The sequence below is a fragment of the Clinocottus analis genome, unplaced genomic scaffold (assembly GCF_023055335.1).
Source record: "Clinocottus analis isolate CAN_PGR_092001 unplaced genomic scaffold, fCliAna1.0.p SCAF_12, whole genome shotgun sequence".
NCBI classification, from domain to species: Eukaryota; Metazoa; Chordata; class Actinopteri; order Perciformes; family Cottidae; genus Clinocottus; species Clinocottus analis.
In genome coordinates, this window is record NW_027175843.1 from 17258371 (window position 1) to 17365550 (window position 107180).

General features: G+C 42.4%; 4 protein-coding genes across 5 annotated transcripts; 1 reads left to right on the forward strand and 3 right to left on the reverse strand.

The window, feature by feature from the left end:
* Positions 1–2285: 2285 nt before the first annotated feature.
* ptpn4a (protein tyrosine phosphatase non-receptor type 4a) lies at positions 2286–60691 on the reverse strand. Of its 2 annotated transcripts, none has more exons than XM_068572186.1 (27): positions 60176–60691; positions 36916–37070; positions 29826–29930; positions 29487–29529; positions 28866–28944; positions 27522–27566; positions 27126–27178; positions 24249–24369; positions 23633–23720; positions 22032–22120; positions 17892–17955; positions 16720–16892; positions 15665–15733; positions 15421–15555; positions 14449–14613; positions 10729–10888; positions 10134–10217; positions 9873–9929; positions 9392–9548; positions 8205–8371; positions 7729–7819; positions 7228–7289; positions 6146–6292; positions 5501–5629; positions 3547–3695; positions 3291–3426; positions 2286–3167 (listed from the first exon to the last, which is right to left on the reverse strand). In XM_068572186.1, exons 2-27 carry the CDS (start codon positions 37051–37053, stop codon positions 2730–2732), a joined length of 3144 nt encoding a protein of 1047 aa, XP_068428287.1. In that variant the 5' UTR covers positions 37054–37070; positions 60176–60691; the 3' UTR covers positions 2286–2729. The 2 variants fall into 2 exon arrangements, with proteins under 2 accessions (XP_068428287.1, XP_068428286.1); XM_068572185.1 differs by having other exon boundaries at positions 29826–29933.
* A 1957-nt stretch (positions 60692–62648) lies between these two features.
* Positions 62649–66604, reverse strand: tmem177 (transmembrane protein 177). Its single transcript, XM_068572804.1, has 3 exons — positions 66557–66604; positions 64493–64758; positions 62649–64133 (listed from the first exon to the last, which is right to left on the reverse strand). The coding sequence occupies exons 2-3, from the start codon at positions 64691–64693 to the stop codon at positions 63399–63401; spliced, it is 936 nt and encodes a 311-aa protein (XP_068428905.1). The 5' UTR covers positions 64694–64758; positions 66557–66604; the 3' UTR covers positions 62649–63398.
* Positions 66605–67827: 1223 nt separating this feature from the next.
* On the reverse strand, positions 67828–69800 carry LOC137782866 (E3 ubiquitin-protein ligase TRIM35-like). Its single transcript, XM_068572546.1, has 2 exons — positions 68948–69800; positions 67828–68554 (listed from the first exon to the last, which is right to left on the reverse strand). The coding sequence occupies exons 1-2, from the start codon at positions 69723–69725 to the stop codon at positions 67926–67928; spliced, it is 1407 nt and encodes a 468-aa protein (XP_068428647.1). The 5' UTR covers positions 69726–69800; the 3' UTR covers positions 67828–67925.
* A 7005-nt stretch (positions 69801–76805) lies between these two features.
* On the forward strand, positions 76806–93326 carry mrasa (muscle RAS oncogene homolog a). The gene is made up of 6 exons (XM_068572150.1): positions 76806–76954; positions 84181–84428; positions 85267–85420; positions 86926–87025; positions 88299–88378; positions 89673–93326. The coding sequence occupies exons 2-6, from the start codon at positions 84236–84238 to the stop codon at positions 89770–89772; spliced, it is 627 nt and encodes a 208-aa protein (XP_068428251.1). The 5' UTR covers positions 76806–76954; positions 84181–84235; the 3' UTR covers positions 89773–93326.
* The last annotated feature ends 13854 nt before the right edge of the window (positions 93327–107180 follow it).

Consider the following 107180-nt stretch of genomic DNA (forward strand, 5'->3'; position numbering starts at 1 on the left):
GCCTTCAGAGTTAATTCAATTTGACTAAGGTTGGCGCAGCTGCTAAATGCTGAAAAAAAACAAAAAAAACAGTAATGAGAAAAAGCCACCGAGTGCTAAACGGCTGCTCTTTTGATTAAAAGCTCATACATGCGGGTGGGAGGGGGGGAGTTTAAACCAGTTATTTGGTCATTCCCTGGTGTGTCCTGTGGGCAACGAGCTCGATACCGCACTACTGTACCCGCGTCGTTCTACCGAGCAGAGAGCGTGGAGTAGGTTCCATGTGAAATGATCCAAAAGAGAGGCATCTGGGGAAGAACAATGGGAAGAATGGACCGTGGATGTCGCGTGGGCTCTGCAGAAGTGAGTGATGTTGCCTGAGAGAAGGAGCTGGGCAGATTTTGGGAGAGATCCGCAATATAGGAGATAACATTTATGTATTTTGTAAATGTAAAGAGGAAAGCGAGGCTCTTCTTGATCCCACCTCTCTGTGTCAAAAGTGTGAATTGGCTGTTTTACAGGGAGGGAACGAGCCTGGGGTTGAAATGCTTCACGAACAAAGATTCAGCGTGGTTCAAAGGACAGACTTTTAGAAGAAGAAAAAAAGTCTGTGTGTGAGTTTCTTCAGGAAAAAGAACAACAACTTGAGATCAGGTTAGATTAGGTTTCGCGGCTTTATGGCACAACCCTTCGTTCCAGTTGACGGACAAGCAGGCTCAGACCAGACAGCTAACAAACGATATGTTAGAAAAGGAGGAGGGAGAGTACAGAGAAAGATAAAGTACACACACACACACACTCTCTCACAGCAGTAGGTTTTTGTTGTTTTTCCTTTAACAGCAGGTACTGAAGCAGCCGATAAGAAAAATATCTAAAATGAAGAAGACTCAACAGGCAACTTGATGCTGGGTTTTGTGAATTAAAATACAGGTCATCACTTAGTCTCATTAACACTCTCTCTCTTATTAACACATCATCATCTTGGCTTGAAAAAAAAACAACAACAAGCAAACATGTGCCTTAAAATGAAGTACCATTGGGAAAGATCAATCAAACCAAAGTATCGATCGAGTGTTCCGTTTGCGCCGCTCCTTTGAGCGGTCGCCTGTTCTCTGGCAGACAATCGGACAGATCGAGGGGAACCCAAAAAAAAACGAAACAGCAAAGGTCGGATTAAAGGCCCGCTCCAGTGACCTCTGGTCCTCGCTGACAGTCAGCCAATGAGGACTTTTCCTTGTGGAAAAAAAAACAAATAACTCGTCTTACCGAGTTTACTACAGAGTCCTACGACAGCTCACACCAGTCTCAACGGCAAAATGTGTCGGGATAAGATCTAGGTCTTCTCCCGTTTATGATATTTAAATATAAGTATATTAAAAAAAAAAAAGAGGTCAATGGAGGAAGCTTTTAAAGTCACACTAAGGTTGAGATCAGTTCACTGTCGAAGCAATTCTAAAGAAAAAAAAAGAAGAAAAAAAAGCCAAATACTGATTGCGAGAGCAGCTTTCAAGAACTAATTCAGGATACCGGTGCCGTTAATTGATCGATACCAGTCGTGGTGAAGGAGCAGGGCTTCACACACAGTGAGGATTTGTTGTCGGTGTCTGGCTCAAGGACACTTCAGCAGGGACCCGGCAGGGTTTGATTCAAAACATCAACTTGACTGCGTTTGATTTTGAATAAAAGAAATGAACTGACCTCAGCCTCGTTTCTCAGCTCGATTGTAACTCAGTCTACCGGAGGCCTCTCTTTGTGACAGCGAATTTGTTCTGAATAGTCGATCCGATGCTGAAAGTTGGACTCTTTCAGAGGGAGGTCTGACTCGCTGTGACGGATGTATGTGATAGAGAGGTGCCCGGCAAACGCAGAGGATTGTAAACCCGGTTATGTTCTTCTTCACCACGCCCAAAACGATGGCCGCTTCAGAGCGTCCGTAGAGCTCAAAAACACAGCACAAAGCAGGAGCAAGAGTACAACTGGAGGTGGGACACAAAGTGCTTCCGGCTGTCCTTCTGTCAGTCTGCGCTGTCAGAAACGTAGACCAGAAAGCTGAGCAATATTTAAAAAAAATAATAAAAACCAAGTACAATAAATTAAATCAGTTCTTTTCTTTTTTTCTCCACGAAAAAGCAAAAGAAACAAAGTAGTTAGAAGAGGAATCGCACTACTTTATACTACCTAAGATTTAATCAGGAAAGCATGAAGCTCTAGATTCATACAAACAAACATACAAGTTTTTTTTTTTGTTCAGTGGACAGGGTTTGACACAAACTAAAAACACAATAAATACTCTGAGGAACAAAAGATAAGGTATATCTCTTTATCAGCTAAAAGGACACTAAAAAAAAGGCAGGTCCGTCTGGCAGACTCGCTCAGAAGGGGACAGGGCGACCCGCGGAAATAAAACAACTTTCCATCCATGTGGGGAAGCCCCTCCCCTCCGTACTTATGGCACTACAGCAATTCCCCGTCCACATTTTATTCTCTCGTACGTTTAACTTTTCATTCTTTCCATGACTTTTTTTCTTTGCCCTGAACATACAATATCCACTAATGGTACCTATTCAACACAGCTGGGTTTCATTTTTTAAATTTTTCTTCTAGCTTGTCCACGACGACTGTCACGTCTGTTCGTTTGTGTGTCTTTTTTTTCCATTTTCGTCAGCATAAAGTGCAACAGTGCTTTTGTTCTCTCCTCCGGCCCACCTGGCCTCCTCCTGACAACCCACACGACCAGCAGAGGTCAAAAGTCACGGGTTAGCAGGGTCGGGGTCAGGGTCAGGGTTCACGCTGGACTCGCTGATGGCGCTCGCGGCACTCGCGGCACTCGCGACGCTTGCAACACTTGTGACGCTTGCGACGCTTGGCTCCTCTGCTTCCTCCTCGTATTCCTCCTCCTCCTCCCCCTCTTCTGTCACTTGCCCCACATCCAGCACCTCCACCTCTTCGTCGTCATCATCCTCCTCTTCATCCAGACCTCCCTCCAGCAGCTCCACTGCAGCCGCCTCCATCTCGTCCGGCGCCGCCGCCGCTGCCGTCTCGGCCGCTTCTCCTGCCTTCTGCTGCTGCTGCTCCTCCCTCTCCTCCTCCACGTTCTCCCTCAGCTGGTAGACGACGGTCATGAAGGGTTTGACCAGGCCCTCCTCGAAGACCTTCAGGATGGCCTCGCACACAAATCGGTACTGGCTCTGATGGAGAGAGAGAGAAAGAGAGAGAGAGAGAGAGAGAGAGAGAGAGAGAGAGACACATTGTGGCTGATGGCTCGCAGGGGACGAGAGCAGCTGGACAGACAAGGGGATGCGTCTACATACAGGTGTTTGTATCATCATGGCCCTCTGGTCTCTCATGGTCCTGACGATATCGAGCGGATACACCGGCTGACCGCACTCCATAAGACACAACGCCGTCTCCATGGTGATCAGAACCCCCGTCCGACCAATCCCGGCACTGCAAGTGACACAGACCAGAGAGCGTCGCAGTGGACACGAGTTGACTTTGACAGTCACTCACCACACACACACACACACACACACACACAATGAAGCGGCGGGTTAAGTGACTCTGTACCTGCAGTGCACCACCATCGGCTGGTCTTGTCCGGCGCGTTTGGTCCGAACCAGAGACACAAAATCCAGGAAGTCAGTGGAGTCGTCCGGCACGCCGTGGTCCGGCCAAGCCAGGTACTGAATCTGGGTGAGCTCTCTCTGCTGCTCACTCTGAACACACACACACACACACACACACACACACACACACGGACCGACAGAGAGAGAGAGAGAGAGAGAGAGAGAGAGAGATGGAGGGAAAAGAAGAAGACAAATGACTTCACGCCATCTTTTCATGTGCTGCCTTTCAGAAAGCTTTGCTATTGGAAACATGAGCCAAGCTTTCCAAGCAATACATGATTCTCAGATATCACTCATCAGAACCCAAAACAGGTTATTTTAATGCATTTCATGTGGGCGAGCTCCTAGCAGGTTTCATTGAGCTCAGAGTCCTCAGGGAAAACGCCCCGCGTGAGTAGTTATGGACTTTAAACGCGTTGTGAGTAAGAAACGGTGGTTTTGTTTCCTCCACTCCGCGGGACCACTCGGTGATTCATGTTGTTCTTTTCCCCATTTCATCAATTGCCAGATATTGAAGACAATGTTTACTATATCTTCACTACAAAATGTAAATCTTTATGTGGCTCCAAAAAACAACAACAACAACGACGCTGAATAAATATATAGGTCAGACTTTTGTGACATTTACACACACACGGAGGCGACGAACAAACTGCTGCAAAACTACCGACCGCCGTTTCGTGTGCGACTCAGAGCCCCCGTGTTCCTCTTTTATACTGCCTCGCTTCATTGCCATGGTAACACATCCATCTCCATAGCAACAATCACAGGCAGAGGAGAATGCTAATTGCCTCCTCCTACAGCGCTTTGTAGCTCGAAAGGTCACGCGATGCACGGCGGGCTTCACACGGATAACTAATCAGGAGCACGCAGACGGCGGGAAACGCACGATCCTCCACTGGAAGGTAACGTTCAATTTGATTTGGAGTCTCAATAACTGGCCAAGTTACGTCACATGAAATGTGAGTCGTCGTAGGAACCCCAAATTGTTTCCAATACTTGTGTTAATTGTATGTATTTGTTCAGCAAAGTCTTGAGAAAAAAATTTATATCTGGAAAAAAAAACACTTTTTTCATCCTAACTATGAACATCCAGCATGATATGAGCCCAAAAAATGCCTCCTCGAGCGGTCAATAACACCCCTCTTTAGAAAGATTAAGACCTGAAAATCAACAAAAATCGCAATAAAACAAAGCCTTGGTCTGTAACGAAGGAGTTTCAGTCAAAAAAAACTGTGTCGTTCTGTTCACAAATAGAATAATGACGTATTTTATGCCAAAAGATTGTCTGAATGGGGCATGCTGGGACTTAGAATTGGCGCTGTAGGATTTTCACACGGTTTCCAAAAGGTTAAAGGAAGACTTTGGGCACCAACAAGTCTTCAACGTGACTTAAATTCTCCATCTGTGTTCTGTTTTTTCAAAACACCACCGTGCCACTCTCTCTGATCCTCTCCCTCTCTTTATCTCTCTCTCTCTCTCTCTTTCGACTGACTGGGGCGGTTGGGGTTGGCATGGTAACCAGATGCATGCAGCAGCGGGAGCCAGAAAAAGAACAGCCCACACTGGTCACCATGGCAACACACCTCCTCGGGGTCCTCAGCAGGCTCATCCTCGACCGAGACTCCCTTGTTCCTCCGATTTGGTCCTCATTGTTCTTTGCTGCCTGGCACTTTTTATTTCTCTTTTGTGCGTGTGTGTGTGTGTGTGTGTGTGTTCCTGACTTAAGCTGCCTTCAATGACACATTTCAGACCAGTAGGTTTGGACTAAAGCTGATTTCTGGGTCAGTGGTTCGGGTCAGGGCTACAGTTACTCTCAGGAAATAATTTGAAGTCCATGTGATGATCCTGTAACTGACCTAAAAGTAAACGTGTGTGTGTGTGTCTGTCTCTACCTGAGTGTGCGTGAGAGTCATCTCCCGGACCAGGAAGGCCGTGTTGCCTTCTTCATTGTGGCACGTTACTGCAAAGTCTCCGTAGGTGGCGCTGCTGTCTGGATTGGGCCAGTACTGGTGACACTTCACCTGTGAACGCAGACAGAAGTATTCCTTTACAACTGAACAGCTAGTATACTGAGCATGTCACTACTGGTATGCTCAGCTCTGGGGTCAGAGGTCATGCTCTGCTACAGAAGAGACTTCCACTAAGGCAAGCCAACTGGTCTTCACTATTATAGTATGTATATAGCGTAAATGTCCAATACATCTGGAATCATTGAAAACCTCGGGTGGTATGAATGGATCGTGATCTCAAAATGTCCGTCACAGCTTTTCCTTTTGCAACTAAACCTTTCTTTTTCCCTAAAGCAATGTGTTGTAAAAGATGAAATGTTTTGACAGAAGATTTAAGACAATAAAGATTCCATCTTCACGTGCAGTCCATTACCCAACAGCTACAAATGGGGGAAACTTGGGTTTTTAAAATCAGGCTCGCAAAATTCAAAGCAATGCCACGTGGAGGGTGAAGGTTTTTCACTGACAACATGCAAGCAGACCATATGTGCTTTCCGGTCCTCGTCTTTGAAGAACGCCTCTACGTACCCGTCCTCTCTCGACCTGCGTGGTCAACATGACCACCATAGAGGAGCCCTGCTCCCAAGTCATTTGCCAGAAGTCGGGGCAGGTGTTGGGCAGGGGTCCCTGGCATGCGATGTAGCGGTTTATAAGACTCGAGGCTGGAATCTCCATCTACAGAGAGACAGAGAGAGAGAGAGAGAGAGACAGAGACAGAGAGAGAGAGAGAGAGAGAGAGAGAGAGACCCACAGACATGGAGATTCAGAGATATTCAGTTGCAAGGATTTCAATTTACAGTCTTTTAGCAGAGAGGAGAGCTAAATGTTCTCAGATTGCTCTCAAAAAAAAAGGTACAACCACATAATTAATTCAGACCGTGTGACATTATAGTGACACCAAAACTGTAATTGAACGGCATCCCATAATGCCAGAAATCAAGCGGCACATGTTTCAATAAACGGATAGATATAAAATAAGTGCGTCTTGTTCTGACTAAAGAGCACCGTCGTACGTTTCTCATACTATTTTTAATTTCCACAAATTTTTGAGGGGATTTTTCTTATAGGATGAATGTCCAAACAGAAATATAATGAGAACAACAACAGAACGTCTTGCACTGTCAGATAGACAATAGACGGCGGCATCCATAGATGCAGTCCATCCAATGAATGATGACATTGATGAGAAAATGTATTGGTGGATGTAAAGAGTTGATTAGACGAGTGAGAGGTGGAGGCTCACAATGATCAATAATTAAGATGTTGAGACAAACAATCGTTCAATTGAAAAACCCGTTAAAATAATCTTTCTTTGATGGTACTGTTTGCGGTGCTTTTGGATCTGTAAAGGTGGTCCCGTGTTCAAAAAATGCCTTCCCTAAAGATGAATCTGAAAGGAGCTTAAATCAATAACATCCATGAGCTGCTGATGGCTGACATTTTTTTTTAAGCTTGCAAAACATGAACCCACAATGTTATTGGCTCGTAAAGCTCATGTGGTTAATTCATTCACCAGTACCACCAACATGTGTTTTGATGGTTAGCCAGGCAGACCACCCACCTCGTCTCACAGAGATATTGATGGAGAGATAAAAGAGAAACAAACTCACATTGATGTAATTTGCATTGATGTAGTCATCTGTGCTTTTCAGAATGACCCGCGTGGCATCATCTGCAGACGGAGAGAAGGACAATAAGAGGAAGAAAGATTACAAACTATTGACAAACGATGAAGGAAAAGACTTCAGGAGGGAAACACATGGGGAGAGAGAGAGAGAGAGAGAGAGAGCAAAAGAGAGTATAAGAGAGAGGGGGAGAGATAGAGAGCTAGAAAGGGAGCAAGAGAAAGAGAGAGAGAGAGAGAGAGAGAGAGAGAGAGATCGAGAGGGAGAGATAGAGAGCTCAAAAGACAGCAAGAGAGAGAGAGCAAGAGAGAGAGTAAGAGAGAGAGCAAGAGAGAGAGCAATAGAGAGCTAGAGAGAGAGGGGGCGAGAGAGAGAGAGAGCTAGAGAGAGAGCAAGAGCGAGAGAGCAAGAGCATCAGAAAGGAACAATGTCAGTTCATATTTAAACACGAGCAACAGAAATAGACGGCCGTGTGCAGTCACGTACAAGGAGAGATGTCTCTGTAGCGATTTTTGGAAACGTTCTGAGGTAATTTGGCACACAGCATGGTCATCCCGGGCCTCTTCCTGTACAGTTGCTGTAATAAAAAGAAACACAAATTTATATTAAAGTTCTAACCCCACCCGAATGTTTGCTCACGCCGTTCGAACACAAACGTCTACGACAATTAAAATGCATGAAAATACTTTACAAACACTGTGTGTCTGTGTGCATGAACGACTTGTGTACTATATCTCTGGCTTTAATTTATAGTGTGTTTGCGTCAAACGTTCCTCTCCAGTAAAAGCACGACGGCGAGCTTAAACAGGAAGCTGTTTAGTGGTCATGATGAAAGACAGGACGTTACGGGAATGTGAAGGAAAGACATGTGTGACAAATGCTCGTAACCACTTTACAAGTTTGTCTCTGTAGGCATGCGTGTGCACATTCATGTGACTTTATTATGAATACTTTCTCCGTACGTCAAACTGAGCGAGTATGGCTCCGCTGCTCAGGCCTTCCTTCAGGATGACCATGGAGTCCCTCAAAGCATGCTGGTCTAGCTGGGTGGGGTCCTGAGGGGACTTCTCAGGGATGTACTGAAAATCTGGCTCCGAGTCCACCTTCTCCTCCACCACGTCGTAGATGGCTGGACGGGACCGAGAAGACACATGTCACCGTTTACAAACACACACACACAGCTGTTTATCGAGGTTGAGGCCCGGAGGAGTCCATTCATAAATACACAATGAAGAAAGAAAAGACTTCAAGCCACAACCAAAACAGTGACAAATAGGAATATATATAGTTCATCCAGCTGCAAATATATATGCCAACGTTTAAGAAAAACAGCAAAAAATAATAATGTGAATTGACAGGCATTCAATACATTTATGCAATCTCATATCTACTCTCAATAGAATCCATAAAACCCTCCATGACCCAGTTAAAATACCAAGAATTGCAATCATCTTAAAAAGCTCCCCTGCTGCTTCACTGATGCAGATTAAAAAGGGAAATGATTCGCCATGTTTCAACACGATGAATAATTATATATATGGCGGTGCTGTAACTTCACACATCTCTAAAAAGAGTGAGATTGAGCAGTCCAGAAAAAGACCAGAAGAAGAATGGAGGCTGGTGACCAGATGTGTAGACGTTAATCCTTAAGAGTGGGGGCTGCAGCTGTCCGGGTGTTACACTTCTCCTGGTTTACAAAGTGGAGATTCATGCATCACTACATTAAAATGGGTTGCGCCACATGTTCAGAGTAGCGTTGACTAGATGTTCACACCCAGTAACTCTCAGATGTACACTGCTGTTGGAAAGTTTGAAATCTCCCCACATAAGATTGACAGGGTCCAGTCAGAAGGCTGGATAACACATCCAACAGTATTCTTTAGTCATAAACACTGTGAGGATTTCAACTAAATGGAAGTTTTAATCCTTTAATTATTATTCTTTCGGGGGCAAAACCACTTTTACAAGTAAATAATACATTCGGTGTCTGAAGTAAAGAAGAAAAAACATCAATTTAACTTCTGATACCAAACTCGTGATGTAGCTGGCGCCATAAATAACAGTTATATATGCCAGTTATGTTACAGCTTGCGATGCTCCAATGACTAGAAAAGTGAGGCGGTAGCTCCAACCAATGGGGACGACTCACCGTTTGGTCTGACCAACAGGATGAGCTCTCCGGAATGGCTCTCACAGCTGGCTTTGATGAACATGACCACCTGGTCATGGGTGTGGTCAGAGATGTCCCGCCCATTAATTAAGACCACCTGGTCGCCCTCGTTAAGGCGAGGCACACACAGGTCAGCCTGAAGGGGGGGGGAGGAGGCAAAGAGGGCAAAGGAGGAGAAGCGATGAGTCAAATTTGAAAAATAAAGGAGAAACTGTCTTAAAATATAGACTTTGGGACACATATTTTTCGATTTGCCATCAATTTTCTAAATCCACACAGTAGATTTCTCGCCTCACGAATTTTCTGAAGTTAATTAAGTGATGCAATGGCACAAAAAAATTATTAAAATAATATTGCATTGCGGGAAACAACAAAACTGGTCTGAGGATTTTTTTCCCAAATCAGTTTTACATGTTTGTTCCAATACCCCGCTGTTCCTATAGTTCGCATGTTAACTTACTGATGTTCCAGGAGCCACTCGAGACACAATGATGGGCATCTTCTGGTCAGCTCCACCCTGGACACACACACACGCACACACACACGCACACACACACAGAGACAGACACACAAGTTAGCTGCGAGAAACCTTTGAGAGTTAACAGTTTAAGCCGGGTGTATGGAATCGGTCATGATGAATACGTACAAGTGGTGAACCAAGGACCAACACAAGAGAGAGGGACAAAGAATAGAACATTATCCAACTTCTATCAGCGCTCACCTTGACGTTGAAGCCAAAACGTCCATGTTCGTCCGGTTGCATCTTAATCAGGACCAGATTATCATGAGGAACAACTCCATTTAGCTGCAAAATTGGACACAGATGAATAAAATTCACATAGTACTTTCTTCCAGACCATTCCATGCGGTTCTACTATTGCATTAGGCGTAAATCTGCACTCAACTGGAAGACCAGCTGCACTTCTTTAAGATAAGATCAAGATTTAGTGGCACAAAAGAAATGATTTTGGCCACTAGGGGGTAGAAAAAAAACCACCAAAACATTGCAAGATTATTTTTGCAGAATACAGAACCTCTTTAATTGAAGGCAGCTATGGTTGTGATTTATTTTCATTTCTAACGGTGTTCCTAAATGATATCCTAAATATGCTTAGAACATCAAAATGCAAATCAATATTTAAAAAAAAAATCTATTTCATAAAACCGCCTGAGGGCATGCGTTAAAACTTGTGCAACACATTTCGACAAAGACACAAAAGAGGGACGACTGGGTTGAGTATTTCTATAAAATGCTTTATGTAACTGGGCTTATTAAACATGTAAAGCGTGTTACAGTCTTGTTTTGACGTACTGACCGTGGTCTTATCGGCGTTGACGGGGACGTCGTACATCTCATTAAGGTGGTTGTCCAGGAGGCTCTGCTGGGAGTGGGCCTGGATGATCTGGCTCAAGGTCTTCCTGCTCAGCTGCTTGGGGGGCAGAGCTGGAGGCAGGCCATCGAGCCCCTCTGGAGACCTGAGGGAGGTAAAGCCAGAGGGAGGGGAGAAGGAGAGAGAATTGTGTGAATGTTGAAAGATTTGAATGAAACAAAAAAGGGGAAACATGTTCCAGCTGTGGTGATGGTTCTCTTTTGCATCACTATTGTAACATGCTCGCACTTGTATCCAGCAGGAGAGCAAAAACATGACTTAATCATAACCGTCAAATTCAAAATGAATCACACTCTTCAGCAGAATAACTGCTGATGAAACCACAGCGTTGCATTTTGAAAATGGTGGAAAACCAAAAGACAAAAACACGCTGGAACAGAAAAAGACAAGACTAATGGGTCGAGCCAAAGATTGTGCCGTTTGTTAACGAGGTGGGCGCTTTAGTGGAAAAAGAAAAAGGAGACAATGGTAGAAAAACAGATAAAGGGGAGAGAGAGAAACAGATTACAAGAGACACAGAGGCTTAATAGCACTGTGTTAGTCACAATGCATTAACCTCAATAAAAGGGCTGCGAGAGGAAGGAAAACACCCCCCTCCATCATCAAGACAGTAAAAGGCAGTCAGTGTGTACGAAGAAACAACACACAAGCAGCATCGTGGCTCACTCTCTGGGGGGTAAAAGCATGTCATTTGATTCCGAGTCTGTGAATGTAAGTGTGTGTGTGTGTCGGCACTCTTTGGGGCGAGAACGCCAGTCAAAGAGCATTGCCTTTGTTTTGGCTGCTGCTACTGGTGCCACTTTGTGTCTTAAACACACACACACACACACACACACACGGATGTATTATGGGTCAAACCCAGGTCAGGCTCCCAGGAGGGGGGCAGCTCACAGCGGGCCTGAGCCAAGACCGAGCGTCCAACTGCCTCACTTTCCTCAACACGACACAGACGAGTGAAATGGATATGAAAGCATCTTCATTCCCACAATGACGCCGAGGCCCTGCGATGAAGATATTTAACCCTTTTTCACCAAAGCCCTGCTTTTTAGGTTTCCTTCTGTCAAATGCTTTGAAGGTGACGGCATCTTAAATGTCTTCAAGGAGGAAAGTGTTGCATTTCACAAAGAAAAACAATGATGAAATATCTTCATCAACAACCTTTTCTTCCGTGTTTTAAGACGAGACGACGACGAGACGACAGCGTCATTGAACACAATATCTTTGACGAAACAAAACCAGACTAATATCTAGTTTAAAAAGCAAAAACCTAACTTAAAAGCTATCTCCTTCTCCAATGTATGACATTTTCCATTTTCAATTAGGTTGAACTAAAATGGAGACTAGATTACCTAAAATTGTAATAATGATATTAATATGATCTGATGACTAAAACAGAACATTTGACACAACACTAAGATGAGATAAAAAAGATGATAGAACATTTTGTCACAAGTAATGACTAAAAGTGAATTAAAATATTATTAGAAAAGTATTCAAGTTGCCGTCGGCTTAAAATAGACTAAAATAAAACTACTAAAAAGGAGTAAAATGTGATTTTCGTCTCAAGATTAGGACGAAGACTAAATCTAGCTGCCAGAATGAACACTGGACTGAGGGTAGCACCAACATGCTGTCAAGCAGTGGCATTCAAAACTACATTTCCAAATTACTTTTACAGCCGTTTTTCAACTAAAACGAATTTCAGAAGCCAAACTTTGCTTTACAACTGTGAAGAAACACATCTGATCAGAGAACACTAAGCAAATTATCGTGACACACTATGCAGTTGCATGCAATGTTTTGGTACAATATACAATATAATTGTCCCTTTTTGTTAACTGACACAGTCCAGAAAATATAAACACTGCATTTTAAAAAGCATCACAGTAATGTGCCGTGGTTTAGCCAAGCGGATACTTTTAACTCTACACAACTAAAAACAGAACATTATAGAGCGTGTCACAAGCTTTGTTGCATTGCTGATGTGTTGAACTGACACAGCGTATAACTGTGGCCTGTGGGAGAGAAACCAGGTTCCAATTTAGTTTTTATTGGAGGAAAATCTTGGGAGGAGCATTGGGGAATTTTGGATGATGGGCCCGAGCGAAGAGACAGACGTGAAAACGGGATTGAAAATACACGGTAAATGCTTCTTGAAGTTTAGCGATGCATGATTCTCCCCAAAGAAGGCCGACTAACGTAAATGGGGCAAAACTGCGTTTATTATTTTGTAGATTTAGAAGTAATAGCTCCCCAAAAAACTAGTTGAATCTGGGTAGGAAGCAAATCTTCTCAGTGGGTTTCTGTTGCGTGGAAATTGAATACACTAAACTGATATGTCAAGCACATCGGTCAACAAACTGAAAGACAAAAGATGTTTAAAAGTCTGACGCGCCAAATATGAATCCAAGAAGTTTTGCTTGAAAGTGAAAGTTATTATTATTTAACAGAACTTTTAGGAATTATGTTCCAAATAAAACATTAAGCTGATGTGCGTATTGAAAACCTTACTGGCTATCACAATGGACAAATCAAAGCCACTTCAGTTATATGAATGGATAACGTGTGCTGTCTGAGGAAGAGCGAGCAGGTGATTATGTCATCGTTTGGCTTCGTAACAGAGGGATGAGCCAACAACGCGACGTGTGTTTAGCTTTGTAGGCAGCGGAACTACCACTGTAATGTTACTTAACCACTCTGATTTCCAGCCGAGAAATGTTCCAATCCGTACAAACACACATACACACAAGAACATACATACACACACTCACACCTACTGTGGCAACGGAAACAGCGTGTCGTATCTACAGCCTCGTTCGACAGCACATATGTGCATCTTACATTGGTGGCTCATTTCCAGCTCCGTATTGCAAAATGATCCATCTGGGCCATCAAACATAATGAGATGATATTTTAAGATTATGCAAATTTTTAGGTTCATACTTGTATTTTGTAGTAGAGCATGTGTAAGTTAATAAAACATCTAACTCTTCTCCTACTGCCTGAATCTACGTGTTGTCTTTCTTAATCCTTCCATTGTCTTCCCTTTTTTTGGGGGAACTGAATGAGATGTATTCAGTTTTAAGATATATAAAAGTCACTCATAACTCACTTTGCTTTTAGGCAAACAAAAATGTGGAACGTTATATGTTCTGCAGATATTTTATAACGTGTGAGCACAATAAAGGCATGCCGAAAACAAACACACATTAACTCGCTAGTTCAGCCCTGTCTAACCTCTCCGCCCTGCTCCTTGCTATAAACACATTTTACAGGCTGCTTTTCAAAGGGTTCATCTTTCAATGGGCCAGATAAGTGACACTGGGAGAGGGTGTGAACTGTTTGGAGAAGCCACAGGCACAGACAGACATTTAAAAACCAGTCGACTCAGCAGTACAGTCAGACAAAGTGGCACTAACACTGATGAATAAAATGAAACTTCTAAATTAAGGGGTGGGTGGAGGGGCTTTATTTCTTTATTTATGAGGCAGTTTATTTAAATGTATTTCCCTGCCACAAAGTCAAAGGTGAGTGTTTTTTTGTTGTTGTTTTTTTTTTAATCCCAAAGACAAACAGCTTGAAAGAAAGTGGGCAAAAGAAAAAGAAGGCAAGGAAAACGATGGTGACAAATGAATTGAGACTTACGGCGTGGAGTCCAAGCTGATGCTGTTAGCCTGCGTGGACGACGCTGACCTGTGATTGGAGGACGAAAAGACAGGCAGGCTGGGTGAAGCGTGGATCACGTGATCGACCAGGTGGCCAACCGACGAAGGGCGTAGTCGTGTGCCCTCTTGTACAAACAGCGAGTTCCTGACGAGCACAAAACACACACAAAGACACACAGCGTTAGAAGGGCTGAGAAAACAGATTCCAATGTGTTTGGGCACAGACCAAAATGTGTCCATCTTTTCGGCTATTAAACACGGAAGGAAGAGAAAGCTTCTAATGCTCGCTCAGAGCTGTACTCTGACTTGTTCTTTAAGTTTCTGATTCAAATCACAATGTTGTTTTTTGATTAGACAAGAGATTTGTGAGGCTAAATTCTGTCTTTGTTTGGATATTGAAACATTGAAGAATCAAAACATTTCCAACAATACTTGATACATGCAAACTGCAAGAGTAGAATTTATGCAATGTTTTCTATGTTTTGGGAGACATGTTTTATAAATAATAATAATCAAGTCCGAGGTCATGCTTGGCTTCAGAGACTTGCTCAAGGCACAATAAAGTTAAGAAATGACTCCCTACTCTCTTCTGCAGCTGGCAGCCCACTAAACAAGGAGGTCAACTTTTCAGAGCTTGTTTCATAATAAACATGAACTACAGACTATGTTAACCACACATTTTACAATGTAATGTTTACAGAAACATGATTTTTTTTTGTTAAAACTTAAAATAAAATGATTGAAGGAAAGAAACATGACTCTAAAACATCTTGAGAAGTTTTCAAAACTATACTTGGTTTCCTTTGTAACTCAGCGAATTTAATTTGTGTAATTAAATTCTTGTAAAACAGTAATTGTACATATCCCCGCACCCAATTTAAATAGCATTTACATTTCCACTGCCACAGCTGTCTAACGGGAGGCTGAAGTGAAGCGTGAAACTCAGACTCACTGATTGGGCGTCCCGGGTGGCGAGCGAGTGGGCAGGCTCTGGGTCTCCAGTCTCTCATCTGATAGGCTGTTCCTGCTGACTGACTCCCAGTCCGTTCCGCCCACCAGCTTCCTGGCCAGCGGCTTGCTGGGCGATCTGTGTAAGAACGGAGACATTCATTGGGATGTGTCAAAAATAAAAACAATAATAACAATAAAACAAGTTCCTGTAGTTCATGGAATGAACCAAGAAGGCTGTCTATTACCTGGCAAATACTCGGTCCTTGACTCCTTTGTCCTTTCCATACTGCACAGACTGCACCTCCGTCCGCCCACTGGAGACAGAAACAACAACAACCGTCAGTGGCCTTGTCTTGGAAAACATGACTTTAACTGAAGTAAAAAAAAAAAAGACTGACAAGCGTTAACTCTTAAGTTTAGCAAGGTAAAAACATAAACAAAAAAAGATTTACAAAGCTAAGTTGACTTTTATTTTCCGTATTTTCCCCAGAAATAAATTCTGCCTTAAAATAAAATCTTACAGACTAGTTAATACAACAGTTGAAGTGCAAAAGACTCAAGTGCAACAGATTCAACATGGACATTTTATCGTATGATATACTGTTAATAAACAGAAATTCTGAATTCAAAAGCTGTATCATGCTGGTAAGTCAGTCAACATCCAAAGAGCAAAAACACACACAGACACACCATCAAGCCAAAACATCAGAGCAAAGCTCACTGGGGTTGCATCACTGCCACTCAATAATGCATCACAAGACCTCAAACGCCCCGTTCACCTCTCACACTCGTCTCATAGAAAAGGGAAATAGCCAATGAAGTGAAACTAAGTTGTCACAAGGCACAGAGTAAAATATTTGTATAAGTGAGTTTATCTTTAACACTATTATTTCCTCTTTTCAGCTTAAAATTCCCCAAAACGTATAGAACATCCTCACTGTAAAAGTAGGTTTGATAGAGCGGTGCACATGGACGCCATTAATAATTGAGTTGTGGTTTTCTGGGGGAAGACAACATGAGAGGCACTGGCCTTCCACTGTTTCAGCCTCTTCACCCAAAGGGAAACAACTGCATCCACCTCCAAACAAATATACACTTCTGTTGACGTTTACTGAGAGTCAAATGGAGACAAAGAATCCTCAAGTCTGGTCCATGTATTTGTGTGTGTGCGTCTGACAGATTGACATGGACACACTTATTGAAAGTCTGGCTGTCGTGGTGAGACTTTTCAGAAACGTACCGTCTTGCTCTGTGGATATATACAGTTTATATGTGTGTGCGTGTGTCATCTTGTTCTCACCAGTATCTGAACTTCGAGCCCAGAGTGAAGTAGTGAGCGAAGAAGTTCTTCTGTGGTGGGATGGGCCGATCCAGCCTGAAGAAGGTGTGGTGCTCCACACAGGCCTTCCACAAGTTTTTACAGGCCCGATAGTTCACCATGTTGAAGCCCAGCAGCGTTTCCCGGGTCTCAGTCTGTGTGCGGGGAGGGAAAGGGAACGGTGAGTGGGCCTTGGAGTAAGAGTTTGGCATTCGGCATGTGATGTGACCAGAATTCAGTTTATCCGAGTCCAACCGTCAGAATAATGCAAGTGAAGATACATACAGGCAGCGTGTGGCTAACCACCTCACTGTTTATCCAGTAGCTTCAGCTCACTACTTCAACCGTTTATCAATTTCTTTTTGCGAAGAATTTCAACTGTTTATCCATTACTTTTAGCTAACAGTTTCAACTGTTTTTACATTGCTTTTAGCTAACAGTTTCAACTGTTTTTACATTGCTTTTAGCTAACAGTTTCAACTGTTTTTACATTGCTTTTAGCAAACAGTTTCAACTGTTTTTACATTGCTTTTAGCTAACAGTTTCAACTGTTTTTACATTGCTTTTAGCTAACAGTTTCAACTGTTTTTACATTGCTTTTAGCTAACAGTTTTAACATTACTTTTAGCTAACATTTTCAACTGATAACACTTTGTAGTTTAACTTTCTTTAAGAAATTGTACTTTCTCTTGTTGTTCTGAGTTTGTACTCACGGTTGAATGCACTTATTATAAGTCGCTTTGGATAAAAGTACCAGCTAAATGAAATGTAATGTCAGAACTTCCAGCTATATAACGCTAATCTGTCGATAGGTCAATTGTCTGTACAAATGAATGAATAAGAAAAGATCCACGTGTCAAACAAGGGATGCAGGACACAGTGGGGAGTGAGAGTCAACGAGGTCACGGACAGCAGGGGGTTAATCTGATACTGATTACAGACACATGCACACAGCTCAGATAACAACATCTACAACACACACACACACACACACACACACACAGACCTCCATCTTTTTCAAACGTCACAATTGTGGGAGGGACATGGTGGTGTAGGTGTAAGTGTGTGTGTGTGTGTGTGTGTGTGTGTGTGTGTGTGTGTGTGTGTGTGTGTGTGTGTGTGTGTGTGTGTGTGTGTGTGCGCACAGCACCTACCGCCTCTCTTCTTAGCTGGATGAAAAATTGCTTGCACTTGAAGGATATTTTCACTATTTTCAACCTGAAAACAGGAAAAAACAAAGTTAGTGTCCACAGGCAATGAGACAACCAGCTGTTTGGGAACATTGACGTCAGTCATTGTGCTTAAGACAGTCCTTGGTGGGCTAATCCCCAATAGAACACAGAGTAACAATCCTGAACAAAATGGTCGCAATATAAAATGTTAACTGATCATTTTGTAAATTAAAAAATTCTAGAAAATGACTATGAAATGATTTATAATTGTGTATTAGGGTTATGCTTTACTTTTATTTACTATATGTGTATGTAGATGAAAAATGTCTTTTGGTAATTAAAAATACAGACTAATATTGTGCAGAAGAAAAGGTTTCATGTTTTACATTATGATCATTTTAATTTCATCCCCCTGATGGCCATGACCAGCTATTGTGATAATATTCAATGTTTTTCTGCATAAATATAATCAAACATGAATACTGTTTTTTTTAAATATATATATATATATATATATATATATATATATATATATATATATATATATATATATATATATATATATACATATATATATATATATATATATATATATATATATATATATATATATACAAAAAAGCCTCATTGAACTGTCTCTGCCCATGTTGGTTGAATACCATACATTCACACCATGTTAAAATGGCACAGAAGAAAGGAGCACTGCTTCTTGTTCGACTACTCGTCATATTGTCTGGGTAAGAAAAGAAACCAAATGCACTGAAAGCAAAACAAAGAACAGCTTTATTTTCCTCGCAGCTTTCAGATTGATATAAACAGTCGTTTGTCACAGCACTGGGATTCTTCCTCCTCAACATCTAATTATCACTCTCGTCCCCCTTTCTGTCATCTTAAAGTTGGGGGTGTCATCTGCCTGGCATTACATCATCCTTTGAAGTCTTTATGATGCAAGTGAAATATTAAAATCCCATGCTTTTTTTATGTCAGTAAAGAACAGTTGCTATTTCTGGAGGTTAACGTGCAATATCCCATACAGTTATATCATTCTTGTCCACCTTGGTCGCCATTATTAAAGATGTTTTTATCTCATTATTTTTCAAGGTAGCTAACTTGGTGTGCAGGAAGATGACATTGACGTTCCTCATCCCGCCTACAAAGCTCTAATTGGTCGACTGCATCTCAAACATGCAGACACAGACGTCACAAAGCCAAACACCAGAACCGTTTAAATTAAAGATCTGGGACCACATCCGGCATATTTAGTGTCTTTTGAAACCTCGGGTTAGAAACTGGAATTTAAAATAAAGTTTCTGAGAGTCTGAATAACGATTAGACGCACAGCAGAACTCATCCGTGGTATTTGAGAGGTTTGAGAAAAAAACAACGTAACATTTTACAATGCATGAGTTGAATCTTAATAAGCGATATGCAGGGGAGTTTAAATATTCATAACTAAAGTACTGCATTTCAAACTTCCAGGAATCAACAAATAAAATTGAAACGCGCACATCTCCATGAATTGCCCGTTCGTCAAGTAAGCCGACCCATGAGTCACATCCCAACTGTTCGCTTAACCTCCGACCCCGCTCCCCCTCCCATGACTTGAGGGGGAGCGAGTGACCACGCTGGAGAGTCTCTCAATGGTTCAACGACGCCAATCTTTTCCCACCAATCTGCGTAATATCTAGTCATGCGTCTAAAGCGGTCGACGCGGTGTGAAATAATGCTGGAATCAGAAGACCACACACGCGCGCGGCCACAGTCCGAGGTCTGCTGACGAGCAGCAGCGGAGTAACATAATCCCTTCCGAGAGCTCTGTTGCTGCTGTGACTCATCGCTCGCTGCTAAATATATTTTACATACTTACTCACACACTCTCGCATGGACAAACAAGCAAACACACACATACACACACATACACACACACACGCTTAGGCAAAGTGTGAGTCATCCCCCATCTAAGTGTGGCTCATCTGTCAGGCTGCTTTGAACAGATATAGGAAAGAGGCAAAAAAAAAAAAAAAACGTCTCTCTCACTTGACCCGTCCTTACTGTATCTTACGATTTCCATTTATTACATGCACGGGGGGGAACGATGACACGTCGAGAGGAGCGACCTCAGGAGGTGTGACAGGATGTGAGACGGTGTAGGAAGAGTGAGCCTTTGTTTTCAGAGAGGATGGCGGAAGAAAAAACATGGAGAGAGAAGAAGAAGAAGAAGAAGAAGAAGAAGAAGAAGAAGAAGAAGAAGAAGAAGAGAGAGAAGAAAAATATGTGAGTGTAGGTTTGAGAAACACTGTGGCCTATTGTGTCGCTCTCTCTCTCTCACACATGGCAGGGGACAGCTGTTGTGGACACCACTGTTGGTCTCTAAATTTAGCTCAGCTGACTGGATCCGAAGACACACATGCATTTCTTTTTTTCTCCACCTAGGAGGACTCTGCTTCGGTTTACATTCATTCCGTGGAGACGAATCCAAAAAAGCCCAAACCAAAGTCCTTTTGGGCCCAGACGGGCCGCGAGGCCCCAGCTTTACGACTTCAGTTCCCCGCAATGTCAGAAACACAAAACCCTTCATTCCGCAAAACCCTTGGTGAGCGCACACTCAAACACCTCTCATCAAAAACATCTTACTGTATGAGACGTTCACTGACGCTCACACGCGCATACATACCAGCTGCTATGTGCATTTGGTCAGGGTGTGGGCGTGTGTGTGTGTGTGTGTGTGTGTGTGTGTTAAGCCTACACACGAGTGAATTATCTTCCGGAGTTACAGGGATTTGAGTTGTTACTATCCCACCCCTCGGCACCCATTAACATTTAGCCTCCCACAATGCAGCAGCAGAGGATGGGAGATTTCCAAGAATCGATGCTTTGGAGAGAACGAGAGCTAGAGACATAGGGTGATGTGAGTAAGTGAATTAGAGAGGAAAATAAAAAAAAGAGGACAACGAGAGAAGGAGAGAGCAGATTTGATGCCTATAATATTTCCAGGAAACCCAGTTCAACACAGAGGCCCCCCCCCTTCCCTCTTTAGAAATATCTGGTGGAATCATCAGCATAATTCCAGCAAAGATCAACTCAGGCTCAACCGTTTACATGCGATGACAATAATCACTGTGTGTGAGGTTACCAAAATATTACGCAGCACATTTTCCCAGTAAAAAGGCTTCCTGGAGGCAGTTCAAGTGCAGTTGGCAGATGTTTGAGGGACAGAGAGGTTCGTGACAAGAACATCCATAGTTTTGATTCCCACAGCTCAGGGGAAACCTGGCCGGGGAACCGACAGAGACGTGCTCTCTGCGTCCACAGAGCGCGAGTCAGCACACTGTTACAGACGAGCTGCCAGTAGTGACGAACATATCAATGGAGAAAGCTTTTTGTTGTCTTCTGTTCTTTTTTTCATCCACAGCTCTACTCATTCACATCCGAGAGCTGCCAGGAGGGTTTTTTTTTTACAGCTCCTCTGCTTGTCGGCTTCCAGCAGGTGTAACTGAAGCTGTTGAACTTCTGACCACAAGCTTCTCTCATGTCTCGCACTTACTTTCTTGAACGTTTTATGTTTCATCTCTTTTGGTTGAATATGTTTCCCCTCCAACAGACACAGGGAACAGAAACTGCTGGTGGAAATGTTGTGTTAAAAAAAATAAAAAATCGGATCGTGCATCAACAGCTCTCCCACTGACCCGGAGTCCCCGAGGCGTCCCACAGGGTTCAGTACTCGGTTTCCCCCCCTCGGAGATTCACTCGGTTTCCATGGTCTCATCTTCCTCAGCTGCTGCCGATGATGATTACATATCCACTGAATCCATCACCGCAGCCGCTCACTCCGAAACTGCCTCGCTGAAAGTAAATCATGGATGACAAGCCAACTTTCTAAAACTGGACCGAGTCAAATCTGGTGCTCAAGTTGTCACCGAAACCACCCCGCAACATCGTCACCAGGACTACATTTCTGCTGTTGTGACATCATATTCACGACCGATAACTTCACTCCGCTCCCCACACATTGGCAGCCTTCGAGTAAAAAGTGACGTCTCGTTGGAGCACCATGCCGTTCCCACCTGGACACTTCAATGGCGCATGTTCGTTTATGTTTTTGTGCGCGCGTTTGTCACTCACCATGGGAAATAGTTGATCCGTACCCTGTTCTTGTAAATCACAACGCCGGCGGACATCACCCCAAGAAGAATCTCTGTGTTGCTCTGGTCCTGAAGAGGGGAGAGGAAGGTGTGTGAAGAGTGAGTGTGTGTTTGTAGTGAAAAGCAGAGCCGAGCAGAAACACAGAAACAGGAGTACGACATATAAAAGAGAGGCTTTCTCTCTGCTACACAACGGACCGGCCTCTGGGTCCATCTGCCTCAAATTACGAGGAGAGGTTAATGAGACACTGAGAAAAACCTACAGAGACGGAAATCTGATTCCGTGTGGGACAAGAACAGAGTTCAAGTCCAATAGACTTTAGTCCCAATTGATTATCTAATTAAGAAATGTTATTTTATACATCCTGCATGTGCAACGTGATACTGAGGGCTACAGAGTGCTGAAGCAGTCTGTCTTGTGCTGCATTATGAAAACAACAAAAGTGATTATGTTAAAGCTGTGATCAATAGTCATAAGTAGGATATCCTGGAAGACCAGCTGGTGACTCCAGGAATCGTTTACATTGTTCTTTCTTAATGAATCCACTGCTCAGTCTATGGACTATGGCGGTGTATACAATGTACTCCTATGGAAAGAAATATGATATAGAAAGCAAGCAAACGATGCAACGCCATGCTTATCTAATTGCACTCTGAAAAGAATCAGCGTCACGTTTCTTTAATGGCGTTCAGAACTAAAAAATAAATTCCCTCATGAAAACCAGTCAGTTAGTTGAACAACAACCTTTCTTAAAGTGAGTTGCAATTGTATAACACAAGTTAAAGTCCCAATCCATAACAGTTAAAGCCATAAAATTGGAGTGAGAGTAGAATGGACATCCCCGAACAAATGAAAATAGCAGGATGCATTGCCTTTGAATGAACTGTGACCGCTGTAGCGCGTTAACTCATTCTGTTTCTTTGGGAAACGAGCAGCGGCGAGCGCCATTTTCTTCTGAACTGGTCGAATGACCACGGCAAACAGTTCACTGTCCGTTCTATTTCTGAAGTTGAAACCCAATCTCCGCTTCACCGTGACATCTTAGCCGATGCGACACAGCTCCGATCCCTTCAGCAGCCCAGGTGAAAGCTTCGTGTGATGTTTCCCCACACGACTTTCCAGTAGAAACACTTCATATGACAGGAATCAATCTAAATGGTGACTTGGCTGCTCTGCTATCTGCTGCTACTTTAGTGAGAGCTGAATGCCAATGTGTGGCCTTTCTGCAAGGTGTGGGCATCAACATCGACTGTGCACACATATACACACACACACACTCCTCTTCTGATGCCGCTGACGGAACAAAAGCAGGTTTGAATCAGCCGTGTCGTGACGGTGAGGTGCAGATTTGGATCCTATTGATATCAACTCTGATACCACTGGTTGTACGAGGTTATGGATAACAATGATCTTGCTCTGCTTCGGGGAAAAAGAAGGAAGGAAAAGTTCACACGCAGACTTGTCTCAGGCTAAAAAACTAGGAGGCACGGGACCAACAGCAACACAGAGACTCAAAGCGTGAGGCACAGCAACACACCGAAACAGACTCGAGTGTAAACACAGAATAACACCTTACTTACCCTTGCATAGTGCAGCTCTATCCCGTAGAGCTCCAGCGAGCGTGCTGTGTTCAGATAATTAAACTCTGACTGGGCAGGAGATAGACCACTGAGAGCGAGAGAGAAAGGGACGGGTACAAAGACAGATGGGGACGGGAGGTTGTGATGACAGGGCAGGAAGAAACAGAAAGAGTGTGTGTGTGTGTGTGTGTGTGTGTGTGTGTGTGTGTGTGTGTGTGTGTGTGTGGTGAAGAGGCATATGGAGAAAGAGAGAGAGAAAGAGAAGGGCACAGAAATGAACAAAAGAAACGGGCGATCAGAGTCACAGCAGGGAAAAGGTCAGATTAACTGTGGCATGTCTAGTTTACTGCGACACAATATACACTAGAATACAACAAATTGCATGTTAAATTAAATGAAATAATTTCCAACACTCGTTTATTGAACAAAATACAGATTCCCACCACTACTCTTTTAACCAACTCAAAAAAATAAGTGTTGAAATTGTGGTAAACACAACTGAAAGACATTTTGTTAAGTAATCTCTTCGAGGGCTACAATCCAATCCATTTTTTAGTCAGACGTGTCAACCCCCTGGGAGTTTTTACATGCATTTCAATGTGTGTGCTGAGCCTACCTGTGCTGCTGGTGGTGTTTGGCAACCTCTTTGTGGAAGTCCTGCGGCGGGTTGGGCATGAAGCAGAATTCAGACAGGTAGCCCGCCGTATGCTCCGTCTCACTGTAGTCCCCCAGCTCCGCTGCAGAAGAAGAGATTGATTAAATGTCAACGCCGTCATCGCTCGCAGAGGAGGAACAACGCGACTGATGAGACGACGACCGGGACGGTGGAGAGGTTTACACTGGGCGTGCACAGGTACGCTCTCCTTCAGAAAGATCACTGTGAGACAGAGTTGGAAGGATTTTTTTGTATTATGATAATCTTGTATGCTGTGCTGGGGGAGAATTAGCCTTTATACCATTTTCTGTCCTTGATTGGAAAGCTTACTTGTGGCAAAAACATATTTTCATTGCAAATATGGCCGATTAAAGCCACTCCGTCAACGTTGGCCATCACCATCGCCATTAGCAAACGTCTTAACACTGACATGCATTGGCTGATAATTAAAATAACTAAAAACAAACCTTTAATTTAAATGTACACTGATTGGTTGACCTTGATCTCACACGTTTCAATCGTTCTGCCATCTTATTTACAGCCGTTTACACAGGAAGGCAATGGAGTGAAAAAAAAAATGATTGAAGAATATTTACACCTCATCCACAAAATTCATACAACCCCTGACAAACCTCTTCTGTTCCGAGAGTATGTATTACTATGAAATGTGCTGTTGTAGACACATGTTTGTGTTTCTTTGTCCTTGCAGATTTTCCACAGAGCCAACAAGGCAGTGCGACCTTTTAATAGAATCATCCTAACGGAGCAGAGCTCAATGTGTGAACATATACCGATGATCCAACACATGGTATGATCAACACAGGCCAAAGAGATGGTAGGACTGTGTGAATACATACTATTATCTTAAACATGTCAAAAACTAAAATGGCACTGAATGAACGCCTCGCATGAAGCAGACGCCCAGAGGCATTTACATGTGACTCAAAATAACAAAAAGACAGCGGGATCAAAAACCCAGCTGTTTTCTTTCCCTCAAAAGACGGAAAATGAAGTGATTGTTTATAACAGCCAGAAAGATAAAGCGTGAAATGATTCTCAGATCTCGGAAAGCTTTCAGAGCCCTCAGAGAGAAGGAGCTCAAAGTGAATCTCCAAAGCCGGTCGCTCACTTGTGGTTAAAGCTCCAAAAGCATCAATTTAATCAAGTAGTCCCTGGACTAACCTACTAGCCGGTAGCTTAAACATATTGGCCAACGAATCGATTCGAAGCTCACCCGCTTATTGATGTGCACGCGGCTCTGGGGAGAAATTGATGTACAGTCAATAGCTCACGTTTTAGAAGAGTTGGCCAACGTTGGTTATACTTCACGCTGCCGTTATTACTTTAACGAGGTTCAGCGTTCACACAAACGATGCTCAAAGACGAGCCGACAACCTGATCTCTCTTTATATATTCATCCACTGATGTGAAATCCATACCAAGCTCGAGCTCAGGCTCCCTATAATGACGCTATTGACCAACGAAGGCACAAACGAGACATTCAACTCTCCGTTTGTGATGATGGATTAACATGCATTGTGGGTAATTTAGTCCAAGCGTGTATGAGCGCATGTGTATGTGTGTGTGTGTGTCACAGAAAACTGATTGTATCCAACATCCACCACTGTCAATATGAATACATTAACAAAAGCAACATTATGAAACTCAGCATTTAATATGAATGTTTGGTAACAACATTTTTTTTTTATGAAAGGCTACATTACACAACTTTGCATCAACGACATTAAATCAAACGAACAAAAAAAGGCATTTTTAACCAAAATGCCTTTTTTTCCGGAGGAAAGAGTTGCTATGGTTTTCAGACAGTATTTGGTCAATATTAAACAAGACTCTATGTCTGCTGGGTGGGATTTGTGGTGTTTTGAGAATGCAAGCTTTAATGTGGGATTTAGAATGATCTGCGCCGGCACTTGGGCCAAGCTAACTGAATTAGCAGCATAGCAGCTGCTTCAAGCCGTTTTTCCCCAAAGCAAACATTTATCTTCATAATCCGGGCTGGCACCGAGCAGAGTGACAACATGGACCCGGCAAAAGAGCGTGTGCGTGTGTGTGTGTGTGTGTGTGTGTGTGTGTGTGTGTGTGTGTGTGTGTGTGTGTGTGTGTGTGTGTGTGTGTGTCTGCGTGGGGAAAAGCAGTAGTGTCATGATGGTGGCGGCGGTCTAGGCCAAATCTCTTCTCTGACCTATATACTGCAGCAGCGCAAGTTCCCCACAAAATATGCCAGAGGGGTGGAGAGACAGAAAGCAGAGGGGAGGGGTGAGCGAGAGAGAGAGAGAGAGAGGTGGCGGGGTTGTGAGTGTGAAGAAAAAAAGAGGGGGGATAAGCAGAAAGGGATGAGACAGACTAAACAGAGATAAAAGAAAGAAACAGACAGAGGGCAAAACAGGCTGCACGAAAACAATGAGCAGCAGTAAAAGAGAAAGAGCGAGTGACACAGACGGACCAGTGTGTCATTATTCTGATGACAGAGGGGCCCAGTCAGCCTTTAACACAAACGCTCAATCACAACAGCACATTTCCATGTGCCACTGTACCATATTTGACCAGTAAGAAGGATTTTGTTTTTACTAAACCCCGGCTGTAAAAGAATAAGAAAGACGCAATCACATTGCATGTTTACATCACTGCAAATACTATCAAATAACACCACACTTGAGTCTTGATTGAATCATAATGGCTTCAGAGCACCAGCAATAAATGCACTGGAGCAACCACAGCCATTACATTTAACAGAGAGTGGAGCTAAAGAGAGGCCTAATGAATTGCCTTTCCCACCGTTACAGAAGAGTGGATGCATCCAGGGAGCGCTATACTTACATTGAACGGAATAGGACGCCAGCAGTGCGGCGGTGTTGTGTGGACAGGGCAATCTGGAAAACCACAGCAACACAAGTAGTGGATCAACACACAAGGAGCAATGACTTATCTTTGATAATCGTGGTAATATATATATACATTAAAAAAAATTTAAAAACAGAAACCGAGCGATAGAAAGCAGATTTTCACAACAATGAGTGTGTTAGATGTGCAAGAGCTTGTGTATGTGTGTGTGTATGTGTGTGAGTGTATGAACTCATATCTCCTCCAGTCATGCAACTCTTGGCAGAATCTAAACCCACTGACGCACTCCGTCAAAACCAATGCTAATGGAAGGATAATACATCTACAACGGCGACTCTTTACAGACATTTAAAAAGGCAACTGGAGACTCACCTTCCAGTTACTATATCCTGCTTGATCTGAAGATAATATTGGTACCTGAGGGGGGAGACAACACAGCGCATTAAGAAAAGAGACTAGTGCACCGTTACCTCTGTTTGACTTGTATACAACTGTACAGGAAGACAAGTATTTGTAAACACTTCTGATGGAAGTTCCTGTTGTGTAAAATGAATGGAAACCTCTAAGCTGACTTTTATCGGTCGCGTTCAGAGCAGTGTCTCAGGGTGTTCGATGTCATAAACACAGCAAGACAAAGCTGTCAGGATTGTGTTTTGTGTCGCGACTTGAGCGCACAAGGCACCGGTTCAGCGTGTGAGATCCAAGCCCATCCCCCATACTCACAGTTACAAGCTGTATAAAAAGTGTTGATAAGGCAGAGAGGCTGAAATAAACACCGGGCGGGAAAAGGCGATATGGCGCTGTGACGCCTCCTCTGCGTGTTGGTTCTGCACAGCGCAGTGTTGCAGGCCTTATGTTTGCAGAAGTGTGGGTTGTCCACACATCACGGCCTGGATGCGGAACACACCGGCTTCTCAGTTTCTTTTATGAGCCTGGATCAGCGGGAGAATGAAACTCTGGTCCTGGGAATCCATTTGCAATTATTTAGATCCCAAAAGCTCTTTTTTATGCTATCTTCTTTTTTAAGATTCCTGGAATAGAAATACCTTTAGATTGTATATCTATACAGTATGTTCCTCCTGGCATGATGAGCTTTGGGACATTATGGACCCAATTTGCATCCTTATGTAGCGCTGAACCTCAGTAAATTTGTTCAATTCTACTCAACAACTTGTATTTGTTCTCTACTCTCGCTGGTTGAGAGTCGATACGGCGAGACACAAGTAGTCAAAGTCACTGTTCTCTATTTCTGAATAAAAGGAATAAACGACTGCACGGCATGCATCATCATATTTTGACGAGGTCCGTCACGATAAAGATGTTATCGTACACTTAATGGACTTGATCTCCTCCATTCTTTAATGACCTTGATATTTTTATTGTGTTTGTTTTACATTAAAATGTAACCAATATTTTAGCTGACATTATGCCAGAATAGAGTCAGCATGGAAGTATTGTATTTATTGTTTTGGTTGTATTGTGATATTTATTTAGGAAGTTCCCTGCTCCTTTTAAAAAGGGTCAACTTGCACTATTATGTTGTCATTATATAAGTGCCATTAAAGAGTCTTAAAAAAGACAATAACATTGTTTATCGCATTTACTTCTGGGACAATTCATCGTCCAACAGAAAGTAGTTCATCACAAACTGGATGTGATGTAAAGTGATACGACGGTCGCTAGAATATAACGGTCTTTAAAAATGAACTGCCTTACCGTGTGTATTCTTCCTGAAGTTTACTAGGGTCTGTCACAAAGAATTTGACTCTGAAGCTCAAGCTATAGGGAGAGCCTCCTGCAAGAAATGATGACGAGCAGTTAGAGGAGAAAACACAATGAGGCAGTGAATTGTGCATCAAGACTGGATTCATATTTATTTTTTCTACTTTTACAGGAGATAAAGAAAAGTGGACTTAACGACTCAAAGCGTAAAATCTTAACACTTACATATTTCTACAAACATAACGTACTAGCTCCATGTGTGTAACATATTATATCCTGTGGTTATTCCTCAATGAATGTATCGCTCGGCACAAAAGCTGAGTTGAAGCTCGGTTCAAGCGTTGCTGGAGGAGCACCGCGTTTCACACGAGGGCTACTTCTTGATTCCTCTCCATGTTACAAATTCTACTACTCATTATCAAAAAACAGAGCCGAGTTGAAATGAAGTTTAATAATTGCTTACGGCGGATTCAGAATTTTAAATCACCGTGTAGACGGGAGACTTTTGCTGGTGGTGGTGCAGAATTTATTTATTTTTTTTAACCTGCACTGGGGTTTTTGAAAAATGACCTGGACGTGTTAGTTAAAGTGGCGTGTTGTGTGGGTTTCACCTACTTTTCAACTGTTTCCTGACGGGCTTGCTCGGATCGAGCCAGCGCTGTAAAATATTGATAAGAGAGACACTTAGAGACACCTTCCACTGTATGGCTACACAGCCTAAATTATTCACCACATGGCGCACACGCACACACACACGCACACCTGACGGAAGTACTCAAAACACTGTTCACGTGAATACAAACACTTCAATATACTGACACAGTGACATGCAGGAAATGTACATTCTAGATAGAAATTCATGTGTGAAGACTGATCCAAATACACAACTCGAGTCCTCTCGTAGACACAAACACAGACACAGACACACGCAGAGATTAAAAACTTCCTACTGACCGGCGAATCTAAGGAGTCATCAGCCAAGTGCAGGCCAAAGTAGTCTCTCTCAGTCAGCTCCAGGTGCTTAAAGACAGCGTCCAGCAACACCTGGCCATGATCCGACTTCTTCAGAGAGGGATAGAAAACACAGTGAGTGGGGAATTCATGACACAACGTCCAGATCAGTCAAATCCTCGCCTCGTCGCTGCTCCCTGACTTCTCGGCGACGAAAAGGTCACCGTGGAAACAGGCATCTAAATAATTTAAAAGGCCACAGAAATATTTCACAGAGTTAAGATCCCGCTTGTCTTTGTTCTCTACCGACGGCAAAAGCCATCAGCAGCTGTGACCAGGTGGGTACGTCATTTCCTAGAAGCTAGAACCTTTTGGACCCTCGTTTTGTACTAGTTTATATAATGAGCATACGAAAATATTTTAAAAACTGGATGACAGCTTATTTGACTGATTTAACTGACCTTAGACTGATTGAAAAAGATGTTTATGATGCAATATGCTTTAAATCTGTCATCTCTTTTGTAGGATTTGAATGGTTTTATTGTGTTATTATGCAGCTTTTTTTTGGGCCTGAACCTCTTTAAAAAAAGAGATTTTCCAATATCTCAATGGGATTATTCTGGTTAATGAAATGAATCCATGTTAAACCTGATTTAACATCCTTCTATCCACGTGGGGAGGAACGTGTATAAGAAATTAAGTTGATGAGTAGCTTTAGGCTTTTGTCGCATATTTATCTAGTTCGCTACATGGTTTGCTCAGTGACCGTGTAATGCCATCTGACATCAAGTTACACAGCCCGAAAAAAAAAAAAAACAGCGAGCATGACATTTTTACATAAAAAATGTATATACAGAGACGCGTGGACTTCTAAAGCCACCGACATATGGATACAAATCCATATGTCGGTGGCCACATACACCAGCTGTCTTAAAGTAACAGTAACATTTGTTGACTTGGCATCTCATCGTCACATATCATCTTACAGTCGCACAAAAACACCAGAGATCCATTAGAAGTCAACATCATCACACAGTAACACGGGAGCTGAATGAAAAACCGCAGCACAGAAGCGAAGATTCAATGTTAAACTCTCACAATTCAACTTTTTCGCTGCCTTTAACTAACTAGAATCTGATCAATAGACAGACGCGATTGCGTGGGCGAAGCGTTTGATGAAAAACTGCCACGAGATTAGAAAGCAGCGGATACAGAACAGTCGGACTGTTGAGGAAGTAGGAACACTTGGCGCTGGGAAAAAAAACCAAAGCACCGCGGCGAGAGAGTTAAGACACAGAACAGTGAAACCACTGTCTGTCTGTGGTCAAGCTGGCATGATAGAGAGACACGGAGAAGAGGAACAGAGAGGGCGAGAGACTGAGAGCTCAGGGAGGTGATTAACGCAGTAAAGCAATGACAGTGTGCTTAACGCGGTTAAGTCATCTTTAAGTTCTGCTTTCAAAAGTTGCAGACAGGAAGTGCTCAGTGCCGCTTCATGCCTTAGGTTCTTCACTGAACTGATAATAACACTAAAATTAACTCATCTACATTATTTTTTATCTTAAATACAGTTGGATTATTATTAAATTAGTGGGTAAAATGTCTTTGTAACAGTTTGGAGCAGTGGCTTTACAACAACCGAGGCTGGAAATTTTCTTTTTTTTTTTTAAGTCCCTGACCCGCTGAGAAAAGCAGGAAAGAGGGAAAAGGGAGATGAAAGGCTAAAAGAGGGTGAGGAATCATTTATGAAACACATTATTAATATCACATCGTTTCACGGGAGAGTAGGATGGGCGAGAGGATAAACTGTAGGACCACAAGTGGAGCAGAAATTCACACCCGATCCTCCCCGCGACTTTGAGGGGGGAAGAGAAAGTGTTGGTGTGCAACTCCATCAGAGCTCCCATGGGAGCACACACACACACACACACACACACACACACACACACACACACACACCCACCTCCCCTTTACCCTGGTGACACACTTTTACAGCCCAGCATGCATGAGTAAAGTGTGTGTATAGAACGACAGAATGATAGCTGACAGTTGACATGGGAGCCCTCTAGGATCACCGGCAGTCTTCTAGTGCTCTGCTTGTGTGTGTGTGTGTGTGTGTACACACACACACAATCTACTGCTATCAAAGCCTTAGTTTGACAGAAAAACTAAGTGACTCAACCCCCCCTTTACCCTTTAGCTTTACTATTGTTATAATGTTTGAATGATTACAATTGAGTCAAATTAGGAAAATTGTTCAAAAACATCTCATACTTCTGTGTTTTGAAAGTGTTAGGCGAAGGAATTTGACTCAATCCGACTGAATGCACAGACTCACTGCGTGCAGTCTCTCGGGACACACCAAGTTGGTGAAGTCTGTGTTCAAACGTTATCACAAAATACTTGTGTGGACTGAAGATATCTGTCTATCGTGTCATATATTCACTTAACTAGTCAGTTTATTTGCTGCTTGAGGAACAAAAGCAACTAAAAAATGTAACGATTCAACCAGCTGAGCAGTTTGCAGACTGAGGTAAAACCAAATGAGGAAGGGAAAAAACATGTGAGCCTCTTTCATGACGTTTTCCCATGTAAGGCTATTCATAGAGCGTGTGTGAGATACTGTGTGTGTGTGTGTGTGCGTGTGTGTGTGTGTGTGTGTGTGTGTGTGTGTGTGTGTGTGTGTGTGTGTGTGTGTGTGTGTTGCTTCTCCTTTGTATCGAGCAGCTTTTCAAGTCTAATGTGGGAGCCCTCTGTGCACTTTTTATACTGTGCTCGCAGGAAACCCATCGTCACTCTGTGTGTCTGTTTATATATACGTGTGTGTGCGTGTGTGTGTGTGTGTGTGTGCGTGTGTGTGTGTGTGTGTGTGTGTGTGTGAGCCTCTTCTGGTATTCTTAAAGCATGCCAGCCAAATGTGCAATCGGCGCCAGTGCAGGAGCAAACAGAAATCCATTGTTAAAACTCAACATGCACACAGGGAGGCACACACACACACACAGAGAAAACAAACACACACACACACTTTAATTCTTTCTCTGAACTTTTGCACAACAAATTAGAGCAGCAAGCTCAACACTGGAGGGTTCACGGGCTATCACACTCAAAGATGGAAAGAATAACTGAACACAAAACCAAGGAGAAACCAACAAAGAGAAAGGGGGGAGATAGACAGAGAGCGAGTGAGAGAGAGGAGTGATTGACGATGCGGTTGTGCCACACAAACGCTCTTTGTGTTGATCTTCATCAGTCCAGCAGCACCACTGACTGAGAGAGTGTCCGTGGGCCCGAGAGCGCAGAGCGAAGAGGAAGACGTGGTGATTGAGTGCAATCAGAGAGCGGAGATGCGCCGATACGTTTTTCACCCCGAGGGTTTCTTTAAAGTGTTAGAGGCGGAAAGAGTCCCAAACATCAATCACAACAGAGGGACCTGAAATCCAAAGTAATGCTTGAGGGGGAAAATCACAGTGTTTGTTTTGTTTGGTTGGGTGTTTTTTTTACTGCACGATAACAAAAGCGTAGGCAAAATGTGTCACTTTTATTTCCCCTCCTTGTTCATTTCCTTCCACTGGAAACAGCTGAATGTGTGTTGCTTGTACGTGTTTGTGTTGAACAATGATGGAAGATCAGGAATGCGTGAGGCTGCTTGTTCAGACAGGAAGAGAACTCCGGGAAGGAGGCGCCGTTTACATCTACCTCTCGCTCTGTGCCCAAAAACACACACACACACACGCAATTTTGAAAGACGCTCCATCACTAACCATCGACTACATGTCGACCCACGGACACATAGACAAACATTTACAGCGGTTATACTTTAGTCCTCGATACTGAGTCACGGAAACAACACACCCGGTGCAGGTTACGTGCGACACCTGTGATGGAGCTGAATCCGTGATCCGTACGGTTCCTTCACAGTTTGGCACACAAGTGACCCGCCGATAAGTTAAGTTTGACCATTATAGTGTGAAATAAAGTTATCGGACGATATTCAGTAAAGATGTGATTGCAGAGGATCGGCATTAACGCTCTTTAGTCACCGATCACTGACAATGTTACGTTGTGAACAACACACTTGTGTTGAAATCAGCAGGAGGAGACCTAAGAGCTAAAGTACAGAGCTTCCATTCAGTTACATTATGATGCGTTCAGGCTCTGTTCATTATTATCAAGATATCATGCCACATGTTATTTATGGCAAGGCAGTTTAATAAAGGCAGTTGTTTGAGGTTTTTTTGCAACAATATAAAGTAGATATAATGGGACGGAGGTGATTTTAAAAAGAGACCTTAACCTCTGACCTCCTAATAAGTTCATCCTTAAGTCCAAGTGGACGCTTGTCCCAAATGTGGAGAAATATTAATGCGTCTAACTAATGTGTTCCTGAGAACGGACATACGTATTGACAGACATTTGTCTCATGGATTAAATCTTCTCTTTAAACTTCCTCGACAAAAACATCTTCTTAAATGTATTTTTGGGATGCTAAATAATTTACAGATGAAATAACTTGAGTAGAGCACATTGAGCCTATTCTACCCGAACTAATCCCCATCTCTGGAGGTAGAAAGAGCTATCCCACAGCCACACCTGTGCAACAAGCACAAACACACAGTTTTTATACAAAGTCGAACACATAATTCAAATAATTTTACAAAAACACAACCGCAGCCGAAGTCTATATATTTTTGCTCCCCCGGTGCGAACTATTGGAGCATTTAATATATTAGGACTGCACCCAAAGAATAATGAGCTAATGAGAGGACGGGTCATTGGTCAGCTGAAGGGAAAGAAACATATCGAGTGGAAGACATACGCAGCTAGCTTCTGCAGCGCTGCGCTGGAGAACGCTTCACATGACTGTAAAGATGGAACGCTGATTGAAGGATTGTATTCTTTTAGGTAATGCGTCTTGAACAAAGTGTGGCCTTCAAAGTCACCGGTTAAAGTTCGGTAAAGTGGGACTAGCGAAATGACAGTTAAATAAGAAAGAATGGTTCAGCTCCACCACGTAATTTGCAGCCTAACTTTGCCTCTTGCTGCTCTTACCCGCTCATTATTAAGAGCCACTTCATTACCACCAAGTAGCTCTTGCAGACAGCTTGAATGTTTATGTGGCGTTTAGTGGTTACTAAGGTTACAGCTGCACGGCATCTTATTCGGAATAAATCCTGCTTCTGACCCCGCTTTTGTAATAGTAGAGGCGTGGGTCAGTACGTGGGCCGGGCTTCTATTTTTTTGATTATTATTTCTCGTCATCTATCGAGCCTTAACGCCACACTAGATGCTGCTTTCAGCCAGAGACTTCCCATCTATAAAGATCATCAGTGCAAGCCCTCATGTGTCCCCCCCCCACACACACACCCCTTCCTGCACCATGAGCGCTACGGTTCCCATGACAATAAGTAGCCGCTTCTGGATTTTCACTCTCCGCTCGACTCAAGGCCAGTCGGGCCGGAGAGAGGATCAATAGAAGTATTGTTGCGCTCAGGATGGCTCGTCTTTCCAGGAAGTTAGTGCTGCTGCAGGGTTCTGATCAATGACACTGACAGAGACCGACTCATTCATTCATTCATTCAAGAGGCAGGGAGAGGAAAGGGAGGGGGGTGAGGGGCTCTGGAGCAGGAAGCAGAGAGGGAGAGAAAAGCACAAGGATAAATGTAAAGAAAGAAAATGGAGAGGAGCGGTTTTATCAAATAAACTGTGTAGGATGGCGATCCACAATAATGTCTGAAGTATCCATCGATGAGGAGAACATGATGTATGAAGCAAGTTAAAGTTCGTCAAGCGTCCCTCCAAAAATGTTATGTGATGTTATATATACGGTTCACACACTAATTTGTATACCGTGCCTGTTGGTGGGAACCGCAGAAAAAGCAGAAGAATGTCAGGAAGTGGGGGGGAAAACCCAGCTTACAAGCTTGTAAGAAAAACATACAAAGTTAAAAGTGTTCTCTCTTTCGTCAACCACTTTTCTCGAAAAAAAAAAAAAGAGAGAAAAAAAAGAAACAAAAACAACTTTGTTTTGTAACCAACCTGAATGACAGTCATAAGAGTGCATATTTATGTATATGTATACACACATACACACACAGACGTTCACATGCACTCACATGTTCACATGCACTCGCACACGGACCTCAACAGCAACAGGATGTGATCTGTCAGAGGGGATGTTATTAGAGGAATTAGATTTTCTGACTCACAAAGGGAACTTCCCTCCTCGTGCTGTCAGAAGTCTGATCAAACACAAGATGGCAGAGAGAGACATCAAGACAGAGAGGAGCAGAATGAAGTGTTATCACACGAGGTGACAGACAGGCGACAGACAGGCGACTGTAACGACGCTCACGAGCACAACTTGTTATCTGGCTTTGGGGCGGAAAACACACAACACACATTCTGTCCGTCTCACCCCTCAAGGTGCGACTGCGTGCGACTGAATGATTGTAAAACAAGATGAAGACCGACCGCCTGATCTGCCAAAGAGACCGGCGGAAGGAAGGACATTTAAATCTTTAAGTCTCATCACGATATTACGGAAATTCTTATTTGCTTATTAAACGTCTGCAAAACAGTGAGACACACGAAGGTTTTGAGAGGGAGGAAAGCGTCTCAACATTGGTCTTTTAAGGGGAGGGTTTTGTTCGAGTTATTCTGATTATTTGAGGACTCATTTCTTCCTCACTTCACAGTTTACTGAACGTCTAGATATTCACAAAAATCGGCCAGCCGTTTTTATTGTATGAGTTGTTATGAATGAAGATGAACATGAAGCCAAATTTTAGAATGACAGTTTCTGTTGGCAATGTACCATTGGATGTACAGATACCCATCACTGGATTACTTTAAAAATGAAGTATAAAAGATTCTTAAGCAAGTTCTGTGCCCCCCATGGGGAGCTGCGCTTCACAGTGTGAAAAGCATCTGTTCTTTTAGAACAGCAGTATGCATCATGTGACTTACGCCAAACCTACAGTTAACATGGGTAACAAAGGAGTTTTCACATTTGCAGCATCTTAAATGAACAATTTCAGCCTGTTGAAATCTAAAAGCAAGATATGGACAGACCAGGGGAGAGCGGTATACTCACGCAGACTTTGAACGCCTGGACAGTGTTGTCCAGCAGCAGTATGTTGCACACAACCTGTGTGTGCTGCCTGTCTCGCTCCAGCTCCGTCGCCCGGACATTGTAGGATCTGCCAGCAGGCAAGTGGAAGCGCGCGCTCATCACGCTCCTACCAGGGTCTGCAGCAACCAAAAAACACACAGCGGAGAGGAGCAAACCATGAGTGAGAGAAACAAAGGGATATAAATTGAGCGGCGTTATATCAATGCTTGTAATGTGCACATACTTGGTGACAACTTAGGCGAGCGAGAGTGCTGAAAACGCCATTTGGAAATGACTTAATCTGTCTATAAAAGAACACAAAAAGCCAATGTACAGTACAGCATAATGTATTTGTCTCCACTCTGCCTCAGAGGAGGCAGCCACGCAGCGAGGCAAGCCTGTACAAGCACGGCGAAGGCAGCAGAGACTGACTGCTTCATGAGAAAAGAATGTCAATGAGTAGGCAAGCAGGGGATGTGGAAACTATACAGCCGCGCAGCACTAAATCACTCACAAGCTACTATAAAATTCAATGAGAAGAAAAAGAGGAGGAAAAAAAGCAAACAAGGTAAAAAAAAAAAATTTAAAAAACGTGTGCGATCCTCCTCCGCGTTTCATGATGTAAAAATATGACTGTGTGGGATATTCAATAGGAGGGAATATTGCACGTGGAAAGTCAGCAAAACCCACAATCTGAGTATTTAAACCTTCACGTGACATGTAGAAGTACGAAAAAAACTGTTTAAATTGAACTGCATTATTAAAACAACTTCACACTTGTGACTATCTATTCAGAAGGAGTTCGATCACCACGTCGCATGTTGTCATATTTGTGGGCCTCATGCTACATCTTACATATTTTCTTACACTACTAGCATTTCTAGCAATACTTTTTTTTGTATTCTTGATTCTAATTCTTTCTTTTTTTCAACCTTAATGATTTATTGTAATTCTGCGTGTGGCAAAACAAGCTTTTCATTGTACGGACTAACTGTTATCTGTGCATATGACAATACAAATATCTTGAATCTTGGCGTGGTCAAGGCGATTAGTTGGTGGCCCGAGGGTGCCCCATCTGCTTATCAATGGGAATAAATAACAATAATTCAATCTGAAGCTGCTCCATTTACAACAAACCAAAGGCCCTTATTACTGAGGCCACGTCTGACTGCTTTCCTTGTCTCCGTGGATTGCAAACTGGTCGCATGTGGCTCACATCCAAGTTTACACAGATAATATAATATTCTTATACTTTGCAGTAAATCTTTACTCTGCAGCACAAGAATGCACAATAATCTAACTCTTCACCCCAAAATGTAGGAATTTGAATTACAGCTTATTTACTTTTTTGTATGCATTATTGGTGGTGGAATATACTGCGTACAAACATTCAATGGGGTGCTTTTTTAATATTTTTTTTACATGTTTTACATATGTGATCTATTACTTAAAGGTATGCTTCAACATTTTGCTGAAAAAGCAACAGGAAGTCACTGCGCCCGGCCAGGAAACACATAACCCACCCGAACACCCCGCTGTTGTGTTGTTTTTACACTTCGTTTATTGGTTAAAAAAATGATGAAATAAATAGTTAATTAGTGAGCTTTAGAGGCTGGCAGTCTGAGGTTGTTTCCTCTGAACAAAGTCAGGTTAGCCGAGATTCCTGTTTTAATTGTTTTGGGTGAAGCTAAGCTAACCGTAGCTTTACATTTAGCGTACAGAGAAATACATACATATGTTCTTTATCTGTCTTCTCATTCAGCTCTCAGCAAGAAAGCGAATACACTTATTTCCCTAAACTTAATACTTTTATTATAATTCTTATTGGCTACAGTTCTATTCAGATTTAGAATATTTTATTCAGAATAATAAAACATACTCAACTGTAAAGTATACAGCTAAAAATGCTTTGATATTATCTTACAATGTTGGCTATATGCTGTGATGTGAGTGTTTCACATGCTAGCTCTTTCTGTTATCCTCTTGTCGCAGCAGTGTTTTCCCTTTCCTTTCATTTTGTCGGGTAACATATGTCGCTGCAGTTGGATTGGTGTCCTCTCTGTCCACCTCCTGCTTTATTGTTTTATTTATATTATTCTTTGGTGATCTGTCCTGACAGGAGACACAATAACCCCACAAGGGTCACGGCCCTGTCATCAAGAGCGGCTGTATTTGTAACGATGGCTCTGTGTGCGCGTACTTGTGTGTATATAGTATATGTGGACGGCTCTCTGCATGTCTGAGCTGCCTGTCACCACACATCAGCACAAACCCCTGTGACCACTGGCAGATGGTGTGCACACTGCACACGCACATACAAATGTATAGTTGAGGAGGCCACCACAGTGTGTGTTGTGTGATTGTGTCGTAAACATGTTGTGCTCACTCATTAAAATATGGAGCGGGAATCTCAAGCAGTAAGAGGAACAACACTGATGTAGCCTCTCATGAGTCGAGGGAAACAAGAGTACATCCATGATAGATATTTGTGTATCTTTGAAAACATCTCTGTAAGATTAACACTTCTAGTATTTTCACTGGCAAGCTTTCTCTCAGCCCTTCTGCTGACATCAAGATCTCCCACTTCACTCATGTCAGAGGAAATTGTGACAGCGATATGGAATACAGCATTAACCCACACAGGAAAAGAGCTGAGGCGTTACATCACTGCGCATAGATAATGAGAGAGACGCTGTCGTTCAATGTTGTCATTTTGGAACTGGATTTTGGATCGCACCACGAGATGCATCCGTCTGTCTGATTCAGATCAGCAGGTGTCGATGCTTATCACCTCTATTGACACCTCCTCCTGGGAGAAACCCTGGGAGGAGGGAGAGAGGGGGGGAGGGGAGATGAAAAAGACACACATTTAGAGGCTCTGACAAAGAGACGCTGTTGAGCCGCATGACAGGAAGTGTGGGATTCGGTGGCTGACAGCTAGCAGGTGAAATCCAACCGGGCGTGATGGTGGTCGCGCTGTAGGTCACGCTGAGATAAATGTTTTTCGACGGTCAACCGAACAACACACACACACACACACACACACACACACACACACGTGCGCAAGCGCACAAGTACCTAAGTTCAGACGCAGGCTAAGGCTCATACTGACGGGAGGGAAACGGAGCGAGCAGTCCAGCGAGATGAGCAGCGAAGAACGCCGAGATCAAGCCATGCAGAAGGAAACAGGGAAGGAAGGAAGAAAGGAAGAAAGAAACGAAGAGAGGACGAGGGAGGGAGGACGAGGGGGACGCTATCACTGGCTCACACTGTGGAACAGCTACAGGCTACACAGATGATGAGGTCTGACACGCAGACTCTCTCTCCACAGGATTCCCTGCTCTCTTGCTGTTCTAACATTTTCCTGCCATCCAGCTGAAGACAATTTGAAGACAGCGGACAACAGGACTGGATCATCTCTGTGGTGCGCAACCACTTAAAAATCACAATTTCCCTCTCCAAAATAAAACCTCTACGTGACTTTAAATGATCTGAACACTAAAAGAATATTGTGAAAGTACTACTGGTGAATCTAAAAGCTGGCACTATGTTTCCCTCAGTCCCTGGAGTCGGCTTTGGTGTGACGTCTGTGCTGATCCTTTACATCACGATGTCATTGATACTCTCTGTTTGGCTGCATTTTGTTTTCAATCCATTAACATTGTCCCTGCGCCAGTCCCGCTCTACTGTATTCTTCACTATCCTATTCTGCCGTATATCATTGTCGTGTTCCATCACAAATGTTCTATCGTTTTCTGCTCGGCTGTGTTTCTTTTCAGTTTTGCTCTGCTGAGCTGGACAGGACGGCCACACTCCCCTGAGAGAAGCCTCCGGAACTCCGGAAGCTTGCTACCATTATTGCTTCCTGTAGTCAGCAGAGCTTACAAACAGGCAGGAGTGTGTGTGTGTGTGTGTGTGTGTGTGTGTGTGTGTGTGTGTGTGTGTGTGTGTGTGTGTATGTGTGTGTGTGTGTTTTGACCCCTAAAGCTTCCCTCAGTGGTGGGCTCCTCTGGCTCTCTCAGCTTATTGCAAACACAGACGGTCCTGGAGCCTTGCCGTCTGTACACAGGCACACACGCACGCAAATATGTCATCTAACATCCAAATCAGGTTGTTGTGCAGCTCCACTGAATCCGGATATACTTGCACACACTAACACAGAAGTACAACAAAAAACAAAGAAAAAGTTAGTGAAACACTTCTGACTGAACTATTTGTTATTTATACCGACAGAATAAAAGTCTTAAAAAAGGAAAATACTTCATGATAAGCAACTTATTTTCCCAGTTCATATATGGGACGATGAATGAACTAACCGTAACCTATACTATTTCTATTTATACCCCAAATTTTCTTCCAAACCCCCCCCCCCAAAAGACATGCTATGTTTGGCATTTCTGTCCCTTTGTGTTGCTTTAAAAACAACTGAAATAAGAGGCTCAGAGTTAAGGATCCCAAAGGAATTATACATCCCCGCTCCACAGCGTTTCATAAAGCGGAAACTAGGCCACAGACAAACAGGTGGTCAATTACAGATGTGTGCCAGTGTGTGGGTGTGTGTGTGTGTGTGTGTGTGTGTGTGTGTGTGTGTGTGTGTGTGTGTGTGTGTGTGTGTGTGTGTGTGTGTCGACAGCTTGGGAACGCTGTGGGTTTTCATAATAAATGATTGAAACTACTTGAGAGGATCATAGATTGTTCTCTCTTTCTGCACATGACATTTAAAAAAAAGGAACATATAAATGAAAAATGCAATTAAAAAAAAATAAACTAAGAGGCACGGGAAACCCATGATCTCATCTTAACCTGGGAGAAAAATAAGACTTCCTGTTCCACTTTTGTTGTTTGCACCCACCCACCCTGTTTCTATCTCTCCTTCAGACCCCTACCCTCAGTTTTCTCCACCCTTTCCCTCCCAATGTTTGGTGTTGCACCCTGTTTTCCTCCATCTACATTCCTCCTCCCTCCTCCCTCTACCCCGCATGATCCCTTTAATTCTACTTATTTTATGTAGGCCAACAACAGCAGACAGAGTGCTGTTTCATGTCTGTGCTCGTGTGTGTGTGTGTGTGTGTGTGTGTGTGTGTGGCTGACAGATTCAAACAAAGCATTTAAAATGTCTCTGTGTGGGGGAGGTGGGGTGCCAGGGAGGTTGCAGATTAAGGAATGTGGGCAGCGAATGACCCTTGACCTTCTTCAGGGTTCGCCCTATGTGGAACTGATGGTGAAGTCTTCCAGAAACAGAGACAAGCTGCACTGTACGTCTCTGAGTGGAGTTGATTTTTCTAAACAAGTACAAAAATTCATATTTCGTGCTGACCAGCACATGCATGAAAACAGAACCGTACAGAAAGTACTTAAACTTTGCATTGCATTCTCCAGTTCAATTACGGGGTTTCACAAACGTTTTTTCTTGGGACCCACTTTTTAAACATGACAAGCCACCTAATTCATCATATTCAAAACTTTTGTAATAAATTCCCCTAGTATTCTCTTGAATAGGCATACCAGAGATTATGAAGAGATATACGTTTGATGTTTCACACACTGTGTTTTATGCATGTGTTATTGAAAACTGACAAACATTTTGAATACTTAATAAATGAGAATGGACTCATCAGTGAAAACAAACAGGACGCCTTTCTTTGATTCAATGATATAAATTGGCAACAATTATCAGAAAAATACAAATATGCATGCCTAATGGGGCTCAAAGATATATCGCAGACCTGAATGTTAAAATACCACAGAAGAAATTATGGATATCTCTTGCCACCTTCCTGTGGGTCCCGACCCGGTCTTTGGTAATAACTACATTTGAAAGCGCAGTTTAAGTTTTAAAAAGGGTTACTGATCAGTATGACAGTAGAATATCAAGTCAGGTTCCTCATCTTTGGTCTCAAATGCATCACAATTCAGTGATGGACAGCTGCAAACGTCTGCAAACCTCTGCTTGAACTTGAACACTGAATCCTTATGCAATAAGCCTCTAAGAGCATGAATAAAAAGCCAGAGTCAGCCGGTCCGACCGCATCGATTAGAGAAATTAGACCGCTTGATTCAGTCCTCGGCTACTTACGGTCCCATATTTATTTATTTCAACGCAATAAGAAGTGACTTTCACAGTAACTTTCACTGTTCCTTCATGAGATAAAGCTGATGAACAGCCCGAGATGTTGTAGGGAGTGTCATTCGATAACTCGGTTGTATGCTCTATTTGTACTTTAGTGCATTTGTTCTGATAAAACAAGTCCAATACAACTTCATACAAAGTGGCAGTTGTTGCTAAACTGCTGTTGAATGTTGTAGTTTGTACCCTGGTATTACTGTTCAATCAATATCATGTTTGTTATGAAAATGGATAACGAAAGAGGTCTGAATGACTTCTTTTGTATTTTTCTGGACACTAGGCGGTTTCAGAGCTCAGTGAAAGATAGGAATGTATTCAATTTTTTCTTTTAAATTGACGTTTTGATGTCGCAGAACTTTTTCAACCAAGCCACATTCTCAATCACCGACTGTATCGTTAAAAAAAAAAGTTGAATTGAATTTAAACTTGTGCGACTGTATTGAAACGCTGGTGAAGGTGGTAAACTTGTTGCCAACTAGAAATACTACATTGTGATCTCGACTGTACAACAGGGTTGATGCATTATGTTCCCCGTGGTGTTTACAGAGGGCCGACGCCAACGCCAGTGCAAGTAAACATTATCCAACTGAATGCCACAAGGGTCAAACCAGGTGAGTCAATCAGTAAGCTTAAACGTTAAAGGATGTAGACGGAGGGAAAATGGATTGCAACATGTTATTTCACTGGTTCTCAAACTTTGTCTATCATGTTGAAAGAAATGCCCCATATTTTCCATAAAGTTCTGGGTGTTCTTGCTTTACTATATTGGGAAAAAGATAATATAAATACACTCACACGCACACACAGGTTTCTTTTCACCCATAACTTTGGTGTCATCAGTCTGCTTTGTGTCTTTACTGCAGGAACTTTGACTCGTCATGGCAGAAAAAGCACAGGTGGATTAACACTAAAGGATCTGGCTCATCAAGTACAGTAGCGTAATGCAGCGATTCATTATGTCATTAGTTACAGCTGTTTGCAGCATTTCTCTTGTGAAAAAGGTCGACGCGACCACAGACAGACGTTAGATTGATTGCGGCTCCAGTACAATGACCATTTCTTTTTTAATGTTAACCCTCCCCGTGCGTCGTCATTTTATTAAATTCTACAATGTAAAGACACAGGTGCTGCATCTCATTTTTAGTCGAGAAAGAAAAAGAAAAAGAGAGAAACCTTCTCCTGACAACGGCTTTCCGTTATCCTCGTTTCCCCACCTTCCTCTCCTTCTGGATTTAACTGTCAGTACGGCCTGTGGGAGGCCATTATGCAAATTATAGTCATTAGTGGCAGGCAGAAGTCATCTAAACACACACACACACACACGTCCGTACACATATAGACAACAGAGCCATTCATAAAAACGTTAACACCGGTCAAAGAAATTAAGACTGAATCAAAGACGCAGAAGTGGCTCCTTCCGGTCCAATAGTAGTACTTGACTTCCCTCCTTTAGATGCATCTCTCATGTCCTCTCACCTCCCACCACCACCACCATCGTATCCACATCTTCCTCTCCTCGCCTCTCTCCTTGCCCTCATTAGCGTCAATGTTCCCCTCCAACTTGAGCTCCTATAAGTGGTCTTACACCTTTTTCTCCTCCACACCTGCTTGTTAGTTATTTTTTCCCCTTTCTTCTTATGTCCCCTCAAGTTATACCCTTCCTTGCTGGAGTACCCCCCCTCCCCCTCCACCCCTGACCTTGCTAAAATGCATTTCCTGTAGACAAGGAGACAAATTACTGCACACTCTTCTGCCCTCAAACAGCTTTGTAACATTACATTCCTTCTTTCCATTGAGTCACTTAGCAGATCATCCTTGAATAGTGGAAACAAAACCCTGTACTGGATATTGTTAGAAAGGACAAGTTATATCAAGGTTTTACTACTATTTACGTGAATCACCGCTGTAGAGAGAGTGCTGCAAACGGCTACAGGTGGAGAAACAACTCCTCTCCCTCTCTGTAAAAGCGTTCCCGCCCTCTGGCTGGAAGCACATTCCTCTGATCAATGGGGCTTCTGCAAAGAAACGCTAACCGCCGGCGACTATATATTATTTCATTAGATGGTTTACGTCGACAGCCTTTACAGCTCCTACGGTTGTGGTTCTCAATCTACAAGACGCTCAAATACCGGTAAAGGCCGTGGAAGTAAAATATTTTATCAAGAGATTTCAAAATAATTAATCCAAAAGTAGATTAAGACGCTACCAAACCTGCTGCGTGCTCATGAATACACTCGGGAATGTCATATTTTCACTAGCGTGCTCGGTGACCGTGTCTCACGTCAATCTTAATATATTCAAGAAAAGAAAAGAGTCCAGCTGTGGAAACCTTTGTCTCTGATTACATCAACGGTATTATGATCATAACTGCTGCTGTGAGCCCCACAGTAACCGCAGTGAACACACGCCCAGGTTTGTGTCCCCTCAGGCCATGAACATGCACAAGTTGGCTCCACTTCATGTTTTGAATTGTCATACAGCACAAATGTCACCGGCGTGGCCGACTAGCTGGCAGTGGTGGAGAAAACCCACATTGTAAGGGTTTCACGCTCTCGGCTACCACGGCAAGTAACAACTTGCTGCTCCTCTGTAAAGTATGTGAGCACAAAAATCTAAAAAATAAAAAATATATACAAGTTTCCTGTCGTTGTGCAGCATCATAAGACATCCAATGTTAACGTTTACAATGATTTATTAACAGTGATCAAGTTGCGCTGTGCAACGAGAGTCAACCGACAGTCTGCAGCACACACGCGGTCCAATCATTGATTAAAATCACAGCTCACCGTTTGTTTCTCACAAAGCTTTATTCTACCACACAGGTAAGAAACCTGTAACCAGTCATGCAGGCAGCAGAAAAAGATGGCGTTCTAGATCCGTTACAGAGCTTTTCTACAACTCCCATTAACTTAATTAGCCCTCAACACAAATTTGCAAGGTAACCCAAGTGTCAACTTTACCTGAGTTCATGGATCAGGAAAAGATTAAAATGTCAGAATGGATTATTTTAAACATAATGGGCCATAATCTACCACAACTGCAAAGAAGCGGGAGAAAAGGTGTCGGAATTTCAAATAAAAAAAAAGGTGAACACACAGATTGGAAACGTGAGAGGGGTGGGACAGTGTTACCTCAATTATACAACAAAAGGGCCCTCTCCACAGTAATGCACACACACACACACACACAGAGAAAGAGAGAGAGAGAGAGAAAGAGAGAGAGGGAGAGAGAGAGAGAGAGAGAGAGAGAGAGAGAGAGAGAGAGAAAAACAGCAAGTGGAGAAACAGAGATGCCGGTTTGATTAAAGCAGCACATTCCCCTGATTTTTCCTTTTCTGCTGACGCCGGCACCTTTCAATGTTACCGGGGGTCGTGTTTTGAGCACGCTGCAAATTTCCACCCGCATCCACCTCAACCCTGCACATTCCTGCCCCACCAGCAGGGAGGCCAGGTGTCACACTCACACACAGACACAAGTGAAATTATGCCCATTACTTCTAGTAACATGCATGTAGACCGCGGACCATTTCTGGTCAACTACAGTGACTAGTTGAGGTGAGTAGAATCAAATTTTAACATCCGCCCTCTTTCACCGCAGCACATGGCGTTATTCTCCTGATGAAAGACGTGTCCGGGTGGTGTAAATTCTTTAACCACCGCTCTCAGCGACTGTGTGTTTAACGGCGTATAGGATCAATACAAGCAGTAAGTTAATCAGCCTTTCATCACCGGAGTGTAAAAGCTCCCTCGACGCACCATAAAGAACAAACACGTACACATTCATGTGTGTAGGAGCGCTGATTTCGGCTCTTTTGCATTTTAATTGTTTAAGCTCATATAATACAAGACATTTACATGTCTATGTCTCCACGGCACAGTTCACTGAAAATAAATCAACATTTGGTTTGAAATTCGGATATTTCAACACATTTTTGCAGGTTCATCATGCATTTTAACTTAAAGCGGTTTCACAGGAGGATATTTTCTTGTGTACTTCGTCAAACTGGGTCACGTCTGAGTGATTTTCTTATGCAGTTGCTGAGTCGGGTGTCAACAATCCAAACATTAAGAATAACAAAAAGGTGTTACGCAGCTTTAAGCACTCTGATGCTGATCATGTGAAAGCAGCTCGAGCTTTGGCCTGAATGCACCACATAGGTTTTACAGTGAAAGAACCCAATTGTCAAGAAGTGTGGAACTTTTCTAACTCACTCCCCTGCCTAATCCGCTGGCAACGTCGCCGATTTTGGGGTTGAAGAAGACAGAATTACTCGATTTTAGACAAATAACTACTGTTTAAATAAACAGCACAGATTCAGACCAGAACAAATTGTTAGAATATTAACATAATGATTAATAGACAAATACAGCCAACCAGAGTTACTGTACACTATTTTAAAATATGATTTTGTCTTCTCACAATAAGATGAGCGATATTGAGGTTTCAAATGCGCACTCCGCTCTTAGAAAACACTACATAATAATAAGGCACTTCCTAACCGAACAGACTGAGAACAACGTCCCTGAATTGCTTCTCAGAGATGCACTGTGAATAAGGAAATGTTTTTTTTTTATGCGAAGACTCATTTTGGCATGATTGTTTGTCAACATTGAAGTAACAAAATATGCTGAGCGTTTCTCAAGGCTTGCATCATGTGACAAAGTCATGATATACTTAATCCTCTGCACCCTAAAGATAACCCTGAAATTCTTGGAAGCTATAGATGTTCGGGCCGTGGTGCTCGAACACTAAACCAATCAGAAAAATCGTCTCATCAAATTGCAACCCATCTCGTTCATTACTCGTCTCCCCTAACTCTACCCGAGCCCGTTTTCGAAGAAGCCTTCGATATTCTATGTTCTTTCTTTGCAGAGAAATAGAATTAGACCGGGGCTGACATTTAAAATGACATATCAGCAGCGAGTTGTTAGGGACGGAGTACTAGGAAAAGGCTTTTTTCATCAGGCTAATCCTTAGAGGTAATACAACAGTCATTTTCCAGGAAACTCTGGAGCTTTACTGAAATGTGTGTCCATATCATCAATACTGTACACTCTGCAAAGTAACATGCTCAGGCACTGAAAATAGATGCCTGATACATTTTTTACATTTTAAAAATGTGTTCTCATAGTCAACCTGCAGGCCTATTTAGACTATAGACATTTAAATAAAGAAATGATGAAGAGAGAACAACGCAATATAATATACAAATGACACAATATGCAAAGACTGTAACCAACAGAGGGGAAAAAGAGGTGATTTAATTCCCTTCCTGGATGCATCCAGAGGATTCTTATCTCTGGCTTAAAATGTACAGAGCGTTATGTTAATGAGACACATGCAAAAACACATTAGCATTATTACGCAACTGCCTAACCCCGTCCTTCATCCAAGTGTCAATTCAAAAGCCGAGTGGTTTAAACCCACAATGTCTAGCTACGCTGTTCGAGGACAAATCGCTTCAAACTTTGGTAATTCACAACGAAAAATACAAACGTAAAATACACATTAGTGTACTTATACATCAGTACAAAGTGCTAACACACACTGGAAACAAACTCATGCACAACATCGGCTGCTTTAAAACATCTGAAAATGAATTGTCCAGTGTCTTCAGTACAAATGTTCACTTCTGAAAAAAAACACTGTGTGTGCGCGTGTGTGTGTCTAAGGATGGGACATTCTGCAGGTTTATAATCTGCTCAATTTTGCTTACAAAAGGATTTTTGCACCACACCACTCTCTTCCTCTTTGATATTTTGTGATGATGGCCGTCTTTTTTTTAAGTCAAAATTACTTCAACAGTAAGCTCTCCAAAAAAAAAAAAAGAAGAGACATGATCGCCTGCTTTTGACTTAATTCAGAAAAACACCACCGTTTGTTGCACTGCTGCTGCGGCTCAGGGCGTGTTCGGTCTACCACGGGGCTTTTTATGTCACGTTTATATGTCAGACAGCAGCCTGGTTTTGACCTGCGGCGGTACAAACCTTAACGTTTCTGCTGGTGGGGTGTCATTTTTTATTTATTTTTTTTAAATGAGCTGCGAAAAAAAAGTGTGTGGTTCGCAGTACTGCGAATACTCAAGACAGAAGACCTATAAACTATCCAAATATAAAAATCCATAACCTTCAGGTGGATTAAGCACAAACTATAAAACCACAGAGATAAAACAGCCGCGGGCGCTGCTGCAACACAGGCAACTCAAAGCGGGAAGATTTCAAGAGTGGAACTGATGATTAAACGGTTTGATTGAATGCATTGTATAGCTCATGTAACACGAAGCATGTGTGTGGGAGAGGTGTTAGGGGATATCTCTGCACCGCTGGTTGTATGAAGAGGTGAAGATGAAGAGATGGATGTGGGTGGAACACATTGTGGTTGGTAAACAGGGCCAAAACAGGAAAGCGTGGGCCCTCCTGACAATCACCTCGCCGCCTGAACGACGCTTCCTGTTGAAAATAATGTAAGCTGCTGGTGAAAGAAAATTTAAAAAAAAAAGAAATAAGACTTGAGACGCTAATTAGTTGCTTTCATGCAGGTCCTGATGAAGGCAGAAACCCTCAATCCCTTTCAAGGCCACAGTTAGCTTCACACAAAATACCAAGGTGTAAATTCTCAGGTGTTAAACTAAAACAGCGGATACAAACCTGCCAGCATTACCAGGCTTTTTAAGTATATTTCTGCTGGCATCACTCTGCACAGTGCAACGTCATCAAAGTCCTGACACAGAGGGACTGTTCTTGTCCCATATATGGATTATCTTTTATACAGTCATGTTGCAGCTTACCAAACTATAACTACAACTTGCATGCCTGTGCACGTCTCCTTAAGGAGCATGAGGTTAAATATAAAAAAAATAATATTATTTACAATGCCATAGTTGTTACATGTTCAAAACATAGGCCCTGCCTTTCCACACGAGTACATTTGCATGTACAAATACTTTATCAAAATCGAAAGTGTTAGCTAATCGTTATGAAGACGATTCAGTGTATTCTGTAGCATTTAGGATGTTTAAATTGCATCGGTAATTTACATGGATGACATGTTCTTCAAAGCTTTATGGGTTGCACATGTAGGCCAGGAGAGTTGGTGTTGGTGGTAATGTTACCAAGCAGATGGCATTTCCTCTTCAGCGTTGACCTGATACATAACAACCTCAAACCGGGTTTCACAAACACAGGTTAAACAGTGCTTGATTTAGCCTGTTCTGCATTAATCAGATTTTACAAAAGAAGATTAGTGCAACCCCAGACCTAAGTGAAGGCTTAACTGAACCAATGAAACAGATTTAACGCAGAGTACTGCTGTTATATAGTAGTATGTAGTATATTAGTACTGGTGTGGAGAATAGAAATGTTAAAGATAACCGACTTAGGTATTAAGCACAAGAAACAAACAGATGCACGCTGACTCTGCATGGCTTCATTGGGGTGATGTTGAAATCTTTGGCTGTGAAGAAACTTTTATTTGTGTTTTTAGGTCTGATAGTTAGATTTATTTGTTTCATTTCCCTTTTTTCTACTAAAATACACTAGTCAGGTTTTAATTATCAGGACTCCAATGTCCACAGATCACTGGACAAGTTTGGACAGTGAAAGTTACAGTTGAAGTACTATAAACAAGTACTTGCTATTAACACAATCTAAACTCTCTGTGAAATCACTCTTAATGCTTTTGTTTATCACCTTATAAAGCCTCATACTCACTTCTTACCAGCACACAAAGCTATACGTTTCTCTAGAACTGCATTATAGTTGTTGTTGTCATACTTTCAGATAGCCATCACAACAATGTATTGACTTCTGTAAAAAAAATCAATACACTGCAATTGTATTGAAACCCAACTGATGGTGTCCCAAGACATTTTATATCCTCAGCTCTAGTATCAGAAGCTGGCCCCAAAATGGCCCGAAAAGCCAACAAAACAAACTGCCACTGCTTATAGTACTAGCTTAGCTGGTGCTAATAAGTTGCTAGGTTAATGCATGAGCAAGAGGTGCAAAAATATGCAGAGATTCATAGTCCTGTAATTAATGTGTCATAGATTAAAGTGTCCGAGAAATGTCATGTATTGTGCTCTTGCTGGTAGCTTTAATGCTGGCGAATAGGCTGAGAGAGGGTGAGTCAGCCAGAGCCAGGCCCCTGCCTCATGCTGAAATCAGAGAAACCACAAGAATGTAACAGCTTCTGTTATTATCCCTCCCTGCTGCCTGATAGCCTGCCCCAGAAAATAGCAGCAAGCGAGCCTGATTCTCCCTCTCTCTTTCTTTCTCTCTGTTTCTCTCTCTCACTCACAATCCTGTTCTCAGGTTCTCATTTCTGACACACACAGATTCTCTCAGGGTATGGTTGTCCATTTTGCGCGCTTTCTTTCTGCACACGGATACCGTGGCCCTGTTTAAGCACACGCACATGCACATACACTGACAATTGCTGCAAACCCAGGGCTGCCGGAAACGTAGAAACATCTAGACCCGTGCCCCACAGAAAAACCAAGCTGATACAAAACATAAGTAGCCGACAGACAAAAGTAAAATGGATCAATAAATGGAAAAGATTGACACACTGATAGACTGTCCAATATGTTGAAATTGCACAACTTATTTCCCATAACTTTGTTTAAAGCAACGCACAACAAGTGCAATGAACAAGACCTTCTTGCATCAAAATGATGCAACAGATAGTGGCAAATGGGATATATTTATGAGTTAAAGGCTGAACGGACAGGGCCAGAGGTTGTTGTAGAAATAACGACACAGAGCTAATGTTCATATTTAAAAAACTAAATTAGCTTTGGGCCAAACTCATTGTTTTATCTAAATCATGTTACATTTCACTTGCATGTCACTTTGGCCATCTATAGCTACAAGATCAATCCATTTAACCAATTACCATCTCACAGTAAGCTTTCATGGATTCCTGTTTAATTCACCACACCAATTAAATACTCAGAGTGTAACGTTACACCACATGTTTCATCAAGATCCCTTTGCACTGATATGCTGGATTGTAGATCACTGAATCGATATATTAATGAAAATTGCTGTATTCTTATGCCCCTATTAGCTAGAGTCATGTTTAGCTAAACATTAGCTTGCTACCGTTAGCTGACTTTTTATGCTTCAGTTGATGCTAGACAACTGACCGTAGCTTGCCATAGTTAGCTGACTGTTCATGCTAGCGCAGCAGTACCAGTTGCAACATTGCCCTAGTGTGGTGGTCAGTCTTGCTTCTTGCCTTTAAACCTCCACTGAAGCCCTGTCGTTTGTTCTGAGTGCCAACTATTCGTAGGCTAAACCCTTTCAACAAAATAACCTGTCATCCGTTTTCAACAGATGGCTTTTTGGCATTCAAAAGGTAGGTCTGTCAAACATTCTGTAATGGTTCTATTCCAACATACATCTGATTATTATACTATCTAGTTGCAGTGTTTCTATACATGGTTGTTAAATGCAACTAAAGGATCATCCCCTATCCTCAGGTGTTGAGTTAAAGTTGAAAAAGGTTAGGCCCTAATGTTAACAGAGCACATGGAGGTAGGTGTGATGAATTTGTGTGTGTGTACGTGCATGTGTGTTGTTCACAGTGACCCAAGCTCTCGTGAGCAGACACACCCTCTAAAAAAAGCATGGCCATCAGCATTTGTAACCAGATATATCCACGCATGTTGTCAATAATTTCCCTCTTGCTTTTTTTGAAACTACAAACTACCTGTTCTTGAACAATCTGGTCCTGTAGACCAGAATTCAAGACCAGTAAGGGTAAAAAAAAAAAATGAAGAAAGGAGAGAAGGATGGATGGATAGAAAACAAGCCCTTAAGAGGAGAAATTGGAAGCAGTATAAAATAAAAACAGCAGCACGAAATGTCCTGTGTTTTTAGACTGCTCTTTATGTTTTTGTTTGGGTTGGATATGGAATCCCTTTGCGCTTCCTCCACACATTTCCAAGCAAAACAGGCAGCGCATACAACAGGGTTATACCACGTAAACTGTTGATGTTCCAGAAATAAGCTTGTCAAATGTTACAGAAAAATGTCTGCAAATTCTAAAAAAGAGGGCAGGAAACTAAAGGTTTAGAAACATGGTAACCAATGTAAGACTCTTAAAGTGCTGATACTTTACCTATTTCTGGCAGGTTATACAACCTCTGAGGACACCACTTTATAGAGACACGATTCTAAGTAATTGCATCACGTTGCAACCCCAACTGGTCACATCTCAACCAGGGCTCATTCTCATGAGGGCAAAAAAAGAAGCATATCCATTTTTGTCTCTGACCCACCGTTCTCAAGCAACTGTGTCCTTTGACCTCCTAAGGTATTCAAGGCTCTTTAAGCAGCTGTTTCAAAGTCAGACCTGAGACTCTGAAGCTGACAAATACACAAAGCTCAGGTTGCACACGCAGCAGGTTATAAAAGGCCACATGGCAAAAGGTCTACAACTCTTTGCTGAGAAAATCTGAATACACCTTTAGGAAATGGTGTATGTTTGTGTAAATGTACATAGAAGGGCATGGGTTGCTGTGTGCATTTTGGGGGATAGTGGTAAGGATGTTAGCGAAGAAAAAGGACAAGCCAAAACACGCACTGGAGCATAACTCTTGAGTAAAGAGTTCGGAGCCAGCTGTACTCGCATACCTGAGGAGGGTAAATGTGGGGGTGGGGCTGCAGTGGAGAGGATTCCTCCCTTTCAGATGAGAGATGTTCAGGTATATTCATCCAGAGGTTATTCTACAACAATGAGACACAAAGCAGTGATGGTCTGGAAAGGACTGATCTCATGATGTTGCCCCCATTTTTGAGTCTAGCCTCATTATGCCGGCAGCTTGCATCTGAATGACATGCATTGTGCCTTACTTTTATCCATGCGACTCTATTCATAGTATGTATTTCTGAGCTACTCGCTTACATACTTGAGCCGAAGGGAGCATTTTGCTAAGAAAATCCCAAACAACACAAATTGACATTGTATTGTTCCACTGAGTTGCATCCCGGCTACACAGATCGAGCACACTTGACATCAGTTGCATTTCATTGATGAAATGTGCACACACACTTTTGAGCATTGTAACACACACCTCATGACTGCCGTTCTCTTTACATAAATTGAACCCCGTTGTATTGGATCCGACCACTTTAGCTGATGTTCGAGAAGATGATGTTCAACGACCAAGAGCAGCACCAACTGCCGCGGTTTTGACGGATCAGGAACCAGCAATACCTAAAAACTGGTTCTTGGTAACAATCCTGCAAAGTCTCGAGACATCTGGACGGATGAGCTGAGAGTCTGACACGAGCACTTCTGCTTGTCGCAGAGAAGAAGGAAGCAGTAGGAATGACATTTTGTTTATTTGATAATTAATGCTTACATGTAGAGCCACACATGTTCCCTTAGGATAAAAATATACAACATTTGAAATTCTAAATGCACTGTGAGAGTTATTAATGGACAAAACATCTACTACTGCTTGGTATGTTCCATCCACACATTGATGCTGATCAGTTGCCCCACATCTCGTGCTGTTGGCTTTCTGGTCCAGCCAAATTTCTCAATCCTCCATTTACCCGAAGGCCCTTTCTGTGTCTATCCATGTCATGTCCAGAAATAATCAATGATCATGTTAATCTTTTATGTCGCGCTGTCTTAATCCAACCTCTGCAACGCCAGCTAAATCTATCTCACGTGGCCCCTGAACTATAATCTAGCGAGCTTTATCTCTTGGCTCTGCCGGTATAATCTAGCCCTGCATTTTTCAGAAACTGGGTTAAAACACACAAGTGACTTGTAACAGGGCAGACACTGATGGTGAATTGCAACAAATATGTATAACCACTACCTATGACGCCAGGGCCTAAAGGCTTGTGGGCCTACTAGAGTAAAACAGCAACCCCTCCTACTAAACCCAAATGTTTTGTTTTATAGATGAAGGTCTGAAAAAAGAATTAAGATAGACAACAAGACTCCAATATACTAGGATATCAGCAAATAAAAAACTAGAGAGATTTCCCAGAACGTCGAGTTTATTTGAATGTGATGTGCTCTACAAACCTGCAACAATTTAAAAAGACAGTAACTGTGTAATTTGTTTCAATGTCAGAGACAGAAAGTTGGGCCTAATGGAGATTTGTTAGAGCCATTACAGCAATATTGGATCACAAGACATGATTTCTGCTGCACTTAATAATAAGGGTGTCAAAATTACAATCAGATATTGTGCACAAATGTCGAGTCACGATTCTCTCTGCTATTATCTGGATCCTTTAAACTTGAATGTAACTGAGGGTTTCAAAGCATATAATTTTGTGTGTGTATGTGTGAGTGAGAGAGAGAAGTAGGGGGTCTGTCTCTAGCTCCTCTCTTTGGCTGGATAACATGCTGTTTCAGCTAATCAAACCATTATTACTGCCCACTAACAGAGAACACCATTACCATAATGTGCAGTTTCGTCTGATTAGTTATGCATGATCCAGATACGCCAAGACTGGGCAGAGAGAGAGGTGGAGAGAAAGGGAGGAGGGAGGGAACGGAAGAGGTGACCCTGATCTGATAAAAACATACAACATACACAGATATTACACATTTGTCCCGATGTTCAGAGGAAACAAACTAATATTTCCAGTCGGAGCTTAAACCTTACAAACATAAGAGTGTTCTCTAATTACTGAAGGATATTGAGACTGCAATGCTGGGCCAAATTCAATGTATCGTCTTTCATTAAAAAACATTTATTGAGACATTAAAATACTCAATGACATCGTCTAAATTAATAATAAGAATATACTAATTCAAATTTCTCAGAAGATTTGATTATTTTGCAGTTGAGACAAATGAGAAACTACTTAGTACTTCTCATTTGTGAAGCATTAAATTCACATTCAAGAGTATACAGAAACACGTGCTTATTTCATATAGCCTATTTATTTTGACCAGAGAACATCCTATACGGCGATATACATCTTTATTGAGATAGGAAATGACCGATATTGTGACAGAATATTTTGGCCGTATCGCCCGTCCCATTGCTTGAGGCTTAAAATAAACAACCACGTCATGAGACTATTCTTTACTGAACATCAAAACATTCATGTCACTATTATAATGGCACTACTTGTGTTTCATTTTGGGAGCCTGAATCTGTCAAGGCACCTTCGCCCTGGCATTCTGTAACTGTGGTATCTTACACAAAATAAACACAGCTGTGTTTGGGGCTTGGGAGAAGATTTTCGCTAAAGAGTCATGCCATATCCGCCCCAGCAACAGACCGCTAACTAGCTGCCTTTCTGAAAGCTATCTGGCTGGATATTTATGTAAACGGACGGCTGTTTGGCTGGTTCACTTCGGGACTGCCAGTCAGACTGAAGGATCTGCAGCTCGGGACAATGCTGACGATGATGAACCGAGGGTGCTACCAGCATGTGCCGGGTTTGGCAAAATGGACTTATGCCATTCTTTACCAAATTAGGCATATTTGTAAGTATATAGCGCCTATTTCTCCAAGACGACTTAATGGCAGTAATTTCCCTTTATTAAATTACTGGTGCAAGACGCGCAACAGTCAAGGAATAATAAGGTGTCAAAGAAATTGGTTTAAATCAGCAGTAACTTGGCAACAGTCGGGTCGGTGTGCAGCCGCTGTTAACTGCAAGTGGCCAAACTCCGTCTATCAATGGCTCCGCTTACTGCGCTTCCCAACTGCAAATAGGACTGTGAGCTTTCCAAAGGGTTATAATAGAATGAGCAGGCAGCTGGTCCTCTTGGTTAAACATGAACAGGCTGCTCTTTGACAGGGCTGTCACCAACAGTCAGCATAGGTCACAGCCAGCCTGGTCTCACTCAAATAAAGAGGAGGATCTTATCATCGGGGATATTAAAAGGTAAGTACCACTCAATTTGAGTCTTAATAACCAGGTTATAAACGTGTGTATTGGAAATAAGCTACTACATTGACAAAAAAGAAAAAACCTACATTATGATGACACAAGTGAAACTGAATTAACTGGGTTTTTTTTTTTTTCATAGCTCTTCTGGCAATGGATCCTACAAATGTAAGATACGCAAATGTGAGCATCTTTGAAGTCTGATAATATATCTGGCCTGCAGCCCCCCAGCCAGTCGTCTTCTTACCAACACTTTCTGTTAGCACCAAGACTAAGCTGTCAGCACTACTGAGCCATGCTGAAAGGTAGGGTGTGTCTTTCCAACGCTGTGACTAACCAGACGTAAGGTGTCAGAAGAAGATAGAGAGAAAAGGGAAGTGTAAAAAAACTCAAAGCAAAGAGCTGGGACGCTGGCGCAAAGGGAAGTAGTGTCGGAAAGACAGAAGGTCAGAGAGATAGAAAAATGAAGCTCCGGGTGCATAAAAGACGGCAACCACCTGGACTGGCACAATTATGGGGGGAAATAGAAGTATTAGTATTCTCCAGTTAAACAGGGACTTCTTGTTTGATCTTCAGGCACATAAAATCCGACATCCTAACGCTCTGTTCTCCTCCGAGCCCATCCCACAGTGTATACACATCTCAGCCCGTCACGCATACAAGAACAATGGTCGACCTTTGACTACTATGTAGGCCGGTTTACGACGTTTAACCGAAGACCGCCATCTTTATGCATCGTCTCTATAGGCACCAGTAAATCTGTAAAAATGAACACAAGCGAATGTATTGAAGATTACATTACATGTCATTTAGCTGACGCTTTTATCCAAAGCGACTTATATTGTTGCTCAATACACCGTAGACAAAGCAACAGGGAGCAATTAGGGGTTAAGTATCTTGCTCAAGGACACAACGACATGGACTAGCGGAGCCAGGGATCGAACCATCGACCCTCTGATTGTAAGACGGGCATGCTAACCATGCTAACCATGCCCGGCATGCTAACCACTGAGCCACAGTCGCCCCCAGATGTAGCGCCGGCAGTTAAACTGAATTATTTAACAATATTCCTCACTTAATAGCTCCTTTGTTTCCAGTATTCCATTTTTTTTTAAATATCCAAAAGAAAGAAAAAGGTCAAAAGGGCAATTCATTTTAACATTTGTTGTCAAGCTAGAGGCAATGTTGACCAACAGTTTCTTATACTGTTGGTCAACATTACAGTTTACCTGTGTACTATAACAAAAGCAAGGCTTTGGGATCTGATGATGCCAACTTCCAATTCGCTCCCATGGGATCCTCCTGCCCCTTTCTACCAGGTGCAGATTACCCCCATTAACCCTGCCACACCTGTGCCGCCTCTGTCTCCTAGTATCGTTCTCTATCCCTCACTACTTCCCGACTTTTGCCATCTGTTCTCTCTCCATGTCTCACACACGTATACTTCTGCTGTACACCATGGGGATGGCAGGTTCAGGTGCACAGCTCGATGTAAACCAGGGCCATTGCCACAGGCAATTGAATCCTCACCAGCTGAGTCCATCCACTCCTAAAAACTAAAAGGATTCTTCGGGTTTGGAGAGAACAAAAGCAAAGTGGCTTGATCGAGGATTGTCTTCAGCACACCATTTAGGAAATTATTCATGTTTACGTAAATAAAAATGATTATACTGCACAAAACAGAATCTTCGCCCAGCCTTATATAGTTGTGCTTAAATGGCAACAGCACAGCCCCCAAATCCTACTTCCGATATCAGAGATGGGATGTGCGGGATTGAGCCTGAGTCTCCTATCTTAACTCTGGCTGAGCTAAAAATCTGCCATTGCCACCACAGCTTTAATATATGTGGACGGTCTAATCTAACAGATTTAAAAAAAGAAAAAAACTGTAAAATGAAAACGAATATGCATGGTATGTTGTGGGTTTGGGGTGTGCTCCCTTCACAGATCCCAAGAGTGTTTTATATAACAATTGAAAAACTGAACCCAGCTACTGCATTTCATTCACAATTCCTCCCATCACTGCCCCCTGATCCGAGATCCCATTCAGAACCAATCATGACTGTAAAAAAAAAAAAAAAAAAAAAAGCGACGACTCTTGCAGTTAAATAGAAGGGGACGAGATGGAGAGTGAGACAGAGGGAGAGACAAACCGGACAGAGCAGGGCCCATATGATCTCGGCAGCAGACTGGCAAGCAGCAGAGGAACCGTCTGCGACCCAAAAGATGTGGCACGGATGGTGGGGGATTACGTCATCGACAGAAAGGAGGATGGGGCTCATCACAGCAAAACCCCTCACATCTATTACTGAACACCACATAGTTAGGGGAGAGTCCTCTCCAACCATTTACTTCGCGAAAAAATAAATACAATGTTTAAAAAAAACATAACATGTTTTATGCATGATGGACAACAACAAAAAAGCAGGCTCGCAATAAGCAGCTTATCCATACATGGTGGGGGTGGGGGGCTCGTGTGACATTTCTAGAATGTGACACGTACATGAGGGCAGTTGTGACAAACGGTTGTTCACCAAGCATTACTAATGAATGGCAGAAATAAAGCATGAAAAAACGACGTACATGTTTAAATCGACGGACTCGCTGCATATGTCAAACAGCCAGGACGAATAACTCGATACACACAAATGAATCAAAGGAATGTCATCTTAAAACGTAGCTGACGCCGCAGCGCTTCCATTGAACGCCAACTGGACTCTGTCATTAAAGGGCTTATTGTACACTGGATAATGAATGAGCTATTAACGGTCGTTTTTTTAAAGGAATAACAATCTCATGTAAATACAGACTTTGAAATTAGGTTAACCGAAGTATGCATTTATTCAACGCACTAATTGCACACGCAAAGTGTTTCGCATCTGCCTTAAAGTAAAGCTGCAAAAATATTGAATGGGCTGAGGAGCAGCTAGCTAAAGGAGCGAGCTACACAGCAGTTGGGTGTTAAAGGTTATGGAATAAAAAAAACGTGTATTACGGCTCTATATTTATCCCTGTGAGGTCTCACCCACTCGGACACACGTGTGGGAACAACACGGGCCGTTTTATGGAAGCGTTATTCGGGTGTTAATTCGCATTATTTGCGTTTTAGCTGCGCAGTGAGCCAAGTTGGATAAAAGTGACAGCGCTAAGCTAGTTAGCCCAGATAGCTAGCTGAGCTAACGTCAGTTGGCTGTTGCTAACGTCCATTGGCTGTTACAAACGAAGTCTTTCTTACCGTCATAAACTGCTCCAGGGGCGTCCAGTTTTTAAGGGATATAAGTGTTGCCGTATGAGGAAATGTTTTGAGTTGGGGCGATGTAGCCCGAACATCCAAGATCAGTTCACCCGCTGCCGATGAAACCCGAGCATCATCACTATTACCGTCTTCATCAGCACTCGGAGTCCAGCGCCGTGCTCACACAAGTCCATCCAGCGGAGCGGGGCCTCCTCCGGGCTCGACCATGCGACTGGCTCGGCGACGACGGATAATCCACAAGACAGGAGCCCCCGCAGTAAGCATTGGCTAGACGCGGCGACGACGGGCAGTCATTTCAGGTCGAGAGAATGAAAAATATATTCCCACGCATGCGTAAAAAAAAAAAAAAAATACAGAAGGACGTGCTCGGCGAAACGGTCACGCGTGGAAAAAAAATGTCCGGACACCCAAATCACAAAATAGGAAATGTGTTGCGTTCGTTTTTTTACTTTTCCTAGCGCGCAAGCCTACTCCGTTGTTGTCAGCGTCCCCTGGTCTCTCTGCAGCTGCTCTGCCTGCCTGCCTGCCTGCCTTGCAGCACAGCAGCGATCAGCATAGCGACGTAATGGCGCAAACCGAGCGCAGAGGGGCGGCGCCTCCAGGCGGGAGGCGCGCTGTTTGTTTTTTAGCACACCCAGGTGGAGCGTCTTAATATATATATTCCCACGTTTAGTTGCATTGTAAAATCACGAACACGTTGACAGCACGGTTGCAGCTCATACAGAATATGTATAATATCTTGCAGAATGTATTCACATTTCAGTTTCACATTTATGTAAATAAAGTCAAAAATTACAAAGGTTTTAGGCAGTTATTTGCTATTGCACATACAGTACCTGCCATCTGGTTAGCAGCAAATCAGGTGGTACAATGCAGTTTGCATATATATATTCTGATATGTTTCGTAAAAATCCCTGTGTGTACCATTTTTAACGCTCCATTTCTGTGTTCAGGTCAAACATATTGCGTGTGTGTGTGTGTGTGTGTGTGTGTGTGTGTGTGTGTGTGTGTGTGTGTGTGTGTGTGTATAAAAATATAATACATAATTTTATTTCCTTTTTTTTAAAAGGTCACAAGAAGATACAATGTATTAGAATAAATGTTCTCACATATCATTTCTAGTGTTTGCAGATAGCATTGGTGGCAGGAATGTATGCAATTCATAGTATGCCCGATACTGTAACGTACATACACAGACACACACACACACACACACACTTGAATTTGATCTCAAGGGATGTATTTCTAATTTGAATTTACATTTTTTGAAAAGAGCCACGTCCTCTACGGTAGACTTAATTTCAGCCTGAATATCATTGTGTAACTTTCGAAATGAATGCAATAATGAAAGTGACGTTCAACCCTTTTATTCTCATTCTCATTCACTTCAAGTCCAAGCCTGTCCATTCAGACCAAATGAATGTGTAGCCCTGTCATTCATGAGACGCCATAAAAGAAAGAGAGTAACAAGTAGTGAGAGCGGTGATGTGGGCTGTACTGACCTCAAGTGGCTTGAAAAAGAAATGGCCTACAATACAACTAACAATGGACCATTGTACAGTCACTCTGTTTGGCACACAATGAAGTGAGCAGATGAAGCGGAGTGGTGAGAATGAGACAATAAGCCCAGTGTTGTTGATATGCATATCCCAAGAGCCACTCTATAGTCGGGGAACTGATGGAGGAAACCTAAAGAAAAACATTCCTATTCAGCTAGGAATTCATTGATTTTTTTTCAACTTTGTTGTCAATACATAATTATAACAGGGTTTTGAAATATATATGTAGTTCACATATTGAAGATTTTTGACGAAGGGTGCAGAGTGTTGAAGCTCACAATCTGCTGCAAAATCGTGGATCTGGAACAAATTCTGCATCTTGCTCAAGGGCAGTCTGACTTGCTATCAGAGAACACTGAACCCAAGCTGTCCTGATTCCGAACAGTCCCTTTACTCCACCGGTTCTGCCAACTGAGTGCTTTTTATGTCAAGATTTTATCTGAAAATGTGCATTTTTTGTTTTGATTTAATTGATCCACTGAAAGAAAACCCACTGTTGTAGATTCCATAGTCTACCTAACGACAATGAGGTAAAAAGCCACTGTGTGTCTATCTACAACACTTAATTATATGCTTCTATATTTAGTCCCATCCACAAGGTAAAGATTAGAAGCCTAATTAAAACACCATATCTGAACCTTATTAATATGCAGACGACCTAAGGGAACTATATGAAGAGTTCTGAGCCACAATAAGCTGCATATTAAGATTATTATCGCTAAATAAATTAGTCAGGGTCGCGCAAATGATGTGTGGGTACAGCGAGTTACTGTCCTTAAAGCATATTTCAGACCCAAGAGGAATGAAAGAATGCTGCTGTTCATAATAGTGAACACATATGGATTATTCATATCAGGGTAGATATAGGTAAATAAACCAGGGAAAGAGTTTTTATAAAAACGTATTAGGAAAATGCTACTAGGAAAATGCAGCTCAACATCATGACAACACATTGAAGTGTGGACATATGTACAGTAAATACAACTATATTGTGGTGGGGTTCATTGCTTACATATTTACACACCAAGACATGGAGATATTATAAGCGCTAGTCCATTCCAAAACAATCCAACATATTTTCCTCCATAAAGGATTTTCATGACCTTCATCGAGTGGTGAAGATGCATGGGGATGTTTGAGCTGAGAGGTTTAACACTTACAAATGTCTAACGCTTGAAGAGCTGCAATAACAAACCTCTGGTGTTGCATGATCATTGTCCTGTACTGTAAAGCTCCTCTGCCAAAACAAAGTGCCTGTCGCTCCGGATTATTCACCAAGGTCCAAGATTTATGCATAATATATGAGTAACCACCAGAACGTTGTTGGTTGTTTGCTAGTGTTCAGTGGTGTGATTAAAAGACACAAATCCATTCACCATGCTTCTGATGGGGTTTTGGCGGAAATCGCGCACGCGAATGTCTCAAAATCTGGCGAAATAAAACTAAACAAAGCACAAAAAGATACCAATAAATATATGCAAGGGAATATTTTTTAATGTGGGTGACCTGACCTGATAAAAAGAAATCCTAACAGGTTCTAATGTTAATATTTAGAGACAAAGAAACAAGAATATCTTATTGCATACGTCGGCTGACACTCAAGAAATCAAAGCTCAGGAAAACACTCGAGCAGTCTACTCGGTTCAGGTGACTTTTTCCTCTCTCAGCATAGTGAGGATCTCTTCCCTCCTGGACGTGTACGATGTGTGTTTCAGCTGAAGGAGGTGGGAGGGAAACAGGTTCCCGCTCAGAGCGTACATCTCTTTTCCCTTCTGCCCCATCAGGGAGCGCAGTATCTTGTTTCTTGACAGAATCTTGTCATAAAACTCCACCCCTCCTTTGGCGTAATCAGAGGACACACCCGCCGCACGCCGGTCGGCATTATAGTCGATCCACTGGTTGACGGCGTCCGAGGTGAGGTAGTAGGACACGGCTCCGAGCCCCAGCGCCAGAATGTTCACGCCGCCGCGAAACAGCAGAGGCCCGGCGTGGATCCCAAACAACTGCTTCATGAGCACGCTGTACACCCAAACCCCGCCCAGGCAGACCGGGGCCACAGCAGCACTCATCACCGGTCCTCCGGACTGCAAGCGGGCCACCTCTCGAGCCATGGCGAACTTCTGTGCGTTGAGGGAAATCACCAGTGCATCGTGCAGAGCTGAGCCGGTATCGCTGCTCCAGTCCAATATTTTGCCGTTCATAAAAACAGAGCGGTTTTTGATTCCGCTGGGGTCCTCCGGCGTGCTGTTGAAGTTTGCAGGGATGCCAATTTGGGCCCCGGCAGGAAGCCAAGGGACACCGGCACCGACCGGATGAAACCCATAGGAGGCGAAGGCGGAGAAGTTCTTGGGTGATCCGATACCGTAGTCCTTCAACACCTACAAATTACAACAATGAAATTCAGATTTCACTTCACATTTTTTCATATTGCTCATCCATAAACTATGAATTTATTGTTCTGTGAATGGAAGGTATGCTTTCTGAGCGCTGTAATTTATTGACTATTCTTCCGACTTTAACTACTGTGAAAATGTTGTGCTTTCAAGTAATGCCAATAAACCCGACGACATAACCGTTATTGCTAGAATATACTGCTTTTAAACCGTCTAATAGTGGGAAATGAAGTAAATCTTAATGCGCAACGTCCTCTGGGTCTTTTATCTCATCTGAACCACCTGCAAGAAATTGTACAACTCTATTTTAGTGAAACAAATGTTATTGAATTAGACAAAGCAACCTGCTGGAAGACATCCTCGAGCTTGTCAGACAGCGAGTCTGGTTCTCCTTTGGACCAGGCCTGATAGAGTTGACGGTAGGAGATGTCCGGGAAAACATGGTGGAACATGTTGGCCACAAAGACCCCGCCACAGCTCGCAGCGAGCAGCGGAGTCCGGTACTTCTGAAGGAGCACTGCATACTTAAGGAAGTTAGACGCCATGTCACGTCTCCGTTTTTAAATCAATTTTGTGCCAGCCGGGTGCCACGGACGTCAACAGGAGGCATCTGTGAAGGAGGCGACACATGAGTACAACACATGCGTATATATATATATACCAGCAGACCAGCGTGTGTCTCTCTCAAAAACACTTCAGGCAGGGATTTGAACCTTTGTTTTTTCTGTTAGAGGAATATTGTTTTTGCTTCTGTGACATCACCTTCATCACACAGTATATTCAGTTGGCCCCAGTTAGCAGGTGCACATGAAAGTCCCCGTTCATTATAGATTATAGCAGACACAACTAATATGACTGCGGTCAAGTGAGCCCGCATCCACAGTGTGAGCCTCAATTGCAATTCTGAATGCACCTCTATTCAAGGTGTTACGTACGGGGGCGGCGGTACGAAGCCGAGCTCAAAAGCTCAAAGGAAATGATGATATTCATATTCAAATGCCATATCCTTAAACTTGTAAATGAAAAGTACAACGCAGTCTTGTTCAGACTGATCCCTGCAATGTCCATGTGTATGGCCTTGAGATTTTACTGTACAGTTTGAGAAAATTGAATTCAAATTCAGCTTCAATGACAATGATATTCATAATGACAATTTCCTATATTCAAACTCAGATAAAAACAGATCCTTACATCCGTAAAGTAAACTTACAATGCAGCCTTGTTCAGACTGACCTCTGCCATGCACATGTGTATGGCATTTAAATTTAGCTTAAATTAAATAATGATATTCATAATTTGACAATTTCCAATATTCAAACGGCTATAAAAACAGATCCTTAAACTTGTAAAGTGAAATTACAATGCAGTCTTGTTCAGGGTGACCTCTGCTATGCACATGTACATGGCCATGAGATTTTACTGTGCAGTTTTAGAGAAAAGTGACAACAACAAAAAATTAAAATGCAAAATCAGTTACAATGTAATAATGATATTCATAATTTCACAATATTCAAACAGCTATAAAAGCAGATCCTTAAACTTTTATTAAAGCCTTGTAGTAAAGCATGAGCAAGACTGCCTTGTGATCACTAAATTTGAATTTATAGTAAAAGGTCACGGCCATGTACATGTGCATTGCAGAGGTCAGCTTAAACAAGACTGCTTTGTAATTTTACTTTACAAGTGGAAGGATCTGGTTTTATAGCCGTTTGAATATGGGAAATGGTGACATTATGAATATGATTATGTCATTGAAGTTGAATTTGAATTCAATTTTCTCCAAAACTGTACAGCTGTTTGTATATTGGGATATTGGGAAATTACGTTTGAATGCTTTTTGTGCTATCTAAGCCACCGTAGACCACCATACCGTAACACCAAGTCATTTATTTTCATGCGGGCGGCTCACTCGGCGGATGAGGGCTCACTTGACGTTAGTACTAATATACTATACACACATTACTGTATGTTCTAGTACACAGATAGAGCAAACTGCAGGGATTTAGCCTCATTTGGCTCGAGTTGTCATGTCTCGAAAGTACACGACAATTCTCTAAACGTATTTCATTTCACAGTGGAAGTGGAAAAAAAAGGAATTGAAATTAGCCTCGCAGTAACATGACAAGACAATAGATATAAACATTAGGAAACAGCTCTAAAATGCCTACAACAGTTCTGTTAAGCCGCTCTACTGCTGAAAACTGACACACTGGGCTTGTAAAGTGTGTGATGTTTGTTTACTTCACATAATTTAACGCGACACCGTAAAGCAAACCGGAGCTAACTGACCCAATAAATAAATTATCCAACCGGTGTATTGGTTAGCTCACTGAACGTTAACACATTGAAGCTAAAAACACCGGCAATTAGTCTTCAAAGCAAAGGAAACCCGACTAAATTGCACTCACATGGTATCCACATCCTCGCAAGGACAGCCGTAACAAGACACGCTTTCTCGTCCGTAAAGCGACCAGCTGTCGTGATCGTGCTGCTGCGTGACAGTTTTACGACAGTAGCTTCAGAAGTCTGTCAGGATGTTTGCTCATCATGTGCTGGCAGCAACACGAACAGAAACAAAATACTTAGTACTTAGTCAGTCAGGGTGACGTTCCCATTTAAACCACATACACACCGATTAATACACACCGGGAAGATGCAATGATTTGTTTTTGGAACAATAGCAGACTTCACTTGTTGACCTTCATACATCCTGATAAAATGTATTATGAATTGAGAAATTGCTCTTATATGGATAAAAATGTACGTGAGAAGATATATCATCAATTATTGACGTGACGCGTCGCCCTTGAATCATGTGACCAAGGAGACCAGCAGGAAAACACATCCTGGTGAATCGGACAAGAGAGTTCATCCCTGTATGTGGACGAAGTGGGAGACATCTCTTTCATTTGACACTTTTTTCTTCACATTTTTATTTTTATTTTTTAAAGACTCGTCACCGTAAACCGTGATTTTATTTATGAAAACAATAGAAAGGTATGTACACAGAAAATGCATGTTTTATTATAAAAGGCACTTCATTAGTGTGGCAGAAAAACAAACATATCCGCTCAATCAAAACTTCTCTGATACCATCAGCCCTGTAAAGATTATTTAATGTTGAAAAAGACTCTTCCCGAACAAACACAGCATCTGATGAACAGAATCGAGCTTCAGATGAGCGATTCCTCAACTGCTGCAGCACCGTAAGTGGAAAACAAAGAAAAACAAACACAAAAAATGCAACAAAGTTGCTAAATACATAAACGTAAAATTAAGTAATTCCTTGCTATCATGTGGTTGAGGTCTGACCACACCATGTTCATTGTTAAGACCACTCTTATATGTATTTTAAAGTGACAAATCTTTTTTAGAGTTTCAAAGTAATTCACTGATTTTAAGAAAAAAAATTGAAAATTATACTTGTAATTAAAGGCACTGTAGTAGTGTGGCAGAAAAACAAAGAAAATATTCGCTCAATCAAAACTTCTCTGATACCGTAAGAAAGTGAAAGACAAAGAAAAACACAAAAACAGCAACAAAGTTGCCAAATACATATATACAAAATTAAGTAATGCCCTGCCAGCATGTGGTTGAGGTCTGACAACACCTTCACGTTCCTTGTTAAGACCACTCTTATATTTTGTTTTAGTTTTACAGAATAATCGGTTACTGACACTGCGGTTCAATATTTTTTTTAATATATTTTTGCACAAATCTGGACACTATTTGCAGGTGTATGCTTTCGGTTGTGTTCATCACTCTTCGAGAATTTGGCTATTTCTTCAATTGCACCATTAATCTTGTTGCTTCGATGGTCATGGTGAGATCCACCGGCAGCATCTTCAGCGGTTGGAGGGTATCCCTGGTGTTGACGTACGGAAACAGCTTGTCGGCGAATGCCTGCTTAAAGGTGTAAATGAGTGCGTCGGTATCCAGATCGAGGAAGGACAGCGTCCCAATGTCGCAGTCTAGTTGCACTCTGACCCTCCTGGGCTGTTCCCTCAGTGGGAGGACTGATAGTGGGTGTGATGGGGAGAATACAGAGAATGTACCTTTGTTAAACCTCAGCATCCACAACCCAGACACGACGTCTCCCATCTTATGGGCATCCGGTGCCATGATGACCCCCAGCGCCCACATTTTATTCCTGCCGACCTCCACGTCCCAGCTGTGTCTCCCTGAGGTGAAACCCTCGGAGCCCAGGGCGCTGCAGTGACCCACGATCGCCTTGGAGGCTGGATCGTGTCGACACTTCGCGCTGGTCAAACCTTCAGACAGCTGGAGCTTTGGGTGAGCAGTGTTGGGGTTCAGGATCACTGGGGTGTACGACACGAGCGGTTTCATCTTGCACCAGGTGTTGAAGGTCATATTCCCCAGGTGTTTGGCCACATCGATCTGGGCCCCTGTGTATGGAGGACAAAAAATGACTTTAGTATGAATAAATAAATGCATGAGTAAATACAGGAATAAATAAAAGCTTGAATAAATGTAAAAAAAAAATACAGGAATACACAAATTAATGCTTAAATACATGTATAAATAAATACAGGAATATATAAATATAGGCTATACAAAAACAGGACATTATTAAATAAATCTATTTCTACATTTCTGACACATAAATACAGACATAAATAAATGAAGAAATACAGAAATTGATATATTTAATTATGTCCTGTTTATGTATAACTTATATTTATATACTCCTGTATTTATTTATACATGTATTTAAGTATTTATTCGTGTATTTATTCATGCATTTATTTATACCCCGGGTCATTTTCTGTCCTCCATACCTGTGAGCAGCTCCGGGTCCTCCGGCAGGGGGCGCTGAGCGGCTCTCGTCAAGGCGCCGACGTTAAGGAGGAGTGCGGCGTCATCTTCCCTCAGCCCGTCCTCTATGGTTTTGATGGTACTTTCCAGGGCGATTACCTCACCGGTCAAACTGGCAATCTTGTCCTTGAACACTTTCCTTTTACGCGTCTCTTCCTCCTTCAGTGCTGCGATCCTGAACTCTTTGTCCAGCATCAAAAACTGCACAAGCACGTTGAACTCGTGTGTTATGTCCGTCTCTGTGGCGAGAGCTTGGTTCCTAATTTCCTCGTCGGCTTTTTCTATGTCGCGTTTCACCTTATTGAATATTTCAACTTTCTCCCGCGAACGCGCCACCTGCGCCCGGAGGTCTTTCCTGTGAGACTCCGCGGCTTCGTCCACGGGTCTAAAACGGTGGTTCGCGTGCTGTATTGAATCGCGACAGACGACGCAGATGGGCGTCTGGTGGTCCAGGCAGAAGAGCTTGAGCCTCTCCGCGTGGAGGCGGCACACCACCCCGGATTCCTCCTCCAGGAGGAAAGCCTCGCACATGTTCTTCAACGCGAGGTTGCGAAGCGGCGACTGGGTAAAAGACGGCGCTTTGCACACGGGACACAGGCGGTGTTGTGTCGTGCCCCACCACGTTTTCACGCAGATGTTACAGAAGCTGTGGCTGCAGCAGAGGAGAACCGGGTCTTTAAAAACATCGTGGCAAATCGGACAGGAGAGCTCGTCCCTGGGTGTCGACCAAGTGGGAGCCATGTCATTTTAGAGACTCGCGCGACTGGCTTAACGTTCACGTAAACACAACTCCGAGGATGTAGCGCGAGGAGGACACGCCCCTTTTTCTTCTTCTTCTTGAAGTTTAAACAACAACAACAACGGCAAACAACTGTTTGGTGCATTACCGCCACCAACTGGTAAGGAGTGTGTATCAATATGTCTAGGACTTGCCCCATCAATAAATAACACTAAATAAAAATAAAAAATACACAGAAAACCAAAATACAAAAAATAAACTATATATATAGATATATATATATATATATATATATACAGCGATATAAGGCTGCACAATAAGCTGAGCCCCCGTTTAAGTATGTTTATTTACTTTTATACACATTTTTATTTTTATTCCATCCATCTAGTTATTATTCTTCCTACGGTTTAATTTTGTTTTATTACTGTTCTACTGTTTATTCATATTACTTGATTTTTATCTTCATTTTCTTGTGAGCAATGCTGCTGTAATCTTGTAATTTCCCCACCGAGGGACTAATAAATGATTTTCTTATTCTATCTTATAAAAGTACTAATTATGCCATTGATATTTATGTAAAAAAAAAAAAAAAAAAGTCCTCAAAATAAATAATGTCCATCATTTGTGTGTATTTTGCGGTCTCCTTGTGCTTTTTTTGTCCCAATATAGACTTTTTATCTCTGTTATTATTATTATCTGTACTTATTAAAAGTCCACTGTCTAGTTATTTTTACTAATCTGAAATTAAACTCCACAGTCTCTAACAAAGACTGTAGCTTTGCACTGTAGACAAAGCATATTACAGGTGCTATTGTTATATATTAGCTATGGTTCAACTGTTAGTGGTTGTTCAGTTTCAGCTTTTTCTTTTCTTAGTTGAAGGACTTATATGTCTCATGAGTTATGCACTTTCCCTCTGGGATTAAATAAAGTATTAATCTGTCTTCTTCCGTGTGCTTGTGTTTCGTCATATAGGTTTATTGCAAAATAAAGTGTTGATTTTGTACAAACTATTTAAAGTAACACATGTGTTTCACTTCAAGAAGGACAGGAAGAGGAACTTGCTGCAACTATTCAAAGCGTTGCTTAGTCATGCATTTGTCCTGCATGACGTTTCTCCTGTGGCTCCTCTCAATATCATCATTGTCCTTCCATCCAATGAACTATATATTAAAAAAATAATAATAATTATGACCTGTAAACTGTTAATAAGAGCTTTAATGCAGTTGAATACTGTAAAATTAAAAAAACTCACAGTTGAACCAAGGTGAACTTTGACCTGCAGGGCAGGTAACGCCAGCAGAGCTCACGTGAAGCAGGAAACGCATACTTGACTTTGTTGGTCAAACAGGATTCAGTTGAAGTGAATGAGGGATAAAGACAGGCGAAAGTGTGAATGTGCTTTGCAATCCGGGACGAAGGGATGGGATTAGTCTCTCCCCACAAATTACTGTTACATGTCCAAAGCGCCACATTTCTCTCAAGATCAAGTCAAACATGCACACAATCTCATGCAAATTAGAAAGAAGGGGAAAGAGTCGAACACATATGTGGTTGCTGCTGATCTGTAATGGTGTGTGTTTACTTTGAGGAGCTGTGTGATGCGTACAGGTTCCCTGTCATGGTAGAGGAGGAAGTGAAAGTTGACACAGCAGTGAGAACACTGTCATCTTGTTGCATTAGACTGTCTTGACTTCTAATTATTATGTAAGATTGCAATGTGCAATGGCTAAAACAGTAAAGATGTTTTGTGTTCTGAGTGTTTTCCTCAACATGTGTAATGGGGTTGAATGTCTTTACACCCTTTTAGGAGAATATGTGCACTTGTAGGTTACAGGCTACACATTAAGCGTTGGGTACATTAAAAAACATGTTAAACCCACTGACTGTGACCAAGTGATCACTTTTAAAGCCGGCGTTTTTATTCCTTTCATTTGATTTATTCAGGCAATTCACTCCTGCTTTATCAACAAATTCTCAATAAATAGTCTTCATCATGCAGATGAACCTTCATTGATCACCCCCAGCGGGGAGATTCAATTGTTGTGTACACACAGGGACAGCAATGCAGATAAAGAGAGAAAGAAATAAATAGTAAGGGTCAGGGTTACAAAATAGCACTACACACACCATTTGGAGACGGAGAGGATAAAGTAAAGTGATGATGATGTAGGTAAAATGACAATAGGGAGATTAACAATTAAAAAATCTGTATAAAATATTAATATAACATAGTATGCAATGTATAATATGTAGTTTGAGATATGAAATATAGTATGAGGTGAAGGCAAGTAACATAAACTACACATATTGCATAACAGTATACCAAAGAAAAAAGTCAATAACGCCCCCGCATTGGAATCTGGGATTATGCAAATTTGCATCAAAGTAAAAGAGTTGACCTTGTTTAACGAAAAGCATATTTTATCCTCTCAAATCCTCATCCTCTGGTCTTTGAGCTCAGTTTACTCCGATCCAACTCGCAGTATATCTCTTCATTAAAATACAAATATAAAAAACTGAGGCCCTTTGTTTAACATGAAAAAATATTCAGCCTTTTATCACATAAAAAAGGAATTCTGCTCAACCTGGAAAAGATAAACTAAGTTACAGCCTTACAAAGAGAGGACTCTCCAGTGATGAAACATCACTAATACAACCTTAAACATGTCGGGATGCAGCTTATGTAGGACACACAGTCATTTAGGGGTAAAAAAAAAGAAAAAAGAACAATTCATTACTTTCCAGTGTATGTGTGTGCACGCATGTGTGTGTGCATATGTATTGTGATCAAGTCAGACGGTGTGATTCAAGTGAAGAAACGGCTCACTACTGTCGCCATGGAAACAGGCAAGAGGCGATGGAAGTGTGTGTGCGCGTGCCTCTGTCTGTGTGCAATATGTGTGTTTCTGAAGAGAAAGAGACACAGAGAAGCCCCGGTTCTATCCTTTTATATTCTATTCTCAGCAGTAAATCACAAATACAAATGTGCACAAATACAGGGGTGTAGTGTGTGCTCACGACAGTCATGTGTCACGTGTCGGTCCTGTGATGGACTGGAAGCGATTCCAAATGGTCCTTTCTCCCTTCCGCACAATGCAGGCTGGAAAAAAAGCTACCAAATGCATGAATATAAAATGTTTAAAAAAGCTGATGCTGGTGTCACCGACCTCTTACACCGGCCCTCTTTGGTCCTTATGAAGCAGCCTGAAGGGATCCTATTGAACTTATTTCATACAAACAAGCTGCATTCTGTCTGGTCTGTGCAGGGTCGAGTGACATGTTGGTGTGTCCACGTGTTCAAGTCGAGTGGCGAAAGAGTCGGATGTTTTTGAGAGCGTGCGTCCTGTATACGCCGGGGTCAAGGAGGCGGTTACCCGGACATTGTTGTTCATTGGATGCAGTGTGAGTGCATCAATGCTGACAAACACACACAAGTCACTGGTGCTTAATGACCCTTGACACGAAATGTCAACATGAACATGATGAACAGTGTGGGCCCTGATGAGAGAATCGACACAAAAAAAACACATCATTCGGTGTGCGGTGAGTGTGTTTATGGACATTGGCCCTCCCGTGACTATAGATGCAGAGCTGCCACCAGAAAGGCTCCTGACCCTGCCCTGTGAGGATTCACAAAGCAATCAATTCTCAAATTAAGAACCCATCAACTTGTCGTCCAATCCAGTGGAGTGACATCTCAATTGATGAATAAATCAGTAACCCAGTCAATCAATTCACCACCTCTCTTGATTGCTTCCAACAAGTCTTCTAAAGCAGAAATCAATATGCGAGCGTCGAGATCCCAGATGGACAGGAGAGACAAATGGGTCATGAGTGAGTTGTTAAAAACTGTATCCATCCTGTTTACCTTTGTTTACAATCTCTCCCATACACCCACACGAGTAATACAAATCACATTGGCACAGTGCAGTATAGGGAGTGTGATCTTTAAGTCTTTACATAGTAGGTTTTTATCCCCGCTAGTGGAATGGCTCCTTGGCACTGTCCAACACGGTCTGACAGCAATTTATTGGTTTATTGTGCAGGGACACAAATTGTCTGTTTGGTCTTTAAATATGAAGTTACAAAACGAAAGTTTCGTCAACAAGAACACGTAGTTATGTATAATCAAAACATCACTGCTGGGCTGAAAATAACTATGTACAGATTGAATTTTAGGCAACAGAACTTTTTAATAATTAGATTTAAGAAAATTGATATGAAAGTTAAGTTTAGACAACAAACCCACAACAACACTTTGAGAAGCGGGTTGTTGAACACCGATCTCGTGGTTGAAAGTCCTGTGGTGGTTGGACTTATCCCCCCTCCCACCCACCATAAGGGGTCTTTCACCATATTTAATACTCTGACCGTTGCATAGTCACATTAATGTGTCCGCCACATTACCATTGTTTTCATCCTGAGAGAGAGAGAGAGAGAGAGAGAGAGAGAGGGGGGGGGATGCTATACTTTTAGCTCAGTCTGACTTGGTGCACGCGCTTCTTTAACTGCTAGAAAGTGCCCTAATCTTTTACAACATTATTGTGGATCAAAACGTAACAAACAACAATCATAACCTAATATTGTGAAACTCTCATTGGGAAAAATACAAAATCTGTTTGTATTAAAGGTGCTGGCAATCAAGAGAAAAATATGTTAAGGCCTTGCAAAAAGAAAGAAAAGATAAGGAAGATTTTCCCGGAAATACTGCACAAACCTACAGAGAGCGAGAGCGAGCACTTCATCTCCCATATCACTTACTGTAACGTTGAGTTCCAAGCGCTTAATGTCGGGATTATTTACAGAGGTGAAACTCATAGCAAGCCCCCATCTTATGCATTTCGATTGAATTATTCACATCTTTCACTCCCTTCCTCTCGCACGCACACGCACCTCTTACCGTTAATGGACTGCTACATCATAAACGGTCTTGCCAGTAATGTGGAAAATGTGTGTGTGTGTGATTTCTTTCTTTCTGAGCACATGTGCACTTATTAACTACACTATGTCAAATCTCTTTAAATAATATATCACATCTCATGAGATATCAGCATTCCTACGTGTTAGCGTTTGCACCCGGTCCTCTGTGGCTTTGAGATGAAATCCAGAATATACTTATCATGCTCGCAAGCAACCTTAAAATGACTAAGGTTTCTGAGAAGCAGTTCTAGTATACTGTGTGACAAATGAATAAATCAGTCAGAGGGCAGCCTGTGTTTACATTGTGGGACCAGCAGACCTCAGAGTTTCCAATGCTTAAGGTTTTTGTCGACTTAGTAACTTGTGAAAAAAGCAGCCTGATTGCTCAGCATTGATCTATTATCAGTTTAGAATGTGTCCAATAATCAATACTGACCTTCTTTATTCCTCCTTCACTCAGATGTTGGTACATGCAGATGTACTGCTAACCAAAATGAAAGTGTAGCCTACAGCATGTATACCCTCATCTATTCTCAGTATCACCAAGCCCTTTTGCTCTCAATTATTTTGTATCACACACACACACACACGCGCGCGCACACACACACACACACACAGCTAAGACAAACCAAGGGAGCAGTTTACACTCCAAGTTAGATGATTGTCTTTTGTCTCACAAAAAAAAGATATTCATGTGATTACATGCAAAATACTAAAACAACACATGTGACTATGTCATGTTTTGATTCACATTTAAAAAGTCAACAAATGGAGATGTTCCCCTGTAAATGGGACTCCTTGTTCTTTGATCCTTGATTACACAATGTATCTCACTATGTAAGAGAAAAGGAAACCATCTTACAGTTAAGAGATCTTGTAATATTGAGATGCTTGTGTGAAAATGTCTCTTATTTATATGTTCTGATTAACAAATGTGCCTCTCTAAAAAAAAACACATGTGCTTCAGTTTCTGGGTCCGGTTGTGCATGCTGCATCACTGCCATCTTGTTAAGACTTAGTTGGACACTCGATTAGACCATGCCAGCGCTGATGAACCTGTGCTTTTCCTACTATGACAAGTCAAAATGTCGGTTGTGATAAAGGCCTATTGTTTTCTCACACACATTAGTTTTTTAGGTGCATCCTTCAGGCCTACTTCACTTATCAATTCCTATTCTTGTGATGTCAGGGAATGAAAATGGTTAAATTTATATGTTATATATGTGCATATATGCATTCATGAATGCGTCAAGATATACTGACATCCGCATACATAAAAGAAGGGGTATTATTTATGCAAACTAAAGATAACCAGACAAACATACTGGAGGGAGTGAGAGTGAAAATATCTGAGTGAAAAAACAAACATACATTTGTGTGTGTATGTATGTTTGTGTATGGTGGATGCAAACATGTGAGAATAGCTGTGGAGCAGATCACTAAAGAAACTCTTATACGATATACTACTATAAAACACAGACGCAAATTAAAATTGGACTAGTCTAAACCTCACCTCTTCACATGCTTGATAACCTTCACCTGTTGCTAAGAGTATATTTAACATGTAAAAAGATGTATGGGTCTCTTTGTCCCAATTTGTTGGGCTAATGTCCCAAACTAATTTGATGAGAGGGTTTACTAAGTTTGCTCATAACATAGCAAACAGGAGACAAAAAAATCTGAAAAGTCTGAAAAATCATAACCTGATTTATGCTTTTGCTGATTAAGATACAATGGTCGTATTATTTAATTAAAATGATCAGTTTTCCACGATTCAACTAAAAGGAAAATGCACATTTTTTTTAATCAATTCGTTTCACTCCTCTCAAATTAGGTACGGCTAATTTGACAAGACTATCTCTTTAAAGAAGTCCGCTATATGAAAAAAAAGAGGAACAGTCCATTTCACATAAAAGGGGGACACTCCCCCTACTTGGTGAGATTTTTACATTTTAGCACAGCAGAAACAAACATAACGAAGGGAAATAATACGTTAGATTTGAATTATTCTCAAACATGGAGATCATATTACATTGAAAAACTACATTTAACGGTTTAATATCTTCCTCCCCAAAAACGGTTACTCCCCCTGTGGGGCTTTTCTATTTATAGCATCAGCTGTTGCAATACAAAGATTAGCTATTCAACGTATTGTTTCGCCGATGTGGGCAGCTCACTCCCGTCTGTGGCGAAAGGGCGGCGGCGGCGGTTTGAAGCCGAGGAAGAAGAGAGAGAGATGAGGAGGAATATGTCGGCGTAAGGACGTTTTTTCTTCTTCTTTGTGTCCACGACAGCGAATCTCACATCGGTAAGTGTCTTTTTTTTTTCTTCCCTCGTCCTGACGGAGAAAGAAGAGGTCGCCAATGCGGGCGTCTGCGTCCACGGCAACACCGACCCGTCTGTGTAAAAAAACCGACCGTGTATATCGCCCGTCGCCCGGCTAACTGACACGATGACAGCGCGGTAAACGGCCGGGGGAAGTTAGCTTCGCTTTGGTTGAGTGCATCAACGGCTGCGTTCAGTTTGAGGAAACTCATTTTTGCTGCAAACTCCAAAAGACGGATGAAGCAACTGAAATCCGTTTTCATGTATTTATTTTTTTTTCAGGTGCGGCTTCTGTTGGTTTTACACACACGAACACGGGGCCCTGCCTCTTGCCACACACAAAAACAACAACACAGTGCTTTTTGCTTTTTCCCGTGTGTCAGACATGATCACCGCAGTATGTTTGACCACGGTGGGTCTATTTTTTTATGCAATTGCACACAGTGGTGTCCAGCTCTGGTGTGCAGATGAAACCGCTGGACGGAGAGAACAGAGGGATTCTTCATGTACCAAATCATAGGATGAGATCATTCAGAAGCACCCCAGTCCACTCACATACATACACGCACACGCACGCTAATCACTATTTATAGCGAAGTGAAATCACCAGATAATTTGGTTGTCAAGGAACAGATACCCCTACGTCCATCCATCATAACTTAATGGGAACGTCCATCACTGCTGACGTTTGCATGCAATTTCCCTGATTGTGACCTTTGACCTGGGGGGAAACCGTCTCGATGGTTTGCCAGTGATGTTATAGATGCTCAGTTTCCCACCCAGGGTTGTGTGTGTGTGTGTGTGTGTGTGTGTGTGTGTGAGCGAGCCATTACATGTGTATGAGGCCTGGTAATATTAGGGTACTTGTTATGAAATATTGATTCGCGTGACATTCATATTCTCACTCGGATGTATATGAAGTCTAATCTGCTGTAGGTGACGCCTCAAAGTGAGGCAAAAGCTCGGCCTGTTGTGTGGAATAGTGGCATCGGGACTATAAATGATCCAGATCTGGAGGATTGATTAGACTTGAGCAACCAAACGGCTAAAATATAGTATTTTGTATTCAAGTTTCGCATTGGGCTCAGCAATAATTCAATATGACAATTCCTCGTCTTTCAGTGGACTAATGTGATAACTTTACCCCTCCAAAATACATTTTGGAGGGGTAAATATATTTTTTTAGAATGAATGAAGCCAGAGAAGGAAATGCTCTCACAAGTCACAGCCCCAGACTGTGGCAAGTTAGTCATTGGTGACCCACTCTCATGTGATTAGCTATAAAGCTCTCTATTGGGCTATTTGCACTTTGTTCTCCTAGCCAAATGTTGCTCAGGGGTCTCAAAGATGTGTGCATGAAGTCCATCATCATTGGAGAGAAATGTGATGAGGAGGGATGGGGTGGGCAGCTGACTTTGCTCACCTCATTTCCTGAAACCGATTAATGGAAGTGACATCAGCACAACAGCACTTTAGTTGTCTTTTAAAAATGTATTTCAACATCTGAAGTCACAGTATTATTATCATAGCTTTCTGTTGCCCACATGACCATCAGTTTGAAGCTACTCTGGACAGTAAGGCATTGTCTCAGTTGGACAGAGTGCATCTTACTGAACATTACATTTGTACCTGTGTGAAGCAGATGTACCTCTTCATCCAGCGAGTCACATTCTATTTTGTTTTTTTTTCTGAGGAAATCATCTTTTACGTTAATTTAATGCCATGCCAGCAAGCATGATGGAATCATTAAGGACTATGATGATTTGTGTTTTTTAAAACGATACAAAAAAACACTACGTTAATTGTGGTGAATTTCCATCATCGGGATAATCATGACTTGAGAAAACTGTCTAGCTCGCTATCATGGTAGAGAAGTAAACAAATGGAAATTTAGGACTCATCAGAAATATGCTATATTTATGCAGGGCGGCCTCATGATTTATAATCACCTTATTTCAAATTGTTAGATATTATGGTTATTGAATAACATTATGAATCGCAAATTCTGTGAAATAATATATTGATGTGGCTCTGATTTTTGACCACATTAACAACTGGAGAATATTGACAATATTGTTGCTGCAAGCAATTAATTGCTTGCAACCGGTCCATCCAAAAAGTCTAGGTTTCAGTATTTAAGAATGTTTGTTTGTTTGTTTGTTTGTTTGTTTGTTTGTTTGTTCATATCCTGGTAATCAGTCACTATTCATAAAATGTAACTGTCCATTGCATAAATGGTTCATAAGTCTCTCTCTAAACAAAGAAAAAGGTTTGGAGTTTGACTCGAGTTTGTCGCACACATTTCTGAACTCTGTGAACTTTGACTCAACACCTCTCTGGAATGATCGATGAGTGTTGATATCAACGCTCCGGCTCAGGCCGGGGTGTGTTCCTCCTTATTCCTGTTCTGTGAGATGTGTTGCTGCTTTGTTCCCATGTGAAGAGGGAAGTCCCTTCATCCTTTCCCAAGGCAGCAACTAACTGTTTCCCAAGAGCCCAGAGAGGCTTTATGGAGTCACAGTGAAGACGGAATAAGAAGTCCAAAACACACCAGCTGCTTCTGTTGTTGTTTTACACGTGAACCCACATGCATGCATGTAAGGAAGGTGTAGTGAGGGAGTTGGGAATTGATGACACGTGTCGCTGGTCCTTGAGCCATCACATTGGATGAGGAGAAGCTTAATTGTTGTTTGCCACAGCTGTCGAGATTAGCTCTTCGGAGGAAACGAGTGAAACGACATGGAAATGAAGCGCCATTTATTGATTTACATGCTACGCAGTGTCACACTGCTGCACATCCAGTGTGTGCAGCAAGGCGTCCAAAAACTTCATATATCTGCCGTGCTTCAGTGACTGTTTCAGAGTGATGTAAAGCAGATTTGAAATGTGGGTTTATCTGATTAATAGACATTTGGATACTTTGCCACAAGCGAGACATTAAACAATACAGGCTGTGACCTATTGTGGATCAATGTTGTTTGTGCGTTATTGGTGGTTTTAAACTATTTTTTAAAAGCTTGCCTCAAATGGAAGAGCCAAAACATTAGGACAACAGTATGTGCTTTACATCCATCGCCTGATTCCTAGTGGCTTGACTGTTTTGACAGACGTGGCCAGACAAAGTATTTTTCATGTTAAATAATCAGTTGGTTGTCTCCTACTCTCTTTCATCTTATTCCAGCACTGTCTCCTAGTAATCATTGGTATGTTACTCAATAGTTTTTCCATTTATGAATCAGCTGGGTTGTGGATGTAAAGTGCGGGACATTGACACCAGAGTGTGGGGTTTGCATCCATAGTCGCTGATTAGTCTGTGTATTATTGTGTAACCACCTGAAATGATGAGCCATTTTTTATTTTTTAGAGCTACATAAGGAGCGCGTCCTCGTCACAGAGTCTGCTATGTTCCACCGCCACGTCTCTGCAGATCGGACAAACCAAACCCCTAATTTCTGTACTGCTGCGTTTAAGCCCCTAATCAAAGCACAACTTAAATGCTCTGAGACGAGCGATATTAATAACAATTAACTATCACACCATGATATCACACGATCAGTTATCAACACACAAAATGGGCAACAACTGCTTATTAATGTTGCCACATCAAAGAAGTATCAGGCCAGTGAGGGTTAACAGCCATAAGTAAGCGTGTTGAACAAGCTCCATCCAATACACGAGAGGGGTGTTATCAGATTCAACTCCTCTGGAGAGGGTTTTCTTGATTCCCGGTTGTCGGGGGTGGAAAACGCCAGCTTAGTGTGGATGAAAGGCCAAATCCGATAGGAAAGGATTTCTATTCATCGGCATTAGTGTGAACACAGAGCGCGTTGTGTACGACGCTGTAAGAATGTCCTCATGCGGCCTCGGTTGGCCCTCTGAAACATCAGGGTTTGTAAAGCCACATTGAGCAGATGACTTACTTTGGTTGGGCACATATGACATTTGCTTCACCAAGCTTTCACTCGCAAATGAATTTTGTTTAACACTGGTGTCTGTGGATTATTTCGGTCTTGCAGAACAGTGAGTGGCGTCCCAGAAAATGCCCCCACCCCTCACCAGGTGAGACTCCGATAAACGCTGACACGCCATACAAGGTTGTGACCTGACTTGGCTCCAGCGAGGGCCAAACCTGGCACACTGTGCTACTGTGACTTCATGGGGCTTCTCAAGCTGTCAATTTTTTTTTTTTTTTTTTTTTTCTTTTCTGCACGACACTTAAAATCTGTCTAAGGTGGTGAAATTGTGGCGTTGACATTTACTTTTGTGGCTAAAGAGGCATTTTATCGTCAGGAATTTGTCTTGGAAATTCTTTGCCCGAGCTGGCTGCCTGGCTGCTGCAGACTCGACTGGTTGACTGGCTGGTTTTTGGAAAGGAAGGAAACATCTTCCTTCCCTCCATTGTGCTGGGCAGGAAAGGATGGACTGTAGCCAGCTGACAGCTGTTTCCTGGTGGATGAAGAAGGAATGGGTGCGTGGGTGGTGGTGGTGGTGTGGTGCTAGTAGTTTGTGAATGTGCTTTTTTGTCTGCTCTCGACTGTTGCGACACTTTAATGAGAACTAGCGAGCTGAAGGATTTCACTGTAAGATGGAGGAGATTAGTTTGATTTCAAATGTTACCGTTTCAAATTTGAACGAACCCGGTGGATGGTCTGACTTGACTGGATGCGCCAGTGCTTTTTGCATTCTGTAAAAATTGCATATGCTTAACACTATGTAGCAGAAACTAGCGTGAAATATGAAATGTATTGATTGTGTAGATCTTTTCTTTGCGTTTTAGATTTTTAAAGATGCTGGTGTACCTTTTCTAGTGTCACACATTCACCTTCAGTATTTTCTTGAGGATGTACAAAAGGGACAAATGCATTTCCTTCCTTCCACAGAAAACGTTCCCTAATCTATTTTTTTTTATTATTATAAATCACGATTGGTGTACATCCGTGCTCGCAGTCGTCTTGGAGGACCGTGTGAAACCGGCAGCAGGCGTGAGGTTTGTGTCGTGCCTTCGAGGACGCACGTGCACAACGCGGTGACATATAAAAACATCTCCCAGTACCACTACTAGGTCAAACGTCATTTCAAGTTGGCTCGATTTTTGATTGACACCTAGACTTCAACCTAGCATTAGCGGTTAGGACGTCAGGATTGATTTGGCGAACTTGAATCCAGTCCGTTTCGGTCGCAGTTGACTGTCAAGAGATCCCGATAGTCAGAATCACACATTACATGGTGTTAAAAATCTTTTCCTACTGCATTAAATGTTTACGCCTTGAAGCAGAACGGTCTATCGCTTCGAGGAGAAATGACAACTAGGCAAAATGTGTGCGCGTTCACAGTAAAATAGTGTTTGTCGAATCGACTCCACCATATTGTAACATTTTCATCAACTTTGTCCTCGTGTACCCTCGCTTCCTCTCCCTCACTCTTCTGTTTCAGATTTTCTCTCACCCTCCTCTCGTTCTCTGTTCTCCTGCTTCCCTCTCGTGACTCTTGGTGTTTGTGGTAAGCTCTGATGTGAGCTTTTTGCAACAACGACATAACATTGAACACATACATACAAACAAGTTAAAGCTTCCATCTCATTCCCCGTCTGGTATAAATAATACTGTACAAGCTGTTCCCCTGAGGTGTGACTGCATCGTAATCATTTGCAAATGTTTTAAATGTATCTTCTTACTTTCCCTCTACTGTACTTGACTTAAAAATAAAATACTCTTCTGGTAAACCTCTCTGGATGGATGTTTATTTTTGTTTTCAAAAAAGCCATAATTACAAGCTAGAGTTCTCCATCTATGTGGAAGCCATCATATTTCTCTGCTGGTTCTGTGGTTGTACTGGGTTACTGAGAGTAGACGTCATTAGTCTGGTTTCTGCAGTCGGCGGCATTGATTAAAATCAATGACGCGAGAACAGCACAAGGGGTTTTTCTACAATACCCGTTTTTTATTGTGGCTGCTGCATCGTTTACTATTCGTCCTTTATATTCCCAACATGTCAGCTTACGATGCTTTCCGTAATAGCAGCCAGCTAATCTTGATGGCAAACGCGGCTGCGATTCCTGTAGCTGCTTCACAATAAAGGTTTGTGGTTTTCCAGTGACGGTCTTAATATGGCGCTGCAGGAAATGTTTGCATTAGCGGCACTATGTTTACGTTACCCTGTGACGTTTTTCTTTTAAGCTATTGTGATAGTTATGTTGGCATTCAGTGTTTCTCACCATAACACATTGTATCTATGCTTGAGCGCCAACAAACTTATTTTCTTCATTAAAATAAAAAATTTATATTTAAAAAAATAAAATAAAATGTAATCCAGCAGGGTTAACTTGGTCGCAGTCTCCTCCTTCCCTGTTTTTGCTGGTGCATTGCATCATATCTTGACATGTTACGGCCACATGTAGATAAGTGAAATAGTGAAAAAAACATTTGCAGGAAGGAGCATCACATCACCCGCGTGCACAAGCGAGTGGGACCACAATGCCGCCGGTCAGTGTGGTTACCCCCTCGCTTTATTTTTATTTTTTTTGCATTTTGCCCGCATTTGACCGTGTAGATTCAGAGAGAAGGTCCCAACGCTGGCATCGAACACAGACATCGGGTGAAAGGGGAAACCACTGGACTACTAAGCGCTCTCTGTGATGGACTTTACGTTGCTGCTTAAAGCCACGTGACAAAACTCTGCTCGGCTCTCTGGTTTCATTTCTGCCCATTTAGCATAAATACTACAAGTCAATACTGTCGTCCCTTAAGCTGCAGTTCCTGTACAAACTGTTAGACGTTGGCTCAAAGACGACAAACTGTATGTACCAAAGGGCATGGAAAACTTCTGTCCCTCTTTCTTTCTTTCTCTCTATCTCTATCTCTCTCTCTCGATATAGATGAATAAGGGGGAAAAATTGTTCCACTTTTTGCTTTTGCTTCAACTCTTTTCTACTTTATTGTAAAGCCGCGTACAGCTCTCTCTCTCTCTCTCTCTCTCTCTCTCTCTCTCTCTCTCTCTCTCTCTCTCTCTCGGGTGAAACTTTGAACACATGCTTTAGGACGACTTATAGGGCACTAAACTCTCTCTCTTCTGGCCCATCTTTCTCCCCCCCCCCCCCCCCCATCTTTCTGCTTTGATTTAAACATTTTTTTTTTTTTTTATAAAAAAGCAGCTGGAACAAAAAAAAACCTGAACACCTTCCTCGTTCTCTCTCTCCCCTCTCCATCTCAGCCAGGTGTGTGTGTCCCCAGCCGCCTTCCTACCCTACCTTTCACCGTCACCAGCCATGGCGACCAGCGCCCTGCCGAGTGACAACCTGCCGACGTACAAGCTGGTGGTGGTGGGGGATGGCGGCGTCGGGAAGAGCGCCCTCACCATCCAATTTTTCCAGAAGATCTTTGTGCCGGACTACGATCCCACGATAGAGGACTCGTATCTCAAACACACAGAGATAGACGGACAGTGGGCCATACTGGATGGTGAGTCTTATGTCTTTTGGTTTCAATTAAACATGGCCTTTTTATTGACCAATGAGGGAACTTTCGTCTTCATACGTTTCAGCTTTTAACTGCATTCCGGTGGTCGCCGTTTCCTCCGCAGAGTTAACCATAAAACGGTTGAAAGAATTAATGACGTTTTAGAAAACGGCACTGTTGCATGTGAGACTTATTATGCATCATTCTATGATTTTATCCTTCCATCATTAAAGTATTCAGTTTAGGTTGGAAACATATGAAGCTCAGGAAAGAACTAGAAAACTGTTTATGGGAATGCGCTTTGTCTTAACTAATAATCTTAAGTAATGACTTCTGCTAAGTTGTGTGTGTGTGTGTGTGTGTGTGTGTGTGTGTGAGTGTGTGAGTGTGTGAGTGTGTGAGTGTGTGAGAGTGTGAGTGAGTGAGACTGTGCCTGCAGAAAAAATTTAAACCGGAACCAAATAACAAAATTGGACAATTTGTCCAATGATTTCTGCGAACCGGTTTAGTTTTATATCCGTTTTTTGATAAACTTAACGATGCTTTTGGTTAGGAGGAGATCAACAATTACTATTAATAATCACTGACTCTCTGTTGCAGCTTTTGAAAGGTCTTGAGTTAGACGTCTGATGGAGACTTAAATGCCTAATTGAGGATTTGTGACTGCAGCTGAAAAGAACATTTACAAAATATATTCTACATATCTAGTAGGAAAAGTTGTGAAATTGTATAATTGGACTTACTCAGACAAGATGTAAAGTACAGTATGCTCAAAGCCCTGGTCAAATAAGTCCATCACTAACCCTCCCAAAGTAACACACGTGTCCCTTCATCGCTGCAGTGCTGGACACAGCCGGCCAAGAGGAGTTCAGTGCGATGAGGGAGCAGTACATGAGGACGGGAGACGGCTTCCTCATCGTCTTCTCCGTGACGGACAAGGCCAGCTTTGAACATGTGGACCGATTCCATCAACTCATACTACGGGTCAAAGACAGGTGGGTGGGGGCTATGAGGGCGTTGCTGCAACTCATGTTGTGATGTAACATAAACATTTACGCTGTTGCTGAAAATCAATCCCAAATTGCCTCGTCGGTGTGGTACTGAGAATTAAATTAGGATGGGCGCAACACAAGCATGTGAAGCAACGTCTTCACTGAGACTTTCCAGAGGACAAGTGACGCAAGTTTATCGGGACACGCTCGTGGCTGTCATGGTTTGTGGTTTTTGAATTTATTGAAGTCTGCTCTCCGTCATTGCGATCGCCTGATTCAGATATTATGTTCACAGCGGATATCTGCAGTAATATCTCAATCATGTCATCACAATGATGAAAGACAAAGGAGCGGTCTGTGTTTCGTTTTCCAACGCTGACATCACAATCCTTTTATGACAAGTCAACAGCCATGCGCATCAGTTTTTTATTGTCCCCTGGAAACGGTTTCCCCGCTGTGTTGCAATTTATCCTGCAGCGCTTTTTCTAAATGCTGCGTCAAAATCACGAGGACGTTTCTTTATTTTCTTGTTTAATCCTCTGGGCCCTGAGGTAATTTTCTTGATTTTACATCATTTCTTAAATTCACCTTTTTTAAAGACACTTTCATATAAGATATATACCCATACGTCACATAAAAAAATGGCAGAACAATCTCAGCTCTCTATATAACGAGGCACCATTGTCACACGGCAAAAGTGGAAAGAGAAAATATGACTCTAAAGCTGAAAAATATAATTGCGACTTTTAGAAAATAACTTTACTTGGGTGGTCCAACGGTTTTGGTGCTTTTAAATTGGTTTACCAAAAGTCTTGTGTCCACAAAAGCAGTGAAATATGAGTGAAATGGTAGATGCATGTAAATAAATGTCTTAAACCAAATTCCTCACTGTGACTTTGAGGACACCACACACTCTAAAATGCTGAAAGGAATATTTATCCTGAGTCGTGGCAGTTTGAGTTGTGCTGACTCAGCAGACGTTGTTCGGCCCGTGCGGACAGATGGCGTCGTCCCGTTTCAGCATTGGAACGGTTCAGCATCAGGATCTCGTCCCCGCTTCCTTTTTTCCTCGAGCTGCAGACGAGTTTGGCAGACCGTCAGATTTTGTTTCTGAAATTCTTATCGGCTGTGTTGTGAAATGTCAGCTGCCAGAGAAGAGATGCATCTGTTCTCTGACAGTAGCCAATAAAACTGAGCTTGAGACGTTACAAAAATAGAAACTGGAACTGAGCAAGTTGCCGTATGTCCATATTTAGTGGTGCTGTACTGTAGCTCATTTTTCTACAAGATTTGAGTGTCTGGGAGGTGTCAGAGTTCTACAACAATGTGTGAAACATGTGATATTAATCTAAATGTAAACCTGTCAGGTCTTTAGACTAGTCGTTAGACCACGAGGGACTTATTAAACACTCCTTGAAACCGCTGCAAGTGGTTTGGAAATGCATTATTCAGTTATACAGAGATACCTGATATTGTGTTTGTTTTTTTCTTCCCCCTTTTCTTTTCAGGGAGGCCTTCCCCATGGTGTTGGTGGCAAACAAAGTGGACTTGGTCCATCTCAGAAAGGTCACCACTGACCAGGGCCAAGAGATGGCTGCAAAACATAACGTAAGTATGGAGGCGCGCTGATTTCTCATAGTCAACCCAGTTTCTCAGCGTTTCGAAATGAGCCTGTGTGCACGGCAGAGGCTAAACACAAAGAAGGAAAGATTGTTGCCCACAGACACAGAGGTCAGAATACAACTAAATAAACGTCGTCTCCACGGCTGATTGTAGACGCGTGTAAATAAAAAGTATTATAGAAAATGCAGCTGTCGACATGCAGACGGCTCTCTCCTCGCCCTCTAAAACTGCGGCATCACCGCTAACATCTGATAAGGATTTGGACAGACGGCCCCAGCTGACCAAATCATTATACGACAACAGTTATCCTCTTCCATTGGTTACGTTTTAGTCTGAACGAAGGGATGAAATTCAGAGAAAAAGAGGGGTTTACAAATGTAACTGCCTTAATGGAAGACGCGCAGCACGGCCATTGAAGTGAACACGAATGTGCTCACTGTGTACTCACTTCCATCCTGAATGCACCAATTTATCTGATCTGAGAGGTTTACTTTCTCCCCGTGGTGGTGAATGAGTCTTCCACAGGGATTCTGGGAACTGTCTCTGTTACGGACGCATACAGTATTCTTTTTATCCCAGGGATATGTATGTCACGCTTTTTTTTTTTTTTCTTCAATTTTGGATTCAAGGGCCCCCACTTGTTTTAATTTTTCAGTTTTGCAGCGGTGTCATGCAGCCTGGACAAAGAGCACAACACTCGGGGCTGTTTCCACGCTGACGAGCGTCACACGGTTGACTCATCCGTCATTTCCATGGCTGCTGGCCGCGCGTCGGGGAAAACATCTGTCCGTCTTTGTCTGTGGAGTTGTTGAATTAATGATAGTGGGCAATTCAGTTTTTAATTGTTGTCACGGATACAGGTCGTGTCTTCATGGGATTTTATTCTAGTTTCATCTCATCAGGCAACTTTTAAAAAAACAACAAAAAACGATTTATTGTTTCTTAACTTGTAGCGTTCGGTTAATGTCTCCCTATACTGTGTATTTCTATATTTTATGTTATATTAATATAGTTATACCATTCATGCCTAATTTTGGAACGTTTAAGATAAGATATTCCTTTATTAGTCCCGCTGTAGGGAAATTGCAGGATTACAGCAGCAGACGGGTAAAGTGCACACAAGAGACTCATCGTAAAAATAAAAAAACACAAGTCATGCAAATAAACCGTGTATACAGACAGAATAACATGTATTTAAAAATGTATTCATATGGCACCAGTTGAAGGGATTAAAGTGACCAAATTTCTGTTTCTTCAGATAACTTATATTGAAACCAGTGCCAAGGATCCTCCAATGAATGTGGACAAAGCCTTTCATGAGCTGGTCCGTGTCATAAGGTAAGTCCTGGTTCACTTTTGTTTACTTTGTTTCACCACATTAAGAATGCTTTGCATTAAAAAAAAACCAATGTGAGACAGATTTACTTGCAGTAACAGCTGTTGAACTGATTGAGGACAGCGGTTATTGGCCCTCTTGCAAACCCAAATACAGTCATACCATGTAATAGACTTGTCTCACTCCTCCTTCAGTGTGTATTTCACTTCTGTGGAGGTCAGTGGCACAGAGAGAGCGGTACGCTAGCAGGGAAAGTGTTTTTGGGAAGAGTGGAACGGCAAAGAAGAAAAAATCCCAGAGCTATTTCCTGTCTTGACACATGTAATTTCAGAAGAATTTGATTTGTGGCCACGTTTCGAATGTGGTCATATCCTGTTTTTAAGGTCTCTCTCACTACAAGGTCCAATAAGCCTCCAGTAGGCATGCCTCGTCTGTTTTAGTGCTTTAATCTTGGTTCCGCAACTATACAGCTGTTCTTTTTTAACCCTTTGTGGCTGTACAAAAGGAATTAATCCAGATTAGAAAGAGTTCATTATGGGGAAAAAAGAGTGTATTGATGGATCAACATTGCCCTCTGGTGGTCAGACTCAGTCATACAGGAGGTGGATCAAGACATAATGGTTCTGCTCTTTTCGGGCTGACGCTTCAGCAGTTCAGGCAGAAAGTGTCCATTTCTTTTGAAAACTTGCACATAACACGTTTAATGTAACTTCTGTGAGAGGTGACCCTCGCTATTATTGTCTTTACGCTTAATATGACTAACTTGCATGCAAAAAGAGTTGAATGAGAAGATCAATATCACTCATGTCTGCATACATATGAAGCTAAAGCCAGCAGTCCTTTTGTCCTAGTTTGACCTTGTGGGACTCCAGTAAGTCAAAGCGCCCGGCCAGGAAATAGTCCAGCTCATAACCCCTCTGTAAAACTCCATATTTACTCTACAGATGAAATTAGTATCAATCTTGTCTCAGTAACAAGAAAGCAAACAAGCACATGTATTATAATGTTGAAATATTCCTTTAATGCTTGTTTCCACTTTGAAAATGACCACTAAGATGATTATTTGACGGCTAAAACATTATAAACCACTACGACAGTTTCCGCAGGCTCATCAAATGCCTTTGTCTTTCTCCTCAAACGTCGTATTTATTGTTTTATTTATGTATATTTTATGTTTAATATTTGGTTCCGGGCCCTATGATGCTGCCTTTTTTTAAAAAAACAAATATATTTGCAAGATATTATATTTTTTGAAGCTGTTTTTTCTCTGTTCTTCCTCGTCCACTCTCGCCGCAGACAACAGGTGCCGGAGCGAAACCAGAAGAAGAAAAAGAAGATGAAATGGCGAGCGGAGCGTTCGGCGGGTTCCCACAGGTTCCACTGCGCCATATTGTGACCTCCCCTCCTCCCCGTTGGCCATTCGTAAAACATACACACACGCACACCCACATACCTTTTTTGGATGTCGGGGAACTCCCCAGCAGTGGTTAACTACTGGAGCACAAAAGGATCGCTGAACGGCTGGGAAAAAGAAAGTGAACCCGAAACGTCGGGCCGACGTCCCCTCGCCCTTCACGAAGCCTTCGGCGCGAGAGCTGAGCCCTCGCTCCTCAATTCATGGTCCCGTTTTCTTCAGACGTCCCTCAACAGAGAACTACGGTGCCACTCAACGGTTTTCTCAATCAAGGCCATCGATTTAATTTAAAATGTGGCTCTAGACGACAGACCCTTTTTTTTGGGCGGGGGGGAAGATCAGAATCCCCTTGACATTGGAACTTTTGTCTTCTTGGGAAAAGGTGGAAAAGGGGAGGAGCTTGTTTGTCACCAACCTGCCGGTCATCACCTTGCTGTCGTCACAGTTTCTGGAACGGAAGAACATGTGTGTGTTTTCTAGAAGTGTTGTGCTGTGTCGTCTCTGCGTAGAGGGGACATCACATGGGCATGGCGGATGAACACGGCAGTGGAGACCCAGTGATCTGTCTTTTTTTTGGGGGGGGAGGGGAGTGGGGAGTGAAAATAGAAGTTGGGTTCGGTGGGCGTCGCGTGAACGCCGCCGCGGTCATGTGACGCGCTGGTTTTTGAAATGTCAGTTCAGAGGAAGGAAGGACGGACGTGTCGTGGCAAGCGAGGGGGACGTGGCGCCGAGGAAAAAGTCGTCGTAACGCGACGGCTGAGCGCTGTGGCCACGTCAGCTCGGTGAATAAGTGTTTGAATATAGTGATTGTAATGGACAGCGGGGTTGGTCGGTGTATGTGGTTACACTTTAATGTCAACATAACAGGGTTTTTGCCAACACTGATGTGTCAGCGGCCATGTTTACAGACACACCTTATATATTTTTTTCTCATAACGACACAGAGCAAATGTTTGAACAATAATTACGGTTTATTTCGGTTGCCTCCTCGGTCATTGCCAATGGCGTGAGTGCAGTCTACACCAGTACTGTATGGACAAAAGCCCTGATGTTGTGTGTGTGTGTCTTTGTAGTCTTAACAGATCGTCTTCAAAACAAGTTACTTTAAATGTTTGTTTTTTTTTTCTATCAAAAAGAAAAATTATCAAAAAATTATATTTGTGATATCAAAAAACAATCTAAATATAGGTGGCAATGTAAACAAATTCAATGCTGTTTTTACAAGAGATCCGTGGGATGAAATACAACAGATAAGGGATAACGAGCGCTTCGCGTTATAGATCTGACGCGAGCAGGAAGGAGCCGATTTGCACTGGCCACGAACCAAAATAATGTGATGTCACTTTATTTCAATCAAGGGGCTTTTTTCAGACCGCACCGCTGAATTCAGGACGACTCGTGCTCCGTCGAGAGCACTCCTTCGGTTTTGGGGTGGGGGGGGATACGTACTGTAGCCCTGGGGAAACATCCGCGTCCGAAGCGGGCAGCGCGAAGCCATGTTGACCTCGCTCACAGACTAACTTTAGTTGTAGGAAACACTCGAAGCAACAAGACATTCAGTACATCCACGTCTGCAGACGGGGGGTGGGGATGTGCTATTTAATAACCTATGAAATGGCTCGTACTGTTAACGCACTAAAGTCTCGGTGGACAAACCTTTTAAAGTGTTTTTTTTTTTTTTTTCTTTGTCTGGAAGAATTACCGTCTCTTGAAGGAATACATTTTTGCACTTTTAATACAGTTTCTGACTTTCCTATTGGCATGTTGTTATCTGTTCAAACCGGGGGCGGTCCAAAATAAAAAAATGAAAGGAAAAAAAATGATTTGAATGTAAAATCGAATAACAAAACAAGCAAAGAGGCAAATTAGCGTGTGTGTGTGTGTGTGTGTCCGTTGCCTCGGCGTGGATTGTGAAGGAGATTTAAATATATTGGGATTTTAATAATTCGAAAGGTGTTGAAAGAAAAGTTCCATGTTACTACTCCTCAGTTATTGAAATTCACCTCAGCATGAAAGTGGGAAAAAAAATGAACCTCAGTGAAAGAAGAGCATCGGTTTGAGTCCACGTCTGCTGTTGAAGGGACTTCACAAAGAGTTCCCAGAGAAGGACGGACGGACGAGCAACACTCTGGATCAGAGGAGAAAAAAACAAAAAACTGAATGTGTTTGAAAATGTTGCATCATGTATGTTTGATACCATTTTGTATTATTGATATAATTCTTGCAAAGTGTTTTTTTTTTTTTTTTTTTTTTAAACGACTGAATAATTTATTACTGTCTACGTTACCTCAGCGTGTCCCAGACCTGGACAAAAAGCTAAACTCCTCCCCCTTTTTTTCTTCATTTCTTTGGCTCACATGGGCCTTTTCGCCCCTGAGCCTCGTCTGAAGAGACGTGTCATGTGTCGCGGGCCGAGGAGAAGAATCGGTTTGATCCTGAGGACTTCTCCTCCACTCCAGTGGAAGGGCGTGATCACGCAAACGTCAAACAAGTCCAATGTGTAACTTTTGGTTCTTTTGTTCAATGTGAAATCTCCTAAATGAATACATTTGAATCGACACTTTGAAAGATTTACTTTCCCCCGTTTTCAGGTGCCGAGCGTTTACATCGGTACGTTTAAAATCACAAGATGGAGCCAGCAGTCGTTATCTCTTTAAAGACTCAACACCGCCAGTAACGATATCGGCCAACCTGCACCTCTGAAGCTCACTGAACATGTTCTCTTTAATCTAAGATGTGGGTTTGTGTGCTGGATTATTTCTTACCTTTTTTGTTGGACAAAGCCAGGCGAGATGTTTCCATACTTTTATGCTTCCAAATCTCAGTGACTGCAGGCTCGCTTCATGTTTAGTGTAGACCGGTAGCGATCCTCAGCCGTCTCGCATATTTCCCCAAAGCTCCGCACTCAGTTCCCTTAACGCAGACTGAGCTCACGGTCCAGGCGGATGGATGTCCTCTAGTTTGACTTTTTGTTTTTTTGTTGTTGTTTTTTGGTTCGAGGTCCAAATCAGAGTTTGAAATTTTAGAAAGTTGACTGAATCCTTGTGGCTGGTACAAAGAAACCTGCTGATCTGTTGCATCGTCTTCATGTTTCAGGCAGACCAAAACACAAATGCCGAAAGTGAATATAAAAGTCTCCATCATTTGACCCTGGATTATATGTGAGCTAAATTTAGCACCTTTTTTGGGGGGGGGGGGGTTGTGTATTGAAAAAGGTTGATTTTCTTTTGTTTGTTGTTCTTCTTTCAGATAGACACCAAGTATTGTTGAAGTTATGCAATTGATTTGAGTCTTGTATGTCCTGAAACGTCAGTATGTGACAGTGAGGGTGAACTTTTAGGTTTTGAATAACAAAAAAAAAAAAAGCATTTGGACTCGTCGCACCAGTTGTGTAACGTGTGTTTTTGGACAGGTCTGTTGTGTTTGAACTGGCTGTGTCAGACTGAGGAACTAGACGAGGCACAAACGAACTGTGGCCTTTTTTTAATCTAGCCTCAGGGGGTCGATTATATTTCAATAAAGAGATACAAGTATTATGACTGTTTCTCTGCTTTCTTTCTTTGTTTTATGGATGGTAGCTGCGTATGCATGATGTATTAAAATGCAGATGACTTCACTCGTGATCAGAGGTGAACATGGCTACACGGGTTTTGCTTGTTCAGCAGAAGCTCCGCTCATTAATCCTCTGAGCCGTCGAGGTCCAGTGATTTCTACACCGACAATGCTGAAACCGCTTCCCCCTCCTCCCTCATTAATCTCTGCTATAGATTTACACTCATGTTCTGTTCAGAGGCGTGAGAGGCGCTCTGCAGGAGACAAGGAGCAAGACGGTGTTCAGGGTTATTACAAAGATGGCTGTGATGTCTGCCCTCCAGCGGTGAATCAAAGGAAAAAAAAAACACCCGACCAGATTTTGGAGCTTAATCTCATGCGTATCAGCTGCAATTAAGCAGCGCTTCGGTTCAACCTTTACTTCATCGGGGAACGTTGTTATGATCATAAATACTGTGAAGCAGCTGAGGAAACCAGAGTCCTTTTGTATTAGAACGATGCACCAGGATGCAGACAGGAATGGATCAGGGTTTCTGTGCTGTTTGAGTCTTGCCACTGGGGGGCAGCACTGTGCTGATTGTGTATCCTCTCAGACGCACACACGTTTGCACTTTTCCTCAATTTAAAAGAGAAGAAACAAAAATCGTAGAACTATGCCAAAACATTACCTTCAAAATAGCAAACGCCTGATTGACACAATGCAATTGTCTGAAGAACAATTTCAACGATGACAATCATTTTTTCAATTGAAAACAAACGGACAAAAACCGTTTAGCAGGTCTTCTGCAATAGATTGTTTTTAAACTGGCTCATTTGAATAGAAATAAGCAACTAGGTGGAAATGACTTAATTTAAGGAATAATAAGCATTGTGAATGCTGTTGTTGGAAAAGAACGGGCTGACGGATGTGTAGAAGGTGTCTGGTGTTCTTCCTCGTGGTGGAAATGTATCATAGTGTTGTTTTTCTGATTAAGAGTATTACTAAACTCTGAAAGCAGACACATGGCCACTAAAGTGTTCTTTTTCCGCTCTATATTTCGTCAAAGCGTCGTCTGCTGTCCTCATTTCTCATTGTATAAATACCCAGTTCAGGGTTTTTTTTTTTCAGACCGTGTGCTACTGACAGCCATCTGGTTGTCGACCGACGCCGCCTCACTTTCACAATCTCCCTCGCAAACTTTTTCGGGAGCAGAAGCTTCGCCGCTAAGTGCGACCGTGCTCATTCATGAGCCCGCCTTTCTCTCATTGTACAATCTCAAGGGGGCTTTGTTTCTTTTTAGGGTCATTCAGAACCACATTCGAGCATCTCCACGGTGGATCCATTAGCCTCCACTTGAGCGTGCAGGCCTGATTAAATGGGTCCAGGGTACATTCATGCTAAATGTACCGAGGGAGAGAGAGAAGTTGTTTTGAAGATTTACGATAAGGAACAAACCTCTCGGACAGACTGCATCGAATGTGCAGATAATTCTGTTTTACTGAAAGTGCATTTACGGCGCATCCGGAAAGTATTCACAGCGCTTCACTTTTTCCACATTTTGTTATGTTACAGCCTTATTCTGAAATGGATTAAATACATTCTACACACAACACCCCATAATGACGAGGTGAAACATTTTGGCAAATCCATTTGGCGCCATGTTCGTCCTCTGGAGTTTTATAAGGCTGCAAACTTTAAAAGAGACGAGCGGTCTAAAAAGCACCAGGGATGTAGCAAAGCAGCTTTTACTCTCGCTCCGGTACTTCATCAGGATGGAGAGAGGTCAAAACTTAGTGAAGAAAATAGCCAGGTAAGTTACGCAATGTTTTCATCAGCCAGCAGGATCACAATAGGGAGGCCGTCTTGCTTTTCTTTGTTTGTATTTTTGGATCGCGGTAAAGAGCTAGTAACAACGTGACAACGTAACAGACCAAGAGCTTAAATTCTGGTCCAAAGGTGAAATTTCTTCCTGCATCGGATTCCCTATAAATGACTCTGGGCTATTGAAATGAGATTAATTCCTTTTTAATTCCATTTGCTCTTTGACAAACGTAAAGTAAAAGGAAGGGTCCATACCAGAGAAATGATAAACCTGGAGGCCAATGAAATGCAGGGAGCTTGACACTGTTTAGTCAGCTCTGTGTCTCCTTTCACTCATTTCATTTGATTGTTGTGACCTTGTGAACGTTACTGGGCCTCAAACTGTGTGAGCTCCAATCCGACTCTTGGCTTCGGTTAACAGGCTCTGCATTGCGATCATTTATGTGATTGGAAATGAAAGCTGATAAACTGAAAGTCATTGCACCCAAAACAAAGTGTTTTTTAAATGTATTTCTTCCTCCATCATTATCTCTTCTCCCTGGGCATTTTTTTCACTGGAGATTTGGATGCACAATGAATAATAGTGTTATTATTTGTTTCACATGCAGTCACATGAACACAAGCTGTACCTGACCAACGTCGGGACCATTGCTGTTATTCGTTGCGCGCCCCTGCGTGGTGACTACTGGTGTAAGCCAACATGTGGAATGCTGTGACTCATAATATGACCAGAATGGACTTTTTTTGCATTGCCAGAAAACTAATTTGGTGTTACGGTGTAGAAAATAAATGGAGGTAAACCGAGGCCTGACGTCCAAAAGACTCTTAGATTGTTATTGGTGCGCTGATAAAAGATGTTTCATCTGATTTCTGAGAACTGAGCCGCCGTCAGACAATGTCCTAAATTAGACGCTGCAGGTGTTCTAACAGGTGAAAATGTATTTTTCCCAAGAAAACCTAGTTAACGCTGCTGATGCAAACCAGATGGAAATGAAAATTAAAAAAACAAACTTCAAAAACACATCATCCTTCTTTGAAATATTCCAAAAAAAGACACCAAGGCTAATGACAATCCTCCGTTCCCAGACAAACTCCCCCTCTTTGGAACGAGATGAGAGCGTTTCTCTAGCGAGCCGAGTCGCCATCTTCCTCTCGCTTGCCCGTCACGTCGGGTGTCTCATTACATGCAAAGTCACAATTTCAATTTTTTTGAATGTTACTTTCATACAAATTAATATATTAACCGTGGGTCCATTATTTGACTTAACCTCAATTTTTCTCATAATGAAAATCATTTTATGTGGGAAAAGTCATGATAGGATTCTTAATTGGGGTCTTTATTGTGTCTCAATGAAATCTTTAGACAAGCTGAACTTGGTATCCAGGTATTTCTTCAGGTATTTCTTCACATGCTTCATTGTGTCACAGGTTTTCCTGCAGCTATTCCTGGTTACGTCCAAGTAAATGCTTTTTAAAAAAATTTTTTTAAACTTTTTAGAATTATGTTTAAATTGTTTGGAATATTTGAGTTCTGGGTTCAAAAGATATTGAACCCTTGAAAGAGTTGGAGAGGTGCTACCAGCAATGACATGTGTGGGAATGATAGTCAAAGAATCATATCCGCGATGCAAAAAAACCCCCAAAACAGATGATGAATAATTTACCAACGTTATGACACCGCAGTCTTCATGTTATCGCACTTCTATAAAAACCCCAAAACCCTTTTTGCGAGACATTGAAACTGTCTCTCATACATACAAACTCAAAGTCTCCTCCCAAACAGTCGGATACTGATGAAACATTTACTCTCTATACTGAAATAGCTGTCACATATTTGACACAGGAGAAACTCGCTCCACCGTAATAAACTTAAAAAGCTTAATTTATTAGATATTTTCAGTTTATCAGGATATATTTCGGTACAGCAACTCATTAAAAAGAAGTTATCTGTGGAAACTGTTATTCGTGGCGTACTCAATTAACAGAAAGTGGCAGTGTGAAAGACTTTCATGATAAAATATGAACAAAAAAGCTGATATATTCTTCCTCAACTGTCAGTGAAGGTGTTATCAGCACACAGGCAGACGCCTGGATTGGTGAACTGTCGAACAAACAGTCAGATTAAGTTTCTTTTTTCTTTTTTATTTCTCTGCGTTTCTGGTTTAATAGTGAGAGAGACAGACAGGAAGCGACAGAGGGACTCGGTCCTGCGGCAAGTCGAGCGATACCACGGCGGCGCCCCGGAGATCAGATTCATTTTCCAAGAGAAAACGACCTGTTGTCCCCTGCTGACCCCCTGCTGACCCCCTGCTGCTCCGCCTCCTGGGCCTCCTGTCGCCTCCGTGCACCCATCACGTCCAGTGTACACAGCAGATGCCTGAAAGGGAGGGGCGAGGGAGGGGAGGACTGAATTGTGCCCGAAGCTGCGAGGAACCAGCCAGTTAGATTGTGGTGATTTGATGAAAACCCATTCCTTTAGGATAATATGCGTCAAGTATCACCGAGACATCGCGAGGCTCAAAGGATAGCAGCATCTAGTCAATTCACAAACGAACACCAACCACACACTCAGGCTGTAAACGGGTGTTTGAGTTCATCCTGCTGCTCTCTGGTACTTTGCCATCATGATATTTACTAGATTAGAGAACATTGAGCTCTGGTAATGAGTGTTTTGGTGCAACTCCGACACCCCCGCAGAATGTCTGCGTACTTTGCAGTACAAGCAACAAGACCTTGTATTCTTTTGGCAGTTTTTTTAAAACTAAAAAGTAGTAACAGGACTTTGGACATGTGGCGAGTTCCTAAATGCAAACTTTTAAAACGTAATCAGTGGTGTTTCCTGCTCAGCTGGCTGACCCGTCTGTCTCACCACCGTCTGCTCTTTTTTTTTTTCCCACTTATTGTTCAGCTGCTGAAGTGATGTTGTTATTTAGAGTGAACTGTGTTCATCCCCAGCACACAGATTTTGAAGTGTTGATATTCAGAGCACGCTTGCAGCGTTTTCACGTTAGAATAATCCCACATTCGGACACACACACACACACTTACAGCAACACAAAGAATCCTATAGAAAGAGAGGCATACAGATTTGTCCGTGACGACATCATTGTGTTGCGTACAGCTGTTCTGTTCTTCAACTCCACTCGGAGACGTGGGCTGGTGCTCAGAGAGTCCTCCTTTTTCACTTCTGAAGTGATTATATATTGATTTCCACAGATGTGTTCCCAGTGTAGCACGTTGACAACTCAAAGCTGAACTTATCTGGACGCTGCACAGTCGTGGTGATTGCGTACAATGATTCATGAACAGCATTCTGCATGTTCACTTAGAATAAAAGTGACTTTCAGCTGCAGACCACGTGCACGTTGAGTCACAAGAAGACAACAGCGTCCAGCGCATATCCGACCGGATGCTTTTTGTCGTCTTGGAAACAGTCAGGGAGTCTGTCCCACATTGATATTCATAATTTTGACAACGTCATTGTATTCAGTTTAATGTTCAGGGAGCCAGACTTGTTTTGCCTCCATTCAGCTCTTATTAAATCTCACACTGGATATATAAAACAGTCAAGTGTTGTTCATGTGAGGTAGTTGAGTGGATGTAACTTCATATCGTGTTAGCGTGGTAGTGTAATACATGCTAATGCATTCTGTAAGATGGTGAAATATTTTCCTAATGAATTAGAAGTATTAAATCACATAAAAGTAAAAAAAAAACTAAAGTACCAGAAGGAACGATCAGAATAAAACAGCTTTCACAAATGTAGGAATGAGAGGAAAATAAAACCTTTTCAAGGGCTTTGCTATTAATTTGTAACGATCATAGTTTGGAGTGTAAAAGCATATCACAGCCAACAAAGCTTGCAAAGCATGTTCAATGGCGTAATACTTGTTTTAATATGAAGGTGAAGAAACTTTAACTTTGCCTTATTAATCCATGAACAATGTCATCAGAAACATGCTTAATGCTCCTTCTCGGACAAGTATTGGACCAATAAGGAAGCAAGTTGCATTATTTACCTGTTGAAGATTGAATTAAACAACTGTAACTTAATCATATGATCGACATGGAAGCCAACATACCTGCAGCACAAGAGGAAGCATCATGTTTGCAGTGTTCAAGACGCTGTTGAATAAAGGGAGCAGCACTTAGTTGCACTTAAATGGTACTTACTTATGGCACTTTGTAGTTTAACTTTGTTGAAGAAATTGTACTTTCTTGATGCTCTGAGTTTGTACTCACAGTTGAATGCGCTTATTGTAAGTTGCTTTGGATAAAAGCGTCAGCTAAATGTGATGTAATGTCTACACTGGAATCTCCTTGTGGAACAACCTTCTCTTTCATGTGAAGCAAAGCAAAAAAAAGGCATTTTTTAAAACAATACATTTGTAGTAAATGGCAAGAGGAACAAGTAGGTGTATAATGTAATGTTCTGGTCTTGCCCTTTGAATTTCCAAAAATGCAATGCATAAAGATGTTCATGGTGCACCTCTGTCATGCATTTAGATATTGCTCCTTTGTAAAAGTCAACACATGATTAGCTTCCTTCACGCCTTTGCAACTTGGGAATAATTGGTTGAAATACAAGTCGGATGACTGGCAGCTTGAATATTGTTTTTATAATATTTTCACAGAACACTGTAATGAAATTGTATTCTCATAAGATCCAGAGTTACTCAGTCTGGGTTTGAAATTAGCATTTCATCTATTCAGTTTTCTTCTATTTCTGAAATCATTCCTCAAAAACAATATGAAACAAACTTATTCCAACTTCAGTCATTACTTTGAGTTTAAAAGTCCACCCTGGTGGTATTATGGTGGTTTCATTTCTGCAAACTATTGGAGTTATGGAGTTATGATGAGTGAAAGTCAACGAGGAAGGCCGCCGGTATTACACGCAGCAGATTATATTTTGTAATTCAGGAGCTATTCCAATATCCAGCAGGGTTCAGCGGAAAGTTAAATTTAAATGTCTCTGTGAGGGTCGGTTTAGGACCAAACCTGTTTCAGCAACTAAAACCACATGGTTGAAAGTGAGGGAAATGCAAATCTGTCTTTTTTATATTTGATATTACTGCTGTTTTATTATAACCACAAAAATAAATCATGATTTCATACCAAAAAACATTAATTTTGGAGACTTTCTGTGTGGAAACATGACACTGTGTTTGAGATTTTAAAGAGCAAGGACTTTAGTTTAAACTATGTTGTTCATATTAAATGTCAGTGAACAGAAGGGATTCAAGGATATTAAGGAGTCTAAATCCTCTTGTGTTCATCTGTTTTTCTTACTCATCTGCTCCTCCCCCTTACTCATCTGTTCCTCCCCCTTACTCACCTGCTCCTCCCACTTACTCATCTGCTCGTCCCACTTACTCACCTGCTCCTCCCACTTACTCATCTGCTCCTCCCACTTACTCATCTGCTCCTCCCACTTACTCATCTGCTCCTCCCACTTACTCACCTGCTCCTCCCACTTACTCATCTGTTCCTCCCCTTACTCACCAGCTCCTCCCCCTTAATCACCTGCTCCTCCCACTTACTCACAAGCTCCTCCCCCTTAATCACCTGCTCCTTCCACTTACTCACCTGCTCCTCCCACTTACTCACTTGCTCCTCCCACTTACTCACCTGCTCCCCCCCTTTACTCATCTGCTCCTCCCACTTACTCACCTGCTCCTCCCCTTTACTCATCTGCTCCTCCCCTTTACTCATCTGCTCCTCCTACTTACTCACTTGCTCCTCCCCGTTACTCATCTGCTCCTCCCCTTTACTCATCTGCTCCTCCTAATTACTTACCTGCTCCTCCCCTTTACTCATAACTTACTCACATGCTCCTCCCACTTACTCACCTGCTCCTCCCCTTTACTCATCTGCTCCTCCCCTTTACTCATCTGCTCCTCCCACTTACTCACTTGCTCCTCCCCTTTACTCATAACTTACTCACATGCTCCTCCTACTTACTTACCTGCTCCTCCCCTTTACTCATCTGCTCCTCCAACTTACTCACCTGCTCCTCGCACTTACTCACTTGCTCCTCCCCGTTACTCATCTGCTCCTCCCCTTTACTCATCTGCTCCTCCTAATTACTTACCTGCTCCTCCCCTTTACTCATAACTTACTCACATGCTCCTCCTACTTACTTACCTGCTCCTCCCCTTTACTCATCTGCTCCTCCCACTTACTCATCTGGTCCTCCCCTTTACTCATCTGCTCCTCCCCTTTACTCATAACTTACTCACATGCTCCTCCTACTTACTTACCTGCTCCTCCCCTTTACTCACCTGCTCCTCCCCTTTACTCATCTGCTCCTGCCACTTACTCACTTGCTCCTCCCCTTTACTCACTTGCTCCTCCCCTTTACTCATAACTTACTCACATGCTCCTCCTACTTGCTTACCTGCTCCTCCCCTTTACTCATCTGCTCCTCCCACTTACTCACTTGCTCCTCCCCTTTACTCACCTGCTCCTCGCACTTACTCACTTGCTCCTCCCCGTTACTCATCTGCTCCTCCCCTTTACTCATCTGCTCCTCTTAATTACTTACCTGCTCCTCCCCTTTACTCATCTGCTCCTCCTCGTTACTCACCAGCTCCTCTCGCTTACTCATCTGCTCCTCCCACTTACTTACCTGTTCCTCCCCTTTACTCATCTGCTCCTCCCCTTTACTCATCTGCTCCTCCCCTTTACTCATCTGCTCCTCCCCTTTACTCATCTGCTCCTCCCCTTTACTCATCTGCTCCTCCCACTTACTCGCTTGCTCCTCCCCTTTACTCATCTGCTCCTCCCCTTTACTCATAACTTACTCACATGCTCCTCCTACTTACTTACCTGCTCCTCCCCTTTACTCATCTGCTCCTCCCCTTTACTCACTTGCTCCTCCCCTTTACTCATCTGCTCCTCCCCTTTACTCATCTGCTCCTCCCACTTACTCACTTGCTCCTCCCCTTTACTCATAACTTACTCACATGCTCCTCCTACTTACTTACCTGCTCCTCCCCTTTACTCACCTGCTCCTCCCCTTTACTCATCTGCTCCTCCCACTTACTCACTTGCTCCTCCCCTTCACTCATCTGCTCCTCCCACTTACTCACTTGCTCCTCCCCTTTACTCATAAGTTACTCACATGCTCCTCCTACTTACTTACATGCTCCTCCCCTTTACTCATCTGCTCCTCCCCTTTACTCATCTGCTCCTCCCACTTACTCACTTGCTCCTCCCCTTTACTCATCTGCTCCTCCCCTTTACTCATCTGCTCCTCCCCTTTACTCATCTGCTCCTCCCACTTACTCGCTTGCTCCTCCCCTTTACTCACCTGCTCCTCCCCTTTACTTACTTGCTCCTCCCACTTCCTCGCCTCTTGAGTCTTGAGTCATTGCGGTAGCTCTGCTCTGAGCCCACCTGCAGCACACATGGCACGGTTATGGGGTTTTCTCCTGTTAAAACAAACACAGCGTTGGATAATAACGGTGTATTTGAAGTCAGAGTGTTCGAATGCCTGATGGTTCACACATTGGAACATTTAAACCAACGGAAGACGCGAGTCAAGCTGGGAAGCAAGATGGCAGCAGTCAGCGCCTCAATCAGCTCCTCAACTCAGGCACTCAGGAGCGGAGCAGCAGAGGAACCGCAAGCTCTCTGTCGGTCATGTCTGAGTGTCAATTCATTAGAGGCAAAACACGAGTTTGCTCAAGAGCTTCTTGCCGATAACTGCACCCTCCCGGGAGTTTAAACGCCGTCTTTCATTTACAGCAACATTTTTGATTTTATTCTGCAGTGCTCAGGGGGAAAACATGACTCTTCTTTGAGGTAACGTCTCCAAGCAAGTTATGTACTAAAGTTGATTTCTGTTTATGAAACGGGCGGCTCAAATCAAGCAATCTGATTGGTTCATGGCCACATATTATAGTTACATATAGTTTATTTGCATGGGACATTTCAACAGCAAGGCGATTCAAAGTGCTTCACATAAAACCATTAAAAGCATCAAAACATAAAGCAGAAGGAAACGAGAACATTCATTTTAAAACATAGAAAAGCAAAAAAGTTTCACTGCAGTTTATTAAACAAAACGTATAGTAGTGAGATGAAGCAATTGATTAATATCCTTGAATCTGGTTCAATTAAAGGCAGCAGAAAACAGAAGTCTTCTCCAGTACAAAGGAAAGCTCGTCTTCTCACTGGGAAAGAAAAACAGGATCAAATATCTCCAGTATATCCCTGGTTTCCTGTCTGTTTCGGGGTTGATATAACACGATTGTGTGCTTGTTCTTCAGGTCGTTGGACTGGCACCACAGACACATGGATAGTGGTTGACCAATCAGATGCTCCTTGTCCCCAGAACTACAGCGGTGGCCAAGCCGCCCCTAATCTCTACAACAGCTTTCTTATTTATATATATTTTTTAAAACTGCCTCGACTACAGAAACACACGAGTCTCTTCTCATTAGCGTGTGATTGATATGAGCTTGACTTCATCTTCTGTTGTGTTGCAATTATTTGTCAGCGACGACTACATGCACATTGTCTTATTGTTTCTTAGCAGTTGTGCAACTCATCGAGGTCTAAAATGAGCCGAAGTAAAGCAGCGGGAAAAAAAGGAAACGAAGCTAACGAACCAGCGAGAGCACCTTAAATATATAGGAAGTCATGAATTGAATATAACATATTTCCTATTCTAGACACGCTATAATCACATCAGGGGATGGGGACCAGTGAAATTAAAAACCTTTCTTTTACGAGCAGCTTTTTCCGACTGCTGATGGGGAACATATCGGACACTTTTTATAGGGATACAAGTAAAATGTAAAGGAAAAAATCTCGCCCCTGACAATCACGGTAGATTGTCACAAGAGTTAATAGCTTGTGCATGCAGCGTTACATCGTACTACACCGACTCTCTTGCTCACTAACTCTTCATCTCTCTCTCCATCTAGTCTCTCCCTCCTCTCCTCTCTGGAGGCATCTCGACACCCACTGCTGAAGTTGTTGCGCGGGTTTTTGAGTGTGCGGTATGTGTGTCACGGTCATTCAATTGTCTCTCAGGTTGTGGCACGTTAATTAATACACATTGCTCCAGGAGTAGTGTGTATTCATTTGGAGGGGGCATCGAGCTCTTGAAATTAATAATGATTGAAGTTAAATGTCACAGTGAATGTGTGTGTTTTTTTTAATCTCATTACATGTTTAAACAGAAGAACTCTTTCGCTCGATGGAAGATTTAAAAGGGAGTTTTTTTTCTTTGCCTCTTGGTCTCGATAAACAATTTTTAATTGTACGGTCGACATCGGCTCTGTGTGAAAAAGTGCCCTGAGATATACGAATGTAATTGCTTCAGTTGTCCAAAGAGCTCTTTTCAAGCTGAGCTGATGCTCCGCTTAGCTCCCCCCCCCCCCCCCCCCCCCCCCCACACGACATGTTAATGTGCCGTTTTCAACAATATCAGTGGTGGATTATTTCAAAAGCCATCTTTGTATCATGTTGGTCTTCCACACTCCTCAGTTCATATCCCACATCCCTCCTCCTGCGCGTTTGACGTCAGGAAGATAACTCTTATCTAAACTCCCTGGTTCAGCCTCTAGATATGCTGCTAAAGGTCTAGACTGCTGGGGGACATCTTAGGATACACAGAGAGACTCAGGTGCAGAGAAAACATAACAGGAGGCACGTAGAGAAAAAAAATTAAAATGACCTTACTCTTTAAACAAGATAACACAAAAGGGAACAAAGTGTATTCAGAAAACTAAGGCTTGAAGGTGACGTACACATACCAGTAGACCAAGACATTCTGGCAGAGGAGAAGGAAAACGGGTGTTTTCCTTCTCCTCTCATCAGGGACACATGTGGGAGTGGCATAGGGCAGCTGCCTCCTGTTTCCTGCCTCCTGTTTCCTGCCTCCTGCCTCCATTGCTTCTGTCCATCCGGGGAGAGGGATCTTCCTCTGTTGCTCTGCAGAAAGTTTCTCCCTTTTTTTTTTTTTTTTTTCCTGTGAAAGGGTTTTTATTTGGGGGAGTTATTCCTGATCGATGTGAGGTCCTGGGACAGGGATGTCATCAGTGATTGTAAAACCCCCCAAGGCAAATTTTGAATTTGTCAGTTTGGGCTATACAAAATAAACTGAACTGAATTGAATTCAACTTTCAGGATATCTGCTGTCGGACTCGTCGGGCTCCAGACGCCCCGCTGAAAGCTTGACAGGCCTCCTGTCTGGTTGCTAGCGTAGCATTGGACATTGGCTGAAAGTGAGGGAAACCGGCTGTGAGCAATACAGTGGAGTTTGAGTCGGTCAGAACTAAATGAGCTTCAACAGCGGGTTACGTCTGGTGATGATTACTGGTTTCACTTCAGGTGTCACGAGGGCGAGTGGATGAGACGCAGCAGGCCGTCGGTCCAGCGCTGTGACGACGCCTTTGTGAGATGCTGATAAAAACACTTTGAGGCCAAAGTGGATGCCCCTTTCTCAACTAACAGAGCAGTAGAAATAGCGGGCGCTTTGGCATGAAATCATACCATAATCACAGCCTTTCAAACCAGATTTTGGACGAGGGAGCGCGCGCACGCTCCGGGATCTCTTTCTATCTCAGCAAAAATGCATTCAGAACATTTTTGCCGATAAATATACAGATTTTCTCTCTCGTCGGCGGTCGGTTTCGGTCTCTCCGCTATTGTTACACGGCTGCTTACGAGGTTGTAAAGTGGTTTATTTTACACCCGGTACATGCTGGGTAAGTGATGGCCTCCACATGTCAATTTGACCGCCGTAAATGCCATCGACAGTTTCCTTTTAAACAGGACGATGCACAGTGAGGGCCGCGGTGTATGCGCTGAATGCACAGGTTCATCACTGAGTCACCAGACAGGCTCTGCCCCCATGTGTGCATGAGCAATGCATGCGCAATGTGCCTGTTAAACAGTTGTTAAACCCAGAATTACTGTTGACAAAACTTGACAATAATTAGTACTAAATATGGTGTCATCCTCTCATGCCTTGTTAACTCTAGAACACTAACGTCGGGTGATTTTAACCCGAGCGAGTGTGGTGTCGTTGTTTTCATTGTGTTGCTTTTGTCTGAGTCGTGTGGGTCCTTGTGTAGCTTCAGGCTGCTCCCTGTTTTTTTTTGTTTTTAACAGGCACGTGTTCGGGGGTGATTTTGACCCGGCGTTAGGGATCGGTCACAGGACAAAGCTCACATGTCCAAGGAGCAGGTGGACCAAAGAACAAGTTCATAGCGCCATTATTTATATTTATAATCATGCTTTATTGACGATTCCTTAATTTTTTTATCCGATTTCGAGCCTTTTTTTCATTTTCTGAGAAGTTCTAAAGGGTAAAATAAAAGGAGAGTATTCAATTGTCCTTGTATTGTTGTATTTTAACACATTTTGATGAGAAGTCTTTTTCATCAGGGACATTACACCACACAACGTTAGTGATGCTGTTACTATTTGTAACGTGAGTGTTTTGGGGTTAAATCACAGCCTGACTGAAGCACAAGTGTGAAAGAAAACACATTGGACACATGCTTGTGTCTCACTAATGTTTGTTTCCGTGGTTTGAATTGAGCCGTGCCAGCACCACGCACAGCTCCTTCGGCTCCATGGGCGCTCACTGGAAAACATGTTGTTGACTCATCTTGAACATGAGCAGGGATGGAAGATTATTTCAATCTCTCACTATTAAAATAATGTTTTTGCGTGGCTTTGTACTTACACTTATCATAATAAGTCGAGTGTCCATCAAAGTCCTTGTTCCTTGTTTGGACCTTTAGTAAAAAGGTGATTCAATAAACCCACACAGTTGAAGTTAAACATGACAAATACAGACGAGTGCTCAGCTTCACCTCATTCAAGCAAATACAACCGGTAGTATTCTGCCATGTATATGGATCTGGTTACTCTCAACAAATACAGATATACAAAACGTGTGCATTGGCTTAATAGACTGCACAGGTAAGGACACATTATGTATTGCTTGTTTTTGTGATGCAACATGCTATGACATCATAACAGTCGCTATTTTCTGCTGCCTATTTTCTTC

Bases quoted from the DNA above. Each gene is read 5' to 3' on its own strand.
- ptpn4a (XM_068572185.1), bottom strand. From the start codon at position 37,053: ATGAGCGCGCGCTTCCACTTGCCTGCTGGCAGATCCTACAATGTCCGG. The intron at 29,530-29,825 runs GTCAGTAGGAAG...AATATTTTACAG, and splicing joins ATGACTCCTTAGATTCGCCG to CGCTGGCTCGATCCGAGCAA. The intron at 6,293-7,227 runs GTGAGTTTGTTT...GTCTCTCTGTAG, and splicing joins TCAATGCAAATTACATCAAT to ATGGAGATTCCAGCCTCGAG.
- tmem177 (XM_068572804.1), bottom strand. From the start codon at position 64,693: ATGGCGTCTAACTTCCTTAAGTATGCAGTGCTCCTTCAGAAGTACCGG. The intron at 64,134-64,492 runs GTTGCTTTGTCT...TGTAATTTGTAG, and splicing joins TCGAGGATGTCTTCCAGCAG to GTGTTGAAGGACTACGGTAT.
- LOC137782866 (XM_068572546.1), bottom strand. From the start codon at position 69,725: ATGGCTCCCACTTGGTCGACACCCAGGGACGAGCTCTCCTGTCCGATT. The intron at 68,555-68,947 runs GTATGGAGGACA...CTCCATACACAG, and splicing joins GGACCCGGAGCTGCTCACAG to GGGCCCAGATCGATGTGGCC.
- mrasa (XM_068572150.1), top strand. From the start codon at position 84,236: ATGGCGACCAGCGCCCTGCCGAGTGACAACCTGCCGACGTACAAGCTG. The intron at 85,421-86,925 runs GTGGGTGGGGGC...TTTTCTTTTCAG, and splicing joins ATACTACGGGTCAAAGACAG to GGAGGCCTTCCCCATGGTGT. The intron at 88,379-89,672 runs GTAAGTCCTGGT...CTCTCGCCGCAG, and splicing joins GAGCTGGTCCGTGTCATAAG to ACAACAGGTGCCGGAGCGAA.